General features: G+C 42.0%; 6 protein-coding genes across 8 annotated transcripts; 1 reads left to right on the top strand and 5 right to left on the bottom strand.

The window, feature by feature from the left end:
• Positions 1-6903: 6903 nt before the first annotated feature.
• cnnm2b (cyclin and CBS domain divalent metal cation transport mediator 2b) lies at positions 6904-55013 on the bottom strand (the record flags this gene model as incomplete). The annotated part of the gene is made up of 8 exons (XM_080464755.1): positions 6904-7185; positions 7605-7783; positions 9894-9956; positions 11520-11613; positions 14663-14832; positions 17417-17554; positions 20027-20170; positions 53513-55013. The coding sequence occupies 8 exons, from the start codon at positions 55011-55013 to the stop codon at positions 6904-6906; spliced, it is 2571 nt and encodes an 856-aa protein (XP_080320881.1).
• A 1482-nt stretch (positions 55014-56495) lies between these two features.
• On the bottom strand, positions 56496-62839 carry as3mt (arsenite methyltransferase). Its single transcript, XM_080462767.1, has 11 exons — positions 62562-62839; positions 62323-62371; positions 60239-60366; positions 60017-60167; positions 59409-59545; positions 59251-59320; positions 59090-59171; positions 58883-59014; positions 58250-58389; positions 57945-58067; positions 56496-57047 (listed from the first exon to the last, which is right to left on the bottom strand). Exons 1-11 carry the CDS (start codon positions 62576-62578, stop codon positions 56943-56945), a joined length of 1134 nt encoding a protein of 377 aa, XP_080318893.1. The 5' UTR covers positions 62579-62839; the 3' UTR covers positions 56496-56942.
• Positions 62840-72298: 9459 nt separating this feature from the next.
• wbp1lb (WW domain binding protein 1-like b) lies at positions 72299-88596 on the bottom strand. Its single transcript, XM_080462918.1, has 4 exons — positions 88191-88596; positions 79060-79162; positions 76319-76480; positions 72299-74016 (listed from the first exon to the last, which is right to left on the bottom strand). The coding sequence occupies exons 1-4, from the start codon at positions 88275-88277 to the stop codon at positions 73208-73210; spliced, it is 1161 nt and encodes a 386-aa protein (XP_080319044.1). The 5' UTR covers positions 88278-88596; the 3' UTR covers positions 72299-73207.
• A 3037-nt stretch (positions 88597-91633) lies between these two features.
• On the bottom strand, positions 91634-100716 carry poll (polymerase (DNA directed), lambda). Its single transcript, XM_080462916.1, has 9 exons — positions 100677-100716; positions 99651-99794; positions 99145-99442; positions 98827-98929; positions 98341-98694; positions 98047-98220; positions 97061-97189; positions 94833-95001; positions 91634-93397 (listed from the first exon to the last, which is right to left on the bottom strand). Exons 2-9 carry the CDS (start codon positions 99763-99765, stop codon positions 93036-93038), a joined length of 1704 nt encoding a protein of 567 aa, XP_080319042.1. The 5' UTR covers positions 99766-99794; positions 100677-100716; the 3' UTR covers positions 91634-93035.
• A 196-nt stretch (positions 100717-100912) lies between these two features.
• dpcd (deleted in primary ciliary dyskinesia homolog (mouse)) lies at positions 100913-105699 on the top strand. Of its 2 annotated transcripts, none has more exons than XM_080462915.1 (6): positions 100913-100997; positions 102452-102551; positions 102643-102767; positions 102849-102982; positions 104404-104506; positions 104755-105699. In XM_080462915.1, exons 1-6 carry the CDS (start codon positions 100995-100997, stop codon positions 104845-104847), a joined length of 558 nt encoding a protein of 185 aa, XP_080319041.1. In that variant the 5' UTR covers positions 100913-100994; the 3' UTR covers positions 104848-105699. The 2 variants fall into 2 exon arrangements, with proteins under 2 accessions (XP_080319041.1, XP_080319040.1); XM_080462914.1 differs by having other exon boundaries at positions 100916-100997; positions 102471-102551.
• Positions 105700-106770: 1071 nt separating this feature from the next.
• On the bottom strand, positions 106771-111050 carry fgf8b (fibroblast growth factor 8b). 2 transcript variants are annotated; one of them, XM_080464702.1, is made up of 5 exons: positions 110388-111050; positions 110250-110286; positions 109511-109691; positions 107914-108020; positions 106771-107638 (listed from the first exon to the last, which is right to left on the bottom strand). In XM_080464702.1, the coding sequence occupies exons 1-5, from the start codon at positions 110444-110446 to the stop codon at positions 107342-107344; spliced, it is 681 nt and encodes a 226-aa protein (XP_080320828.1). In that variant the 5' UTR covers positions 110447-111050; the 3' UTR covers positions 106771-107341. The 2 variants fall into 2 exon arrangements, with proteins under 2 accessions (XP_080320828.1, XP_080320829.1); XM_080464703.1 differs by having other exon boundaries at positions 109511-109643; positions 110388-111041.
• Positions 111051-120669: the final 9619 nt, after the last annotated feature.

The raw sequence follows: 120669 nt of genomic DNA, 5'->3' as shown, positions 1-120669 counted from the left end.
ACTTTTATTTTAATGCAGTTGAAATGTTTTTACACTTTGCAGAGACGTCCTTTGGCCCGGGTCAGACCCCCGCTGACCCTCAGGCTGCGCGTTGCTTTCAGGGTCTGGAACCGAGTTTTCTCCTCCTTTAATTTCTCATTTTTCTGGTTTGGCTTGACGTGGACCGGAGAGAGTTGAACATGTTTAACAGTCTTTATGTGGCGGTGAGCTGTTTGTCTTTTTTTAAATTTTTTTTTTTTTTTTTTACAAATGAAACATTTGTACTCTCGGTTGTTTTGAACATAAAAAAAAAACAACAACAACAAACTGGATATGCTACGCGAGGCAGCTGCATTGTTCATGGAGAACAGCCTTTGACCTGATTTGCATGTAAAGACTAAAAACTATCCGTTCTTCTGCCACGGCGGCAACGGTAGCATCGTCATACTTCAAGATTTTAGGAAAAGTTTTTTGTTAGTGTAGTTTACACAACGTGTAACAAAGAAATAACATCTTTTTAAAAAATAAAAAAAAAAAGTGACGGGAAAAGTGAATAGCATGTTAACTAATCTGTAACTTGTGCTCTACACCATGGGGTTATTATTTTTCTGAACTAGTGTTTTTAAACGGTCTCGGTTTACAGAAGTGAAAATAGACCTTTCCATTTCTTTTTCTTTTCAAAAACTTGTTTCGTTATTGATTTATTTTATTTTATTTCCTTTTCTTTTTTGTTTTTATATATCTACACATGCAGCCTGCCACTGAGACGTCCAGATGAATGAAATCTGGTCAGACTGTGACGGGACTTTTGATTTAGTTGTGACTCCTGCAAACAGCCTCCCCTTGTCTTTTTCTAAACTTTGGTTTTTATGCATATCGATTCCTGTTCTTCTCTCTGAAACAGTGTTCGTTTCCACAGCTGATCCCTCCCACTGTAAGTAAATGACATGAAAATGTAGAATAAAGATAGTTTGTAATAGTTTGGCGTCCTTTTTTTTTTATTGTGGTCAACTATTAAGATCCTCATGCATGTAGTGGTTATTTACCACATGTCTGCATGTTTCCCCTGAGAATGTTTTTACTACAAAATACTACTCACTTACTGTTGTTGTTTTTTTTTACATTTTGTTTGACCTTTAGGCCCTGTTTAATCCACACAAAAAAAGTGGGGGCGTTATTGAGACAACGGTGTAGTTAGTATGCCGGGCCACTGGAGGGCGCTGTTGCTTGATTTTGTTATGAAACTACACAGACGTGTGCAGAGAACAAAACACTATAAACGTGAAGAAAATGGAGAGAACCCGTCATCTGCGTGGACTGATGGTGACTCGGATGCTATCAGGGGTGAGTCTCAACTATTATCTTAACTACTGATCTGGACGATCTAAACGAGAATATAGACCGCGGGTCGTACCACTACGCGGCCGCCATGTTTGTTTAGAACTGAATGAGCAGGAGGGAGGGGGAGAGGTGCGCATGCGCAGTAACAGGCTCTGTAGCCTCCATCAATCTCTGCAGGAGGGATTTGCGCCGTGAAAGAATCTTTCCACCTTGGGAGCCGGATTAAAAACTTTGTGGATACAGTGCATCCGCAAACTGGTGCCGTGTAAACGGACCCCCCAAAAGTGAAGAAAGTTTTGCGGATGCACTCGAATTTGTTGTCGTGTAAACGGGGCCTAAGTATAAGGACATTTAAATTGAAGTGGTAAAGTAACAATAGAAAGTAATTCGTGTTATTTTTAAAATGAACTTTATTGTTATTAAGGTTTGGTATTATTTTCCGAGCACATGCACCTGCTGAGGGGGCACAGATTTCTGCAGTATGTAAAACTTTGCATAACACTGGCCTCATGAGATAAATCTAGCAGCAACTTTCACACATATTTATGTGTTATTACATTATTTGCTGCAGTTATTACATTTTCAAATAGTTTTTTTTGTGCTACTTCAATAATGTAATTATTACATTATTGGCAAAATATTACTTTATGGGCTTTGTTACATAAAGAAAAAAGCCAATGTTCTATTATCAGTTGTTAAAATCAGGGTTGCCAGGTCTCACGAGAGAAACGAGTAAACAGGGTTGTGAAAACAAGAACAAGCCAGTTTCTCCTCACAATTGAAGAAAAATAAATAAATAGAATTAAAGAAAGGACTCACTGATCTTAAAGTCTTAAAGTATTTGTTGAACAGCATTCAAATAGATGTGACTTGAACACCTCTCAGTCGTTTATCGAAGATTTATTGAGTCTTTAATGTGGTTCCAATACCACATTAAACACTTCGATAAACGACTTTTCCAATGTTGTCTTCATGTACTCGTCTTACTGTTTCTTTTACTTGCAGGACTCAAAACCAATTTTCTTCCAGCTTCAGTCTCTGGGCAAAAAGTAAAGTATGAGGAGAGTTAGTGGACAACATCCACACATCCGTATATGGAAAATAATTAGAAAACCTGTGAAGAGAACCAGCCCAGATAAGCAAACACGTTAGAAATAAGCGTCTGGAGCACAAACAACCTGTAGTGGGACAAAGCAGTGAGGACGTCCACCAGCGAATCTGGACCGTCCTGTGATCCTGCTTTATTGTCATTGAAGTGAGGGAGTTTGATGGTTTCTCATCCATTCTGACTCATCCTGTCACCTGCCCTCGATACTTTGTGCTAAAACATGAATTCCCACAGCAGCGTGCGATCACAGCACCCAGACACTGCTCCAGGTCCTTACTCTCGAGGCTCAGGGGCCTGTGATGGCCTGTGAGGCCACCCAGGGCCCTGTCTCTGCTCTGCCTGCTCGGTAATGTTCATGGTTTAGCGCTGAACAGAAAAGTGATGTTGATGTTTTCACTGTCCACAGCAGACATGGAGGCTCACAGACACACTCATCGGCTTCATGTGGCGATTGTAGATTGATCGACACTTTCATCTCGTATAATCTGCGGCACAACAATTAAAGTTTAAATTTAAAGATTATTATAACACGATGTTACCGGCCTGGCCCCCTCAAAGTGAAAATGTTTGGTATGTGTTTGACATACACCACCCCCCCCCCCCCCCGATCTAATGCATACATTTAGATTCAGTAAACTGAACTCTCATTGAAATAATCAGGTAAAAATTTGGTAACATGAAGACTGGCTGTGTGTGTGTGTGTGTGTGTGTGTGTGTGTGTGTGTGTGTGTGTGTGTGTGTGTGTGTGTGTGTGTGTGTGTGTGTGTGTGTGTGTGTGTGTTTGTCCGTTGATGGATTGGAGACATGTTAAGGATATAGACGCGCTCGGCTGAGATTCTAGTTTCTCTCGCCGTGATCAAAGTTTCCCATCTCTAAACCGTGGTCTGATCATACGAACATGGTTATCAGAAAAAAACATCTCACATTGAGCACACGGAGCCAGCACCTGTCTTGTCTGTTAATCATTCACTTTTTTATTAAACCACCAGCCGGAGGAGGCAGCGGGAGTGTTCAGGTAGAAGCATTACGGACAGTAGCAGCACTGCAGCTGAACACAGGCCTGCCAAGCATTCACATCACTGTAGTGTGTGTGTGTGTGTGCGTGTGTGTGTGTGTGTGTGTGTGTGTGTGTGTGTCTGTGTGTGTGTGTGTGTGTGTGTGTGTGTGTGTGTGTGTGTGTGTGTGTGTGTGTGTGTGTGTGTGTTGTATTGGAGTAACTCTTGTTTCCTGTTGTGCACCTTGAATTCTGAATGCTTCTCGTTTCCCATCAGGCACTGAGATTCTTCCTCTCTGGAGTGATTGTCCCTGCAGAGCAGAGTGGGCCTGCTGCATAGGAGCGCTTTCAAGTAAACAATACACAACTGCAGCGAGCACAGCTGCAAACAATGCAGATGTGCTCCACGTCTGGTTACACAACAGGGACGTCCCCCCCTTTCCCCCCCCCCTCCCCTCCCCTCCCCTCCCCTCCCCTACTTCCTCCCCCCCGCGGCTGAGCAGATTGAGGGGCTGTTTGTCCATGTGTGCAGCTCACGGTGGGCCGAGAACGACACGGGGAAACAGCGCCCACCAGTGGAAACAGCCTGAAACTGAGCGCTACACAACAAACTGCGAACAGTACACAACGTGTTAATGAGAAGGCATGAAACAGGCGTCACAACAAAACTCTACATCAGTCCAGTAAACAGAAATATTAAGACTCGTGCAGCACTCATACAGTATCTGTTCATGAGGTACAAAAAAAAAACTGGGAAATAAAGTTTAAAAAAAACCCCAAAAAAACAACAACAACATAAACAAAAAAAACTTATTGGAATAGTTTTTCTTGGGAAAATGAGATTATTCACCTTCCTGTTTGGTGTTAGATGACAAAAAATAATCTCAACATGAAGGTGAAACTTTAAGATTAGTTGAGAATTAAGGCTGGAAATTAAAGAAAACTGAAAGCCTGAAACAATAAACTTTTTTGTGGGTAAACCAATCGAGTTACATGCAAGTGACTGTAAATGTTTAGTATAGAAGGCCGAGTACGATCTGATCTGACGGAAACATTCAGCTCGGGCACAAAGCCAACAGGAGGAAACAGCATCTCTTAAACGAACAGGCCAAAGTCATTTTCTTTTCAAGCCGAACAAACGTAACCAAACATTGATACATAAAAAAACAAAAACAACAACATTAAACCTTTGTGAGGTTCAATGCGATATTTGGAAATGAAGAATTTCAACACTCGGGTGATATTAAAGAACATCACAACACAGTTTAAAAAAAAACAAAAAAAACACACAACTAAATGTTGTTTATATGTAATAACAATCAGAAGTACTAAATACTAAATAGAAATATACTTTGCAAGTTATTCATAAAAAAAATTGCTCAAATTCGTGTGTTTTTCATCTTTATTCTCATTTCGAAATAGAAAATAAAGAGAATAAAGGGATAAAAATGCTGAAAGTCTCGCTGGATGTCTCAAAAAAACAAGTTTTCAATCGAGCTGCCTGCAAATAAGTTTACAAGTGATGTTTTCTGTAATTGTTATTTACTTGTTATTTAGTCACACGCGTGGTCTCCCTGGCTCGACTGTTACATGACGCGACTTTTTAAGATCCAACGTTGTGGCTGAGTTCAGGAAGGAGTTGTTTTGTCCAAACAATGTTGCTGTCGAAAATGTGAAATAAACAGATCCAAATATCTCAGAGCGCCTCCCTTCACAAACCCCCACCACGTCACAGTTGGAGCCGAACTCTGCTTCACACCAACTTGTTAACGGCTGTCGTCTCTACAAACTGTCACTCCCTGTGGTCTGTGGTGCTCCTCACTCCCCGAGGGGGGGTGGTGGTGGTGGTGGTGGGGGGGGGGGGGGGGGGGGGGGGGGGGGGTCCTGGACCCCAAGGTAGGAACCTTCAGCTACAAAGGGAAACGGTTTACATTCCTCTCTATCGCAGCAGCCGTCATGTATTTCAGATTATAATCTGGATCAACTGAAAAATGATTGAACAAAAGTTCTAATCTCTCTGCTGTGGTTTCGCTCATGCAGGAAAGTAAAAACACTCCCAGCAACATTAACGAAAAAAAAAAAAAAAGAAGCTGTGTATCATTCATGGACACGTTTAATGTCGAGGTTGCTTTTTGTGATGCTGACGAAGCTCAACATGCTGGATGAGGTCATTAATACTGTGCAATTATCAAGTCTGATTATGTGAGAAAGAAACAAAAAAGGACAAAATAAAGACAGAAAGACGTGTAACCTCCACATGCATAGATGCAATAATGGCACTTTGATGAGCTCAGCTCGCTCCCGAATGAACTAAAGAGTGAAGTAAAGGCATCGCAGACAAAGAGGGACTGACTATCAGGACAGATTGGCATGGAGTTTAGCATTTCTCAAAAAAAAAAGAAGAAACAAATATACACATACATACAGTACATACATACAAATATATCTGTCAATTTATAATACAGTAATTCTTTTTAATTTATAATCATCTCTTAAATAAATTGTGTTTCATTGCACTTTGTTAAAATAATTAATTATATGATTTCTCTTAAAGGCAATAGTGTGATTTGTTGTTTTTTTTTTTAAGGTGAAAAAGATAGAGTACCACAGGGCTGATTTAGGATAATAGTAAAAATAAGATCTGTAATATACATACTGTATCTGTAAAAGACCCTCACCTCCTCATATACACGAACGGATGTTCATCCCGTATATATGTAGCACGTTCTGGTTGATACGACGACGCATGCTCGCGTGCCACTTTGTGTCGCATCACGTCTCCACGCGCACATATATACACACAATATTATAAAATAAATAAATACAGGAAAACATTCTTGGTTCGTGGTTTTTAACGGTTTTTCTCCAAGCGGTTTTTGGTGCAGTCTCTGACGTCACCGTCGCTCTCCGTGAGTTTGGGTTTGAGTCCTTTGCTGGTGGGGGTCAACAGTCAACTGAGCCTCCCTGAAAGATGCACCGGTGGGGGAGTTATTCTTGTGTGTGTGTGTGTGTGTGTGTGTGTGTGTGTGTGTGTGTGTGTGTGTGTGTGTGTGTGTGTGTGTGTGTGTGTGTGTGTGTGTGTGTGTGTGTGTGTGTGTGTGTGTGTGCACTCTGTCCAAGTCACCTCAGTGAAAAGTGTCCCAGAGCAGGAGCTCAGTCTCAGGTACGGACGGTCCGAGAGCGCCCCCCCCTGTGCGAGGGCTGATACAGCAGGGATTCTGACAGCGTTCAGGTGGGGGTCGTCAGGGCGACGCAGCACCCGCCTCCCCATTGCCCCTCCATGAAAGGGTCTCACTGACTGACTGACTGACTGACTGACTGACTGACTGACTGACTGACTGGGGGCTACTGGTTGGAGCAGAACCGTCACTCCACCCACCTCCGCTTCCCCACGTTCCCTCATCTCCATCTATGCCCGCCGCTCCGTGTGCGTCCACGAGACAGGGTGGAGGGTCCGGGTCTCCACCGGGCTCGGCGGGGGCTAGATGGGTCCCTCGTTGTGGGCGCTGTGGTTGCTCCGGCTCAGGCCCACACAGTTCTGCTGCTGGTTGAGCAGGTGGGCAGTCTCGTTGGCCACGGCCACGGCCACGGCGGGGGCGGTGCTGGCGGTGCCGGCCACGCCGGTGACGATGGCGGGGGGCTCCACGCCGTCGTGGAGCTCCGTCAGCGTGAGCTCGATCTTGGTGAACTCGCTGTCTGTGGACTGAGGGGTCTTGTCCATCCGCGACGCCATCACTGCGTTCTGGTACTGTTGGCGCGTTACCTGGGAAACGGCAAAGACGGAGCCGCGTTAGCGTCGGTTATGATGTAGATCTGTGAACGTCACGCTCACAAGTCCAGCAGTGCTAACGGTGAACTACAATCTAAAAATCTCAATTTAACGTGCAAACTTCTTGACAATAGTTTTCATCATATTGAAAAGACTTGAGAAAATACCTCTAATTAAAAATATACACAAATATTTCTATCTTTATTCTATAGATTGGATTTAATGAAACTTTTGTTAAGGCTGAAGTTTGCAGCGACGCTGAGATGCTCGACAGCATGTTCACTGTTGTCTCTATTTTTTGCCTCCAGACCAAAAATACATGTATTGATCCGCAGTTCCTCTTTTTCAAACCGCCAACTCAGCGCTAAAGACACACGTCCAGCTTTATGTCTGTGTCTCGTGCTCCCATTCACCTTGACGAACTGCAGGTCGGAGCACGCTCTCACGGAGTAGTCGGGCATGTAGATGTGCAGGAAGGAGTTGAGCTGGTTGTTGCTGCTGCCCAGGGTCGGGGTGATGGCGTCGATGCGGTCACCCCTGTTCAGAGAGTCCGAGTGGTTGAGTCCAAACGGCCGCGGGGGAGATTTATTCTCTGCGAGGAGGCGAAAGACAAGGAGTGAAACACACACAAGATTAGTGCTGTGTAGAATACATGGCGTCATTATTGGGTGTGTGTTGAAGAAGAGATGTGGCCTTTTCTCTGTGCAGTGTCTCACATAGAAATACTTCAATTCACCCTTGTGAGTTAAGAGAATATAAGAATTATTATTCACGATATTTATGATAAATATGAGTCTTGTCAGATCAGGGATATCAAAAAACATAAAGCCCGTGGGCCACCAAGCCAGGTGGTTATACAGGAACTATAGGAGAAGATTTTCAAGATAAAATAAGACAAGAATCTTCATGATATGTGTAATATACTGACATTACAGGTGCTGCTCTCGTGTGCATCAATGCAAATGAGAAAGTGTATAAAAGTACACATATTATAAACAGTACACATAAAATAAAAGTTCTCATGAGACAAATATAAAAAATAAAAGGTAAATAATTGAACACGCAGACACAAGAGAGCTTTAAACGATCCAATCCAGTTATTTAGGGAGAAAATCATTAGGAAATATAACTCATGTTATTGTGTATATAAGTATATTGAGGGAGAAATTATGTTTTCATAGCTGCAGTACGGAGTTGTTCAGGTTGGGATTGTTTTCTTGAAATCACTGCGGCGTCAGCGGCAATCATGATCCTCTGCAACGGCGACATTTCTCCCCGTCAGACGTTTGATGTCGGTGCGGATGCTTGCTGTGATGTGTGGAAATCTCATTTGTACGTAAAGCTTCCAATCGAGGGGAGTTTCATATGGCGGGCCATGAGTCGGTGGTCTCCACTGATGCTGCGTCCTTCCACCGGCTACGACGTTAGACGACCTGTTCAGTGGTTGTTTGGTTTTTTTTTTAAGCTAATTTTTAATTAAAGCGAGATTATGTTTTCCACTTCTTAAAGACGCCTGGTGAAAATCACACACAACAAAGTGGAAACGGCTCGGCCGACGCTAATGCTACTACACTGACTGGAATGTATGTAATCCCATGTTGGAATAAGTGTGTGTGTGTGTGTGTGTGTGTGTGTGTGTGTGTGTGTGTGTGTGTGTGTGTGTGTGTGTGTGTGTGTGTGTGTGTGTGTGTGTGTGTGTGTGTGTGTGTGTGTGTGTGTGTGTGTGTGTGTGTAGACGGAGCACAGTGGGCCAAAGACCTGGCATGTGAACCCTTGTGGATTAGTACTCCACTTTCTAGGGGCTGCAGGGGCCAGGTCAACACACTCACACACACACACACACACACACACACACACACACACACACACACACACACACACACACACACACACACACACACACACACACACACACATCGATCAGGAAACACTGTTGAACAAACAGTCCGGCTCTTCAGCTGTTTCCTTGCCCACTTTGGTGCCATAAGTGTGTGTGTGTGTGTGTGTGTGTGTGCGTGTGTGTGTGTGTGTGTGTGTGTGTGTGTGTGTGTGTGTGTGTGTGTGTGTGTGTGTGTGTGTGTGTGTGTGTGTGTGTGTGAGAGAGAGAGAGAACACATGAAAACGTGCGTGCCTTCGTATGTGCGTTCAGTGGTGTCCGGCAGGGGGCTGTAGCTGTAGGTCTTGTTTATGTAGTCGGGGGGGTTAAAGGTTAGGGGCGAGCGGGGCGGAGCCTGTTCTCGCTCTGGGGCCTCCAGTCTCCCGAAACCATTCAGCCACTTGACGAATGGCTCAGGAGTGAAGGCGTTAAGTCTCACTTTGAATCTCTCCCTCTCTCCTTTGTTTTATACACACGCACACACACACACACACACACACACACACACACACACACACACACACACACACACACACACACACACACACACACACACACACACACACACACACACACACATACAGTATATGTTGCATTAAGGGACACACACACACTGTAAAACATGCACCTACTAACAGTTTCTGACTCACACAACACAACAAAACACAACGCAACACAACACAACACAACACAACACACATACAGTAAGTACTAATGTAGACTATGCAGGTCATGGTAAAAAAAATAAAACAAAGAATATATGTTCCTAAATCTGAAAAAGCTTCATTTTCTAAATGTATATATTAAAGGAAAAAAGCCACTGTACCTGGAGATCCTGCTAATGATTCAGCCCTACTGACCGCAAACGTACGAGACAGCGACAGAGGCACTAAAGATACAAAGAAAAGGGCAAAAAAAAGAGAGAAAAAGTCACTCAAAGTTAAGAAACAAAGACTTTATCACACACATTCAAACTGGATGGACTCTGTTTAAAAAGTGTCAGTCCGAATCAAAGTGTTTTCAAGTCAAACGGCAACTAAAAACAAACACAAAGCTTCTGATTTATAACCTAACGTCACAAACTGCAGGGAGGTAATTCCCCCGTTTCACCAGTAGGTGTCTCTCAGGTCCCACCACCCACGTGCGTCTCAACCCTTGTGAGTAGTTTAGTAGTTTATGAATGAACAGATCACAATGTGACACTTCCACATGTTCGGGATGTCAGATTGCGAGGAGGACTGCGGAGCTGTGAGAGTCTTTCACAGTTAGAAACAATATTTCAGAGGCTAAACCAATTAAGAATGTTTAGAGGAATCTGGGAGGAGTAGGAACAGATTATAGCAGAAAAAGTCAGAGTTGAAACTCGGACGGAGGTTTGTGTGTTCTGACTTAATGTTGATACACATTTTAATATAATACAACAGAATCGATCCTTTTCTAGGAAATCACTCTGTTTACGAAGCACACAAACAAACTACAGTCAACAACGCACAATAAGCAACAATAATACAGAAGAAGTGCTTCTTTAAAATATATATGTTCAAATGATAATTTGACAGCTGCAAAAACAAAGTGAGCGCCTGAAAACTAACAAGAAACTGAAAATAATTTACTTCAATTTATTTAAAAAAGTTTAAAAAAAAGTTTTTAAAGATGCACAAGATGAAAACATTAAATCAGAGTTCAATTTTAGATTACCGACTGTAAGAAATATGGTTTTATAGCTTAATGGAAACACTGATTCATCCAGATCGACCTCCATAAGTTCAGTGCTTGATACTAAATAAAACGCCAGATAAATGTTTAAACACGCTGATTTTACGACAAATATCTGTTCTCCTACAAAGAAATCCAAAACACAAACTGCCTTTTGACATTTTACAAACTGTTTTCTTCTTTCATCATATTGAAGTCATAGTTACAGACACAAAAAAACTACAAAACGAAAAAAAAAGGTCTAAATACAACAAGAAACGTCTGATATTGACAAATGTTTAAATCCAAAACTACGAAAAAGTTGGAGAAAGTAGCTTTAAAAATAACAAGTGAAATCCTACAAACAGGTTTGATTCAAGCCTTTTTATTGAAGCTGGTTTTTGATCTGCACAGATCAACTTCTACTGCAGTTTTTAATATTCAGCTTGTACTTTAAACTCATTTTAGTTCATTAGATTAGTGCCATAATAACCTTTACATTTAAACTTTTAAGTTTTTCTTGAAAATGTCCATAACTTCACAAAAAAAAAAACCGGTCGGAAATGACTACAATCTCAACATAAAGCCAATTTCTAGATTAAACCTTCTGGTGCAAAATACAGTGAAATGTCCAGAAACCCTTTCCAGGTAAGAACTTTTCTTTTCTTTTCTGACACTGGACTGATAATATGAACAACTGCTGATAATCAGAGGAAGATTGAAGGAAGGGAAGTGAAGAAGCAGCAGCAGATCTCACCTGGCGACGCCGTCAGAGCCATCATCCCGTAGAACGAGAACGGACCCGCTTCAAACTTCATCCCCTCTTTCCCTGCTTCCACCTCCACTTTCCCCTGTTTCAGTCACAAACAGGAAGAAAAAAAAACACTTAAAAACTAAGAACTAAGTTCTAATAGTCACATTTATTTCTTAGTTCTTCGGTTATTTCCAGTACGGACTTATTTTGGATTTATTTGCTATGATTGCAGGTTATAAATCATCAAAATACAGTAAATACACATATTGAAATATTTTATATTGATGTTTTTCCTGTTTTGTTTTGTTTTTTTAACGAGAGGTCCTAATTACACGGTTGAAAATAAAAAATAACTAACAAAACAATTACGTTTTTTTTCAGAGGTACTGTATTTTAGTACAGTAGTCCCTCTTAATTTTGTATTTTATTTTTTTTTTTTTACATCTGCAGCCACACGTAAAGCGTTATATCCACAGCAGGCTCGTTTTCTTACATTCACAGTGGATCTGTGGTACCTCATTGTGTCGCTTACAGTCTTTCCATCCAGGATTTCCGCTGCAGCTTTGTACTTTGCAGTTCCGCGTTCACCCCATCCAAAATCTTTGGATTGTTTTCCTGCTCAGATATATTTATTGGTCCTGCCCGTGAGTTTGCCGACAAATCCAGCCCGCCCTCCCTCTTTCCCTCTCCTTTTTACTACTTGCAGAAAATCTCTGATTAATAGCTCCCAATCTGTTCCTAAGCCTGGACTCAAGGGCAGTGACCCTACGATTGTCCAGGCAGGACCTCATTTGATCCGGGGCGTGAAAACACACACGCTGACCGAGAGGACGGACGGAAGCAACGCTCGTCCGTAAAACATCCCGTCAGTGGATGAAGGTCGAATCAGGACAAAGCATCGTCGGCACTGGCTGAATATCCCAAACAGAGCGGCTCAGTTTTCTGCCTGCAGGTAATCAAAGTCGGCTTGATTTGATCAGATCATGTAGGTTTTCATCTAGAACCCAAAAAATGGTTTAAATGACATGGAAAATTATGTTTTTCCTTGAATTCTCTAACAGTGTCAGGCTTATTGCACATTAATGTTGCTTTGAGTTGAATTAATTCCAGTAAAAATGGTGTTTTCCAGAAATGAGACGTTGAGTTCACGCAGCATTGCATCTGATTCAAACGGATATATCGTTTGAAAAGACTGAGGTAGAAAGGAAAACACGACATCTACTGATTCACACTGGACCGTTTTCTTAGTCGCGCTGCTTTAGGTTTAGATCAGACGTCTCTGGAGGTGTACACATCGCAGACAGTCTTTCTTTCAAGAGGAGTTTGTAGCTTTAAGTGACAGATTTGGTGAGCTTGTGAACCTGCGCTTTGCTTTACTTTCACTCCATAAATGTCCCCAAACAATGAAAAGCAACGGTCACTCAGTGTGGACATAATTTTGCTTTCACCGCCAACAGAGCTGATTTAACTATGAGTTTAAAAAATTTTTTTTAAATCCTGTTAAACGCACGGAATAGCTGACACAGCTAAAACAAACATGTTTAACCCAGTAGTTCAGCGAAGCTGATTTTCAAAAAGCTAAAACTGATAAATAAGCCATGACTGTTACAAATCCTCCAACAGCTAAAGAAGCTAAAACTGTTAAAATAGACATAGCATCAGTCCAGTTCTTGTATTCCCATACAAGTTTTATTTATCTTTCTTCAGACCCTGTTTATAAGTCCTTTATAAGTTTGAAAGTTTACAGTTTTGAAAAGGCTGAAAACAATGTAGTTTTTATGTTGGTCCACTAGTGGGTGCTGATGGTGGTTTTTGTAATGAAACGACACACACACACACACACACACACACACACACACACACACACACACACACACACACACACACACACACACACACACACGCGCGCAGCAGAGAACAATAGGCTGTAAACAGTTTCCACCATCTACATAAAGACGGAGTCTGAGTGTTTACAAAGAAATTCCACTGTGAGAGCCATTTTCTATTGCCAGTGGCTCCGAGCACCGTTGTCGTGGAAACGGACAGCAAATCACACTGAAAAGTTTTGCATTTTCACTTGAAAATGTTGTCGCGTAAATACGTGCCTTGATTTCCACGTATTGCCATAAACTTTACATTCAGCCTCATTCATTTCTTCACGCCTGAATTCTTTTTGTCGTTTAATGATTGAAACATTTGCTTTTCATGCATCATGTGCACTAATTTTCATTTTAATTATTCTTTTTCTCACAGGCTGATGCGGGGCAGCTGAAAGGCCACAAACAGACCAAACAGGCGACATTAGATTTTTCTCTTTTTATTACCACTTGTCCAGGTGGATTTCATAACATTTTTGGGACTTATTACAACATGAACCTATAAATGGTTCGATAGACCTAATAAGAATTAAATTTAAGCTCCTATTAAAGCAGATATTACTGGCATTGACTTTAGTGTCAGACCTCATTCGTCTGCAGGCACGGCGAATTGCTTTTTGATGAAGTGATGCCTTTTAATGAGATTCCTCTGGATTAAATAAACTGTCAAAATATTCAGGTTTACAAAGTAAACTTTGTGAACTTTGTGTAACATTTAGAAACCATCTTTTAAGGCGAAAAATGTCAAATCAGATGCGTTTCTGCCCTTGAATCTTCTCAGAATCTTGTCCCATGTTTAACCTTTTTCCATTGATCCGGTATTTTCAGTATTGGTGACGTTGCTCACGTGATGTTCCTGCCTCGATAACGTCCTCTCCGACAAACCATTTTCTCATTGCCATAGTAATGCTGCAGTTATGTTTCAAAAATAACTGCTTCAGGTTTAATTTACTGTAAAGTGAAGCACTGCTTACATGTTTACGTCGAAGGAGCAGATTTGTGAAGTCGCTCCTGTAACTGCTGTGGTACGCTGCTGTGCTGCTTGGAACTTTCACATCTTTCAAGTCATTCTTATTAGCCGGGAGCTGTTTATCTATATCATTAGATATTGTTTTAATCCCAAAACTGCCCTGCGGTGCAGTCATACCACGCATACTTTATAAGGACGCGTGTCGTCTGTGGGAACAGACGCCTGCACTTCGTCTCCGTGGGATTAGTGAAGTACGTTTTCCAGCGCAGGAACCGAGGTGGGTCGCCTGTTTTCCGTACCTGCAGAATGAGGATGAAATAATCCACGGGCTTGTTCCGGTGGAAGAGGTAGTGCTCCGCTGCCCGCTTGTTCTTCTCGTCGTACTTCAGGTCCTGGATGACGTTCGGGTGCTTCAGCAGGCGCAGGAGGATCTTCTCTGACATCTGCACCAGACCGAAGGGCTCCACCTCTGAGGACCCGGAGAGAGAAGGAGAAACGTCACTGTTAATGATCTGAGTTTTTTTCTTAGTGCTCATCAACAAAATCTCATGCAGTGAAGACCACGACCCGTTGTGAATAGATTACATGTGAGTGTCGCCCACCGGTGGGTCCAAACTGTAGCCAGATTATCTTAGAAAGTGCGGCATTCGATCAAAAACGATGACTTGGTGTAAAATAACGTGCAGTGATTGAGAAGGGGAGGCTCATTAACACGTCTTCATTTGTTTGTCCCCCCCCCCCCCCCCCCCCCCCCAAAAAATGGACTAAAAACACATCACGAGGTGAACTGTTTGACGCAGTGAATCCCGCAGACGCCACCCTGCTGCTGTTCACGGCTGAAATCAGCCGCTGAGCAGACGCCGCGAGAAAAAGCAAACTCGTCTGTTCATCCTTCTTCTAAACTGGAGCAGATCCCAGCAGACTGAGCACAACTTTTACTTCTTCCCACCGCTGCTCCTACTGGATACTATAAATGAAACCATTCTGCATCAGTTGTATGAAAGTTCGCCTACTGCATGAGTTTGGGGGGTTTTTCTCCTTAATTTTCGAGTAAAAATGTAAAACTTTTGAAAAGCTGTCTCCGTGTAAAAGGAAGGAAATGCAGTTTTCTGGAAACACTCACGCTGCGTTGACAGCGGACGTGCTGCTACTGCACATGAGCACAACGGCCGTAGTAACTAGTTCTGCACATGCTCAGTAGATGGACAGTAACAACAAAGTTTCCTCCGTCGTGTCATGACTCCCAGTCCATGTTCTCCTGGGACTTGGTAGATTTATAGTCACTGTAAGAACAAATCCGAATCGGTCGTCTGTCCACAGGAATATCTGTGTTCTCCCATTGTTATTGTTGATCGCGTATTGTTCTCTGCTGCATGTCTGTGTGGTTTCATTACAAAAACAAACAACAGCACCCACTAGTGGCACAAGATGCCACTTCGTTTTTAGTGTTTGTTTCTTTATAATCGGAAAAACATTGCTGTGGACGTGTGAAACTTCAATGCCAAAATGATGCGTTTTCACAGGTCTCAATGAAGTCATGAATAAAACCTGTACGGAATACAAGAACTTGACTAAAACTGTATTTATTTTCACTGTTTTAACTTCTTTAACTGCATCACTTTTATCTTTTTTGATTTTTTTTTTTAAATCAGTTACAGATGACCTAGCAGGTTAAAAGTTTAAGTCATGTGTACAAGTTTGAGCTCTTTTAAGCCATTTTGTACTTTTAACATGATTAATTTAATTGTAGTTTTTTTTTTTTTTAACTCACAGAGCTGGTTTGACTGTGATACTAAGACTATAACTTGTAGTATTGTTCTCTGTGTGCATGTGTGTGTGGTTTCATTACAACACCAAACAACATCGCCCACGAGTGGCTCAACATGAAAACTACATCGTTTTCAGGAAAACGCAAAAACAATGTTTTCATTTGAAGCGGGGCCTCTGTTTGGGTTTTCTGAGGAGTTTGCATGTTCTTCCACAGGAACCACACAGGCTTCCTTTGTGCGGCGTCAACGTGAGTAAGATAAGTTTATATTTTGTCAAATACTACATACTGATCTTCTCCTGCAGCTGCTTGTCGCTTCATAAAGCGTCACTGCATGTCAGCACAAGCCGGGCCTCCGTATGGAGTTTGAACACGGGGTCCCCGGCTGTGAGTGGTCTGCATCAGCCGGCCACTGGACCAATCAGCTCCCTGGACTCAGCGGCGCTGATGTGTGTCAGCTGGCTGCTGGCTCCACCACCAGGAACTAAACTCCCTAATAGCCTTTAGAGGAACTTAATCAACGCTTAGCTGCTCGGTCAAAGTTCTAAAGCAAATCCAACTGCAATGAGGCGTAGTCGAGCGCTGCTGCGAGCGCCGCTGTAGTAGTGCCTGGATCTCCCGCTGCCTGCTCCGAAATCCATTTCCCGAGGGAAAGCGGGTGAAATATTTCACATTTTACACTGGTAAGTACACAAGTATGTCGACTTGTGTGAGAACTGCGATCATAGGCCAAAAATGCTGGACGTGATGTCATTGAGGAGCGAGTGTAAGCAAACAGGGTGGTGTTTTTAAAGCTGTGAGCGAAGATCTCGACATGTAACCTCCAGTGCATGACATGCAAGCAAATAAACGCCGGCGGGTTTTTTTTTTTTTTTTTTTGGCAGGGGGTGGGGGGGGGGGATCTGCCCACAGTCTGCAGACATCCCGCGCTGCACTCCCAAGAGGCCTTCCACCTCTACACACACACACACACACACACACACTCACACACACACACACACACAACAGATACTCATTCTACACACATACTCACTCACTCCTCCTCCTCCCTCTTTACCCACTTGCCCAAAACTCAAAGCCCGTGTGGGCACATGTGCGCACAAACAGCTCACACACACCCACACACACACACACACACACACACACACACACACACACACACACACACACACACACACACACACACATTCACTCACTCACACATACACACACACACACACACACACACACAGTGAGGGGCTGAGGGCACACTGGGGGAAGTCAAGCAGCAACGCAGCCCACTTGCCTGTTGCTAGGAAACGCAGGGTAGCCAGCAGAAGCTGAGGTGATATTTTAACCTTCATTTCATTGTCAGTGGGCTTGAAGGCCGAGAAGTCTTGCTTCCTCTCCCGATGGGTGATTTTCTTCTTCGTCTTGTTGTCAGCTGAGGAGGGGGAAATGAAAAGTGGAGTGTTAGGACACAGACCTCACCGACGCTCGGCCCACGACGCTCCGCAGACGGCGGGCCCGTCATCCTGGGTCACAGGGTGACTAAACTGGAGTTACCCAAAGCTTATTGCTTTTTCCTGAAACGTAGCTGTGGCGTCTTTCTCAGAACTAAAGGAGAACTATAGGGGGCTGCAGTGTTACCACATTCTCACCGCATTCTTAGCGTTACTGGAAGCCATATGTATTAGTGCAGCGGACTGCACGTAGCTCTGCACCGTTAATGCAGGTGCAGGCACCTCCACTCAGTGGGATGCACCAAACACGGAACTACGTCATTTTCTCATTAGAATTAATAGAAGATTAAACTTTGCCTCCTTATGGTGGAGAACGTGGAAAAAGTTGAGCCGCCTTCACTGAGATACAGCGTTAGTGGAAAATGCTATGGAAGAGTTTTGTATTTACACACACAGATATCGTTATGGTGGTCTATCTGAATGGCACAAAACAACAACATGAAACTGTTGACGTCGTTCTTGTGCGACTCCTCCTGAGGAAATAACTGAAAGGGATTACAAGTCTGGTGCATCTTCCGAATGCCTCCTCTCATCCGGTGGTGTTTCTGTCTGTCTCTTGTCTTGGGTCGTTTATATCGCTGAACTCATCCACGCTTCATCTTATCTCGTCCTCTCAGGTCCGATTATTCGTATTTCCTCTCAGCCTTCCAGGCTGCAGCAGCTAAACTTTACAGTATTTGCTTCGTACAGTGATTCCATTGTGAAAACTCATTAAGCTAAAGACTCCCCTGTTCAGGTGTTTAGCTCACCATCAGGTCTCATGCTTCTAGTCAGCAGGGATAATTATATATAGTCTCGTCTTTATACAGTTTTTGTCTTAGTTTTCTCTTTAGTTTGGAATATTGTGTCAAATTTGAGAGGACAAACGTATTCATATCAATATGAAGCAGAAGAGCAAGACACTGAACCCCAAATTGTTCTCAATGTACTGACAGCGCCTTGTATGGCAGTAGCCTCCATTAGTGTGTGAAAGTGGGTACACACACACACACACACACACACACACACACACACACACACACACACACACACATTCTAACCAATGTTATTGTAATTCTATGCTTGCCAGTGTGGATACACTAAACACCTCATCATTAACAATTATGAGTAATGTATTTTTTATTTTTCAATAAACCTGATAAGGTTTTCAATAAAGCACTTTTTAAACCCTCATGTTGGAAAGACGTTGCTAAATCATTATTGCTTCATCCCATTTCGTTGCTTCGTTTTCGATAAATGTTCCCATCAGCTGCTTTTGATTCTTTTAACGAAACTGAATCGTCCTCATAGATGTAAAATTGAGCCCGATTTAACGATATAAGGACTAAAAAGTATGAGTATTTGAGTTTCATTGTAGTCAGCGAAAGTAATCACAAAAAGAAACACTCGAGTACAGAAATCTTTCATCTCTAGAAAACTATTATATAGACAAATGCCCTTCTTAATTGTTAATAATGCGACATTACAGTGTTTTCTTTGTCCATTCTTCTTGAATATCTAAGTATTTGCACATATTTGACAATTTCTCCAGTAAAAAAAATCTTGTTTTGCTCTGAAATGTGATTTTAAAGAGAAATGCAACAGAAACATTGTAAAAGACAAACAAAAATCGTACTTATTTTCTTGTTTTAATTCAGAAATAAATACGTCCTCCCTCCCTAAAAGAATGCAATTAATCAATTGTTTTTATCTGAATCTGTGAAGTGAAAAGTTTGGCTCTAAATTATTAGAGAGGGGCAGATTATCAGAAAGATCTTTTGCTCGAACAGAGTCCAGTAAAATCCAAAGAGATGTGATGGGATTACCTTGTGAGCTGAGCGCATCGTGAGCGTCGCTCTCTGCGGGAGTTAAATTGAGAAAGATTCGCTGTAATCTGGATGTCAGCGCTAACTGGTGAAAAAGTAATTCATAATTTTTGGGATCTCCTCAGGGCACACCGTTTCTGCAGCTTTTCATAAATAAACCATCAAAGTACGGCTGTGATAATAAGACCACTTCACCAGCTAAAAGCTGGATAGTTTGATGCGTGTGCTACTCTTCCTGAAACAATGGAATCCCCAGGCAATAAGAAGGAACAGCATTTACTTTCATGGAATATTTTCTTTGTTCTTTTGCTGCAAGGCTCCAGAAACCTGCTCAGATTAATGTTGGTTTATTTTTTTCGTGGTCGTTTGAAGCGTTCTGCAGTCGACACGTTGAATAACATCAGCTTGATAACGACTCGGATACGAGATGAAAGAACTGGATTCACGAATTTAGGCTCTTCCTATTAAATAATAAACTTCAATGTGTAGAAACGAAGAGGGAGACGGCTGCATGTTGCTGCATCGGGGTCATAGTTCTCAGTCAGTCGGACTCCTTTTTCATGAAACGGGTCAAAAAGCTGAACTTACTGTACAAGTCGGTCTCATCCAGGATCTCTGACTTGATGATTTCTTCGATGACGTCCTCCAGGGTCACGATGCCCAGAACCTCGTAGAACGGGTCGCCCTCACCCTCGTTGTTCACCCTCTGAACTATGGCCAGGTGGGACTTTCCTAGCAAAACACACACACACACACACACACAGGTTACAAACTGATAAATAACAGGACGATGTGTGACAGTGTGTGTGGGTGGAGCAGAAGGAGGAATCTGGAGGTCAGGGGGACACGTTTGTTAATTTCTGAGAAAAAAAAAAACACAGTTTAATGGATTTGAATTAAAAGAAGAAAACAGGCTTTAGTTAAAAACCATTTATGAACAAAGTTTGAGCCCAAGAGTCTGAAAATTCCTGCTGTAAAACAGCAAAAACAGCGACTCACGTGGGCATTTCAGTCAGTATTGCTCAGATTTGGTACGAATGACACATATCAGATCTGAACAATACTGCAGCGTCTGGTTTTATTATGATACCTAATGTATCATGATAAAGGCAAAAGCTGCAGGAAGCATCACAGCACTGGAAGTCACGCAGGTGAGAGCAGGTAAGGAAAGCCTCCAGGGGTGCAGGACCAGGTAGTTTCATTGTTTGAGTGTGACCTTTGCCAGAACAAAAGCTCATCCAGCCACAGAGACAGACGGAGACGAGAGTCAAACAGTCTTAAATTTCCGCCTATGAGCCCCTTTGGCCCTCTCTGCTTCCACATCTGTGTTCCCAGGACCCTCCTGTGTGCTGTACCATCTGAAAAAAAAAAAGAAACGAATTGCCGTGTATGCAGAGAAGACTGTCAGGCAAAACACTAAACAAATTCTTTGCCTTTTCTCAGCTTGTGATCATTTAAAAGGAATTTTCCAGAGGCCCAGGCTAATATTAGCCCCTGCAAAATGAAGTTTCCATTCCGCCCCGGCGATATTCTCACCGAGCGAAGGAACAGACCGGGCGAACCTCCGCTGCGTGATCAGATTGTCTCGGAATGGGCCGTTTGCATGCAGATACACCTGGGCGTAAATAATGGAGGACGTCGGCGTGCGCGTGTGCACGCACGCGTGTCGTGGGAAGTACGGGAACGCGCAGGTACATCACCGGGGCTCACATGCTGTTTCAGCTAAAGTTGGCCTGCGCCGGCGCAGGCCGGCAACCGGCTGAAAGGGCTTCTGGGCTGAGCACCAAGAGCGTTTTATTGCACTGCAGCTCACTGCTTCCTCACAACACTATGACAGCACACAGCGAGCGCGCACACACACACACACACACACACACACACACACACACACACACACACACACACACACACACACACACACACACACACACACACACACACACACACACACACACACACACACACACACACACACACACACACACACACACAGACCCAACGCCTGGGCCAGATCCGACGCTTTCCTGAAACACGCTCGGGTTACACATTAAAGGCCAGCAGAGAGACGTATTAATAATGTAAACACACAAATCCACTTATCCAAAGGGTCCAGGCAGTTTACAAGGCTCGTATGAAAAGAGGAGTCTTTGTGTTTCTATTAAGCTGTCAACAGCATCTTCGGGCCGGGTTTATCCAGGACAAACACAAACGGAGCCTCGGTGGGATGAAGCAATCAGGCCTCAGAAGTCCTTGAGCATGCAATTACTGCGAGCTGCACGGGGAGGGAGCGGCAAATGGATTTGTCAGCAGCACAGTGCGGCACAGTGAAACAGATCAATGCCTGCTTCCATCGCTCTAATGGCATCCGCCGCAGTCAGACACAGAGGCTGGGAAATGTGAGTTTCTACAGCCAAAACGTAATCTGCTGTGTGTTGGATTATATCAAACTACAAGACATTTTCAAAAAGCTCGTATCTACCTTTGTTTCTATTGAAGCAATAAAAGAAAGGCCCCCCCAGTCTCATTATAGTGAGCTGAAGTAGATAGTGTATGTCTACACATATCAGCTGTGTTTCAGTTAATCCCAGATTAGAGACAGAAAATGGTAAAGTACATCACCTTTTTTTATGTCAACAAATTTTAAGAATCCCACGACATTACATGTTAGTCTTTCTTAACTTAAAAACGCTTCCTTGTAAACGGTGTTTGTTGTATTTGCCTTGTAAAAAATAGTTTTTAATATAACGTCTTCATTTCTAATCCCATTATTTCATATTTTAACTTTGTATTGCATTTATTCTGTGTTTTCGTATTGCATTATACATACTGTCCATATGTCTTATTTAAAATAATTTTTTTGGCTTACGGCGCGGTTGCTAATATCACCTCCGGGCTGTATCCACCAATCCGATCTTGAAGCCTCATATAAACATTCATGCCGACAGGTTAGTCAACATGCTGAGATCGAACTTTTCACCTTCGGTCACTGAAACACGATCAATCCTGCTTTTAAGGCAGGCATGTGCACACACACCGAATATACCAATAAAAATTCAAAGAAACGACACCGAGAGCGTGTTTGTGTATATTTGATGGTTTTGAGATCAACTCAGACGCAGACAAAAGGTCCTCGGTTGAAACCCCGCCCCTCAAGGCACTGGAAGTGTTCACACGTTTGGCATATTCGGTTTCCAGTGTCGTCTGAGTCCCGGTTCACATCAAACAACGGCATTCTTTCCGACGATACATTTCTTATTACTGTGAGCTCTAAGCTGGCAAAAATCCCACCGCGGTAATCCCAAGAGAGCGCTCAGTGTAGCACACGTCTTCATTATTGGAAGTATGAAAGCTCATGTCTCAGTGATACGTTAAAAAAAACACACAATATGTCATCTGTTTACATCGTCTACTAAAGTAGTAGAAATACCAGTGGGACCAGAATCTAAAAAACAATAACCAGCTTCCTTTAGAGGGCTTAATTAACTATCAGACAGCACCCGTCAATACCATACGGCCAATGATGATGAAACAAGAATGACAGCCACACAGGAAACCAACCAGTAGGAAGGTATTCAGTAGAAATGACAGAGAAAAGTATGTTTATGCAAAGTTTAATAGTGTTTATCTAGAGTCTGTCCCACGGGCTGCGATGTAAGGAGACCGAAATTTCCCAAATTCCATGGAACTGAGCGCAAAAGGAAAATCATACAGCCAATGTTTCCTTTATATTATGCAGCAGGTTTTATATGGGAATCGCAGGGCTTCATATTTTACCGGGAATGGGTTTTGAGAGGATCTTTTGACTCCTTAAACAATGACTCCAAAGAAGGACATGTGGGCTGGTTTGCTTGAATTGTGCAGTGAAACGTCTGAACAATTAATAATAAATAGATTAAATCGAAGGTTCGCACAGCGTGTCGATCTGTTGACTTCCTGGTTGAATGGGCGGAGCCAGTCCAGCTCACACAGACACAGCAGATTCTGAATGCAGCTCCTATGATCCAACATTCAAATTGTTGAAAATCAAGGAAAAGCTGGATTTGTGGCAATAAACTTTGAATTTTTGGACCAACGAGACCAAGTGAAAGTGTTGAAAAGCTGGATAATAGAACTCCTTTAAAGCCCACTACGTTTCTCACATGAATAGATTGCAATTGGTCCTGATGTTTGTTTTAGTAATGGAACTACACACACATGCAGCAGAGAACAATATAAACATTAACAATGCGAGTACACAGACATTCAAGTGGACGGACGACTAAGTTGGATCGTTATTACGGTGACTGTCAACTATAAAACTACCACGTTAAGGAGAATGTGGACTGGGAGTCATGACACTCTCTAGGAGACATTGTTCTTACTGTCAGTCTACTGAGCATGTGCAGAAGAAATATTCACGAGAGTCATGGTGCACAGTCGCAGTGAGTCTGCCATCTCTACAGCAATGGAGGCCGAGCGTTTACAGAAAGATGCATTTTCACCTGTTTACGAGGAGAAAGCGCCTTTTTTTTTGAAAAGTTCCACTTTGGGAGCAAAAGTTTTGCCTTTTCACTTGAAAACGTTGTCGTGTAAACAGGTCCTCAGCAGGACGAGCAAGTCGTCTCCCAATCCCAGCGTTGGTGGTTTTATCTCCCATTTCTGGATCTCCACCGTCAGGGGCAGAAACTTGATGTTACGTTTCTCCCAGCGGTGTGTGACGACGCTACGAGGCAGCCACTCCTATGGAAGTGTGACTGTGGGACAAACGGTAAATGTGAACGATCATGTAGAATGCCTTCTGCGCACTGGAGCGGTTAAAGTTACTCTACCAGAAAGAATCTTTAAAATACACTTCCAATAAAAGGTATCACTTCTGCACAGAGAATTAACCACTACATGAGAAGAAAAATGGCCACTCATCTCCTCAATCGATCACACCAAAGTCGATCTGTTTACAAAACAAACTCTAACTGACGTCATCATCGGAAACCTGCTGCATGGCTTTCTGGGATATGAAAGATGGCGTGGTGTTATCTGAGGTTTGTAGTGTTTTGCACTTCCAGGCCACCGTATCAAGCCACGAGAAAAGTCTTAAATGTTGTGAAACTGATGGTTAGATCGTTTTTTCCAGTGGCAAGTCGAGATCTCGCGAGATCGAGTGTACAAATGGGATCTTGTGACACAATTCCTCGGGAAGGTTCGTGAGTTTCCGTGACCGCAAGATGTCAACAAACCCCGGGGATGTTCAGCGAAATTCATATGCTGGAAATACGTGTTTGTAATGAGGAATTTCATTCGGAATGGTTTTGACAACGTATAATAGATGTACATCAACAACTAAAACTGGGAAAAACAGGGAAAAAAAGAAGAAGCAAAAAAAAAAAAAAAAAACTAAAACTGAGTCCTAAATATTTTTTTATAATTTTTCCCGTGTGGATTCTGGTAGAGGAACTTTAAATGCACTGAAAAAGTCCACTTACAACTTTTTAAGTAGCATCACACTGTTGTTGAAACGCTTTAACGTTCTGCAAAATTTAGTGACAAATGTACACGCACACAAAATGCCCTCTCCTGATTGGCTGGAGGACAAGAATCCTCTCTCCTGATTGGCCGTGAAATCTGTCAATCTCAGATAAACACCACCTTTTCCTCCACTGACTGAACACACAGGTAGTTTTTCACCAGATATCTCAGCGCAGAGCCGCAATGTGATTTGTCGTTGAGGGAAACAGAATCTGTGACTCGTGGGGAAGAACTTCCCGTCGATACAGGAGCACAAATATGTCTCTCACCAAATCTACTGCAACAATTCGAGGGAAAATATGAGCGTGTCAGTATTTTAATCTGTGACGTGAAAAAACAAGATTTGTGCACCTGTAATTAAGAATTTGCGAATGTCTAAGTGTGGCGCATTTGTGGAGGGAAAACAATTCTACAGGTACACAACTCACAGTACACAACTACACATTCATGGTACACAACTACAAATTCCACTTTTACAAGTGCTCAAACCTTTTTCACCGATAATACCTCCGTTCTTTATCAGCTCAGGAAAGACTTGAAGGGAGAGATCGATGGTTACTGATGTGAAAAGTTTTTCTCTCTGGAGCTCCTCAAAAAGAAAGTTTGAATGGGCAGTGTGGAGTTTGCATGTTCTCTCCATTTCTCTGTGGATTTTCTCTGGATTTTGTCGCAATGATATTAGTTGAGGGTGAATGAAAGGGGGCAGTTTGGAGACAGTGGATGAATGGACTGATGGACAAGTTTTGTTATTGTTTTTGTTTTTTACTTTATAATGAACTACAGGTTTTTTTTAAGAGTATGTGTAACTTAAAGTAACTATCATCCTTCCTTCATTTGTAGGGCCAATAATTCTTTTTTTTTTTTACTTCAAAGTGAGGGGACATGTCTTAATTTCAAACACACACACACACACACACACACACACACACACGCACACACACACACACACACACACACACACACACACACACACTCAAACGGTAGCCCCACTCCAGATCCGTTTGTCTCGCTGTCCCACAACTTGAGTGCATACTTTCCAGTTTCCCACAAAGACAAAATACCACACAACAACAGAGAGAGAGACAGAGTGAGAGAAAAACAAGTAGGCGCTTCTGTCGGCCATAAATATATGACCAGAGAATGGCAGCTTGTTTACCTGCCGCTCCTTCGCCGCCGTTGGGCAGGGAGCTGAGTGGCTGGAGCGAGAGGCTGGAGGTAGAGAGGGGAGACTGACCCTCCACACCCTCCGAAGCCTGAAACTTGGCAGCGAGCCTCGGGGAGAGCGTGTCCTTGCGAGGACCAGTCGTCTGGGGTCCTATAACCCACCACTGCTGCCTGACATCTGGGGCTGTCTGACTGGGCTGAGGCTGAATGCATGCTGGGTAGTCCTGCACACAGGCACGCTGCACGCAACAGGGTCAGAGGTCAATTCACTTTCACTTTTGTCCATTAAAGGCAGATCTTGGAGTTAAAATACCAACAAGACTGTTTGGAATTTAATTTGAAAATGGCAGCACACACACACACACACACACACACACACACACACACACACACACACACACACACACACACACACACACACACACACACACCTAAGTTACAACTAAAGTCAAAGAGAAAACAGTTGAGTTTCCGAGCTGCTGTGTAAATCGGCGGCTGCATGAGCTGCACAACAAAACAGCCGTAGTCAGATTATTAGAAAATGCTGAGATCAACATTTCCTCCGTTCAGCTACAAAGCCCGCTTCACGCAAGGAACGGTCACAGGGAAATTTTATTGAGGTACTTTCTTTCTTATATTTTTCAATGCGCCACTGTTAATTTAATGTATTTCTCATTTCTCTTAGTCAGTGTATGAATACAAAGCCTAAAAAAAAAAAAAAAAGACTGGAAAAAAGAGGCTGTGAAGCTGCACTAATGCACTACATACATACAGTACATACAGTACATACAGTACATACATACATACATACAGTACATACATACATACATACATACATACATACATACATACATACATACATACATACATACAGTACATACAGTACATACATACATACATACATACATACATACATACATACATACATACATACATACATACATACATACATACATACATACATACATAGTATTCCTAGTTTTTGTTGATACTCAGCTCTTCAGGAGTTGAAACATTTAGCTGACACAGAAGGAAAAGTCTCTGAAGACCCATTGAACGGAGGAGCTCTGCAACTTGTACTAACAAAAGCTTTTTTCTTTTTGTTTGATAATTTCTCTCCACATATAAGATGTATCGGTAAACCAGCTCTATTTCACTTTTCCAGATTGTACCATAGTTAGGTTTCTAATATCTGAACATTATTGACATATTAAGGTGTTACGCATTTCTAAATGAATAAAATATTGGAAATCGCTTCGATTTAAGTGCCACATTTGTGCCCTCCAGTCCCTTTGAAAGACTGTCAGCTGTGCAACACAGAGCAAATTCAATATAAGGTGAAGAAGTAGAACATTTCAGATGACTAGTTTCCCCATTATTTTGTGTTTTTCACCAAAATCCAATCTGCTTTGACTGGCAAATTTTCCATCGTCTTTTGTGATTTTTGCGGAAACGGTTTGCGGAATCATTAAAAAAAGTCATATCACACAATTCCTGAATTTCCCCCCTATTTTGTTATTCTTTTTGCTCTCATTTCCCCCAAAATCTCATCCACTTTGACTGGCAATTTTTTCAGTTTTTTGTGAATTTTGCAAAAATGGTTCGCTGAATCGTCAACAAACGTCATAGCACACTCTTCGCACATTTTCCACACATTTTGAGGTGCTTTTTGTATACATGCTCCCAACGGTGCCATTTGTTGAATATGTAAACACTGTATATATTGTTTTCAATTGTCTTACATTGTGCCTATTTCACATTTAATTTAATTTAATTTAATTTAATTTAATTTAATTTAATTTAATTTAATTTAATTTAATTTAATTTAATTTAATTTAATTTTATTTTATTTTATTTTATTTTATTTTATTTTATTTTATTCTATTCTATTCTATTCTATTCTATTCTATTCTATTTTATTTTATTTTATTTTATTCTATTCTTTATAATTAATGTTTTTGGCACTGACCGGGCCTCAGGAAAGTAATTTTGTATTGGGACATGTAAAAACGTGTAACGATTTCACTATAAAAAAATCGCTGCTTGTGTCTAAATAGTCCCTCCTATCTCCTTCCTTATCCACTTTTCCTTAACCCCGAAAGTGTTTAAGTGGCGGCCATGATAAAAAACATTTGAATTCTTATATAAGCTAAGGAAAGGAGGCTCAATGCTTCTTTTAGAACCTCCTTTAGCCTAGGAAACACTGATGCATCCTTTAGGAAAGGAGACGAGATCACGCTGCCCCACAGTTCCTTGTGGCGACAACATCCGAGCATTCAGGGAAACTCATGATGACGCAAAGCAGATCATGTTAAGTTACGTTAGCAATAATCTGCCTTGAACAACTTTAAATAATCTAAAATCCAGATCCCAACTATGAATGTTATGCGATGTCAAGTAAATTTTCTGTGCAACCTATTCTCAGTTTGATTAGTTATGTATTCACATGGCAGCAGTTTCACTTTTGTTCCTCGTAGCCTGGTGGCCTCTTTTCCCTTGATTTCATTTCAAACCTTGTGATAATTGACATTATATCAGTGGTTAGACACACGGGGCAAAGTGTTAGAAATGCGCTTTTTGGAATCCATTTTCGGACAATTTTAGGATTTTTTTCACCAGGGCGGACTCACTAACCTGTGCCGCCGTCATATTATTATTACATCACCTAGTGGAAGCACCGGCCGATTGTCGCAACAGCGTGATAGGTAAGGAGATAGGAGGGACTATTCGGAAGCACCTCCTGAATCCTTGAATTATGGAAGAACTGTGCAACATCATTGTTATATTTACCTTTCAGTCTCCACCCTCAATTATGGTCCTGATCATTGGGTCACGGCTAAAATGAGGTGTTTCTGCAGAGTGGAGGGTTTCATGCTTTCTGACTGATGAACCGGATACACGACAACGAATTAGAGTGTATCCGCAAAACTTTCTTCACTTTTGGGGGGTCCCTTTTCACGGCACCAGTTTGCGGATGCACTGTATCCACAAAGTTTTTAATCCGGCTCCCAAGATGGAAAGATTCTTTCACGTCGCAAATCCCTCCTGCGGAGACTGCCCGGAGGCTACAGAGCCTGCTACTGCGCATGCACATCTCTCCCCCTCCCTCCTGCTCATTCAGTTCTAAACAAACATCGTGGCCGCGAAGTGGTACGACCCGCGGTCTATATTCTAGTTTTATCGTCCAGATCAGTAGTTTAATAGTTGAGACTCACCCCTGATAGCATCCAATGTGTCATCAGTCCATGCAGATGTCGGCTGCTCTCCATTTTCTTCACGTTTATAGTGTTTTGTTTTCTGCACACGTCTGTGTAGTTTCATTACAAAATCAAGCAACAGCGCCCTCCAGTGGCCCGGCATACTAACTACATCATTGTCTCTGTGTCCGCTGCTGCAGAGACTCAGCTCCCTGCCCTCACTTTTTTTTTTGCAGATTAGGTGTTGTCAGGTGAAACGTTGTCGTGTAAACAGGGCCTGAGGTTAATGTGGTTGGAGCGTCTGACTGTGACAGGGTTTAGACGTCTACCAGTGTAATTTAGAAGAGGCGAAGTATTCTTAACTGCATGATGCTGCGTGCTTATGATCACATCAAGCTTATGTAAAAGAGGCTAAACTGTTGCACTTAAACTACCGAGAAATAAAACTACAATCAGGTTTTACACCCACTGAACAAAACTATTAAAAGTGTTGAATAAATAATTAAATTAGCATTTGGACAGTTCAGTGTGTTGAGTGTCTGATTTAGAAGATTTGACACTGTTGAAGAAAATTTCTGAGTCGAGGGTTATTAGAGTTTTGAAAAAGTCATGGAAACTGAACGTGAGCCAACATGCAAACTTCACACAGAACTTCCAGACTGCTGTCACCGCTACGCCAAACTATCTGACAACAAGTCCGCAGCTGATCTTCAAGCCCTGTAACTTGGGACCGTGTAACCCTTGCTTCCGATTTCCTGCCAGATACTGACCGCTGCAGACCGACAACACCGGACAAGAGCTGCGGTGTAGCTCAAGAAATAACGCAAATTCTAATTCTGTATGCCTGCCTCCTACAGAGGCAACACGCCAGGATTACTGTCCGAGGTGCCCGATTAAAAAAAAAAAAAAAGGAGAAGAACGTTTTTTTGGACGCATAACTAGTCCTGCACCGATAAGCACATCAGCACGTGTTGAAATTTTGATTCGGGAAAACCGTTTCTGCAAAACTCGCAAAACAAATTGGCTAAACGATAGCAGGTGGGACTTTAGTGAAAATAGGAGCATGTACAGTAAATATACACCAAAAGGTGGGGAAAATTCAGGAATACTGCGCTATGACTTTTGTTAACGATTTCCACAAAAATCGGGGGGAAAAAAACAAAACCTGTGAGGAATTGGCCAGTCAAAAGAGATGGGGCTTTGGCAAAAAACACAAAATGGAAGGGAAACTAGTCAGCAGCAAGTGGCAGGCACACAAAATCTCCTCTGACATTTTCTAGTTATTGTCTATTTTTTTCTACTTCTAAGAAATTAACTTTCAGGACAAAATGTTTAATCCCTGACAAATATGTCCCATTACAAACCCCCATTTTGATCAACAGTGTTAGCCAATTTACCTGGACACAGAATGAGTTTGTCTAAATTATAAAATGCTAGTCACAAAAGCAAAAATGACCATGGATATAGTATCTTGACAAATTCCTAATATGTTGCTGTTGCCAACAGATACTGCAGAGTAAGGGATCAAACTACCTAAAACAAATGGGAGCCGGCACAGTAAAACCTCTCAATGACATCAAGTCTGGGAGGCATTTTATCTTCATAATGTAGTTTTCAAATTGAAAGTTCTCTATCTTCAAGGCTGCATTTGTCCAAACCAATAATCTGTCCATCCATTCATCCATTCATCCACCCATCCATCCACCCATCCATCCATCCATCCATCCATCCATCCAAACGAAGCCAGCCCTGAGAACCTCCTCTCAGGCCTTCAGAGACTGAGCCGCGTGCTCTTTTCCACCATTCCCAGCTTATTTATGGAATGCAGCTTTGTCATATTTTTCCATAGCGCAATTTTCCCCTATAAATAGGCACGTAAGGCTCCGAGAGTTGGGGTGGGAGTATGAGGGGTCAGTATCTTTTGTGGACACTCATCACTGCCCCCCCTTCCTCCTTCTTCCTTTTTCACCCCCACCCCCTATTTTTCCAAATAGTTGAGCACTGACAAATATAGTGCAACGTTTGGGTGATGGGAACTCATTGGCTGGTCTTTCTTCTAAATCTACCTCCAGTTGGAGAAAAAAAAAAAAGAGAGAGAGACTTTCCAACTCCTCTGACCCATTTTTCCATTGACATGGAGAAAAACTTCACCCTGATGCCGGTGACATGTCGACTATTTGTGGCCTCCTAATTTCAACAAACAGTCCTGGCTGAATTCACATGTAATTAAACGATGCCATTCTTTGTCTCTGCTTGTATTATCTGGAGACATAAAAGGAATGCGTCTGCATATTTGTTTATGAGAACGCTTGTGCGTGTGCTTGGTCATTGTCATTTGGTCATAAGGACGGATGTTAAAGCTGCAAAGACACCGGTTACATTCGGAATGACTTGGTGGCCTGTGAGAGACTATCATCTCCCCAATTCTCACTCTCGGGTGTCCATTTCATCTTTTGTGGGTAAATAGGACAATGATAACGTTCAAAAATAGTCTTTGTTGAGGCGCAGAGGATACACAATGAAAATGTCTATATTGTTGCGAAGCCACACAAGCCAGAGAGTGAACTTTAATGAAATGGTGCAAAAATAATGTGAAACGTCAAAAAAAACCTTGTATAGCAGTTGCATTATGCATTTTTTTTTTTACAAACTGGACATCTCAGCTCGGGTCTCTGTGCTGTGTCTGCTACTCTTTAGAAATTAGTCTATGTTTTCTTTGAGTTTTTTTTTTTTACAATTTTCTTGGTGGTTTGGCTGTTTTGGAGCCTCTTACGGGCCGGTTTTAACACACAGGCCTTATGTTTGACACCCCCGTTATAGAACATATACCTCAGTTCATCATCTTTTCTCATTATGAAATAAAAAAAAAAACCAAATACATCCCCACAAGATGTTTTACTGCCTCTCCAGACATACTAATGGAATTGATGACGTGCAGACGTCAGTGCTTTGTTGCGCCCCTTAAGCTTTAATGGTTCGACACACTGAAAGAAGTGTTGGATCAGCATCAGACTTCACCGTGGATGCTGGGGTTTTCTCATTCATTTCCTTTCACAGTCCAAGAGCATTCATTTGAAAGTTATCGATGGCTTTTTGTGTGGATATGAGTGTGTGTGTGGTTGTCTGTCTCTCTGGGTTTGCGCTGGTTGTGTCCAGCAGGCAGCTGGGATCGCCTCCTGTGCTCTGTGACCCTGAGATGAATGGATTGATAAAGTGTCATTCTTTTCCTCTCAGCTTCATGGAACAACCTCAGTCAGCGGAGTCTCTGAAACTACACAAACTACATGTAAAACGTGTGATATACTGCATTTAAAGATAAACCAGATTGCTGTTTTTAGTTGATGATGATAGATTTAGTCGATACCCGTTGTATTACTGAGACAATGAGTTATGTGGATTTGCTCATTCGAGACAGCATCTCTTCTTATGCGCTGTACGTTTGGTGAAATTGGATGAAATGTTACCTGTTTGCAATGTGAAAGGTCAACAAAAGGGTTTTAGGGTTCAGAGCCTGTCTCAGCTGCTGTAGCATCAGTTTATCACAGGAGGAGGGATACGCAATCAACCACACACAACCGACGGCCAGTTTGGCTTTGTGACGGACCGAACGTGCTCATTTTTGGACTGTTGGAGGAAGTTGGAACATGTGGAGAACACATAAGCACTCCACACTGACTGGCTCCATTTGAGATTCAACACACACACACACACACACACACACACACACACACACACACACACACACACACACACACACACACACACACACAGACACACACACACACACACACACACACACACACACACACACACACACACACACACGCACCGTCATGGGAATTATCCTCAGGATGAAAGAAACAGTAGATCCCAGAATCCCTGCACTCAGTACAGTGCGGTTTACATCTCAGTACAGATGTAAAGAAATAAGTCGCTTTGCCAGAGATACACACTGGCAATTTTAGCCGAGCTAATAAATAGTGAATACATTAATGGATGAGCAGTAGAATAACGAGAGAAACACACAAAAACGTGGTGCTTGCCTTACCCAGAGAAAATCCACAGTTCCAGTACATCACAGTGCAAAGACAGAGACAGACAGCCTGACTTTCTGTGAGGAATTTGGAAGGTTTTGGTGTGATTCAGTTGGTTTAATGCAGGGGTGTCAAACATATTCTAGTTCAGGGGCCACAAGGCCCTACAGACAAATGTCATCTTGAGTAGACCAGTAAAATAGTGCCATAATGTCCTTTAAATTTAAACTTATGTAAACCTTATGTTTGACACTCCTGGTTTAAGGTCAACTGACTCTGGATTGTCTGTCCTGTGAACATGTTTGAGTTTGACCAACAGGTGACCCCCCCAGGCTTCAGGTCCCTGGATGAAGCAAGAAAAGTGGACGGATTTACTCACACATCCATATTTATCCATTTTTTATTCCGAATTCTAACGTCGATGGCACTGATGCATTCACTGGACTGTAAAAGAGAGAGCCTCTGCTCAGTGAACATTTTATAGGAAGTTATGGAAAATGTGGTGTCCCACATGCTGTGAGACGGGGTGGTCCAGTGGTCGCACATGTTGTCCTGATACAGAGTTATAAACTTTATACACTGGGTGACATGGTGAACCAACTCCACTGGGCCTGAATCGGGACAACAGCTGTCCTAACCGCAAATGCACCTTCAGTCCAATTTATTTCTAACCAGTCGTGTGCTCGCGCTCGGCCCCAGATGCCGTGGTCACTCCTGCCCCGGTTGGCCTTTGGGTCAAACAGTACATTTAGCAGGATACGGACTAATCAGGTTTACTCAGAGGAGTTAAGTCCGCTTCCAGCTCCTAACCGTCATTAAGGGGCCTTGGTCACAAGATCACTCTGCTGCTACTAGCCAGTGGTGTTTGACTCTACACACACACACACACACACACACACACACACACACACACACACACACACACACACATACAGTACAGCCGCACACTCACTCTGCTGGAATGACATTGTTGTTCATTCAGAGAAGCAGCTTGCTGTCGTAGCTGGCTGCGTTTGTTGTTGAAAGGTCCCCTGGGTGGAGATTCCTTTGGGCCTCAGTCATAAGGAGAGGCATCAATGGGAAACCAGTGGGGATAAATGAATGGGCCTGTGGTCAGGTGCTGCTCTGTTATGCGAGTGTTGCAACTGCTGAATGGCGAGCACGTCACACGACGATGACAAGAACTTTTAGTCACCGACAAAAACCGAAAACAGATCAAAGCAGGGACGGGTTTTAAAAACGCTCATGCGTCACCGTGAAACAACTTCATGAAATCATCTTTTTAACCAGAAAATTAACGATTCACACAAATGGCATTATTCCTGTACGATGTGATCCAGGTGAACTACTGATCCGTCATATCAGAAAAGGAAATCTCTGGTGGAAGATTTATGTACTGCATCATTTTCTTGGCAATGATCTAAACCAGGAGTGTCAGACATTAAGCCTGTGTGCTAAAACCGGCAAGAGGCTCCAATCCAGCCGAACCACCAAGCAAATGGTAAAACTTAAAATTGGCTTTATGTTGATATTGTAGTCATTTTTGGTATTAATTGTTTGTATAATACGTACCACAACAAAGGAAAACTTTGAAGTTTAAATCTAAAAGTTTAAAAGTAGCTCACTCAAGACGATGTCAGGCTGCATGTGGCCTCTGAAGTGAAATGTGTTTGACACCCCCGATCGACAAGGTGCCACATTTGTGGGATGAGCAGCAGAGCTGGGTATGTGAGCAACCGGAAGCCAATAGCAGCTGAATTACAGTAGCTAAAGAAGCAATCTTTTACAACCGTTAATTGAAGTGTGGGTACAAATGTATTAGTTTATTAACTTCCATACTCTGGAGAACTGAAATCCAACTTTAAAATTGTCGGAGGTGTTTCAGTTTGCACGTGATCATATTTAGCCTCGACATACTCTTCTTTTCATCCCACAAATGCATATCATTCATTTAATTTCATTTATTTTCCACAATTTCACAGATACAACTCTCAAGCTCTTCTGCAACACGTTTTAGATAAATGCATCCATAACAGCATGTAGATACAAATAAAAAAACACACTTTAAAGTTTGATGTGACACAAGAATGAACCCACTTGTCAGGATGAACGTAGCAGGAATCGTCTCTATTTACAAGAAATAGACTGAATTATTGTTTATATTCAAGTCGAACCGTCACACCGTCTCATTCAAGAAAACAGATATTGATAGTGTGTTAGTATTGTTAGAAACTGTTTCTTGAGCTTCTGTGTGCTGCATAATCTGGAAGCATCATATCTGATTGTATGTTTTAAATCTGAAAAGCCCAAAAAGAGACAGATGTCAGATTTCAAGGCCATTTTCCAAGAGCAGGGTACAAAACCTTTATCAGCAAAAAGTTTAAAGACCCTCTTTGATAGATTATGACCTCAAAGTGTCTTTAAAGTAAAGGTCAGAGATTTCAGTGAAATAAATGTGTCAGGAAATGACTACATAAATGAGAAATGAGAAAAGATTGAATTATGAAGTATAATTACAGTCAGTTTTTCTTTCTGATTTAAATTTTTCTGTCGTGCTTTTGTCACAGCTGCGTGCAAACGATCTGCTGTTTTCTTAAAATCATGTCACAATGATAATAAATCAGCACCAAACCTTCACTGCCTTTTTCCTACAAACACATAATCAACAAAACGTCACCCTGTATGCACGAGCAAACACAACTATTACCATGATAACTATTGTCATTGCATCACTATGTTTGGCAGCTTAATCATCGCCAAAGACACAGATTCAACTCGCATCGAAGAATCAAAGAGTCATAAAATCTATTTTCTTAATGAAAAAGTGAAAAAAGAGATGATGACCTGTCTCGGCATCCACTTATTATCACTGTAACTGAATCCGCCTTAAATTGACTTTCTGCAGCTTCAGTATTGATAAGTGTCGCTTCATGTGAAATAGTTTACGCTCAAACTATCCGTATGTCACGAGTGTGCTCGTCACAAACCGCGAAAATCACAGTGCCGAGCATCGTGGGACTGATCCACTCACTGACACCAGTTCTGTTATCGGTTCATTTAAAATCACACGTCAACACTGCTGTTCTGTGATGTTCGTCTAAATCAAGGTGCGTCAAACACATTTTAATAGAGCAGCCGAATACAGACCAATTTCATCTTGAGTGCGCTGGACCGGTAAAATAGTGCCATAATAACCTTTTTCTTTGTCGTGGCACAGAGTACACCTGATGAAAATGTCTATACTTTCTTTTTTTTAATTACTCCCAAAAATGATTACAATCTCAAAGTAAAGCCAATTTTAATGAAACCTTCTGGTTTAAAATACGATGAATACATAAAAAAAAAAAACGAGGCGAAAGCTAGTTTGCGATCTTTCCTGGCGCATCCTTGATATCCCAGCTCGGGTCTCTCTGTTGTGTTGTGTCGCTACTAAGAAATCTGCTTTTGTTTTTTTTTATCTACGTTTTCCTTTAAATCTTCACAATTTCTTTGGTGGTTTCTGTCGAATTGGAGCCGGTTTTGGCCCGCGGGCCTTATGTTTGACACCCCTGCTCTAAATCAACATTATGTAAACCTGTTTGATAAAGTCTTTGAATAAATTAGCCACTCATCCATATGTAAGACATTCCACAAAGTAGGATTTATTCTCAAACATAAACCTTCCTTTCAACACATTAAACCCCGTTTTCAAATTGTTGTTCCAAATGAGATGGCTTACTTTTCATATATTGTTTAACATTAAATGAATTAAAATGCTCGAGCTTCAGAAGTGAATAATGATCAACGGTGATTTACTACGATCAATACATCTGCCGTCTCTGCTGCGGCTGAGTCATTTGACGCACTCTCCACCGGTGACGCAGAACCAGCGAGCCAATTAAACGCCCGAAAACACGCATTTTGGCATGGAGCACTCGGAGATTTAAAACTTATAATTAATACCTCAATGAAAACAATTAGCCGGAGAGAAATCCTTAAAGCTAGAATGAGCTAAGTACTCGATAAAAAAAGCTCATGTGCTTTGTGCAATAGGCTTTGGGAACGTAGAGGAAACCGTGAAACCGGCAAGAGCGTCCTGCATCCTCCAGTTTCTTCTCATTACTGAGACACATGCGACCAGCAAATTATTGTTCCAATCAGTTTCCTTTCCAATATCAACACGGTCATCTCAAAAAAAAAAAAAAAAAAAGTCTTGGAAAAAAACAAACTATTTCACAACTTTTATTGACTGTTTATGTGTTTTTAAACGTTTGTGCTCTGCTCCATGAAAACCCTCAATCGCAAATCATTCCACATAAAAACCAGAGGACAATCAACCTGTACAACGTCTTCATATTGCACTACTTCATTGTTATGGTTTTCTTTACTTACTTTAGTTACTTTGATTGTTTTACTTAATTTCAAAAGTATCCTCACTTTAAGTGACAATAAAGTGTCCTCACATCACCTCATATGTTCTCCTAGAACATCAGTGTTGGAACCTTTTATCAGGAAAGTGAATATTTTTTGGAAATGTCAACATTAAGCTCATGTGAGATTTAAAGAATCAGCTTTGCTTTTGGTAAACGATCTCTTTCTTGTAGTCTCCTGATTAATGTGATTAAAGTGATATTACACTATTGGACAGTTACAGTTTTGTAAGATGTGCACCACTTTTCATGAAGTTTGAGAAATGTATCTCATCCAGACTTCTTGAAGCTCTGACTTTTAAAGTATTTTGTAAAATCTTTTCACATTTGTATATAATAATGGATGGCGAAAAACATTTCCCCCCCAGAATTGATATACTATTCTCTTACTTAGGACAAGTCTTGAAAAGTGAATATTTTAAACTTCCTGAGATAGCAGTGGTTCATAACCAGTCTGGATTTGGGACGGAAAATGTTGAACTACTCAAGTAAATACCATTAATATACTTTTCTAAAACTTAACTATGGTGACGGTGACGGCTGCTGTGAGCTACGTCAAAAAACTGAACCAATAGAAATGACGTATGAAATGACGTATGAAATGACGTACTGATCAGCGCCACACTAAAAAAGCCAAACAGATGCTTCGCGGCAACAAAATGTGTCAAACTAAATAATGTGGGACGTAAAGAAAGAAGTGGGCCTGGTAACGTGGTCGCAGGAGAAGCTTTGCTGTTTTGGTATTTCTCACCAGACACATCAACGCCCCGAGGGGCGAGGGCGACGTTCACGCTTCGCTGGATTCTTTTGAATGGATGGTGCGCGCTTACGACGTTTTAATTTTGCGCAATCACGTCGACTCACGTGCATCGCAGGCTGCGTTTCAGCTTGAGTTTTGATTGTGCAATCTGGATCAACACACAGCAAACTTCAAGTCGTGCTCAACGTTTATTGAAATTCATGTTGCTTAATTTTGGTTATAAGATTGTTTAAATTGGACGGTTTATAGTGGGCATTATGTTAATTCCATATCCATGGACAATTACAGCTTATTCTCAGGCTACACTGTATATTACACATTTCAGTTTTAAACTCTTTTTGCTCTCTTCTTCTTCCCTATATTCTCTATTTTCGTCTTTTAATTCTATTTTTGGTGATACACTTTGTCTATATTCTCTATTTATGTCCACACCGTGAAATTCGATTCCACAGTGTGTCTTGTATTTACAGCAGACTTGACAATCAAGCTCACTTTGACTTTGACTTCATATTTTAGTCAAAACCAAAATGCTTCAGTTTAGTAACTTCAGCAATTTTTTTTAACAGACTCAGTTGTGTTTTTATGCACAAACGTGAAAAGAAAAGACTCTACTGAGATGTAGATTGAAAATGCTTTCACGTGTTAACAAGTGGCTACAGGAAACACAATTAAGTTTTCTTTCTTTTTGTCCTCAATGTATTAAAACCCAGGTCTCATATTCTGCATCATATTCACCTTGATTAAATATCTTAATATACCCACACTTTGCCGGTCTTCTACTTCGGTGTGTCGCTCAGTTGTGAAACTGACATTATAAAGCGTTATCGCCACCTCTTGTTAGGGAGTGTAAATGTTTCAGCTCTTTCACATTTTCCTGGTTTAAGTCTGCATGAACTATAAATGGTCACGGTCTTAAAGAGCGATTGATGAATGGGACTCATAATATCACCCATGGCCTCAAATCTGCTGAAATCATTATCATCATTATCATTGAACAGTAAAGACAACAGCAAAGTGTAAAGTGAGAAAAAGACAAAAAAAAAAAACTGTGAGAATATCCACTGGAGGCAGGCCGTGAGCATGCGTGGAGCTGCGGGGAAAGGGTAAGCTGTGGATAGGGTTAAATCTTCCAGGCTGAATGTGGGCCTGCAGGGTCAGCTGGAGCAGTGGCTGGGGCCTGCAACCCATAGTGGGGCTCTACTAGCAGTTCCCTCCCTTGCTGTTAGCTGGGAGACGCCAGAGAGGGAAAAAGGTCCACTGCCGGCATACCAAGAGAACTGAATGACCTAAAAATGCATCTGTGCCTTTACAACAATCCCACGTAGGCAGATATAGGGCTTCTATGCACTTTTAGTTTTTTTCATATGGAACATAGAGGAGGGAAACTGTGTTTTTTTAAATCTTTTTTTTTAATAGTTAAAACTTATATAAAATCAGACCGTATGAGACTTTTGGAGTTCATTTTGATTTAACCTTGTGATTGTGAAAAAGATAATACCTAAATGTGACCACAGGATATGGATCAGCTCTGACATGTGTCCAGAAAAGTGGACTTAATGTCTGCAATATGAAACTTGGTGTTGCTATCAAGCCAGTGAAAATAGAGGTCACGTCTCGTCAATTGGGCCAATATCAAACATTCTTTCAAGCCAGAAGGATGAGCTCCAGTGAAGTGAGCATTTTCATTTAGATTGAATGAAACCCTCGATTACCCTGTTTAAAAATGAAGACGATCAGATCTTCAGCTCAAGCAGATTTCCTCTTTAACCTTTTAGCCTTTGTCTGTAAAGTGAGTGTGTTTGTTGGGGTCCACATTTCTTCAAAACTAACGATGGGTAATTAATGACTGAATGAATTCATGAATTATTAGATGTTTTTAACATTGATATAGGCGATAGGTGTCTAGGAGTTTTAGATTTTGGAGAATTTATGAAAATGCAGGTTCAGCAAAGCATATTTTACAACAAAGCATCAGATTAACACATTTCATGTTCAATTATGATGAAACTATATATTCACACTTATATACATTATACATAGGGCCTCCATAATACATGAATTCTGCTGTTTAGTTAACGATTACGATATGATTCCTAATAAATACACACAAGTAGATGATGTTCATGTCTTTGTTGTTTGAGATTTGTTCTTCTAGTTCTCATTTAATAGTCAATTTTGAGCCCTAAATTTTCAAATATGTGTTGAAATGGTTTCTCTCTGCAGCCCACTTTCATCCCACTATGGGTATAAGTGGTGCTTCAGTGTAAATAAGTGTGTGTGACCGCTGATCTGTAAAGTGTGTATCCTTCCTTCATCCATCATCACGTCCAGCACCGTGTGGACTTGTGTTGGATTATAAATGCAAAATCAGTATTTAAAAAAGACAAATAAATTACATAAAGGTTCTTTTTTTAAACTTTGGAAATTGTTTAAAATGTCACTGAGAGGCCACTGAAGGGTTAATGTGGTTAATATGAGGGAAAGCTCCCATGTGTGTTGGATCAAGGCCCGCTGGGTTGTAAATGCTAACAGGTAGCCTGGTGCCGATTCTCAGAAACTGAAACAGCAGTTTCCAAATGATTGTCGTGAATAATTAAACCATCAGACATCCTGTAAAAAGTGAGTATGAAGGCCCGACGCTGGTCTGTTGTTTGATTCATTATTGATGCGTTTCACATGGCCAGTTGAAATGAAACGGTTCTGGAGAAGTGGGCCCGGTCAGCTGATGGTCTTTGGTCCTGGGCTTCTCCTGCTGCCAGTAAGTGGAGAGACGGACAGTGTGCCCGGTGTTATCAATGAAGCCAGCCTCTTGGCTCTCTAAAAAGTGCAGCTTGGACGGCGGCCATCGCGGGGCATTAGGCCTGGAGGTTTGTGTCGTTTGTAATTTATAACACTGAGGGAACCGGGCAAGAGGACAATATGGAGAGAAGAGGGAGAGAGAGGGAATGTGGGAGGAGGGGGAGGAGGAGGGGGACTGCACCAGCCAGGGGCTCTGCTTCCCTCAGTGTGCTGCACAGAACCATAGAACCAGAACCACACAGCCACAGATTAATAGATCCACAGAACCAGAACCACAGAGACAGAGATACATCGATATAGAACCACACGACCAGAACCACAAAGATACAGAACCAAAGAGCAACACAGATAAATAACCACACAGACACAGAACCACAGAACCGGAACCAAAGAGATACACAGATACAGAACCAGAACCACAAAGATGCAGAACCGCGGAACGAGAACCACAGATGGATAGATGTTATGAGCTTGTCTGTCTCTGTTCACCCATTCATCTTTTACACAGCTTCACCCATCTGAGGCTCGCTGGGTTCTGGAGCCGAGCCCAGTCTTTTGAGTGAAAGTCTATATGTGATCCTGGAGTTCCTGATCTATTGAAAACACCCATTCAAACCTTTCAGTTCAAGAGAAAGTCTGTATTTGCACTGCTGCTACATGCAGGTGATCGTGGAAGAGACTTCGGCGTCAGTCGATTCATCTCCGGTTCTGCTTCATGCGGTTCAGGAGTCGTAAAGAGCTTCAGCCTGGACAGCTTCATCGCAGGGAGACAAACAGTCGCACACATGGAGAACATGCAAACTCCCCACAGAAAGACAGAAAGTCAAACCCGGACTTGAACCAGGGACCTTCTCAACGTGCGGCGAGAGTGCTGACCGCTTTAGAACATCTTCCTCTCAATCCATGCCACTTTAAAAACACACGAGCTCAAACAACCACATAATGGAGACGAACACACTGAAAGTCAAATCCTTCAGTAAAGACACTTAAAAAAGGGGTGAAGACATAAGAAAATATCTACAAAAGACTCAAAGTTCAGCGGTGTGTGCTTGTGTACTGGATTAAGGACTCTGCTTGATGTACTACGATCCAGCTTGAAGCTAAATCGTGTTTACGAGGGCCAAACAAGCATTCAACCGATGGTCCCCGTGTATTAAACCCCCGTTTACCTGAGAATGATCAGCCGGACGCTGCGCTGCTTCTGTCTACTTGAGTTCACCATAGAGTGATTGGCCGGAGCTCCGGGCCTCTAAAAGCAATACTGGATATGATCTGCAACCAAGTACAACCGAAATGATGAATAAGTCCACAAATAAAAACTTCAGTTAAAAGAGCCGACTCACAGCTACTTTTCCATCATTTTAAAAACAAACTGATTCATTCCAGAGACAAACTGTGTATGACTGGAGACGCCCTCAGGCCACGTTTTTAAATCTTATGTTTAGACCTGACAGATAATTCGGCGTGTTTTTAGAGTTACATACTTGTTTTTATTCCTTGATTTCACAGGATAATCTTAAATCTAGATTTAAAAATCTTATTTCAAGATTTCTTATCGAGTAAAATGTATTTGCAGAGTCTTTCACTAGTTTCAAGTGATTTTCTTCTGAAATTTAGCGTTTATCTTATATTTGGGCTACACTTTGCAGTTCATGACAACGTTTTAAGTGAAACGCATCGTTTTTGCATTTTCTTTTCTGAAAAGTTTCGCGTTCACACGGCAACATTTTGAAAACAACAGCAGCAACGCTGGAAATGATGTAATATTCATGTTGGGCCACTAGTGGGTGCTTTAGGTTGTTTTCGTAATGTAACCACACTCGCGCGGACAATACAAAAGTTTTCGAAAAGTTGCGCTGTCAGTGGCTCCGAGCGCCGTTGTCATGTAGACGCGCACTCGAAACACAACAAACGTTTTTCGTGCGGCGAGCTGCCGAGGGGGCGGGGTCAAAACGCGCCACGATGAGCTATGCGAAGCACATCGCACTGACAGGAAGAACAACCCGTAACTTCACGGAACATACGAAGAGCTTAAAAACAGAGAAGCTACTAATGCTACGCAACATAACCACAGACCTGCAGTGATTTATCTTTCCAAACAGCAGAAATGCTCATGAGGACCCTTTCTTGGACTGAAGCATTTTTCAGTGTATCAGATCACATTGAATTTCAAAGAATTCTAATAAAAAGTTCAACTTGATTTTGCTGTCAAATTTACACGACATTGAAAATGTAGAGTCGCCACAGTTTCAGAGCAGGATGCATATTCAAACAAAGTGTAACAGTCCTAATCGACATGATTTTGTTTAACTTACTTAAGGCACATTTTTTGGGAAAAGATAAGATATTATGAAGGAGCTTAATGGACAGTTGATTGTTGCTGGTGCCTTTCACATCTTTTCAACTGTAATTTAGCACAAAGGAGGAAATAAACATTTTCTGCAACGTTAATGCAAAAACACAGAAGATATTTTCTGTGTTTTGTTGATATTTTAGAAACTGTGGAACCAGTTTGTTTGGCGTAAAAGAGAAATACAATGAATGCGCGACAACTTATGATCTACGGTGCAAATGCAACTCCTGGAAAAATTGCAGGAACTACGTGTTTTCATTGAATATGTAATATCATTCTTCATTTGAAAGGACTGACAAAAGCTGGGAAAAGATCTTCTACAAACAGATTTAAATGCAGATTTAACCCGAGGGATAGAAAATAAATGACAATGAGGACGATCTGACTAAAGTCTGGTTTACTGCACCTTGGAGACTGAAAACATGTCGCCTGTTAATCCGCTCTGATTGCGTTCATGGAGAAAACGATCACCCCCTTCTTGTTTTATTGAGGCGCTGAACCTCTGGAGTCCAATAAAGCAAGCGGTGGGACACACCTGACATCTCCTGTGGTGAACTTCACAATTTTAGCCTCTGCTAATAAGACATAATGGATGCCAGCAATCATTCTTCTTCTCTTGCTAATCATCGTTCTGCAACACTAATAGCAGCAATTTCCCTTCATTTCATGAGAATGACATATTGCACAACACCCAAATGACCCCGATAATATCTTAAAGACATAACTAGAGTCCAAACAAACATTTCCTCTCAGACACACGGACTAAATGAAGGACTTCATGCAGCACACAGTATCGAGGATCTTCCGAAAATAGGAAATGCAGTGACGCCTCGCTCCTTTTAGAAAATATTCTGGAAACCTGCCATGAAGTAAAAACATGAGTATCTCTGACTTAATGACATTATCACAGACATGCTCACAAAACTTGCGCTCTCCAGCTTTGGAAAGTAGATTCTGACCTCAATCTTGACTGAACAGTTTTAAATATCCAATCAGTTGTTAATCGGATTTCCCTGCAGAGTCACAAGAATAATGATCGCTCTGGACTGTTCACGTCGGCAGACACTGTCTACAACATCCACAATGGAAGGGCTTGGATATTAGTAGAACTGGGAGTAAATTATTTAAATGACTTTAAATTAAAATCATACATTAGAGCACAAACGCTCATTATTTCCCATTTAAATTGAAGCTTTTGTTCCTCCGGTTATGGTAATAGACTGAATAATCAGTTACCGGAGAAAACACACGCACGCACGCACGCACACACACACACACACACACACACACAGGTCCAGTGTGATCTCTGTTTTGGGGACCAGCTTATTAAAAGCAACGTGGGGGTGTTTGCATTCTGGATTGCATAATAACAAATTTTCCTCAGCGGTGCATGGCTACAGATCCTAGGCAACATGTGCTGGAAGCAGCTCCTTAACTACACGCACAACACAACGGTACCAAAAGCCATTGTTCAGGAGCAGACACCGTCACGGCGACCAGAAGCGATACGAGTCCCTCATGAGCCTGCGGATAGGCAATCAGGAGAAAAGATGTGAACTTTCACGCCGTGCGGTGCTGAAAGAGCGAAGGCTCCTGGAAATGTGTGTGATGCAGACATAGTGACCACTCCAGACAAACTGCGACACTGTTGTGATTTCTGTCAAAGTGACTTGCGAGGCAAAGGAAACCTTGTTAATACAATAATACAGTAAGTGTTTGGAGCTTATCCCACTCACCTCGGCGGCACAATATGAGGCTTATTTAACTGACTCCAGTGATAAAAGCCATATGATGACATTCATAAAAGCCTATTGTCATGGTCTTATAAGCAGTCCATTGATTCATCTGGGTTACATAGAAATAAATCCAGCGGGTCGGATCACAGAGGCTCACATCAAACGTCTCCCCATGTCAGAGAACCCCACAGTTCAAAGCGAGGCGTCGTAAGAAGTCGTCCTCAAGGCGGCAGCGACCTCGCTGTGGCTGCGAGTTTCTCTTCAGAGAGTCGCACTATCAATTTTCCATTGCACCTTTTGTTGGTTTGCCAAGTGGGGCGAATTTGAAGGCTAAAGCATTTTCCAGCCAAATATAGCAGGCTGACACTGACGCAGTTGTTTGTTTGGTCGAGCGACAAAAGCAGGAGTTGTCGGGCAGCGCTGCAGCCACATCAGAGGGGAACAACAAACAACAAAAACGCACGTTTGGAGGTGAGAACAAACGGCGATGAGCGGCGGGAAGTTGACTTGTCGAACAGACCGAACCGTCCCGGCGAGTGCAGAGCGTGGTGGATGGCACAGCAAAAATAAACGTAAAGAAAAGTCATAATGCCAGATCAGACAGGCTTCGGGAATGCACTGTGTCTAGATTCACACTCCTAAACTGTGGTACTAATCAGGTCTTAAAAGCCTACTCCATGTTGCACCAGAATCTGAAGAATGTAGGCCAATTCAAAAGCCAGCCTTGTAACACAACAAACCCCCGAGTTCAACCCAGTCAATATCAAAATCACCAAAAGTCAACCAAGTATTCATTCAGGTACTTTTAACCTTAAATACTCTTTTGAATGAATACCGCGTCGCGTGCAGTGTCTCTAGAAAACTGTACAAGCGTTGGCCGCATTGGTACGCAACATTAATGTGAACAGATTCCAATGAAACCACAATAACTATTAAAAGGATCTCACCTTCATTTCTCTCAAGAAAATATGTCAATTGAACCGTTTGTGGTATTTTGATACAACATCCGTGAGGAATTCACTAAAATGTGTGTCAACTGAACATTTGAACCTTCATGTGTCGTTTCAGGATTATTCTATATTCCAAGACTTTAAGTGTGATAAGAATATCTACCATATCATGTCAGTTATACAGTCAAATGTAATTTAAAGTGAAGGATTTCATATTCCAGGAGCCAAGAGTCAACCGCACCTCTGTTTAGAAAGTTTAAACTTTTACCAATATCATCTAATATCACTCTACAAATATGCATATTTACGTATAAATTCAATAATAATAAATAAGAGCTTCCAGACACGTTTCACAACTTTTTCCTCTTGTTATCAGACATTCACTCCGACCCAAAGAGGAACCAGAAAACACTTTGATTTACCACTTTGTCGAACCTCCAAGTATCAGCTTGGCCCAAAACTGTAGAACAAAGTATTTAAATGTATTTCCTCTTCATCATTTAATTATCTCCTGTCCAAACAATCCTGCCTCAGAAATCACACGTATTTCATGATTACTATTAAAAGGAAAAGAATCTCTGGATTGGCTTTAGACCACTTAAACATTTATTGAGCACTACTATCTTAGAATACAATCTGTCATTTACAAATAAAGTACTCGGATGTGTCTCATCTGACTTATTGTACGTTTGAAAATAGACGCTGTGGTTTGTCGTGGTTTTCAATGTGGAGTGCAGAAGTTCAAACACAGTTTTCTCATATTTTTATGATAAATAGATCAATCGGCGGCACTGACTGGGAAAAGGAGAAAAACATTAATCCACAAGTTGTTGAAACTAAACGAGCAAAAGGCCTGAATCTTAAAAAAAAAGATATATTTCATTGAAAGACAGAAAATGTAATTAAAAACCAAAAAACGAGAGAAAATGCTTGAACAAACGAACAAAAAAGTGTCGAATTGCTCTTGAAAGTCCTGATTTTGTCAATTTCTTTAAAAAAAACTGTTATGCACTAGAAAGTACAGGTACTGAGCCAAATTCAGTTTTTTATCATTTTAAGAGAAAAAAGAAATTGAAACTGCAGTTCTCACAGACAGACATAAATAAGTTTAATTTTTTCCAAAGTCTTTTATCACATGTTGAACTGCATATATGTGTGTATTTAAATTAGTATATGTGTTTAAATAGATAGGTGTACACTTGGATATAGATTTCTTACTTAGTGTGTGTATTTTTTTTTATAAAATATAGATTTATGTATTATGAGTTTGTATATTTGTGTCTGTATACACATTGTTATAAATATATACATACGTGTGTGTATGGGTATGAGTGTGCACATTTGTATAAAGGTGTAGGTGTACATTCAAATTATTATAAATAGATTAGATTTTTTATACACTTGTATTTTGCATGTTTGTTGGCATGTCTGAAATGAATTAACTCCTTACGTTTATATTCAGACATAAATGGCCTGACAAATTAAGAAAAGTATGAATATCTTTCAACAACAGTGCTTTAGATTAGATTATATAATACATCCACTCTGAAGTAAAAAAATCTGCTTTTTATGTATCTATAACTCTATTACTATCCACTTTGATTTCTCATCAAATTGTGTTTATTAGGTCCAGATTAGAATATATTCATATAGATGAAATGAATATTTAACAGAAACATTTTAAACCCAAAAACCAGAAACCAAGCAAACAAAGCAAAACTAACTCGTTAAACTCAAACGTACAAATAAGACAAATCTGAGGTCAATCTGCATCACAATTCAACTATTCAACTATTTCAATACATTTCATAAAGCCGCTTTGGATTGTTTTTCTGCTGCTCCTGATTTTTTTATTGACTTTCGAAGGAATAAATAAAAACTTTTCATGCATTACAAATTGGATCAGAGTGAAACAAACTCAATGTCACCACAGTTTTAAAAACCCAGACAACCAGACAACAAACAGACAATGAAAGTTTGTTTGGTTGATCAATGAAAAGTCTGGAAAGTTTGTGGGAGCGTGAGAATCATAGAAACAAAGTACAGAAATGATCACTTGATGTCTTCCATTCTCTAATTTATAGTCATTCAGTTGAAATTACCTTTAAGGTTTACTATTTCTATGCAGTGTGGTAAACAATACCGTTCCTAATAAACTGTATTTTAGCTTTATGGCAAATTTTGTCCCAAAGTATTTGATGAATTCTTGTGAAAACTGCATTTTGATCAACTGTCTCAGCTCTAATCTTGAAATGTGATCATCTTACATCATCTTTATGATTTGAAAAGTACACAACATCCTGAATCAGTGTTATATGTAGAACCTTATTGTAAGAGTTTGTGAAATATCTGAGATATCTGACAGCTCAGCATGTGAGTGTCTTTTTAACCTCCGTATGTGATGATGTGCACAAACTCAGTTTCACTCCTATTAATTCTCGTAATTTCTTCCCTCACTGGGTAAGTTACATTTATATTCTAGTGAACTCGATGAGTAAACATTCAGAACAATTTAAAATGAATATAAGTCAACATCTTGAAACTTGTTTTCACGTTAAAACATGAATAACACAGAGTGTGGATGGAGAAATGCTGCGCCACACGTTTTACAAACAGACAGTCTGAAATCATAGAGACAACAAATCAAGAGAGAAGCTGTTAAAGCTAAAAATCTGGATAGTTGTGAAGAGACACGTCAATTCTTAACAGATTATGTGGGTTTTGTACCTGTAACATGCGGGTTTTTAAGAAAATATCCGTTTGTACAGGAGAAGATCTGCTGCTGCAGTGAAATACAGCCCAGCTCTGATTTAAAGTGAACGTCGAGCAGAAGAAGCTGTGTCCCTCATCAGGAAACATTGGGTGTTTTCACCAACATGAAGCTATTTAATCCAAACACTTGCTGCAGCGTTGGCAGCGGGGGTTACCAGGCAAACACTCCAACGCGCTTTCTAGGCATTTGCTATGATACGTACCACACAAAACACCCAGAAAGAATAAAAAGCAGTTAAAGAAAAACCACAGAACCGCCGTGGGGGTCTTAAACAGGGTCCAGATACCAAAAAAATGAGTTTCACTTTAAGACAAAGTACCGAGCGGGGAGACCGTGAAGGCTGCTGAATCTGAATTAAGCATAGATTGGCCTATATTGCAGCGATCGGGGGAACTAGTTCAAGACGTGCCAGGCCTCATGTAGGCTCACTTACACTGGGGAGCTCTCTCTCGCACACTGAACGACATAAACCCTGCGTTCTCCAGCAGGAAGTGAGATAACATGAAGGTGGAGGGGATTTTGGGTTTCTCACTGGGATATTTAACCGATCTTCTAAGGGATTCAGGTATTCACAGAGATGTCTGGCGGCAAAACAAGCAAACGAAAGTGTAAAATGTCCTATTGGGGAAAGTCTCCTGCCCTCCCCAGGGGCAGAAAAGTAACCTGCCCTTGTACAGTAAATCCCTTCCTCCGCTCGCCGGTCTGGTAAAACCGCATGTGAGCGAGTGAATAACTTTCACATTCAGGAATATCACACATAACTGGAAGTCAGAGGGGCAGCTACATTCTTGTTTTTTAACTCAGCCACTTGGTTTGGTCCCAAATGGCACACACACTGACTCACTCATTAACCGGAAAAACCTGCAGCTTGACGAGCAGCCCCTGGATGACTGTAATTGTTGCAGTGGGCAGACTGGGGGCAATTAATGAAGAGGTCAGGAGTTTCCACAGGGGCGTCCGGGTGCAAAAAAGCTCCTGCAGGAATCCGACTGTCACCTCTGGACGAGGGCCCCAGTTGAGCAGGGTCGAACACACATGGGTGCACAGCATTGATCCCGACTCGATGTCCCGCTTATCAAATCAGTGCATTTATGTGAAGGCTGAATGTCTTAATAAATGCTTCAATAAGCCCCCTGCAAAGACAAGCCGTCACGTCAACAAGCCGTAGATCCATTGCAAATCGACGCCTGCTGCTCCTACACAGTCTCGAATATGGCCGCCATGTTCGGGCTTTTTTTTTTTCATGTTCGGAACAGACTGCGGACGACTACGCAGCTCCGCAAGCGGCATCAAATTAATTAACAATGACTTACAATTCAAAGCACTTTGAACTGGCTGTGCGCTGTGCACAAAGCCGGAGTGACGGGGAACTTTGAGCCCTCCCCTGCAACGGTTCCCTCAAACACTCCCGACACCGCCGCCGCGGGCCACGGCCGAACCCGCGTGATAACACAACGCTGGCAATGAGATGAGAAACTTATTACAAATGCGTTCACGTTTTAGTGAGCGGACGCAAACCCGAGTCACAAAGCAACACTAACTGAGGGACTGTAATCTTATGATTTCACTGAACTGAAAGAAATTAGTTATGAGATTACTAAAACAGGTGGGGGGGTTTTTCAATATAAATGAGCATAAATAACATTGTTATTTGCCCCTTTTGCTTTAGCAGAGTATTTCGATGCACCTGATTGATGTATTTCTCTTAAAAATGTGAAATAATGTGCAAAACTGGGCTTGGAAATCAGTACCGAACACAGAAAGTCTCAACATGCACACAATAAGTCATGTTTATGGTACTTTCTTCGTAGTGTAAGACGATAGAATCTAATAATGTGCCGGCAAATAAGAGAATTTAATGTTCTGAAGAACATTTCTACTAGAATTGATGGTTTTACGGGAGATTCAATTGGAAAATTGGGCAGATAAATTTATACTGCCTTTAAAGTTAAAAGTTGTGCACACACTTTAAAGAATTCCTTCAAACACATGAATCATCACAGCCCCTAACACAAGTACTCAAGTAAATGTACTCAATCTCAATTATTCTACTACTTTCATTCCACATTTCTAAAACAAACACTGCAAGTTGTGACGTCGAGTGTTTGAATCCTGTTTGGAGAACGAAATAAGTTAATGGGGCAAGACGGCACCCGTGACGACTCAAGTAAAACCAGCCACACTAATGTCATTAAAAACTAATTAGTTCAAAGAATATGCTTGTCTACAAATGTGCAGATCCAAAGGTCAAACTGTCTAAAAAGTAAAATAAAGTGGATTGAATGGATCAATCAAGTACGAGTAAAATTTCATGTAAACATCCACGTAAGTACAAATCCCCCAAAATCCCCTGAGGAACAAACACCACAGCGACAATCCACACATGAAAACATTGATTCCTCCAGGTGAGAACTCTTAAAAACTAAAGTGTGCCAAGGTCGTTCTGCCTGACAAATTTAGACAAGATGTTCTGATTTCAAACCCAGATTAAATCAGTGTCAAATATGAACCCTGATGGGAACAATATGCTCCGGGACAATCATTATACTCCCATCACGTGCGAAAAAAAAAAAGTTTGAATAGTTATAATTGATGTAAATTTGAAATTAGACAAGAGACGTGTGTCTTAGAGCAAAATAGTCCTGAAAACGAAGTTAAATACGTTGTTGTGATCTTTCTGCTTAAGAATAACTCCCGGATTTCTGGGTGTAAAGTTGTCTTAACTCTCAATGAATGTTTGGTAGCTGAGCGTAATATACATCGGTTTATTAGTAGGGTTGGAACGACTAGTTATGCAATGTCCTTTTATACAATTCAAGGTCAAGCAATAACCCCCCCCCAAAAAAATGTTCTAATAACTATTCAGGTGAAATACAGTAAGTCCCTAAACACAGACAGGCACAGATTGGAGCAGGAAGCAACAGTCCATCTCTCCCCAGCAGCTTCACCTAAGAGCTGTGGATAACACGTCTTGTATGATGTCCAGCAGTGCCACACACATACAGTAGATTTCACTGTCTTAATATCTGGTTCTCTTATTACATGTGCAATTTTATCCCTTAAATAAAGTCAGTCTTCCAGCTCCACTGCATAAATTGGAATTTTGTTTACTCTCAGCATTAGACAACAACTAAACGTTTCATTTGCCGTCTAGTCTCAACTAAAGGTTTTCAAAGGTGCTCGACGTCGCCTCATGAATTCAGACAGAAACACAGGTAGAAACACACAACACATGACACTTCCTCTGTTAACCCAGAAAAGTGATGCATGTGTGTGTGTGTAACCACTCAGCTGTGATGAAAACAAACAACACCCCCCACCCCCCCACCCTCAGTATTATGTAATGCTAATTTGGCATGGAGAGCTACACCTAATTTCTGGTAATGGAGCTCAATGATTTCTCCTTGTTTTTCCTCACCGATTAATCCTCTTAAAGTGAAGTGAATATTCTAATGAGCACGCGATGCCTCCATCATGCCGTTTTCCCTCCACCTGCACTGTCAGGATGGATCCTCCGGCCGCTGACAGGTGCATCTGCGTATCATCCACACTGCAGCCGAGGAGTCCGGGGGTAAAGAGGGAAAAGACTTGTACCACAGCTACAAACACCGCCAGGAATAACTTACAACAGGGAGAGGGTGGGGGTGGGGGCTATGCAAAACATCAGATAAAGCATGGGTGAGGTAAATATCTTTCTCAAACAACATGCGCATATGAACACAGCGCAACACACACAGTGGGGCAGGAGGGTGTTAGAGGCTGTTATTCATTATCCACACGACTGCATTCCAGGGCCGGACAAAAGGAGTTATTGCCACCATCACTCAAAGGCGAGCACAAGAGAGGCAGAGAGGGATTTAAGCAGGTTCTCAAACAAGATGCCCCCACCTGATAACCTCTGCACGGCTGTTGCACCATTCCCACATGTCCTAATGCATTTACAAATCAGAGAGCGAGAGAGAGAGAGAGAGGGAGAGAGAGAGAGGGAGAGATGAAAAGAAGGGGAAAGAGTAGAAAGGGGAGGGCTGAGTGAGAGGAGGAAAGCAGGAGGAGATTGTGAACATTAACACTGAATGGAAGTGATGGAGGGCGATAAGAGCACCTGCATCTGCTCTTCTAGTGGCGAGTGCACCTTGCTGCTGGCGGCTGCAGCAGACTGTCACACTCCTCACTGACCACTTTTAAAAACAACTTTCCTGACTCATTCACACAACTTGACCTCAAGACGCAGCTCAGGCACTGAAAGGTCAACCTGTATCATTCACTATTACATAACTCATCTTATCCAGGGAGGAGGAGGAGGAGGGGGGGGGGGGGGGGGGGTGAAAGGTCAAGCCAGTAAAAAGGCTGAGTGTGAGGCCACAGTGGGTGAAGAGAGTGCACCGACACAGCCTCACCTTTCTTAAACTCCTCCAGCATCGCGTCCAGCTTGGTGTCATTGAACACGAAGTGCAGCGGGTGGCTGTAAAACTTGGTGATGGTTTTGAGCTGCGTGCAATCATCCGGGTCCACGAAGGCCAGGTCCTTGACGAAGAGCAGGTCCACGATGTTGGACCTCTCGCCCTCGAACACCGGGATGCGCGTGTAGCCGCTCTTTATGATCTCGGACATGGTGTTGAAGTCCAGGGTGGCGTCCCCGGGGATCATGAAGCAGTCCCGCAGCGGGGTCATCACGTCCTCCACGGTCTTAGTCCGGAGCTCCAGCGCGCCCTGGATGATGTTCAGCTCCTCCTTCACCAGGTCGTTGTACGGGTCCGTGACGCGCAGCATCTCCAGCAGCTTCTCCCGGTTGTACACGGTACCGATCTCCTGTCCGAGCAGGTAGTCCAGCAGCTTGCTCACCGGGTACGAGGCGGGGAAGGTGAGCAGCATGAAGAACTTGGTGAGGAAGATGGTGTTGGCGCCCACAGCCAGGCCGTGTCTGGAGCAGATGGCCTGTGGAACGATCTCCCCGAAGATGACGATCCCGATGGTGGACATGACCACGGCGATGAGCCCGGAACCGGCGATGTCATCCAGCAGGATGGTGAGGGTGGTGTTCACCAGCACGTTCCCCAGCAGGAGCGAGCACAGCAGGTAATTTCCCTGGCTGCGCACCGGCTCGATCTTCTTGGCGTAATTCTTCTCGCGCTCCGTGCCGCAGTTCTGGACGATCTGGAGCTCCATGGGGTCCAGGGCCATGAGCCCCAGGTTCAGTCCGCTGAACATCCCGGACAGGCACAGCAGCATGGAGATGAAGATCACCTGCAGCCAGAAGGGCAGCAGGAACTTCTTCTCCTCCACCACGATCACCTTGGTGTCGTCCCCGTCGTGGTAGATCCAGGTGTTCTCCGTCCACGGGTCGTGTGTCCCGGCCGCGGTCGGGGTCGAGGTGGCGATGCAGAGGTAATAGGATTTACTCCTCTCCGTCTTCCGCAGCGGTTTGACCTCGATCTCAACTATTCCGGACGTCTTTCGGTTCAGGATAATGTTGGGCAATATGATGATGTCCGAAGTCCTGATGCCGCAGGGATGCGAGCCGGACGCGTCCTCCCGACTCTGGTTCTCCCCAGCGGAGCTGTCGACGCTCCCCGCCGCCGCCGCCGCCGCCGCCCGGCTCCGCTCGTGCTCCGTGAAGGCGATCTTGGACCAGGTCTCGTTGTTGATGTTCTGGCCGTACACCCGCAGCTTGACCCGGGACCGTTCGCTCACCCGCAGGTAGCCCCGGTCCATGAAGGAAATGTCGTCCGTGTCCTCCAGCCGCAGCCCGATGATGACGGTCTCCTCGGACCCGTCCTTGCCACTTGTCGGGGTGACACAACAGCCGTTGACAGTGAGGAAAATCAACGCCAGAGCTCGGACCCGGTTCAGTGACGCCATGTTTGCAGCCGCGGGCGCTCGGGATAACGGATCTGCCATATTGATAACCATTGGCACGCGAGCTCCTGAATGAGAAGCGCTTCTAAAAATCAGAGGCAGCCGGAGTCCGCCTTCATCTCCGCCCAGCGCTGCGGGGACTGGAGCATCGGGACCCGCTCCTTCTCACGACGTGTCCCACACTGATGCCTCGCGAGCGCAGGCTTACGGGCCAGCTCTTGCCTCCCCTGGTGTCCCCGAGACAGGCGACGGCGCCGGCCAATCGGAGGCGGCCGCTGCCCGGGGGGCGGGGCCTGCGCTGCCTCCTGGGCGAATCAAATTCCAAAACAAGTGCACCTCATGTTAGGAGACGGACGGAACTCTACTCGTGACTTCTTCAAACGTTCAGGCTGCTGCACAAGACGTCAGCCCGAAACCACTTGATGATAGAAACACTGGCGGTGAGAAATCGTGATTTTATTGCTTTTTTTATTTTGCATCGGCAAATAAAGTTTGCATAAAAGCGTGCTGACATCCTTCACTACCTCGACAAGTGTTGCAAAACGATGTAACTCAAGAGGAAAACAATTTCTCATCAGGTATCAAAAGACTTAGATGCAGATTGCTTAAGCACAGCAAATAAACATTTATTTATTCTGCACAGTCATAACTTTCAATCCAATCAGCACCAACATTTCCTTAAATTACTGTAACCGTTAATATATTGTTTCTGTATTATTGGTTTTTTATATTTATATTTATCATTTGTTGTCTTTATTTGTGTCGACTGCTGCTGCAACAATGAAAATATTTCCATTGACTTTAAACATCCTAAACAAAAAGGATAATCTAATCTCAAAGAAAAAAAAACATTTTGTTTATCATGCATCACTACTGTTTGTAGATTTCCACGTGTATATTGCACATTTTCACTCAAAGAATAGAATAGCACAGTGATAACAGCAGTGAAATGTGGTTACATCCTCCTCTGTAGCAGCAATAAATACAATAAAATACAACAATGAAGGAAATATAAAATGTTATTAAATACACTCGTTCACACAACCATACAATGTGTTCCATCTCCACTGAGAGAAATTCAGAGTTGAGTATTTTTCTCAAGGATGACGGGTGAGAGGGACTGCAACGTCCTCAACCAACAGAGCCACATCCACGCTCTACTACTGCGTGATACTATACCAAACTGCACAACATCTGTGACATGTTGCAGTACTGTGGATCAGTGTGTATGACTGCACATCATGGCATAATATTGTCCACTTTTGTAAAACATACATAACAATAGAAGGTCTGTAAAATGTGAGAAAGCCATGGAAATCTGGCTTTTTTGTAACATCTTTGTATATTTACCTCAATTACTTCACCTCTACTTACTCCCAGGACAGAACATACTATATCAACAGTGTTTTACTGAATACAAACATATTGTTGCACAACAGGACTAAACACGTTTATACTGATTTCTGCACTCAGACAGAGGTCTTGTCTATAAGGTTTGCAAAACAATAATGACAATACAACGTTCAAATGATTAATGGTATTTATTTGTAAGCCAACAGCAGTCAGAAGCAGCATACATGTAAAGCCATCATATATATTAATTAGAGGTGTAGATTAGCACTCTTGTCTCACAGTAGTATTATCAGTTAGAAGTCAGACTATGAGGGCCTTTCTGCATAAAATTTGCATGTTTTTCACCAGGTGCTCTGGTTTCCCCCATAGTCCAAAACCAGATGAGTAGATTTCAGTTACTTAGAAATGTAGAGATATTGCAGGAAAATGCGTTTGCCAGGTTGCCACATCATTAGCACACCGTTTTATGCAGTGGTAAGAATCATTTTACAAATCAAAAATCTCTTTCGGATTGTAAAAGACATCAGCGGTCAATGACTAGAGTGCGAAACTCCAGCTGATCTTCGCTTGTCATGTGATTGGAGTAGGTTCCTGGGACTGGATTCCTCAACGCTCTTCTTATGAGCAGCAGGCTGACTTTGTGCTGCAGCACCCCCCAGTGGTGACAGCTGAGTCTTGCTGGCCGGATCGACGAGCCAGCTCAAAAGGATCCACAATGCATGTCTGTATTAACAGATCAACAAAAAAATCTTTAGATTATGACTTCAATGATTGCCTAAAAATGGTCTTTCATCCAGGGTTAATTTAAAGAATCATTAAAGAAGTTTTTTTTTGTTTGTTTTTTTTAAAGTCTGCACTAATAATATGAGGCATTCTTTTAAAAAGTTTCTCAATGTGTTTATGTCTGCTGTGTAGCTTGAAGTCACTTCTGTAATACACTGGTTGTTCACTGAAACCAGCATTTCACCGTAGCTGTGCTTTCATGAGCAGAACAACAAAGTAGGTTTATCACTATTATCACCAAAGTGCCGTGTTGATTAGAGAAAAGCATTTTGTACCCGATTTGTCTTCAGGTGGCAGTCCAAAGGGTAAACCCTGCGACTGAAGCTGATAAGCCATTATAGCTAATAACTATAACTAATATGCTTCTTTTTCGCCCCTCGGTAAAACCACAGCTTCCGGTTACCGTCATGAGTGATTACAGAGTTTGTTTTATTGATTTTAAAAAAGGTGCTACAGTTTAATTTGATGTGTTTGTGCACAGATGAGCAGAAGAGCTGATAAGATGGCATTCCATGTGCAGAGAAGAGAACATTCCTCCCTGTTCAAGGTTCCCCAGCATGACTCCACAGTCTGGTTATGACTCCAAGACAGCTGCTTGACCTTGTGTGTGTGCATGTGTGCATATGTATGTTTGAGTGGGTATGTGAGTGCGAGAACATGCAGCCCGGTGCACACGAGTGTGTGTGCGCGAGTGTGTGAGAGAGCTTGCACAGTTTGACAGCAGGGCCCGATGGGTGTGTCACACATTTGGCGTAGTCACCAGAAACACACTGACCTCTAGTGCTACAAGAAAAATCAAACATTCTCTTATCCAGGACTGTGTGCAGTGACACTGACCTCAGGTTTGTCTCCGCAGGGCTCACAGCCGCCCCCTGGTGGCTGGCAAGTGAAGCTGTCCGCAAATCTGGAGTTGGTCAGGATGCTGGCCATCCTTCCATCCACCTTCACCACTTCATTGGCCTACAACACACACACACACACACACACACACACACACACACACACACACACACACACACACACACACACACACACACACACACACACACACACACACACACACACACACACACACACACCTGCCATCGTTAGCACAGAGTCCATGAACCAACCAGAAAGTTTTCCAGGCAGGATATACACACCTTGAAGGTGAACTGACAGTCAAAGCGGAAGTTGTCCTCCACCCCTCTGATGTCCCCGTTATATATGACCTGACAGGGTTTGGTGTCGCCTTTAGGGACCTTGAACAGCCGGTATGTGGCAGAAACAAACTTGAAGTCACCTGCACTCCCACAAAAGGGAAAAGAAAAGCCACAAATACACAAATGGTTGATTCCATATTTCCCCCAAAACATCTATTTGTGAATTATTCATAGAATTGTTTAGTAAAAGTTGGACATCTCTTAGTATGTCTACAGAGGAGGATGCACCCTGCCTCTTACCCACTTCAATATTAATCGAATAAAGTAGTATAGATGATGAGTTGATCAGGTGCACGGTATCATAGTCGCATGCCTTAAAACACTGAGGACGCCCAGTTTCTTTTATTCTTCGGTGTCCTCATATACAGAGTATGAGGACACACATTACCATGAGAAAACCATGATAAAGTCATATTATGGGACCTTTAAACAGAGCCATAAAGTCCAAAATGCATGAACTATATTATTTAGCAAAGCATTTTGATTGGAGAATGTGCAGTTCTGCAACCCACCATCAGTATCAAGCAGAAGAGAACACACATACAATAACAACTTAGAAATAAATAAACAAACCCAGACTCTCCTCCAGTTCTTTGTTGTCGACGGTGATGATCTGAGCTGTGACCAGCCTCGGGGCGCTGAAGCCCACTTCATCAGCCAGCTGCAGCAGATCCTTCCACCAGAGCGCTCCCCCGATACACTCGCCTGCGAGAAACACAGAACACATTGGGATGTAGCACACATTCAGGCCGGAGCCTGAGGCAGGCCAGTGTGACGTACCCCACAGCACTTTGTGGTTTTTAACCTCCTCTGTGAGTCGCGCGCTGCTGTAGACGTCGCTGAAATACAGCTCTCCGCCATCCTGTTGACAGCGAGGCACGTGGTGAATATCACAGTCCCACACCACAGATTGCTGACGCCGAAATCAGGAAGCCGCGTACCTTCAGAACGCCGTAGGCTTCGCTCAATACCCGCTTCTTGTCCGGGGACAGATTCACCACACAGTTGGAACTGCACAACAAGGTTGGATTGAAAACAACCGAGGAGTCGTTCCACCGCATCGAGCCGAGAACACGCGGAGAAACATTCGACAACGTACATGATGATATCAAAGGAGTTCTTCTCCAGTCCCGCTTCAGTCAGGCCCTCGATGTAGCCTTGGACAAAATCAATGTTGGGCTTCTTGAAGCCGAACTCCTTCATGTGATGGTCCACATACATCTTGGCCACTTTCAGCTTAGAGGAGGACACACAAGACACATTCATTGTTTAGCAGTCAGTGAACCCGAAATCAGCTACAACATTGTGAATGAGTGCCTTTCTATCAGGTCACACTTCCACAGGCGATAACAGGGAGTAAGGAAACATTTTCTCCTCACAAGCCGAGACGATGGAAAGAGGAAATATTCGAGGCAAATATAAGGTTTTGAGTCAGTTTGACAAGCGAGAAGTTGTGAGTCAGAGCATCTCCAAAACTGCAGCTCTGGCCTGCAATATGTCAGTAACGATGAAAAGTGGTCCAGGAGGGAAAATCCCAGGAGACTGAAGCTCATTAAAATATCACTGATTGGAATTTTGAGTTTGGAAGTAAAAAATATAATAATATATATAATAATAGTTAAATAGATGGTTTTTAGCTTCTACACTTTTAAAATACTGTCATTTCAGAGCGAGGTGTTCACCATGTGATGAGTTGACCCACAGTACCTGTTCCTCAGTCATGTCGATACCCGTCACATGGCCTTTCTCGCCCACCAGCTGACTCAGCATATAGCAGTCCCTCCCACTGCCACTGCCCAGGTCCAGAATCCTGCAGTCCTCCAGGCATTCTGGCACCACCAGGCCACAACCATAGTACCTGTGTGACAGACAAGCACCTCAGCAGAGCTGACACAGGAAGTGGACGCACGAAAAGAGAGGTCCGCTCACTTGGCGCTGACTTCAGGGTGAACCTGCTTCAGCGCCTGGCGAACGAAGGCGGGGGCGGGTTGGGCCGGCGCCGTGCACACGTTGCTCTTCAGGTCCGAGGTGTTCTTCAGCACCTTGCCATAATATTCCTGCTCCCCCAGAGGAAACAAGGCAGTTGTGGTTTAATAGAAAATCCAAAGTCTGTGTTTGCTGTGTGATGGAAGGGTGAACCTTTCCAGGGTGTAGCCTGCTCCCACCTGCACTCATCTGGGATCAACTGCAGCCAAGCACAACCCGGAGGTGGACAAACACGGTACAGAATGGAATCAGGATGGAAATTTAGACTCCTTAAAATTATTCATACAGTCGAGACCAGACGTTTACACAAACTGTATAAAAAGACACATAAACTCTCTTTTTTTTTTTCCTCACCGTCTGAAGGTAAATCAAACCAAACTTCTCTTGTTTTAGGTCAGTTCTCCAGAATAGAATTATTTCTATTTGCTGGATGCCACAATAATGAGAGTAAGAATTTCTTAGAGATTTTATTTTATTATTATTATTGTGGCATTTAACAAATACAAATAATGAGAAAGAATTTATGTGTCTTTTCATACAGTATTTCTAAACATCCGGTTTAACTGTATATGGAAAAAAATAAAATAAAGATTTTTATTGTTTATTTTTCAGTGCCTGCCTATTTATTCCAAGTCTCTTTGCAATCATACATTTCAATAAAAAATGTTTGAAAAGATAAATGTGCCCGACACACTGGCAAACGTGTCTAACAGCTGTATACCTTCACTGAACACTACTGTGAATAAAATGGGTGCTTGTTTTGTTTATCACTTTTTAACTATTTTTTTCTGGCTGCTGTTTAGATTTTAAATCAACAGGTTCAATCGCTCATTCGTTGTTAGAAAACTGCAACTCATCGTAATTTACCATTTTGATTCGAAGGCAGTATCAATGATAGCAGAGGGTTGTTTTGTTGCAACGTCATCCTGACTTGGTTTTACAGGAACACTTCAACTTCGAATAAACATCAGGGTTTATTGAAGTTTAAATTCTGGGTGGCCCTGGTGTTGGATGCTAAAGGCTTATAAATTGAATTAAGACGGATTAAAATTCAACACAAAACTTTACAACCTTGCTTAAAAAGACAAATATTATGTCCAGAGGCTCACTGTGTGTTTAGAAGCTTCTGGATGTTACCCCTCAGTCTGCATATGTCATCCATTTCTTATTAGGACGGCATTTAGAAATTGAAAATTAGACATAATATATATCACAAGTGTATCATTGAAGAACCAAAATATGGGTTAAAACAAAGCCATGAACATCATCTACCTAAAGTGTTTGTATTTATCGAAAGTCATATATAAGCAATACATGATCACATATCACCTGTTCGGATTGTATTGCTGTGTCCTGGTTCAGAGTGTGAGAGGTAAAAGCTCTGCTTGACTTAGACTTTAAAAGGCGTAGTTCATGTGCTTTAGTTGCGGGTAGACGCACATACGCTCCTCCGTCCCTCACTGCTAATGCGCTCTGTTCGTACTCTTTTACGGGATAAACTGGAGTTTAATGAGCAGCTTTTATGTTTCAATTTTCGATCTAAAAATAACCCCCAGCATTTATGTTTTTATAATGCTTTACAGTGTAAACACCAAAAGACAAACAGAGCGAGAGAGAGAGAGAGAGAGAGAGAGAGAGAGAGAGAGAGAGAGAGCGAGAGAGAGAGACTTGAAAAACATCCGTCACAAATGTTTGCCATGTATAAATGTCTAAGAGATCGATGTTTAAGGACGCCACATTTCCATCCATCCTTTGGGGGCTGGAGTAGGACTATAATCAAACACACACTCACATCCAATTTAGATCACCAGCTGACTTCAGGCTCATGTTTTTGGACTACTGGTGGAAATCAGAAGAAAACCAACACACACACACACACAGGGAGAACATGCATCCACCACCACCATCATCATCATCCAAGGCTTTGCAATACCTATTACCACGTAATGGATTAATAACAGGCTACTATTGATGGTGGTTGATTGAGATGCTGGATGAAGCAGCTCAGACTGCAGTTCTTACCTTACCTTCACATCCACGTGGGTGCTGCCATCACAGAAACCTTTGGCACATTTGCTTTAAAACAGAAACACAATAGATGAATCATTAACTTTGTGGTCAGTTAATAAAACGACCTGCAGAGTGAGAGTCACCCACCATGGAAGTTACAACGCGGCAAATTGTTTTTGTTTTGAATCATTTGTTTTCAGGTGTCCGACCTATTTACATGTCACGTGAACGTGACAGTTCATATGGTTGATCTTACCTGTTTCCATCAGCCATCCTCCAACTTGTCTGTAAAGTTCACACGGGGAGAGAGAGAGAGAGAGAAAAGTGGCTCCGCGGCGGCGGGGAACTTCCTGTTCTACAGCCGGGTGTCGGGGCTCCCGTGGCGGGCAGTCGGAGGAGGAGAGTCCCGGTCGGTCGCGGTCTGACTCTCAAGTCGTGTTTGGATATTTACTGATTCCTTTCTAAGGCAGAAGCCTGTTAGAAAACTCCTCCTTGCATCCTGGCAGCGTCTTCTTCTTGGCTTTTTTTAATAGTGAGTTATAATAAAGTCAAGACGCATTACTGCCACCACGTGGCGCCTGAATCTCCTGAATCATAGATCTACATGATCAGTAACACTGATATCAATACACTGAAAAAAACAATTCTCAGTCATTTCCACAAACACAAAAATAATTTGTTGAGTTAATGTAATTTAATCATGTCACACATTTCGATCTATTCATATTAAAGGAGACATATCATGCTTTTAAATCCTTCCTTTTTACATATAAATCATACAGTTGTGGTCTATACAACGCGAAACTGCAATGCTTGGGTCTGAATTCCTCATTATTATAGCTCCACAGGCCCCTTTTCAAACCCTTTTCTGATGCGCTTCTGAGAGCAACTCGTTTTGGGGCGGTCTCTTCAAATGCAAATGAGACACTTCATACCCCGCCTCCTCTCCAGGTTGCAGAGGTCACACTCGGTTCAACGTCACCCTGTTCAGCCATCTTTGTAGTTTGATAGAACAGATACAATTATCTAGCGGCGCAGAAACTTTATATTCACACATTATTTACAAAATGTCAACAACGGAAGATTTGTCCATCCAGCCATACATGTTGGAGCCAGAGTCGGACCCGGCGGAGCGAGATGAAAATGACGATGATGCACCTTCAGAACAACGTCTTCATATGGATGTAACGCAATGGTGTGTTACTATATTTACACTAACTTCTCCATCCATGCCCACTACTACAATACTGCCTGTATTACAACGACTATTTAACACAGAAGTTACATTATAATCTAAAACGAGCACACAGCGCTAACATATGAAGACGGTGCAACTGCTAATGCTAACAAAACAATGACAGGGACGTCTTATCATCACACTTTTTAGCGTTATATACAGCTTACCGAAGTGCTCTGTTCGTCGTCTCCATAGATAGAAGGAACTGACCGCTCAATCAGACCAAGTCTTTCGGCAAATCCTTCTTTATACTGGCGGAGGTTGCTGAAGCAGTCATTCTTGAAGTGATTCGCGCACACAAAAATGACCTTACCCACAGATGTGGGTACATTTCTGTGAAAAATAAAACTCAACCAGGCACTTCGAAAAGGTTCTGATGCTGGGAGACGGTGTAACGAAGCTTGTGGGTTACTACATCCAACAACCGAACATTTCGACTTATCCTCTCGTAACTTCGGTTGGACTACAAAATCGCAGCGAGAAACAAAAATAGCGGATTGCTCGAAATGTCGATGTCCTAATTTGGCAGTTCCGCTGCGAATACTGTGACGTCATTGTTCAAAAAACGTAATAGAGAATAGAAAAATTGAGATAGAATGAACCATTTAACAACAAGAAACTCAATATGCTCATGTTAATCAAACATATTTCTGATATGGAAACTGAAAAACTGCATAGTTGATTTTTTTGAGTGTACACACAAGTGGGAAATTGTGGTGCAGTGGCTGACTGTCTCCTCAAGGAAAACCCCTGGTTGGATTCCTCACTAACCGGGTGGCAAAGGATCTCTGTGGAAACTGTGAAATTCTTCTGAAGGTGGAGATGCTGATATCTGGATGTATGAGGCAGGAAGCAGGCTGATGGAGGGAAGTTCAGATGGAAACTGGAGGTAGGTTTATATATATATATATATATATATATAGAGGGAGAGCGATAGAGAGAGGATCCACTGTGGCGACTCCTGTAGAAGGCACCTTAAAGACTTCTCTCATGCGACTGTCCAGAAACCACATTTCTCATAGTTGTGAATGTTTGTCCTCTGAGGAACTGGTGACCTGTCCAGTGTTCTTACTCTAAGTTACATAAAGCTGGTATAGATGATGGATAGAGGAGGCTGAAGCTCAATTCCTCTGTGTTTTGTCTTATTCAATTGTTTATGTTCAACGCATCTGAAACACACATAAATAAGTTCAGTAAAGAAATACTGAAATGTCCACAACTTGTTTGTTTATTATGCAGAGCATCGACACAAACACACACTTCACCACTTCCTCTGGCTCCCAAGTTGGGTTACCAACTCTCTGAAAACAAAAATAAGGGACACCTCACTGGCAGGGCCGGCCGACCCGATTGTGTTCACCGTTCCTGGCGTGGTGAATTCTTTTTTTAGCTTTTTTCTGTGTGTGAAACTTTTTTTTTTTACTATTTGACTTGAACCTGAATTTTAGTCGATGCATATCATTTTTTAGATGAACAAAATGAAAACAAATTATTTTGCAATTTATTTTTATTGCAAAATACCAAATTAACAGAATAATATCAGTATTTTTCTTAAATACAAACCTGTCTTGCTTCCTACATCTTTCTTTACCAGAACTCTGTCGGGCTTAAATTACAACTGAATAAATAAAAATGTACTCAAAATTTTATAAATTAATAGAAAACAATAGAAAGCAGAAGATTTAGTGCAGTAAGAAAAGTGCAAACAGAAAGTCTGTGGAAAAGTTCTAAACATAAAATAGTTGTTCCTCCAAGTGAATGACAGTAGGTGACAGTTGAAGTAAAAGACTGAACTCATGAACTCAAAAGCTCAATGCTCCATCATGTAAAGACAGAATATGTTTCCTTTTGTATTTCTGTTGAGCTGCAGTGAGGAGTTGTTTGTCTTTCAGTGTGACAGAGTAAAACTCAGAGTAAGACATTTCATCAATTCAAGGCTGACAATGAGCTCACTTCTAATTCAGCAGAACATTTGTTCCTCACATCAGTCCACTTATTCTTCATGGAAGACGAACTCTTCTCCACAAACAGTATCAGCTGGATGCTGAGGGCAGAGGACACAACAGCCTGGATGTTGGGGAGGAACTGGAACCCCCTTGGAATGTTTCCTTCTCCTGAGGTACTGTAGTGAGGTACTGTGGCGAGGTTCTGCAGGAGGCTGTTTGTAGTCACACACTCCTCATGAAGCTCATCCATAGAGATGTTTATTCTGCCAATAGAGATTAGAAGTTGACCTGAGTCATAAGTGGCACAGAGGTTATTTACAGTGGTGAATAAAATAAAAAAAATCATATTGGTTATATTTATAATTTTGTATAGTATTTTGACTACCTGTATAGTTTACTTTATTATTTATTTATCATCCATATATGAAGTATATGAACTGTTTGAATTTGTAAAATGTTGACTAAAAGGATTAATATTTTGTGTAAACTGTAAAGTAAGTTTATTATTATGTATTTATTTGCATATATGATCCATCAATTGTATTTCTTTGTTTCTAACCATCAATAATATTAAACATGGTTTATCACTATACTGGCAGTTGTTCTTACCTGCCAACCAGGCAAAGCTGCTCAATGATCTTCTCCATGACATTGAAGGAGATCTTCCCACATGCAGAGAGCGGGGCGGAGCAAATAGTGAGCTGGAACAGAGTGCAGTGCGATTTATAAGCGTTATCACGCACTTTTTCCTCCCAGATGTTGACTTCTTCTGATTCCTTTCTGTATTTCTGCAGCATTTTTATGTTTTTTTTGGAGGAGCGTTGCTGGTCGAAGGTGTACTATTCGAGTCGGTCACCACGCCGCTTTGTGTGCTCGTCTGTCGTCTTCCGGTATCTTATTATACACTCACGTGTGATTATGACGTCAGCTAATTGATCACAGAGCAGGAGAGGCGGCGAATAGATTTACCGTAAGTTTGGATATAAAGCGCCCTGTTTGTCATAAATTCCATTGACATTTCACATACTATTTTTAATTCTCACGGTAACACGGGACAAAGTGCGTCCCTTTTCAGCTCGGGACGACAGTTGGCGACCAAACTCCCAACAAAAACCTTCAGGTTTTGCACAAAATGGCAGCAGCTCTTTTTAAAAACGGGCAGAAAGTGGGCGGGCGCCACCCCGTAAAAATCCCCTGGAAACAAAACGTTACTCACGGTTGGTTATGGTTTTATGTGGACATGAGGGGACGTTGTCGCTGGCGGAGGACGGAGCGCGGCGGCGCCGGCGAGGCGTCTGGAGAGGCCGAGGCCTCCTGGCGGTTATTTGTTTGCTGGCCTGTTCCTCTTCCTGCAGAGTGCAACAGAAAGACTCGACTTTATCTCGGCGCTCGGTCAGGATGTCGGTCTTGGTGTCCAGGATCTGCTCCAGCTCAGACTCGACCTCCTCCGTCATGTCCAGCAACAACTTCTCATACTCCAGCCAGCGGATCGTCCATCTCCACCAGCTGGGACTCGGGGATTGAGCCGCCGAGGTGTGACCAGACTTCCTGCAGCTGTTTCCCCATCTCGATCAGCTCCCATGAGATCGTCCTCGGTGCATTTGACCTCCCGCTCCTTAAGCCCCACCACGTGCACCTGCTGCTTCCTGTCCTCCAAGCACGCGCAGCTTCGCCTTGCGGTTCAGGAGGTCGAACACTTTCCCGCTGTAGATTCCAAAGAACGCCGCGAAAACTTGCAGATCCAACTTCTCGTAGTTTGGCTTGTTCAGCATGAGGGACATGTCTCGAGTGGACAGAGCATAGATCCCTTTTGGAACAGTCCTGGTTCTTTACAGAAAAGTCCCCCCCCCGTCCTCTGTGTTTTCCAGCTTCCAGTTTGCCCTTACCCTAAGCACGTCGCCATCACGCGCTCAGAGGCTGAGCCATGAACATGGAGACCACCTCGAGCGGTCCACAACTTGTAAAAAAAAAAAAAAGTCTGTATATTTTCCAGTGAAAAACGGTCAAACCATGACAGCAAAAGTCTGTAAACTTTAAAACAGTTTCATACTGTTGATTTAACAATTAACCACTGCAAATGAGTAACTCAGGCAAAACAATTCTCCCAAGAACATTTCAATACTCTTGCACGTTTTCTTTCACAGAAAAATGCCGTCAATACTGATCTTTGCCTTTATTTCTCGAAAAGAATAAAACATTTTACACTTAAATGTACTTACTGTTGTACTGATAACAATGAGATGCCGTAAAATTTATATCAAGTAATGTGATTTTTGCATTTATGTGATGTATAAGAATAATCTGTTCCTGTCAAATTTTTGTGTTAAGAACAGGCATATGCTCAATTATTCATAACTATAACCACAATTTGCATATACACCATTGCTAAAATGATATATTGTATACTAAATGTTAAATACATAATGGAAAAAATTTGAAATATTTATAATGGGTCACGTTGCTGTCTTTGTATTAATCTCTGATCAAGAATGCAGTTATTGTAGTACTATTGTATTATCATTGTGCTGATAACAGAACTATGCCACATGGCTGCATGGTGGAGCAGTGGTTCGCTCCTCAAAGTTAAAGGGTTCCGGGTTCAAATACGGGTTCCTCTTCTAATAAACTCAGCAAAAAATAGTTTGTCAACTTCTGATTTGGGATTATTGTTCTACTGGGGCAACGCTAATGGTCATTGTTTATCATTGGTTGGACTGCCTGATTATTTTCCTTTACAGTGAATTATATTAACCATTTCCATCCTAAGAAAAAAGTTCAAATTTACATCTTGAAAATAACTCATGTGAACTTTTAGAATTAGAAATTTTATTGTTGGTGGAGCTAAATATAATATGGTGATTGGGGCCCTGTCCACACGAGCCCAAACATACATTTCTTCCTGTCGCTCTTAAAAAGGTGAACATCCTCATGGCATCGGTTCAGGAAATATCTGCATCCACATGACGGCATCAAAACGATCTAAAATAATGAAGTACATATGCCAGGCCTGCAGGTGGTACTCTGCCACAGAAATACATCAAAAAGAGAGAAGATGACCTGCAGAGCATGCACATTACTCTTCCCAGCTGTAAACAAACACAACAGAAGATGAGGACTCATTGTTAAGTGAATTGCAAAGGGTTGTGGGGTTATAGGGTCTAGAGGTGGGGTGATGACATCATCGTTTTACTCATTCTCAAAACAAGGCTGTTTTCAAGCTCCTAAAGCGACACACGGATGATCGGCAAAAAAACGATGCAGTGACATGAAACAGTGTTGTCATGTGGACAGGGCCTAAGACTGGACCAAGGGGCCCCCTTGTATTTTTTTGCCCAGAGTCCCAACACACTCTAGAATTGGCACTATGTTGGACATCAGTCGGATAAATAACCAGGCTTTCCCACCATATCGAATGCAATGCCAATCAGCATTATAACAACAAAGGAATAACTGATCAAGGTCAAGTTACAAAACAGTTTTACTAAGTTCATAACGGTGAGTTACCCCCTGAGGGATTTTTCCACATCGCTTTCCACATTATGGAATAAAACTGTAAATAACCATTACATCTTATTTTATTGAACTGTATTAATCCCCAGGGAGCAATTCATACCGATTGACCCATCGGTAGCGGCTGCACAGAGCAGCACTCCTGGGGAGCTCGGGGGGGGGGACCTGCTCCGGGGCCCCCAGTAAGGGTTTTTGGGAATGTGGGAGGAAACCAGAGTACCCGGAGGAAACACACACACACACACACACACACACACACACACACACACACACACACACACACACACACACACACACACACACGGAGAATATGCAAACTCCACACAGAAAGGCCCCGTGCTGGTCTTGAACCCACAACCTTCTTGCTGGGAGGTGAGAGCGCCACCGTGTGGCCATTTATTTCTATATTACCGATAGTAGAAGTTGATTTGCTGTACTTTTTATGGGAAATTTTTGTCTATACCTTGATATTTGCAGTAATTTCTGGGCGGCTCAACAGTAATTTCTAGAAATTTTCACTGAATAAATTAGCAGTTTATACAATTTATACTTTTAATGGTCAAATATAAAAAAAAAACGTGATGTCATGGCACAAACTTTATGATTTCCGGTAATTTCATATAAATTTTTAAGTAAATTTTTCAGCTGAAAGTGCGACGCTTGATAACTAACTTTTAAGTGCAGCTGTCAGCGAAGAATTGTTGTTCTCATAAGTGAACTCTTAGCAGGGTCCTCGGGAGTAATTCCAAGAAGCTTGATGAATACGGCCCAGATCTCCAGCTGTGTTAATGTGCTATTTATAGGAGGCGGTTCTGCAGGCAGGCTGGACTCCTTCTCACTGTAACCTGAACTGCACTCCGCACAGAAACACTCAGATCCAGTCTGAAGCTGAGATCTACAGTAAATAATCATGTGGGGAATTTATTTTTTTTGTTCGGTCTGAAAACAGGAAGTGTTATTTGTGAAATATGTGTCAAAGCATTGAGGAAGGATCGTCTCTTAAAGAGATATTTTTAAACTCTTAACCTTTTAGCACATTTCAGCTAATGGGATACCAGGTTTTATTTAGTTCAGCCTTCAGTCTTCTATACCGGAGCTGTCAAACATGTGGCCTGCGCTCCAACACCGGCCCGCAACAGAGTCCAGCCCGGCAAACCGTACAAAAATTAATCTCTTAATCAGGAGAAATGTTGAGTGCTTTGTTGTGATAAAGACATGTGCTATTTTTGCTTCTTCATGGAAAACCTCCAGCTGGAAAAGCAACATGGAGCTTCACAAATAAACCACAAGACTGAACAAAGTGTCTGAATTTCGTATGTTTATTGAACATACATCCATCTTGGTTGTAATAAATGGCTTATGATCAGAACATTCAAAGACAAGGTGCAAATCTGCACACACTCACAAAGAAAGGAAGGTTTCTTTGGCAAAATGCCCCTGATCTTAACAGATTATTAACTGTACTGTTAGTCAAATGTACCCTTCACACCACTTCAGTTTCTAAAGAGTTTTTTTTTTTTCTTTCCTTCTTTCTTCTTAACAAAAGAGCAATACTCACAATGGAAAAAAAATATATAATAATAATAATAATCGGCACGGATAAAGCTAATGATTTCATCAAAATTATGAAAAACAAGTATTTGGTTCATAAACATGTTACAGAATATTGTACACATTTTGAAAACAAAGTGGTTTCTTGAGAAATTATAATCCCATTAACTTTAAAAGAAATTAGCCAACATGAAAAAAAAAAAAAGCTGATCTTTGTACTACATGTACCACGATAACATGTTTTATAAAGCGTCAACATTAAAAGCTCTTTAGAGTGTGTTCCGGCTTCGACGGGTAAAATTCAGTCAGCTTAATACAGAAAGTTCACATTCTACTTTTTGCTTGTGCTGGAAACTTTTAGGGTCAGAGTCTCTTGTGCTTAATCTAATTTGTAGGAGTTCATGATATCTTTAGTGGCACATTCATCATCATCATCGTCATCATAATGTGCATTTAAAAAGGGAAAAAAAAAAAACGGGTGTTTTCTCGTCTCATCTTAGTTTCCGGGTCCACAGTGCAGCAGTAATACTTCTTATTGAACTAAATCAAGTCACATAAGCTGGTCTGATAATAAAACCATAATAGATACAGATGACAGCTACACTCTTAACCCACCGTTTCAATGTTTTGGTTTCAGTTTCTTTGACATCCTGCAGACATTTTTCAGTCATCAGGCTGCGAAAGCAGGAATATTCCCCCGTAGCTGAATCGCAAGGTACAAAATTATTTGTATTGAAACCAACATTGTTGACGGCCATTCAGTGAGTTATCGGTTCTACAAAAATGCATCTAGTGAAAACATCAATGGCGATACAAAAAGTCTCACAAAGGTTCTCTCTAAAGCAAGGGGGGTGTCAAACATGCGGCCTGTGGGCCAAAATGCAGCCCGTCCCAGGGCTCAATCCGGCTGGAAGGGATTAGTTTACCAAGTTTAAAGAACAATGACTTTGGACTGGAAGTGCCACGAGGACAACCCGGAGCCGAGCGGAAACTAGCTGCCTTATTGCTAGCTAAGTAGCATTAGCATGAAACCCAGACCGGGCGGGCGGGCGGGCGGGCGAGCTCGTGGAAACCCGAGAGGAGACAGACATGTCAACATTCGTCTGAGGCAGACGCTCCAGGGGTTCAAATCTTTCTGCAGCCCAATAAAGCACAAAGTCATTTACTGTATTTTCTAAATGAAACAATATTCAAACAGAATTTAGATCTTTTGGGACATTTGACAGTTTGTTTTTTTTCCCCACCTAGGAGGAGATATTCTCTTTAAAAAAATCTAGAAAGATCCATCTGACTGGTCACGGTTTGAGTGTAGTTGCTGTATCGTGTGCTTGGTTGCTCGTTTCCAGCTTACCGTTCCTGCTGCGGTGGCCTCTGCGTCTCTGACGGGTTTGGAAAACACAAGCTTCCCTAAACACACACGGTGTTTTACACAAACAAAAAAAAAGAAGAGCTGTGAATATTCGATTTGTCCTTTACCTCCAACACACTGGACCTTTAAAGGACAGAAAGCCAAAGACAAACAAACAAATATGAAAACCCATTCAATCAAAGACTGCAAACATTCGTGGTTTTGTAGTGTAAAGCTGGTGAAGGTGGAAAACCACGAGTGACTGACACACAAGTTTGAGGTCTGGCGGCTGTAATCTCTAACAAGCTCAACATTCTTCTCTTGTTTTTGGTACCTGCCTTTATTCAGGATGTCTCGAAGCTTTTCCTAATTCAGGAAAAGCTTCTTTTTTCTTCTTCTTTGAGTAGGCACATACGACAAACGCCTAAAAAGGCCTGTAGGAAGTTCGTGTTGCGTTGCCCACCAACAACCCACTGAGATCCATCATTCCAAATATTAGAACAAACCCTGATCACGTACTGCAATTTAAGACTAAATCATTATAAAACTACGTTTTATCTGTTGTGATCTAATTTTTTTTTTTTTTTTTTGCGAAAAGCTAAAGGTAATTAGCATATTGTGCAAAATAGGAACTGCCCACATTAGAGTTTGTTAATGCACTTTCACTTCTGCGTCACTAGCAGGGCCGACAACACGAACAGACACATGGCAGAGCGAGTCTTGATTCGCTGAAAAAGCACTTTAGCGCGAGAATAACGGGACGTCCCACTACGTCTTGTTCTAATGTCCTGGTACAGTATCGGCTTGCATGAACACACACGAGCGAGCGAGCGCACACACCCTGTGGCGATGCCGCGTTGCACAATGCAAAATGTTTTCTGCTGCGTGTTGTTTTACAGCGAAGCTCGCCGCCTGGAGAGAGCGGCTTTACGCCGCTGCTGCGTTCACGTCACGGCTTCGGCGAGTCGGGAACTCGTGGTTTATGAGCAGAACGTGTGTGTGTGTGTGTGTCTGTGTGTGTGTGTGTCTCAACTGCCACAGGCTGTTAAAGGGCGTGCAGAGCCCAAACAGAACCGCCGATCCACAGGTTAAGGCCACTGTTCCAGTGTGGGCGAGAAGCACGTCGTCCCAGTCTTTGGATCTCAGTTGTTTCCACTGGGATCTCGCTCGCTGCTCCCACACTACTTCTTCTTCTGTTTTATTTTGATTTTGTTTTTTTTTAAACGGACGCACACATTAAAATACTCAAGTTAGCATTTACACAGGAAACACCTGCTCCGATACAAGTGTAGTTCTGTCCTCCGCTGGTTTCAGCCCTGCGGCTCGGTGCTGGCGCCGTGCGCCGGCCCCTCCTGCTCGGTGATGGTGTGGAGGAGGAGGCAGACGGGGGACTGCGGACTCCCCGCCGGCCCGCGTCCGGCCCGCCTCTCCGGCCCCCTCGGCGCCTGCTCCTCCTCCATCCCGATGGAAGCCCGATGGCCACAGCTGTCGCAGAAGTCGCCTGCCTCCTCTTCGTCCTGCTCCTCATCCCCGTCCACCTCGCGACCCAGCAGGCTCTCCAGCTCCCTCAGCTCGTTGCCTTCCTGGCCTGTCCCTCCGGCTCCAATGCAGCCACTGCTCCCCTGCGTGCTGCACACGCACACCTCGATCCCGGAGTCCCCCGTGAAGCGCCTCCTCCGTCCGCCGGGGAGCCGCTCTTTATCCTCGGCCCCGCCCTCGGACAGGCTGAGTTCCTTCAGCAGGGGGTCCTTGCAGGAGTCGTCCCCACCGCCGCTTCTCTTCTCCTGGCCGGTGAGTCCGTCTCTGCTGAGGCACTCTGACACCAGGATCACGCCCGAGTCTTGGGCCGTTTGCGTGGTCTTGTTGTCAGGCTTTGGCCTAAAGTCTATGGTGGGGGGCTGCGACTCCTCTATACTGGGTCTGCAGCACAGACCGTCGGAGAGCGGGGCCGCCGGGGCCGACTGGCTGGCTGGACAGTGTCCTTCCTGCTGCTCGGGAGCCAGCGGACTCGTAACCACCGAGGATGGGCCTGTGTGTAAGGCACTGTAGGGAGGGGGAGGAGTCGGGGGCCGGTTGACCACCTCTTCGTAATCTGGCAGGAGGTAGTTCGGCAGAAACCCTGAGAGGAAAGAGACAAAAACAAACGTACATCAGCAAATACAATAGTGAGGTTGGTCTCACCCATAAAAATGTCACTGTGGCCTGGGTGAACTTCCCGCACCATTTTTCAAACATTCCAAAAGCAGCAGGAGGAAAAATGTGATAAAAACGAGCCGACTTCTGGGTCAAAAGTGTGCCGAGGGCCATGGCAGTGCTGAGCGGGACGGTGTTGCAACACTGGCACGATACCAAGAAAGCAATGCTGGCTGTTTCCTGAAAACTGGGGCATGCAAACATGGAGGGTTCCGACGCTGCGTGAGACTGAGGATGGATCTGAGAGCAAACATTACATCTGAGCCAGGCACCGGAGCCACTGGTCTGTTAGTCAGCGGTGTTACGCAGTTCAGGCGCGAGCCAAAACTTCTGAGTTTTCTTATTGGCTTCATGCTGTGCCAGCGACTTTCAACCTGGAGGACATGCGAGATCAACACTGAAGGTACTCGAACCGCTCACACTGATTTCTATTGTAATGTTTTATACTTGGTCTTTATCAACATGTGTTACATATAAATCGCAAAAGACTGACGAAACTGTGAGGAATTATGTTTCCCTGCATTATGCATTCATGCAAATTCAAACTGAGTTTATACTTCATGTTTGCTGACCTTGTTTGGCCTGTGAAAACGCTTCCAGTGTTTGAGATTTGTCTAAGTCAGGGGTCTGCAACCTCCTGTAGTGGCTCCTTGAAGCATTCAGAAGATTATACATTAATAAACATTTGATCATGTTTTGAGCTTATAACCAGTCAGTTTCTTATCTCTCGGCTAAAAAGTGCTTTTAAAAGATAACTAAAATGGAAAAAATGAACTAAAACCACCATAAATGGGGAAAAATGCAAAACCAGTTTAAAAAACAAAAACAAAAAAAAAATAGAATTACAAAAAGAACAGAAAAAGCTTAAAAATGAGGCAAAAACATGCACAACTTCTTTAAAGAGATCACAATGGTAAATTCTTTTGCACATATATCAAAACTATACATTAAACTTTTCAAGCGGTGGCAGCCTCATTTTAAAAGGTGAACGTGCTTCGCGGCTCCACTTAAATTTGATTTGGTGGAAAGTGACAAAAATGTCTCTTTTGGTCACAAAGGTTGCAGACCGCTGGTCTTTTTCTCTGGCTGGCGAAATGAAGTCTGATTTAGGCGCGATCGCGAGGCCGTCAGCACGGTGGCGTAGTGGTGAGAGCTCTCGCTTCACAGCGGAGAAAACCCGGACTCCGAGTACAGTCATGTTCAGTCAGAAACATGCAATTGGTGACCTTGTAGATGTGGGTGTGGCACGTCGTCACACAAAAATAACCATTTGGTGATGCTCCCCTTTATTAAAAGACACTCGATGACAGTGTGCAAGTGTCAAAGTGCAAGGTGAAAAATGTTTTGCTCTCTCCATCAACTATGTGCCACCTCACTCATGTATTACCTCCACTCATGCATTACCTGCCACACACACCTGCACCAACACCCAGTGAGACGCCCCAGACAGGCAGTGGGACCACAGGTACAATTAAGACTGTGACACTGTGTCCACTCAGGAAAACAAGTGCAAACTCTGCGACACAGCTACGAAGGCAGCGAGATGGGCTGAGGATCAGCGGATCAGAACTCAACCTTCGTGTGGAGGTCAGGGTGTGGAGCACCACCCAGCTTGTACTGAAACCCGACAGTACGGAGGAACATTACTGCGTGTGACCGTAAACCTTGAAACATGTGGGCTTGTCACAGAGTGGGTTTTTGTTTGATTTTATTAAATGTGGAGGTCATGTGATCAAGAGGACCGTATACATAGACACATGTTGATGCAGCAGACCGTTTGTCGTGTTTTAACACTAATTTAACTTTAATGCAGAAATAAATGTACAGGTTTCAGAGGAACATACTGCCTGAGAGATGAAGGGTTTTTCTTGTGCAGAAGCAAGAATCGAAATTAGATTTTAGCTTTGCTGATGTATTCACTTAGACTTGGTAGCTTTGTGTTTAGCTTTAAAGTAATATGTTAACTGATGTTAACCAGAGAACCGTCTTTCAGAACACAAACTTATTTGAAACTAAACTCCAAAGCAAATCTAATTTCTGCACATATTACACAGTGTGGCTTCAAACAAAAGAGACCAGACCTGTGATCCACAACCAACGAGACGAGACCAGAAATGTGTTTGTTTCAATATTTGATTTGAACAAAAAAAAATTGTGGCCAACATCTCCTCTGGAATCGGAGCTGCGCTTCAAGGATTAGCTACGTGCGAGTGCGTGTTCGGTCTTACTGAAGTAGAAGGGCACAGACGGGTAGTTGTGTGCTTCGTGGTACGCGATGAGGTTGATCTCGTGCTGCCGTTGTTGCTGCTGCAGCCGGTGTTTGGTGCGCCGATGGTGACACACGCAGCAGCAGCTCAGGATGACGATGATCGCCCACACCAACCAAAACCCTGAATCCGGGATGAAGGTGGACAAAAAACACAGCAGTCGTTCAACGTCGGCCGAATCACTTCAATTCACATGTAAAATAAACACGTGTGGGAATAATCAGATTAAACTGGGGAAAACATGTTTTCCAGTATCCATGTGCTGATGTAACATAAGGCGCCTGCTGCTAACATAACATAACACTGCAGATCAAATGCTGCCGACATCTGGTTCCAACAAAGTGGAGCATCAACATGCTTGCACTCTGTGTGGATCCGTATTCTGCACTTTATGGCAAGGAATCGAATTAACCGACACGGAGAGGGCCAAGTCTGCTCTTATCTCAACAACAGATCCACAGCACTTCACTCTGAGAGATCTGTCGATTTGTGCGGCAGAAACACATTTTAATTCAAAGCAGTTGGAAATATTTTGGTCCTATTTTGCAACAACATAAATACCAAAGAGAGATAGAAAATATTAACAGATGAAGCGACTCAAACAAAAATTGTAAGAGGCGCACTCTCTGAATTGCTATATCTGAACTTTTCTGATCTATTTTAGTGTTTATAGCGTATTGTTCTCTGCGCGTGTGTGTGGTTTCATTACAAAAACAAATAACAGCACCCACTAGTGGCCCAACATAAAAAAAATACATAATTTTCAGCATTTCAGGGTAAACGCACATCGTTTTTCAAACGTTGCCGTGTAAACGTGAAACTTTCCTGAAACAAAAACGATGCGTATTCACTTGAATCTTTGTGTCAACGGGGCCTTAGTCACTGGTTACTCCTGCTGTGAGGGTCCTGGGATGCGTGGATGAAATAAAGCTCCGGGCCATAGTGTGTGTGTCTCCACCTTATATTGTTGTTGGTCCTGCAATTTCACAGCCGCGTAAGCAACAGACACTTTTCTATCAGACGCGGCTTCAACATCTGCAGCATTTTGCACGTCTGCTGGATCATCTCTACTAAACACGTGCATCATGGAGCTTTAGTGTATTTGAACTTTTGCGGAAAAAAAAGTCAAATCACGTGCTTGATTTTTGCATTCAGTAGATTATAAAAAATACAGATTTTAAAGGGCCTGCCTTTTTTCTGATTTGTAAGACTTCAATATAGATAAAAGTCCTGTCTTTTTTTTTTTCTTTTTTTTCCTTTTGTCTTTTCACAGTTGCTACACTCTGTGCTGATTTGGTAGTTTTGCGATCACAAAACCTCATAATCGATTCCTTTGTTGGGAGACTTTTGACAGAAAACGCCTCAAAACGAAGCTCCAGTTTTGGAGATGCTCTGGCTGAGGTGTCTTCGAAGCACAATTTAGTCCTTGTTAAAATCCTTACACCATTATCACTGCTAAACACACCAAGTACAAAATGTTCACTTGCTGCCAAATACAACAGGTATCATAATGTTTTGGCTGATTGGTGTGTAACGCAGCATGGAGACCTGATTTTGTACATGGAGCCGTTTGTAGAACTGGTCTATCTAGACTTCAGGTTAAACACAAACGGGGACATCAGATGTAAACGGACCGCCGGTACGTCATGACAGAAAAATGTGGGGAACTTCACTTGGAGGTCGACTGTGTGAGACAGTCTGGAAATGATTGAAAAAAAAAAAAAACTCTGCTGCGCTAAATGACCGTAATCAAAATGCAACAAGTTTGGGAGTGAGACAGTGAATCATGTCATCCATGTAGCAGTGACATACGTTTTAATCTACCGCTCCTGACGAAGTCAACAATTTAAATCAACCTTTTTCAAGCACCGCACACAAAACAACTTCGAAATAACCAGCTGAAGAAAGGACTGCAGTAGAACTCTCTGCAGCATGACAGGAAAGGTTATTCAGATATGAATCTTAACTCTGAGCTTAGTGGAACTTATTCCACAGCCTCTTCATTTGGTACACTTGCAATAAACCGAGCTACAGCAGAGAACCATCGTTCTGAATGTCTGTGTGTGCTGATCAAACTGTTGTTTTCCCTGCAGAGCGGCTCTGTCTGTCATTACACCTGACAAAGAGACAAACTGTCCTGAACTGTCACATACGTGAGACAAGGAATGCAAATAATGCAAGTGCACAAAAAAAAAAGGTTAAAAAACATATTTGTGTAATTCATGGCAGAAATTATCCACATTACGACACAAAGTCATGTTAAACTTTATGTCTGGCAGATGCTCTGCATGCCACCAGTCCTTAGAGGTAACCAGATTGCCCTGAACACTTCATCATCATCAAAATGATGATGATCATCATCATCATCATCATCCACCCAAACTGCTCCATCTGGTTGAAGGTGTCCTCCGAATTGTTGCCTGTGGCGTTGTTTTCGACTGTACTCCACCAGCGAGAGAACGGAGTGTGAAGACACACCAACAGTCTTTCAGGTCAGGCGACTTCATCTGCTTTTCCAGGACTACAAACGCCTCAACTGTGCCTGAAGTTTCTCAACAACAAGAGCGCCCATGAGATCCACCACCTCATCGCTTCAGATCATCTTACACGGATCAGAGAGGGATTAGTGAGGAGATAATCGCAGCGGCTTAATTAACTGCAGCAGAGCGGGAGCGTCACGCCAGGTCAAGAACGGGACTTACACCAGAGTTCATAGTAGTAACTGCAGCACTGGGACTCTCCGCAGCAGTGTCCCGACTCACAGACGTAGCTCTGGTTGTTAACGCCTTCACAGTGCAGCAGGCTCTGCAAGACAAGGTGAAAACAAAGAGAAAACATTGACTTATCTGCTTACAGGAGGGCAGTAAGAGTCCCTGAACCACGTTTCTGGTGTATTTATAGCCCAACGTGCCCGGTAGACATGGCAGGGATTGTTTTTCACCTAGACTGGCACAAAAATGTACCAAAATGAGCAGATAAAGTGAAAAGACAGAACATTGTCCTCAGCAATAGCAAAGCCTCAAATGATCATGGACAAGCTGATAATTTGAGAAGCTCCACAGTTAAAAGGTGCAGTGCGTTATAGACGCACAGCGGGCAGAAGATGAAAATCTCTAGCAGGATGGACGCTGCTGCACACAAATCAGGTCAAATGAAAGGAAGATTGTTTTCTAGAAACCATCTAAAATGTTGACGGCCACTGCGTGAGTTCAACCGCTGGATGCAGTGAGAAAGATATAAAGTCATATAATATAATTGGTTTAAAACAGGTTGGGGGGGGGGGGTTTCTCCACCCGTTTGTTTCATATATTCTCATTCATTCTGCACAAATTACAAATGATACAATACCTACAATGGGACTGCTGTAATCCAACTTTTTCACTTTCGATATCAGTACCGATAAGTCAGGCTTGTGTATCTGGTGAAACCGAGCTGAAACTATCATATCACAGAATAATGCTCCACAAGTAGGTTATGAGAAAAACTGACCCATTCATTATTAACCAATGGTTTACTTTTAACAGCAGCGTTGAATATTTTTGTCACACATTTCAATAGTCTGTGCCGAAGTTGGTTTCCTTAAGGGAGACAGCGGTTTGTCGTTTCTTTACTTCCTGACCCTTGAGAAATTCCCGATGTAGCGTTTTTAGACGTTTTTTGACAATGTTAAACCAAACGGCATTGGTGCCCCCTCGTGAAACCTGTACATTTGCATTCGTCTGGTCCGTCCGCGTTCGAGTACTGTATCGAGTGCTCGGATTGTACTTTTTTCGCTGCAGTGTGATCCAACACCTCTAACCTAAGTACGAGCGTATTCAAGGAACAACTAAAAACTAAAAGTCTGTGCACCTTTTTCAAAGTTGACACCTTGACGTTAATGTTGCTGGAGTTACGTAAAGTCACTTTAATTGACAGAATTCAGTCTGTTTTCATACATTCTCATCTGCTTGTTCTCTAAAAACAATTTGATAGTGGATCAGGTGTTACATCTAATGGCTGGGCTTATTCCCAAACCTGTTTTAGGTAGTGTGGTATGTAGCATGTGCTCACTGGAAGTCAACAAGCAAACCTGTCTGTACACCGATTCCCCACAAGGCACAAAAGAAATGGGGACACCAACTACCAGCTGCAGAAAGCGCCACTCAGGAAAGCTGTCGTTTCCTTTTGGGAATGTCTCAAAATAAAGGATTTACATAATTTCTGTTAATGAGTAGGAAAGTTGCCCTGGAGTGACATTGTAAAGAATTAGGATCGTAAGACTAAACCGGCTTTGCATCCAAAACAAACAAGTTGGTTCAACCTGAGCCTCAACAAATCATCCATCACAAAACACTTCATGTTTTCATTGAGGGCTTCAACTTTCAACCGCTACACTTGCATGGAAAACATTAATGAACATTAAACAATAGTTGAGCAATTACCACTAAAAACAGTAGCAGCATGTTTCCACTCCAGCAGTCTGTGATACGTTTCCTCTGAAACACACACGACTCTATTACACTGATCAAACTCTCACAGAGAGGCTTCCCAGATAACTCAACATGGTGACGTTATCTCAAATGTTTCATTCTACATTTGATTTTAAAAAAACGACATTCGATATAAAACAAATCTCTCCAGATTACCAGCACAGGCTCCAGATCGGAAAGCATGATGTACAGTCCAGGTGAGCGTGTGTCATTATCCCATTGAAAGAAAGTCAAAGAGCTCTCCAACACACACACACCAGCTCTCCCTCCAACACACACCCACCAGCTCACCAGCTCTCCCTCCAACACACACCCACCAGCTCACCAGCTCTCCCTCCAACACACACCCACCAGCTCACCAGCCCTCCCTCCAACACACACTCACCAGCCCTCCCTCCAACACACACCCACCAGCTCACCAGCTCTCCCTACAACACACACCCACCAGCTCACCAGCCCTCCCTCCAACACACACTCACCAGCCCTCCCTCCAACACACACTCACCAGCTCTCCCTCCAACACACACCCACCAGCTCACCAGCTCTCCCTACAACACACACCCACCAGCTCACCAGCTCTCCCTCCAACACACACCCACCAGCTCAACAGCTCTCCCTCCAACACACACCCACCAGCTCAACAGCTCTCCCTCCAACACACACCCACCAGCTCAACAGCTCTCCCTCCAACACACACCCACCAGCTCAACAGCTCTCCCTCCAACACACACCCACCAGCTCAACAGCTCTCCCTCCAACACACACCCACCAGCTCACCAGCTCTCCCTACAACACACACCCACCAGCTCACCAGCTCTCCCTCCAACACACACCCACCAGCTCAACAGCTCTCCCTCCAACACACACCCACCAGCTCAACAGCTCTCCCTCCAACACACACCCACCAGCTCTCCCTCCAACACACACTCACCAGCTCGCTCTCCCTCCAACACACACTCACCAGCTCGCTCTCCCTCCAACACACACACACACACACACACACACACACACACACACACACACACACACACACACACACACACACACACACACACACACACACACACACACACACACACACACACACACACACACACACACACACACACACACACACACACACACACACACACACACACACACACACACACAGCAGTGGAGAGCGAGCTGCTGAACGATAAGGTGCGCAGACTGGGAGGAGGTGTGTGTAAAGTGTGTGGTACAAGAAACACATGAAGAAAGCCAGATGGACGCAGAGCGGTAACGCAGGAATGATTCGTCACATGTGGCACGACAAGTCAGCACAAAGCAGGCTGCCGACATTAAAACCTCTTTGGATCAGCAGCTGCTTCTGCCTCATTTAGTGAAAAATCTCTTTTTCAGCAGACGGACCGAATCTTTCTGAGGAAGAAAAACGTGACGTTCTCTCCCTCAGCTTTGCTTGTAATCAGGTGAAGTTACTCTGCTCTGTACACTTTGTTCTCGGCATGTTCGCATTTTTTTTTGCTGTGAAATACACCACACAAAAAAAAGTGCAAAATCTGATGTGTTTGCTCTTTTCTGAACAGGCTGAAGAACAAGCACACACATATATATATATATATATATATATATATATATATATATATATATTAGTGCTGTCAAAAATAATGTGTTAATTTAATTCATTCATTTGAAACGTTTAACTTGTAAATAAAAATTCAACGCAGTTTTGTTTATTTCGGTTTTTTTTTGTTTTTTTTACTCCCTTACTGCCGCAGCATGTGCAGCGTCTCTGGGTGCAGCACCGTGACTACAGAGCAGCACAATGCCGAGTGGAATAATATTAAGGCAGAAAGTTTCACTTGGGCTGATTGAGAAAGTGAAAGTCATTATCACACTTTGTAAGGCCGAATTTAACAACCGCTGACGTAATTCTGCAGCAAAACAGCAGGTTGCCATGTTGGTTGACTAGTAGCCACCAAACCGCTCAAGCTGGAGGGAATACTTGCAGGAACTTGCAATCATGCAAAGCTAAAAGGACGTTATAAAAATAGTCTCTGCATTTAAATACAGTCTCTGCGTGTTGAGTCAACATTAATTCTGTGGTTTTCCCGGAATAAATATCCATTACAAGCTTCAGTCTTCAGTAGAAAAACAATGTGATTAATCGCAATTACAGAAAATTGTGCTATTAATTTGTTAATTGTTTTTAATTGATTGACAGCACTAATATATACATATATTGTATATATATATACACACACACAAACACACATATAATTATATATGGCCAAATGGTTAACAAAAGTCGTAGCAAACTATTCTAGTTCGATCTGCACATTTTGATGTGCTTTTTGTGTCAGTGTTTCCAATGGATGCTGATCTCCTCTGAACTCCTCCGTGAGGTGCCTCTCCCATCCAATTGGTATGGGACATTTTTTCGCAGTTTTTTGGGGATTTATTCGGAAACGATTACCCGATTTGTTAACAAAATTCGGAGCAACATATTCCTAACGTGATTGATGTCCTTATTGTGTCCGTGCTCCCAACAGTGTGGGACTAGTTACTAGCAGAATTTTCTTTTTTAAATAAATACAAATAAATATCAATAGTAATAATAATAAAACTAAATGGCTACCTATGATAGTAATCTTTGCACCTTGCCATGAAGGCAAGCACAAGAACTAACATGTGTTGCTTGCTGAAAAAGTAAAGTGATGCCACATATTTGAAGTAAAAAAAAAAAAAAAACATGTCTAAGATCATGGAGTATTTATTTACTAATCCTCAGATGCAGACAGCGACCGAGCAAAGAATCTGGACAGACTCAATTCCCCCGTCTCAATGTCTCAATCCACCCTCTCTCATGCCGCAGCACCAGATTAAAGCCAGATTGAGTTACCAGCCTCTGAAATGATTGGTATGTCAGAAAATAATCAACCTCAATAATGAGAAGCTGGTGAAAAGAGAAGACGGGGAGAGCAGTTCAAACCTCCTCAGTCATACTAACCCACTTAGCACAGCCTGTAAGGCTTCTCCTCCTCTACATACAAGGACTTTTCTGGCCACTTATTCACTTTTTCTTTGTGCTCTTCCATCAAGATTATGCCAAGCAAGGACTGCTGATACATGTGAAAAATAATTAATGACGACAGCTCCACTAACAACGATTCCATCTCCAAATAAAAACTAATATTATGTTTGCGGCTCAATCTTTCTAATGCAACATCACTTCTCCAACATAGTGCTTAATTGCAATCCTCTACCACATCATCGCCTGGATTTCTCACACACTACAAATACTGAGCGGGCCAATAGAATCAATAGAGACGGCTCAAATGTGCCTCATTGTTCTAGCATGCAAACAGAGATTAGAATTGTTTGTGGCGATCCTCATACATTCAGGGCCTTAAGATGTGCTCAAGCTTGTCACATTTAGTCCGTTTAAACAAACCTTGATACTTCATTAGTGCTCCAGAGGTCCCTTGTAAATAATGTATGCGACTAAACAAAAACAGTAAGAAACCTAAAAAAGGAAAACACTCAGAAGAGTGGAAATATGGCAAAATTGAGAGCTGGGTATTTTAAAACTATGTCCCGGGAAACATTGTGGGTATTCAGAGCCACGATCAACGACAATCTGAGATTTTAAATGCTGCTGAAGCATTTTTGTACTGTGCAGTATGTTCTCTCGGGGTCGGTTTAATCAGATTCTAAATATTCCGTTAAGTTCCTGAACTCTTGACCTTCAGAAAAGTTTAGTGGAAGCAGAACTTTGACGGCCACCGAGCCACCATTGAGGAAGGGGCAGGAGACCTCCAAGACCTTTTGTCAAAGAGAAAGACAATCATAAACGGTTTGGTCAATCTTAAACCTAAAGAGTGGATGTTTGTGTTGTCAGAAGTGGGATCAGCCGTGCTTGGAGAACCTGGAAGTTCACAATCAAACCAAAGCTTTTGTGGCGATGCAGTACTACCCCCCACTATACTACTTTCAGACAACATCAACATAGAAATGACCAGAAATACTGTCTGATTGGTATTACGTCACATATATTTGTGGTGAGTCAGCTTTTCAGGTCTCCAAACAGAAAATGAAAGTGTCAACTCTGAGTTTTTTTTCCTCTTGTGGATGTTCTAAACGTGTCAGTATGTGTGAAAAATCTTTTTTAAAAATCACAAAAAACACACCGCAGTGATGACAAAAGTTCAACTTAGTGAGAAATTAACTTTTTTTTTTTTTACTAGATAAGATTAATCATGAAATGACGCCTGAACACTGGTTTGACAATTCAGAACCTCGGCTTTTACTCTAACTACTGTTATTTTTTATACTTTATTTCAGCCTTGACGTCTGCCACTTCATGAACTTTATGAAGTTTGACTTGTTGATGTGAGACATAGGTCAGGAATAAAGTATATCATCACTATGTTTACATGGGAGTTAAAAAAAACCCGAACTTTTAGTTTGATGAAGACGAGCACAGCAGACGACCTTACTGAAAATCAATCTGCATGTATACGGAGCGGTCAGACTGGATCGTGAGCTTAGCGCCAAATGCTGAGCTGGAAGTCAAAAAGTAAACATGAGCTCAAACAGAAGAAACCTGCTGACTGTAAATAAGAGGGAAAACCACTCGGGTTCAGCTTTGGACGGATACGTCGGTAACTGAGGTCTTGACGCGTTAGTGATGTCTGGAACTGGACATGGACAGACACCGAGGGACTGAATGAATGCATACCTCCACCTATCACTTATGGTTTGGACATTATTCCAACACTCAAAATTGCCAGTGTGAAAGTGCGCAAGTCCCTGTTTGCCCTATGATGGACCTTTAGCACAACTTTACAACTCCATGGTTCATGCACGTATCCATGTGCTGATAACAAATACAGATAAAGCATGGGACACCACATGTGAAAAATCGCGTACAGGAGAGAAACTCCCACCTATAGCCCAGTGATCTGTGTCCTCGTATCACCGTCTCCTGATTCTGCAGAGCAGAAGGACTTCAGCCGACCTTGTCTGAGCAAACGAAACGGCTAAAATCTGCAGTGACGTCAACAATACAATAAAAATAACCACTTTGTGGCGCGAGTGTTGGTATTTCTGTTCCACATCCAATTGTGATGCATTCTTAAACCAAACAAACCCATCTGGGAAATTGCATAATGTAGTTTCAGCATTGTTTCAGGCACGCTGCAGTAAAAAAAAAAAACTGCTGGATGAGCGATAATTCCTCATGAAACGACTGTGGTTTCACACTTATCGAGGCCCTCAATGGTTTTTATTAATGCGGCTTTAAAAATGATGGGTTCTGCCTGCTCATGCTTCATCAGTTCGTGTATCTCATCGCCTAAAGCGTGACCTCAACTTTTTATGTCAACTGTCATAATGAACCTGAATAGTTGCTGTTTTATAAATGTCCTCTATCTCAAGAGATGAGACTAAAAGAAAACTGCTAAACAGCATTCTTGCATTTAATTTACTTTTAAACTCTTATTTTCATTGTGATTTTATAGTTTAATTTATTTTATATATATATATAGAGAGAGAGAGAGAGAGAGTTCATTGCTGCAGTAAAGTGTCATTCAAATAAAGTTACTTTGCCTTTTTACTACTACCTTAATAAGTTCCACTGTGTGTATAAAAGGACTTCACAATGAGCTGCATCAGCAATACAACACACAAACGGATTATTGGACAATATTTCCATCATGGCAATTACACGTTATAAAAAGCTGACATACAGGTTTAGCGTCTCCATGAACTGGGCTCTTAAGGTGAATGTTAGTACATTTAGTCTGTGTGTTAATTCATTATTTAGTATTACAACACCTGAGCAGGAAACTTATTATGATGAATATATGAATATACTATTCATATATTCATTGCTTGTATAAAAGTTTGCTCTTCGTAAACAATGAATCAGAGCTTATACCATGCCCATACACAACTAGTAACTATTGTTATGTTGCTAGTACATCTAAATTTTCAATTCAAAAGGTGTTAGATAGTTGTAATGTCAAAAAACACTGACATCCGTGTCAATTCATGAACTCCAGTGTACATTCTAAGTTTGTATTTGCCTGTTATAAATCGATAATTAAAAGAGTTACAGCGCTTTACAATGATATCACAAATAACTTATCAGGATGAATGGGGGATAATGTCAATAATATGCTTATTTTAGGTATTCTTACATCAAATACTAAACTCGCTTTCAGGCAAATCCAAGTATCTAAAACCATCAGATGGTCTATACCAGGGCTGTCAAACACATTTTAGTTCAGGAGCCACATACAGCCCAATTTCATCTCGAGTGAGTAAAATAGTGTCGTAATAACCTTTAAACCTTGTCTCTTTGTTGTGGCACAGAGTATACCCGATGAAAATCTCTACTTTTTCACAAAATTCAAACAATTACAACTGGACATGACTCAGAATCTCAAAATAAAGTCAATTTCAATGAAACCTCCTGGTCCAAAATACAGTGAAATGTCCCCAAAAAATATTTAACTGCACTTAAAAAAATAAATCTATGTTTTCTTTGAAAGTCTGACCATTTCCTTGGTGGTTAGGCCGGATTGGAGCCTCTTGACACCCCTGATCTAAACACTGGAGCTTCTCGGAGGGTATCTTCCCCTTGTCAACATACAGTAACTGATAGTTTCTACATCGCCAAAGTTTTTAAATCCGTGCAAACACATTTGCACAAATCCAGCCAATAAATACAAAAATCTGGATTTATTTGTTGATGTACTGGACCAAGTAAAGATGGAAGATGAGGGAAATGTAGTATTGTCTCTGTTTTCGGGCATTCGTACCCGATGTCAGATTAAAGAATGAGATGACCTGGAGAGACGCTCTACTGAGATTATATGGTCCTCTTGTCAACACACTGACAACAACACGGATTACGAAACGGAGTTGAGAGAAAGTTACCAGGCTACTTTCTTTGTCTCCACTTGTTTTGAGTTCAGGAGCGGCCGCACTCTCACCGGAACAACCGGCGTCCTCTGGTTTGTTGTTTATACAGCTCCTTTCTGGGCTAAAGTGTCAAGAGTTTTACCATAAACAGGTCGGAGGAGTGACGGCGGAGCGGAGTCGAGCAGGAGGCCCCGGTCGAGACTCTCCTCCTCGGCTCCGCCGCTACGTTAGCTCCGGCGGCTAGCCCAGCTGAGCAAGCACGGTTAAATCCCCCGTGACAACAAACAGCGAGCTCCAAACAGTGAAACATTTACCGACGGCGGTGAAACTACACCGGGTCGTTGGCGGAGGGTTTAGTCAATTCAGCAGGAGGGTGCGTGTTTGCGCGAGTTGGCTAACTTTAGCCGCGGGACCAGCTAGCTCGCCGCTCCCGTGTTGTTGACGGTTCTTACCCGGTCCGCGGCGGACTCGGTGGGGGTGACGGAGCCGATGGCGTGCAGAAACAATCCCATTTTAACACCCCGACACGCGCCACGCATTCCTCCGAGACGCGGGCTAGATCATGTGAAAGCGCCGTGGTTGACACAACTTTGCGCCCGAAGCTGCTCAGTTGCTGGTCGGCCGCGGTATGCGCCGCCTCCTCTGAGTCCAGGACATTTCACCCGGGGGGACGCCGCCGCCGCTGCCGCCGCTGGTTGCCGGCGGAGCCACGGGCGCATACAGCTGTTATACAAGCCGCTCCTCCGGCTCAGGCACGCCGCCTCGGTCAGCTGGGTGTGGCGTGGTCACCTCGACCCGATCCATGTGCGCAACGTGATGGGCGTTCAGCCCAGCCGATCGTCCGTGGGTTTGCGGACTGGGCGCTGATTGGACGAGTCCGCGAGACACGGACCAATCAGCGGCCGGTGCGTCTGCGCTGCATGGCGGTGTTATCGTCGCGAGCGGAGTCCCCTTCTCAATTACACAGGAATACATGCTGGAAGAAACAAGAGAGCCAGGAAGAATGTACTCAAGTAAAAATACTGTGGGAGCGCTCGACTTGTTTTCAGCTGCACATCAAAAACATGTCCTTTAAGGAAAACTCAAGTAAACAAAGAAAAATGATGTTTCTCAAGCTTTATTAACTAATTTCAAAACATTTTAACCGGGGGACTCAAACTCCGTTTAGTTCAGGGGCCCCATACAGCCAAATTGCATCTTCAATGAGCCGAACTGGTAAAATAGCTCCACAATAACCTTTAAATCTCAACGTTTTTCTTTGTCATGGGTGTAAGTTTTGAAAAAGTGTAAGTTTTTGCAAAATATTTCACAATTAGTTGTGAAAATGACTACAATCTCAACATGAAGCCAGATGTATTTATACATACTTGTGTAAATACAGTGAAGTGTCAAGAAACAACTTTGGCTACTCTAAAGAAATTTGTTTTTGTTGAAATTTTGACAATTTGCTTGGTGGTTTGGCCGGATTGGAACCACTTGCCATCGCTGATTCGAACACTGGATCTTGTAGGGCAGGGGTCGGCAACCTTCAACAGTCAAAGAGCCATTTGGACCCGTTTCCCAAAGAACAGAACACACTGGGAGCCGAAATTAGACCTTGAAAAAAAGTAAATAGGTTAAAAAAATGCAAAAAGACAACAACAAAAATAAAACCAGTGCGTGCAGTGTGTAATGTAAATGTGGCTGTGCAAATGTGCCTCATAATCAATTAAAGTTAAAAAAAAATCTAAATCAGAGTGTCTTTGTGTGTCCGTGTGTGTGTGCTGACCATGTGTTGTCATCTCTCCACGGTGGAAGTCATTACCAATACAGGAGCAGCAGAAATACTTTCAGTAGGCGCGGGCAGAAGCACAGCTCCAGACAGCGAAACACCCAGACTGGTCGAGCGTCAATAACTATGTATGAACTCTCTCCTCACCTGGAACTCATAAATGTTCACATGACGTCACAAATTTTTTTTATTTTTTATTTTTTTTTAATCAACTCAGTTATTAACGTATTTTCTGTTTTAGGTGAAAAAAAGCCCATGGATAACAGCTTCCACCAGGACTGAGCCGCACACCGGCTCACGTCACTTGGGGGAAAGGCTGCAGTGGATGGGCCAAAGCCAACGACTCTGGTAAGATCTTCTCTTGAGCTGCAGCTTCAATACATGGGAAAGACAATAGGGCGGAAACACGGATATTCTCCCCAAGAAGGGCCTGGAATAGACACAGAAACAGCCTGTTCTCAGTAGAGCTCACAAGAGGGACTTTTAGACTGGCTGAAGTTCAGGACCAAGGCTGGATTTGTGGAAATACATGTTAAACACAATGATGTTTAGCCTCTGACTCTTAGGTGAAATTGTTTCAGAACTGTACAATATTTGACCTTTAAAAAGTACATTTCTCACTGTGTGGAGGTGGGTTCCAGTTTCCCTCTTAGATCTTTCAGTTGCCTGCCGGCTAACGTGACATGGCTGAATGGCTGCAGGGCAAAAGCAGAGTGAGAAGTCCAAAGATGTCCAATTCCCATTTGATTAACCCATGAGACCCCCTGAAAGCCTCACAAACTTTCAAAATGGATGTGTGGGCAGGACGACATGTTTACTGCTGTTGTTGAGTTTCGATTAAAGAATTATGCTTGTCAATACATTGAGGACAAAAAAAGTCACAATTCTCATAATCTCTTATTATGATCAGTGGAGATATGAGTTGAAGGGTACGTTTTTCTTCTCTCTGGTTTAATGTGTGATATGAGTGCCTGATAAAGTCTGGGGGTATTTCTGATTTGCACATGAAGTCATGAAAATCCTCTGAAGAACCAACGATCCCAAAGAAGGAATCAAAAACTATATGTTGTGTGACATTGCTGTCATTTACTCAGAGGCATTCGAAATGTAACAGTAATGACTCCAAAACTAGGAAAATTTACAAAATGAGACTAAAGGATTACAAATAAGTAAATGCAGATGGTTATAAGATGAAACAAAAAAAAAAAAGGACATTGTAGAGTAAATCCTTCTGCAGGTGAGTAGTGGACATGTGACGTGAAATATAAGTTACCAACAAAGGTTGGACCTTAAAGAAGCCACAGAGAGATTAATAATTGTATAAAGTGACAGTTCTGAAGAGATCCAAAATGACCTGGAAGAGAGACCACAAAGAGATGCAATCAACCCAAATGCATCCTCAGGCTCAATGTTTTGTGTCCTTTAAGAAAGGGACCTGTCATTAGTCTGTTTTTTTGGAGCAAATTAATCTCTTTATTGATTCACTTGACTGTGCAGGTATTATTCACCCTAAAAAGTGTCTTTTCCCAGCAAAGATGCCAATTATTCATGACTGTTATCAATTTAATGATCTGGTACTTGGTCTATATAACCCAGTTTCAGCAAATTGACTGGTCATTTATATTCTGAATGGTTTATTAACCGCCCCCCCCCCCCCCCCCCCCCCATTTTTTAAATTTTTTTTTTTATTATAATAATAACAATAAAAATGTATTAATTAATTTAAAAAATAACATCTAAATCTAAATCTAAAATATAGCTTTCAGCAGCGCTGGCATCTGAACCAAACGGACGTAGTAATCAGACATATCTTACAGTCTTTCTATGTCAGCTGACTCAAATGTGAGTGTTTGTCTTTGACCAGACTGGAAAGTGACTTTTGAAAACATTTGAACTACATACAGTGGGTTCTAACTCCTGAGTGCTTCAGACATTAAAACAATGTCACAGCTGATTATTTTAACAACTAAAGCATTTAGAAATGTGACAACATTCAGTCAACATTGACTTTAGGATATCTGAAACTGCAGTTATTACTATTTGATTAATATTTAGACAATCTTATCAGCAATATAAAATACTGTTAATGCAAGAAAAATATTAAATGAAGCAAAAATCAGATTTGAGGATCAATGTGTGTTTATTCCATATACGAATGTGTGCAGTGATTTGTTAATTTAGGCAAAAGATTGAATACCTGCAGCATTTAAAAAAACAATGTTATAGTCTTGTGTTTGAACGTTGCAGTGGGGAGACGGTTTATTCGGTAAACAACACAACCACAAAGGCCACAACATTTTTATGTCCTTACTTGATATGACTGAATCAAAGTAACTCAAAATAAAAAATTAACATATTTAAAGGCCACAACACGACAGCAAAAACCACGTCGGAAGTTTCCAGGGGACAATATTTTCAGACGGACAATTTTGCTGAGTTTTATAAAACGGAAGTAAAAGGATGCTGTGCGATTATTGTGAAAATGTCGTTACGTGTTTTCAGAAATCAGAGATGTTAATCACCCTGTTGAAATTATCAGAAGGTTATATTTCATAACGTTATGTAGTTGCTCTGCCGTCCATCGTTTGGTTCCGTCACACAATATTGTCCCCCAGAAACAAAATCACATAGTCGGCTGGCTGGAAGGACGAATCAAATATCCTCATTGCTCTTTTGTCTGGTTGATACTGAATAACCTCTCTGACTACCTGCAGGAAAGGCCGAGCAGACTCCAGATAGAAAGGTCTGTATTCAAACTTGAACAATGAATAAAAAACATAACGCAATCATCGATTACATTTTATTATCACTATCCATCTTTTATAAAATATACTTTAAAGTCTTGAGCATCATCACATATAACACGTGTAAATATAGTTTGTGGGATTTCATAGCATTTGACAGATAAATGAATTGGCCTGATATTGAGACATTCAGTAGATTTGATTGATTTTTACACATTTCATCAGATCTTATTACATATAAATTACATTGGTGTATTTCAGAGTGATATTAAAGATTAAAAAGCCATTTCATTCATACAGTAGGATGCATCCTTGCATGTTATTTTGAATCCATTAGTGAGGTCTTGTGATATCTACCACTGTACTTTCTCCCTCCGGCCTCGCAGCACACAAATGAAGTAGGGCATCTGCAATTTAGTGTAGTTTTTACAGATTTCCAGAAGTTTCCTATCGATGTGGAGGTAGCAGGAGGTTACAAAGGTAGATATCTCAAGGAGGAGCAAAGTAAACAAAGTTGTTTTTATCAAGCAGCAAAACACTAAATGACGGGACAGAAGTCTGAATAAAAACAGTGAAAGCTTTGATCACCTTTTTCCTTTAAAACTGTTTTACTTTGCAGGATTATTTTTTTCGCACCGGGGAGAATTCTTCACACTTTAGTGCTCTTAAAACTTAAAACTTCCCTTTAACCAGCAAACACTTAAAATCCACATTCGGCGCATGATCCGTGGAGCAGCGAGTGATCTTTAAAAGTAATAGATTATGTTAAGGCCTTGTGGTGTTCACCAGTCCCTTTCATTGGGCAGTCTGTACGGGACACCCAGCAGGTTGAAGACGTCCTTCTCCGTCAGTGTCGGAAGTGCAGTCCCGCCGTGCATCTTCACGCTGCCTTGACGGACCACGTCCTTGTTCAGCGAGTGCTCGGACAGGCTCATTCGTTTGGTCTTTGCCAGGGCTCTCATGGAGCGGTTGAAGTGCGCCGACCCGGTGAAGTACATGAGCGCGCAGGCAAACTCGCTGTAGGGCACGACGATGATGTCCAGCCTTCGGTGGCGACGGCCCGGTCCCGGCAGGCGGCACACACCCATGTACTTCTTCTGTTCGCCGTTGTCCTCGTGGCTCACCAGGTCGTCCGTCAGAAACCCTATGAAGTAAAATAATCCATGTATTTGTTACTGTCAGAGGAGACGGTTGTAATTCCTTATTATCGGGGTGTCTGAATAACTCCTGAAGAAGTCTTCCATTGGGTCACGTCAATCCAATACTACCTTCTCTTCACTGGCTTCCTGTTAAATATAGAATCAAATTTAAAATCCTCCTTTTAAACTATAGCGCTGCTTACTGGCGGTTCATTTCTGTTCTGAAAATAGAATGGGAAGCTGAACTTTCAGCTATAAGGCTCCTCTCATGTGGAACCAGCTCCCAGTTTCAGTTAGGAAGGCTGATACAGTCTCTCTTTATTTCTATCGAATAAAGCTTACAGTTCAGGCTGGTTCAGGAAACCCTGGAGCTTCTAGTGAAGCTGCTTTAGGTTTTGACTGCTGCAGGTTACGACTGCTGGGAGACCTGCAATGAGCTTCTTTTCCATCTCACCACTCAGTTTCACCACTACATGTCACTAACATTTCGTCTCTCTTTGTAGTATGTGTTTGTAGAAAGTCTCCTCCCCTGAGTCTGGTCTGCAGGTTTCTTGCTGAGATTGTTGTTAATTGCCTTGAAATGATTTAAAACTGGATTGAATATAACAAATATTTTTTCGAGTCCTGGAAGAAATTGGCCTCTACCTGAAACTATGGGTGCGTCCGAATAGTCCCTCCTTTCTCCTTTCCCTTCACCCCGTGGATGACATCACAGGGTTAAAGAAAGGTGTTAGGAGGCTTCCTAAAGGAGTTAGGAAAAGGCGATCACGTTGTTGTGGCCGTCGGACCGCACTTTCACTAGGTGATGTAATAATAATGCGACGGCGGAACAAGTTTGTGACGTCAGCCATGGTGAAAAAATACAAATTTGAAAATGGACTACAAAAAGTGCATTTATAGCACTTTCCCCTGTGCCTCTAACCACTGATATAATGTCAGTTTATCTTAGTGATGGTTTGCCTGTTTATAGAATTCTGCATTAAAAGTAACACGGTTTATCATGATCTGTTCAACTGCTGGGCTTAAATTAAATTACGAGGGACTTTTGTCACTGAGTGTTTGAGGGGTACGAGTTAATACGTTTTCTTTACTTCTTCCGGCTCCTTTTCATCATACCAATGTGGATCAAGTGGGATGTGTTGTTTCATAGTTTTTTGTTTGTTTGACCAATTTAAATTTAGTTTCTCTTTTCCTTCCTTTCTTTTTTCTTTATATTTGTATGTTCGAAATAAAGTTTCTTTCATTCATTCATTCATTCATTCATTCATTCATTCATTCATTCATTCATAAAGGAAGCATTGAGCCTCCTTTCCTTGGCTTATAGAGAATTCGAACATTCCTTATCATGGCCGCCTCTTAAACACATCTGGGGTTAAGGAAGAATAGCCAGGAAAGGAGGTAGCAGGGACTATTGGGACTATTCCCCATGAGCTTACGTACCGCTGTCATGGAGGCTCTGTAAGATTTTGCTGAAGATGCCCTTGTGGGACTTGCCGTCAGGGTGTGATATGAGCACGTCGACGTCTCCGCACGTGGCTTTTTCCCGACGGTAGGAGCCACAGGCAATCGCAACCAGGCCCGGGTCGAGGGCTAGTGTGGCTTCCCTCACCTGCCGACATTCAAGAGGGAAAGAAAGAAGAGACACAAATAGAGGTTACAATCCATCTCAAGAGCAACAAAACCAGAAAGAACAAGTAACAGTTTTTTCATTCAGATAATACATCCACTACTTCTACTGATAAATACAGTTGAATCCTGAATCCTGAACCCTATCTGGAGTTTCATGGAAGTTTAGGTTTTCTTACTTTTTATCATTGGGTTCGTTTGGTCGCGTTTCAGTTGTGTCTGTATGAATATCTGCTTTAATCTTTATCATCTATGTCCAAACTCAGATTCAGATAAAGTGTATGAAATGCATCTTACACTAAATCCTCCACAGTTTCACGTTAATTGATGGTGTGTCAGCTTTTGTTACAATAACTCAGTGGTTCCTAAAGTGTGGGAGCAGCAGGAGGAATCTAGAAGTCGAGGGACGCCTTTTAACAGCAGGATATTTATTTTCGGTTAATTGTCAAAAACAAATTGTGAGAAAAATAAATGCGTGTATGGTTAAACTTTACAACAGTCATGAAAAAGTGTATTAAAAGTGTAAAAAAAAAAAAAAAAAAACGGTTGCAGACTCCATGTGAAGATCTGCTATGAAGAAGCCATGAATAGGTTTATTACTATAAATAGAAAATGGGTAATTTTGGGGTTTACGTTAGTGCTATTTTGATTGTTTTATAATTTATTAGTGGGTTTTTTTGTTTTGTTTTTTTACATTAAAGAGTTCATTTGGATGTGAGTGGAAATTGTACCCTTATGAGGTGAAAAAGATGAGGAGATCTGGCATAAATACTACATAAATTACTATTTAGTGAGACAAAACTGTGCAGCCTGATGTGGTGTGATGAAGCTCTATGAGGCGGTCCGTTAGGTGGAAACTCTCCGTCTTCCCTGTCTTTGCCATGTTATGGATCTTCCAACTGGCCCACGGTGTCTCATGAAAGTAAACAAATAACCAACATTGCATTCAGCCATTTTAGGAACGTTCGTTGTGTGAGAGTTGGCAGGTCTGATCAGTAGCACGTTAATGTTTAAAGTCATGTCATTCAAGTTAACTATAAACGAATACATTACATTTACAAGCACTGGTTGTCACTGTACATGATGAAATCTAAAAAAGGCGTTTAAAAACTCTTTCCAACATTTATTGTAATGCACATGACGTTTTTGTATTTCAATTTATCCGGTGTCGCTGTGAATAAACTACACCAAATGACAAACATGTACTTATGGCTGCTTGTTATTTATGTGATTTCTCAGCCCAGGTCATAAAATAATATTGCAACACTAATATTATCTATAACTCTTATGTAAAATTCTCCTCACTACAAAACTTGATGTATTTAATGTTGACATGTTTTGGCAATTTTTAATTTTTTTTAAGTATTTGGCTTTTAAGTAACAGAAGAGAACAATTCTTATTTTGTCCCCCGCCCCCCCGCCGGCGAACGACTGAGTTTGTAGCGGCTCCCTGCCAAATACTGGGAGGTAGTCGTGCTGAGGCATCACATATTATTTTGACAAGCCTGAGGGAGCGCACACATGCTTTAGTCATCTATCTCGTGAGCTCTCTCTATCTGGCAGCTTTGGAGGAAAAAGAAAATCTGAGTAATACAATATGAAAACAACTAGTGTTGTACTAAACGCTCTGGATTGAACAGGTATCTGGCTAACTTGAGATGCAGCGACTCTCAGGATTTACTTTTCCCCTCTGGGATGCCCCACTTTGTGAGTATAGAGTCTGGTTTCTCCATCATCAGGCAGGAAGGGAAAGCTGACACAAACCTTTTCCAACTTCAGTCATTCTGTTTCCACATTTCTGAGAGGCCGAGGAGGGATCTTATATCTCACCTCTGTGTAAACTTCACTGAATACTGAAGCGATGATTAAAGGAAAAGATACTCAAGTCATCATCAATGGCATATAATTCAAATATTTACTTACATAGCATGATTTTACCAGCCCAACACATTTGACGTTAAGCAAGGAGAACACAGAGGCAGCAAACCCACAACCTCCAGGATTAGAGCCACAGCCGCAGGAGATGAATGAGGAAACGTTACCACTTTTTCAATGGCCCCTGCCTCTTCTCTTGGCATTCGATCAAGAAAGTCATCGTAGTGCTTGAGTCCGATTTTCTGAGTGTTGCTCAGGTGGGCTTTTGTGCGGATGTCCTCCAAAGTGCGAAATCCCTATTAAAAAAAAACCCAGACACATTTAATAGATATTTAATAAATTGTGTGTCGTTTCAAAAGTTTTCAATTTGATTGATTCCAAAGTTAGTTATCAACTCAACCGTGAGGAAGGTAAATGCTACGAGTGGGTGTCACACATTCTAAATTAAACAGGTGCGACATGGTTCTCATCCATCATGTAACACCAGCATGAAGGTCGCTCCAAATGAACTCTACAGCAGAGGAAAGTAAAAACTTTTAGCGTGAAGAAAATGAAGGTGTTCTGGAGGTGACGTGAGCTGGGACCTTACTATAATCAAACCTATCTGAGTTTGCATGAAGAGACAGAGCGAGCCCACAAAAACTACATCAACAGAACGCCTGTGTTTTGTTCTACAACAAAATCTGTGCAAGTTCCTTCAAAACTCTGTACAAGTGTGCATAGAAGAGCGGATGCAACAGAGACAGAGGTCCCTTCTGCTTCGGCACATCGCAATTTGCAATAGGAGATAAAAAAATTAAGTCATAAAAATCATTTGAAATTGTATATCAGCGAATAATACTCTTTAGCGTCAGTCAATCGGTGAGCATTAGAATCTCCAACTGACCTAAAACACACATTTTGGGACTTTGGGAGGAAACCAGAGGACTTGGAGAAAACCCAAATGTGTCCGGGAAGAACATGAATACTCACACAGAAACGTCTGGAATCAAACTGAGACCAAGAGTGCTCACCACTACACCACAGTTCTTCACTCTGTGTCATTTTTGTCGAGATTTACATTCCGTGCAGCCACGAGACGCGACCAGTTGTTAAACCCACCGAGTCACTGTTGTTATTTCCAAGCTAAAGGTCCAGGGGGGTCATTTCTTACCTGTTGATACCACAGCTGTGCAGTCTTGTTTCCTGCACCCCAGATGTTGGTGAACAGCTCCAGAACTGGTACCGCCTCTCCAATGTGATCGATCTTCCGCAGGTGGCCACTCTCCATGATCTCATCAATTTTGTCGGCCATACGTTTTCCTATTCCGCGGATTTGACAGGCTTCCTGAAACCGTTGTGAATAAAATGATGACAATGTGCATTCTTCAGATTCCAAATCACATTGAAGCCATGCGTCGTGTCAGCGCCATCCACTTCACACTTTAAAGCATCTGCACCGGGTTACCTGATATGATGTAACGGGCTTGTGGTAACTCTTCAGCGCGTTGACAGCCTTGGAGTAGCCCAGTGCCCTCCACTTGTCTCCCTGGTGTGTGTACGCCTTGGCCAGCACTTCTAGTTTGTCTGTGATGAGCTTGTTAAAGTTATTAGTTTTGGATTGAGAGGACTGGGCACAGACCCACTTCCCCGAGATGGGAACCTGAGCGGCAGCAGCGTTTGGACCAGACTCGTGGCTCGGCCCAGGTGCCTCCTCCTCCTCCTCCTCTTTGGGGTGCTGGCCAGTGATGAGAGCTTCCAAATCGTTCTGAGAGACGCCATCTTCCTCTATTTGCACTTCTCCATTGCTGTCCGGGATCGTCTGAGAATGGCATGTAAAGTTTTATTGAACGATCACTAACAGAATGTTTTTATATTTTCTAATCCAAAATGGACTAAATGATTAATGAGTGAGAGTTTCAGAATATTTTCTACACATTCATTGAAGAGTTACCGTGCTTATGGTCTTCCCATCTGCTGGCTCTACAAGCACTTCGGGAGCAGGCTGCATATTTAGAAGCTCTCCTTTAATACCTTCATGCTTGGTTTCAGAGTCCCTAACAGAAAAAAAATATTAAAGGTGTCATTAATCTGAAAACATGATGAGCACTGAGAAGGAATAAATTTGGAGCTATAAGCTGTAAATTACATTTCCTCTATTGCTTGTTCCACAATTATATTAAACCGTGCCGAGAATGGTGCGAGATAAAAAACAGAGAGCAATAGTTATTATGTATCAACATGCTTAAAAAAAAATAAAAAAATTACAAACCTCTTGGGTAAAAGGAGGCTGTAGCTGGTCACATCCAGTAGTTGTTTCTCACTGACGCAGGAGCTCAACCAGCTGCACTTTACCAGTTCGACTGCAGAGGGCATACAATCCACTTTGAGCAAGCGCAGAGCCCTCTCGTGGTCCATGTTGTCATCCACAACAACATGAGTGACACTGGGACACAGTGAATACTCTATCTGTCCTCCATTCTGCCGTATTTGTTTATCGAAGATTTGGCAGCGAGCATTTCCTATGCCGGCTGGCACGAGGTACACAGTGGCTCCATTAAAAGTGTCTCCTGGGGGTAAAAAATTAAGTGGCCACTGTTAAATAAGGACATGAACTCACCATTCAATGAATTCAAAAAAAAAAAAAAAAAGCACATTGTAGGTCATCTTGATAGAATAAACGTATATGGAAGCATTTTCCAGTACGAATCTACCATATCATTAAGTTTCCTTATTCTGTCTTTATGTATTCTTATATATAAACATACAATAACTCACCTGTGAGGTCACACTCTTGAGATTTCTTCTTTAATGGGGGCGCATCCTTTCCCGGCAGCACTTTGGCCCGTTTAACTTTAGGGAAGGCTTTCATGATCCCGTGACGAGGCTCCATGTTGAATGTCGGGAAGGGGAGCTGGTGGCCTGTGGGAGAAAACAGAATCAACAAACTTAAGCTCAATCATGGAACCCATAACTCGGTAATAGCAATAATACACCATTCATTGTGCTTGATTCATTTTCTGTACATTGTTCAGAAGTTGTGTAAATGTTTACACAACAAGTTACCCTGAAATTACCAGAATATAAACTGTGGAAATTGCCCTTGTGCAGTTTGGTTTTCATGATGGATGTTACCATTTATTTTGTCTGTGGTGGAACAAGTGAAAACAAAATACTATTAAGACATTTTTATTTTTAATCAAACAACTTAACAAGATTATGCTGTACAAGGACTACAGCACTACATAAATACTTACATAAATAAAACGTGGTTATGTGACTGTGCATGTTGAACTATCCTAATGTGTAAAAATTCAAGAGATTTAAACACTTTGATGAACCATATTTAGTAGAATACTGTCATTGTGTGGAGTCTATAACCATGGTACCCAATAAGACATACCTATTGATCATTTAAGTCTTTGCAACGTGATTGAAGCCATTTAAACTTGTTCAGGTTGTGTTCACAACAGACAGAGTAAAGTAACGACGTTGGAAAATTCTGCATTATTAACAGATCATGACATAAGATTGTCTACAAGTTTAATACAGCGAGTTAGACTTGTGCAGACATCCTGTTCAGAGGATAAAGTTTAAATCAAACCTATAATTCCACAATGCAGGGAAACAGTGTTAGCTTCTTGTTAATGGAAGTTATAGTACAGCATGTAGACCGTCTTTAACGAGTAGAGACATTTATGCAAGCAGCACATATACTAAGCCTAAGTAATAATCGGTAAGTCGTATAAATAATGGGTAATATAAGGCAAAACCATTTAAATTAAGATATAGTTTGAATCTTACCCCTTCTTAAGAGGAACCATTCGTTCCGGAACAAATAAAGGTAGACAACCAGTTCTACTTCCGGGACAACAAGGCAATTTTTGTAAAAGTATTGTCTTCAAATTATATTTTAATTTTATACGTTTGGTTGAAATTCAGATACTAAATATATCGATAATAATTCATCAAATAAATAAATACATCGTTATTTACGTTGTGTAGGCATACGGTTGCCGTGGTTACCGGTCGAGTCCGGAAGTGGATCAGTGTTTGGAAACATGGCTGATCGAAACTGGACGGATGTCCTAAAATCAGCCAGGAGAACGGCTCTATCACACGATGGTGAGTGAAACTAAGACAAACTGCTTCAGAAACTTAATGCATCATCTCATTGGGAATCAGTTTGGGTAAAATAAAGAGCTCAATTAACTCAGTTTAGTAGTTAGCTTTGGAGCTAAAGTTGTTGCTAAGCAACGTGCAGGTGGGCGACACATAGAATCTTAAAACACACAGAAATACGATATAAAAGTACAGTTTGAGTTGTGACAACACGTGTTGTATTGTTTCGATTTTTTCGTCCGTATTTTAAATGTTCGGTATGATCATATCTCGCTCTCTCGTTGTGTTTAAATATTGCTGTCGTGAATGAAAGAATTTAGGCCTGTTTCAGGTCTCATGAGGAGCTGCAAGCTACATGATGTCCGTCAGTAATTTACTCAAGTGTAGTAGGCCTTGACTATGAATCCAGAAATGAATGAAGCTCTGACTTGTGTACTCAATTGATGCAACCAAAGGTGGTACATTAACAGGCAGAACAGTCTCAATTGTCTTCCAAGACTTTCAAAAACCACTGTGTTAAATTCCCACATACATGGCGAAACATAAGGTTTCCATATGACAAAAGATTTTGGAATATCCACTACAGATTGCCTTGTTTAAGTGGTTAGAAAAGAACAACTTGAATTAAATACAACAGAAAGAAAGCAAAGCAGTTTTCCACCATATGACATGGTGTCTGATGTTTTTCTCCACGCCCTGTAAGGCTGGGTGGAGTCACTAAAGCAGACCGAAAGTCACAAACAAAACCAAAAACAATAGCTGGCAGTAATTTTATTATGCATCAAACCCATCACCCACTCTAAAACACACATGGAAAAGTGTGTTTTACACAAAAAGTCCTTTGCAGGGGTCGTCACAGCAAGTTGATGCTGCATAGGGTGTTTTTTTCTTTCTTTCCAGATGATGTTTTTGCCACAGAATGGATTCAAACGCGCTTCCACAACACTCAAGTCATGACATAACTTAATATGCCACCAGGAGAGACTAAAAAACAAGTCCAAGCCAGAACAACTCTAAACAATTTCATCAATAAATCTATATTATTGACACCTTTCCCACCTTACAGTACATTTCTTGTGTCGATCCACAGATATTCTAATTACTACCACCATTAAATCCCATGTAAATCCAACCATTCCTAAATTGGCAAACCTGAAATCTATCACCAGAAATCAATTTCACAGAATGTGACTGTGCTCATATGTAAGTTTGAAGGTTGTGTCTTGTCTTTTCTCTCTTTAAGAGTACTAGTAGACTTTCCCCACACTGAGCTCTCTTCCAATAAATGATCAGACAGAGGAGCCAAGTAGACTCCAGACCTTACACAAGATCTGATAAACACATTTAACGTTCTACTGTCAGAACAAATCTCACATTTAAAATTCAGAATAATACCATTTTAATGCCTGTGATGAATCAAAAAGACAGTCTTATGTTCTTTATGTTGTTACTGGAAGCTCCACTTTCCACCTCCAGGTAAGAGGAAGATCCACTACCTCTTCAAAGATGGAAAAGAAATGGCCGAGGACTACGACTTAAAGACAGATGAGCTCATAGGTAAGCATCGGATCAGCTCATCTATGATCATTGATGTGAAAATCATCATAGTTTGTGTCCTTTAGAACGTAAAAACTTTGGTACATTCCAGTACGAAAGTGGCGCCAAAAAAGCCCACTTGGAGTTCAGGGCCAGTGGCAGGTGGAGGTTGGGGAGCCACTGACAAGTTCGGCCTCATCTTCGGACTCTGATGTGATCAAAGAGAGCTGCTCCAATGTGGGTACTCTTGTTTTTTACTTGTTTATAATTACTCACTGAACCATCAAGTGATTTATATTCTTTCTTTTCTGTTCACAGCCTGTTTTTATGCGCAAAGATACAAAAAGCAGTTTTCAGTGGAGAATTCGCAACCTTTTCTACCCCAAAGATGTTTTCAGTGTTTCTGTTGAGCCGTCTGAGAGATGCATCATCATAAAGACCTCAAACAAAAAGTAAGTATGCATCAGAATACTAGTTTTTCTCCTAACTATTATTCAGTTAAGTCTATTTCCGGGGCCATGCAAAACACAGCACAATATTTTAATCTCAAGTAGGCCGAACGGGTAAAATAAAAGCATGATGACCTATAGGCAAGGCAAATCTATTCCAAATTTATGCCATTAAGAACAGCATAAAGAAAAGTAAAAGTAAAATAATAAAATGAAATAAAAACTTTATCTGGATAAAGGTAGTAAAATAAGTGAAATCTATTGTTTAATGTAAAGCCCGAGCAAATAATGGTGTTTTCCGTCCTGATTTAAAGAAGTGTGTGTGGCAGCAGGGACTTTGTTCCACAGGTGAGGAGTGTAGGAACTAAAACCTGCTGCACCTCGTTTCTTCTGACTCTGAAACAATTAACAAACCTCTTCCTGGGGACCTCGGGGGTCTGGATGTTTCCTATTCTACTAGAAAACCTGTACTGTATTTAGGCTCAAGACCGTTCAAAGCTTTATAGAGCAGAAGTCAGATTTTGAAGTGGGTTCTTTGTCACACAGGCAGCCAGTGCAGAAAGAAGCTCAGGTGTAATGTGCTCCACCCTCTTTGTTGGTGTTGGTGACGACTCTGGGTGAGCTGTAGATATCTTTACTGAGACCTATCAACTCTCACAACAATCCAACCTCCTGAAAATAAATACCTAAACAAGTTTCTCTGAATCTCGTTTGGTCAGAAATCCTTTCATTCTTGCAATGCTCTTCAGATGGTAGTGAGCTGATTTTAGTTGTTGAATTTCAGGTGTGAGTCCAGAACTCCACCCAGGTTCCAGTTTTATGTGATGTCCTGAGTGACATGGAGTCAAGATGAGCACTGACCTTTCACTTTTCCTCTTTGGGGCCAAAAGCAATGACCTTTTTTTTTTTCTGGGTTAAGTGGTAAAACAGTTTTAACTCATCCACTCATTAATTTATTTTATGCCCTCACTCTTGTAAATGACTACAACTGTACAGCTTTTCCATTTTGTTCTTGCAAGCACTACATTGTGGACAAGTTTACAGTTAATTATATGTTTTGTGCAATTTCCACTTAATGTCATATTTACAATAGCTTCTAGTGCAAAACACAGCAACTTATTAAAAATATTCGTTCTTGTCCAATTGTCACTTATGGTATCTTTGGAGTTTGTTTCATGCAAACTTGCAACATATTACTTTGTGCTTTATTTAACGTTTTAAACCTGCCAACCTATCAGAAATCCTGCATCTTTGCCCTCATAGAGTCTGAGGGTCGTAGGTCTGTGTAAATTGTTCCTCTGTTTTTCCAATTTCTTGCATGCAGTACTTGCACGCTCCCTATAGATGGCAGTGTTTACAATGCATTTCCCTGCACAGTGCAGCTCGGTGATGGATCGGTGTCCCTGCTCTCTCTGTATCTGCAGGTATTATAAGAAGTTCAGTGTTCCTGATCTGGATCGAAGTGAGCTGCCTTTGGACAGCTCGGCTCTCAGCTTCACTCATGCCAACAACACGTTGATAGTCAGCGTGAGTATCTCATTCAAATCATCTCATTCAAATCATCGGCTTCAATACAGTCACGTTAGAAATAATGAATGTGGAATCTTAACCACTTGACAGTAGGATTGAATCAAGACAGCTACCGTCAAGAAGAGAAGATCGTCACTATTTGTCATGGATGTTTTAATTATTGTCCACAGTAACAGCTCTCTGGTGTCTTTTGAGTTGTTTTTAATTATTTACTCACAGAGTTTGTATATTTTTCCTCTTTTCAGTACAAAAAACCCGAAGAGATCCTAAGCGCTGAGCAGGAGCTGCTGAGGGAGCTGAAGAAACTGACGTTGACTTTAATACCCAGTGAATTCTGACTGAGTGAGGGAATAATTCCAGGTTGCATTTAAGGGCAAAGGGCAAAAATCTCCTGTCACAATCGAGCCCTCATGTCTTTGTCATGCTGCCGTCGTCAGATTAGTTTCTCAGTGCCTTTCTCAGACGTTTCTGTGTTGTACAAATGTGAGTCCACATTAAGCTATTATCTTTGATACAAGCAGGTAAATCATCCCTTAGTTTCCACAACAAGACATTTTCTCTCCCTCTTTTTGACGGAAAATTTTTATTTGTTTTTTATTTAGCACCAGACTTTCCCTCTGTTAACAAACCCACTGTGGAGTCATTTTGACGGGGGTCACATAACCCACCACCTTTACTTTCACTGATGTTCTTGTAAAACACTCAAAACACACAATGCTCCAACCCTGTTGGTTCCGAGGTCACAGTTCCGAGGACATCCCATTTGTGTTAAATGAATACCCTCATGCTCCGTGCACGTTGTGGGCCACCCTGAAAGCCATTAGTGAAACTAGTGTTACCGTTTCCCATTACAACAGAGGGTCACTCTGACTTTTGTGTTCTTTGGCTAAAGCACCTCGGACACAAATAGATCCAGAGTTTGTTTGTTTGTTCTTTTTTCTTTTCTTTTTTTTAATCTAAATTTGCTCTGATATTGTCATCTAACAGGGAGCCTTATAACGTCATACACTCATGGAAATGTCTGTGTACACACTGAAATTTACAAGAGCAAAAATAATTAAAGTGGGATTTTCTTTTTCCCCCCAAATTAAGTGAAATAAAAACTAGAAACATGGACCAGTCAGAAGTCCTGAGACAGAAAAATGACGAGTGCTGTTGAAATGAGACATTTAAATATAGATTTTTTTCGACGTTGTGATTCCTTGCATTTTTTTCCCCCCCACTTGTCCAAACCCAGCAAGCAAGTGCAAAAACCAGAGACGAAACCGCAGTTCTCTCTCACTATTGTGCTTTGTCTCCTTCCAGATGGAAAGAACAGGGATCGGGGGAAAACACTGGAAATCCAGTCTGTCCTGTTGTTTTGTTACTTCTTGTGAAGGATGTTTAATAATAATTATAAAAAAGATATGACAAGAACACTTTCTAACTTGATCAAGCGGTGTTTGGGAACTTGAGATTTTGCATGTAATTCATAAAGCCTTGATTCTGAAGTGTTAATTTTGGTAGTTTTATTTAATACTCTGCAGGCTTGAGAGCCGGAGCTGCTGTCAAAACAAATTCCTGTGGCAGCAAACACCAACTAACAAATTGGACATCCAGCTCAAGCATTGTGAGAGCGGCCGAGTCCCTCTGTGCAGGATCTTCTTCCTCCCCTGTCATTTGGCCTCTGATGGTCATGCTCAACTGCTTCTGGGAAGAGGGTTTCTTTTCTGCCTCCCTTTCATTGCAGAATGCCTCTTCCCAGCCATTCCCCCTCTTTCAGCCGATGCCACCGTTTGCCACACAGGCCCTGATGCTTTTTCTGCAAACCCCTCAGCTCCCTCTCCGCGAGCCCCCTCCAAGCCCCTTACCCCTCCCTGTGTGACTGGCTTCTTTTTGATAACTGACCCCTCCTCGTGTTATTATTCGAACCCACTATTGTATAACATGCCCTTTTATATGAGGTTCCACAAAGGGCCCATTTGATCAGAGGGTTACGGTGTGCGATCGTGAGAAATGCAACTACATGGTGGTAACCTTTGTTTGGGCCAAAATGGTGGGCTGACCTCATCGCTTTTAATGCATAGCTCGGGCCATTCAGGCCCAAGTCTCACTTGCTGAGCACATTGAATTCAGTAGCCTGTCACAGATATTGCCCCTCAGTTATCTGGGTCTCCTGCTCGGCGAAGAAGGAGGAAAAAAAAAAAAAAAAAAAAGTTTTTGGGGGGCAACCAACATTGTACGCGAGTTTCCATCCCGAAACAACCACAACAGAGAAAATCTGAGTCTTTAGTGGTTTTAATATACACTCTACAATAAATATTCCCATCATTTCATGTAATTTACATTTTTACAGTAAAAATATATTCATATATGTAGAAAAAAAAAAAAAACTGGTTACATATTCTCCAAAATGGCCTCCTAAAGGCAAGATAGCGTGTCGACTGAGACTCAAACGCTGTAACCACAGATAGCTGCCGTTTCTAGCTTCACTGTACTCATTTCAAACATTCTTTGTTGCTGACCTGGCTAACGTCTAATCCAAGGGTTTCATTCAGGACATTATTGTTGAGCTGTTCAGTACTTCAAATGCCCCTGATTTAATAAGAAAGGATCTTTCCTATAGTCTGACTGAATTGAAAACAACTAGCAGATTAGATAATCAACGTTTACATACAATCCAGTACAAAGAATTACATAATAAGTCCACAAGTGAGGCAAATAAAAAAAAAAAAGAAAGTGTGTACGGGCACTTGACTGCAAAAGTTAATTTGACTCTGAGCACTTTTTTTTTTTTGTTTAAATTGTTCTCGCAGTGGTTCATCCGCAGTTCTCCCTCAGTGGTTTCAGTCGTCAGCGTCCCCCCGAGCGCTGCTGATGGGAATGTTTAGTCCGCTTGCTGAAAGGGTGCACGGGGACAGCGAGAGGAAGGACATCAAACGGCCTCCTCTCGGTTAGCAAGTGCCCCCTGGGCAGACGCTTCATGAAGTGGGCCTCTCGCTGGTGCTGCTTGGTCTTGGAGGCCTTCCGCGGACGTCCCTTGCGTGTGAAAGCCATGTACCAGCCCTCGTACTTGGCGTTCTGGAGAGCTGTGTAGTTGTTTTCCAGAACGATCTCGGTGAAGATGCAGTCTTTGCCTCGTCCTTTCCGCTGGGACACAAGAAGTGGGAGTGAAAAGAGATATTTTGGGTGATTTCCAGGAAGCAGACACATCATCTTTATTTTTCCAGACAATCCACTAGCGTTTGAAACCTTAGGAGGGCTGCACGGACACGTCTCAAATCTTAATCTGCACTGACTTCAAAATTGCCTCGACAATGATTCGCCGTAAGATGCAAAACTGCAGTAACATTTCCGAGGAATATACAAACTTCAAGATGTCGCAAGAGTCTCAGGCGGCCGCAAAATGATCAGTTCCAGATTACCTTGCCAATCAGCTTTCCCCTCTTGTTCATGCATATGTAGTATCCTGTCTTAACTCCTCTAATGCGCACACGGCTTCCAAAAGAGTCCGTCTCCACTTCCAGTTTAGCTGCATAGACAAAACAAATCACAATTAATGAGATGACACAGCTTTGACACGGTGCAGGCATGCAGATGGTGATGTTACATTGTATGAGATAAATGAGCTCTGCACTCCTTTTCCACTGAATGTACTTTTTATGCAGAGAAGAGGCTGCAGTAAACTGAACCCTGCTGTGTTTTAATGACATTAAACAGGCCTGAAACAATCAGCGACCAGTCATGAAGGTGACATCGAATTCCAGCTTTTTTTTTTTTCTTGCTTTTTTTTTTTTTTTAAATGATTCAGCAGACACCTTTTAAGAAAACACACGAGCCATCCAAAACAGCATCAGAGGATGGTGGTTTTCACACGGCACGATTGCTTGTGGGTGTCTGTCAATGCTGTGCTGTGATGCAGCTCAGACTGGGGATAAAGGAGAGTGAGAATACTGCGGTCAGGGACGCGGCCACGAGCACGGAGCAACGGTCAGATTTGGGCCAGTTACAAGAGTGACACCCACTCAGGGTGTGTAGCCAGTGTGTGCATGACTGGGTCTGCGGAAAGACGAAATTTGAAAGACAAAAGTGCACTCAGGAGAGGGAAAAAAAGAGGGAAAGGTATAAAGTGAAGATGCTGACTTCACCGCTCCTTATAAATTGAGTCATACATTGAGTTGTAAAGCAATGAAAATTCCTCATAAAATCAGCCTCCAAGAAGCAGGCAGCAGGCAGAGAGGTGGATGGATGGTGGTGGCTGTGGTGGAAAGATGGCACACACACACACACACACACACACACACACACACACAAAATCCTTTGGTGACAGGAATTATGGTGGCTTTAAGTTTAAGGAGGGTCCCCCCCCCCCCCTGCAAGAATAAAGAAAAGAAAGTCCATCATAACAGGTGTCAAGGCCTTTCTAGACCACCAGCACACCAGAGAAATAAATTATCTGCATAAGGCCATAAAAGATGGCAACAGTGATGCCACTAACGATGTTTACAATTGCTACTACTGTTTCTTCTGGCTCAGGAGTTTTCCTACAGCCTGCCAAGAACGACATAATTTATTCTGCTTTTCATCGCTGCAACGCGCACCACTGAATTTAAACAATTCCCGCGTATATACAGTGAGCATGTTGTGCTTTTTTCAACACGGTCTTCCCGAGGTTTCGACGCACTGAACTGTGAGAAACGATGGTCTTTAACTGTCAGGGGGGATTTGATTGATCTGACCATAACGCACGGGCATCGAGAAATAAAGTCGCTTCATCATTTCAGAGACAATAAAAAGTGAATGGATTAACATATGTGGACCTTTTGGTCAGCTGCCTGTATGTTAATCACACGTGAAATGTAGCTTTGGATTTATTATTGCATGGGATAATTTATGAGGAAGGTCAAACCGGGAACTCCCGCAAAAGTTACACCCTCATTTGGCAATTATCAAATTCAATTAACTCGGAGTGCGTAAATTGCGCTTGCAGTGCGTCCCCGCGCGTCTGTCGCTCGTCCTCACCGTGCACGGCTCCGTCGTCCCCGTTGGCGTTGACCCTCTTGTTGGCCAGGACCTGGACGTGTTTCCCGCTGGTGCGGCTGTACAGCTGGTAGGTGCGGGTCAGCCTGCGGCTCGTCCGGTCCGACAGGCGGCTCTGCTCGGTGACATGGTGCTTGAAGTTAGGGGTGGACTGCACAGAGTTCTGCCAGACAATGAGAAACACGTGTCACGGGATATGACATTGAAAACGACTATTTTAAATTTTGTCTGCATGAAAATAATCAAGTGGAGCAGACTTGAAGCCCCGAAAGGCCGCGGCCGAGAGCTCCTGGTGTCATTCATCATATTTAAAACAACACAGTCTTGTTCTGAGTGCATGCGTTTATTTGTGCTGCGGTTTTGGAGATGGCTTTCCGGGTGACATTTGTCTCTGATGGACTGTTTTTACCACCGATGATCTTTCACCTCTTCTTGACTTCTTCTTCCCCCCCCCCCTCCTCATTTCAGCCGGTCTCCGTCCACATATGTTTTAACAATTACCTTTTAGGCCAGAGCTTACCTCTTTTCAAGATGTTTGAATTGTTGCCAATTGCCATAGCACTCATAATAAAATGTTTTCATTGTTATTGCAGCCTTTTGGAGAAGTTGAAACGCCGTTATGCAGGGCGCCTGTGCCTGCTTTAAAGTTTCACTTCAATTAATCAGTTCGTGTGTGTGTGTGTGTGTGTGTGCGTTTCAATGAAGTAGAAAAGCGAATTACCTGTGCGTAAAAGCAAAGCGCCGTGAACTGAAGTAACCTGCAGCAGAAACAAAACAAAACAAAAATGTATACAGCTGTAACTTATTGCTGTATTTTAATAGACTGAACAACGACACAATATTGCCATGTTTTACTTACAGATAACCTAACCTCGATGTTCTCAGCCTCATCTTGTAATAGTTCAAATATTGCTTCATGAATACTCCACTGATCCGGTGCTGGAAGCTTTAGGAAATAAAGTTGCTCCTGATGGGGATTTCAGATCAGTTGTTTTTTGTTTTTTTTTCCCCCTCTTCTCTCACATAGAAAGTGATACCCGTTGCAAATAAGCGATCCAAAAACTGTCAGGGTCCCATCCAGGTACTGGATGCTCTCTCCACTCTGCCGATAGGACACACAAAAGTTCTGGAAGATCTAAAGGCGTTGCGGCGCTAATCCCATTTGAAGTCCGGAGAAAATGTTGCTGTCACCAAAAGCTCCTCCATCAGACCGTCTTCGTGTCAGTTATTCACCACTGAAGCTTCACAGTGGAAGCGAGTCCTCCTTTACTTGCTTTGACACAGCAATAGTGAAGAGCTGTAGTTTTACGCACGGATCTTTACGCATCAGCGGTAAGACGCGCACTTTGGATTTCGTCAAAAACGATTTAACAATAAGTTGTAACTGTCTTTAAAAAATAATGTTAAGTCACTGTCGGAGCCGCTGTGTCTCTCTAAGATGCACTAAAACATTGTAAAGCCAACGTCAACCTTCCTCCCACACGTGTATTTCTAGTGGTCGCCTCCAGTCCGCATCCAGCATCTGTCTCCCTCCACATTTAAATACTTTAACTTGCGGGAAAGTCAATATCCTCAGCGAGAGCAGGCGGAGCGTTCAGGCTGAAGCCAAGTTGAAACTGAATACTTGTTAAGACACTTGGCCTGCAACTATTTGCTTGCAAATCCATAAACATAACAATCGTCGATATGTTGAATGTAGCATTAAACACCCTATAAGCAGAACTATAAACTGCACTCTGTCATGAAGGAAGGAGCTAATTTTTGGTCAATAAGCAGGTTGTGCCCACCGAAAAATCCAATACCTGCACGTCCTTCAAAATCTTTTAAACTTAGCTTTTATTCACAGTCATACATATTAATCTCACCCATGCACATATCATAATATTACTCTATCGTCATGTAAAATCACTGTGCACTTTGTTTTCCATCAGTAGAAACGTCCCTTTGGAAAATCTCCCTGGCATGTACTTAAGAAAATCTACAGTTACATTAACTTATTCCCTGACTGCAGGTTAGAGGTTGTTTGGTGGTCCCCCAGGACAGACCTCAATGTACTTTTTCATCCGACATATGTAAGTAATATGTATTCCATGTGAACACATGACACAGAATGGTTTTCACATAACATCTAAAGCCTTTGCCATGGATACAAATGCTCTCTCGCTCACAATCACTCTTCCATAACTTTTCACAATCCTGGTTTGATTTTGAAAAGTATGTCCTGTGCCTGGTGTGCTACTTTCACAGCATGGTTTCATATCATACATCATGCAATTATATTGTAATTATTCTTTGTGACAACAAAGCGGCGGGGTTTCTTCGAAGGGGAGATGACAGTTGCATGTTTGTTTGATGCAGAAGAAAGGAGATGATTGTAACAGGGGAGGCATGAATGTCAAGAATAAACTAAATTTCATCAGCTGACACAAATCGCTGTGAATTAAGACCAGTCTGGATTTTTGGGGGTAATAAAACATGTTTTAAGCTGTGATATTATTTTGGTTATAGGAGATTTTACTTGTTAAATTCAGTTAATTTTGAAAGAATGAAGAAGATCAATGAAAACTTAATTTCATGTGACCGTTTTGTATACAATGATGACTTTTTCCCCCTCGTTTTAACCCCCACTAGAATCAGTTGAAATATAAATTTAAGAAACAAACATGACGAAATGAATGTGAAAACTGGTTTAAATCACATTTAAAAGGCGAAAACGTCTTTGACTCACTAACTGAAATGCATTTGTCTTGCAGTGTGAGTGTATTTTGATCACTTTTCATATTACATTCTTTGTTTGATCGATTCCCAGGGGGATTATCCCTAAAGAGACTATAAAGTAAACTTAAACTAATGTAACATTTATCACTGGTCCTGCATGCTTATGTGAAACATTACTCACATTATGAAAAAGGGAAAAAAAAAAAAAAAAAAAGTCTGAGTAAACACACAGAAAGCCACGAAAGCATCTGGCACTGCCTCCTAAGCATATCTAAACCCTCATGACGCCTCAAGTGAAACTAATTTTAGGCACCACCAACGCCTTGATAACCACACTTTAAATCAGAATAGCCCTGCTGGCCGTGCAGGTTCGCACACTCCAAGCCTCAAATCTGATTATTGTCCTAACGAGTCCAAACAGACCTCTGGACTTTTACCTGGGAGACCTTATAAACGCAGGCGCGAGTTCTGGGATGGGAAAGTTTTGCACCTTTCACACAGAACAGCTGTACAAGAGTAAAATACAATACATATATAATCATGTGAGTTTGCTCCATGTCTTAGCTGTAAATCAGTCATTTTAGCCAATGCAGGGGATTTAGAGGGTGAAAATGGACTGCCTTATTAGTTCCAGTGGGACTCGGCAACAAGTGATTTTGACACCTGGAAGAATTCAACACTTTTTTTCCTCTTTAATATTTTCACCCCGAGGAAGCAACGACTGCACATCCTGATATGAATTCCACGTGCATGATAATTATAGCGTTTGAGTTGTTTGAAGACCACACATCAAATGTTTGACTGCCTGAAACCACAGATTAGCTAATTTAAAGGTAATCTGATTAAGAAGCAAAAAAACAACAAAAAAACCAACTTATGTTCCCAGATGATGCATTTATGAAAACTTAATTCCCCAATTAAGCTGTTTCAACATTGTACAGAACTACTGATACTGATGATATAAATCATATATGTCTTTCTTTTGGTGATTTTTTTTTCTCACTTTATCCTTAATCTCAGCAGGTTCTTTTTTATTTTGAAATGCTGGCATTTATCCACATTAGAAGCATCCAAAGGAGCAGAGGCACTATTTATGTGCAAATTGTCTTGATACTTCCAAACTCGGATCCCGGTTAATCATTACTCCTTTACTGAGGGTAACTTTATTCACTAATTCTTCCACAATTGTGATTGTAAAAGGATGACACGGTTATGCCAAACATGGGAACAGATACTACTGTTATGTTCTGCCCTTTGCTTTGGTAAAATGTCTCTTCGTGAGAGCACCCGATTTATGCTTTTCCTTCGATATTATGGGGGAAATGATCATTATGAAATCTGAACGACGCACTGTGCACATAAAACCTAATTCATGCTACTGTACGACTATTTTTAAACATATAGGCCCCTGCATAACACAACAGTTGTGCTCCAGGTTACAGAGCCTGGGAGGGAAAGTTTGAGGGAAAAGTCATACAACAAAAATGTTGAGAATATCATTGTAATAGTGGCTCCTCATATGAAGAATTTCATTAAAATGACACCTCTTTTAGATCGTTCGATCAGAATACGTGCGAGTGCTTGGAAGGATTTGACTTTTGTTGTTATTTTTGAAATGATAACAAAGTGAGACTTTAGTTATTTCAATGTGGTTTGTGTGATCTTCAGTTTTGGTGCTGGGAAAAGTTTCAACAGTGTGTATTTATTATGTTGGAAATAGTTCATAAGTGCCCAGGATAACCAAACTCTATACAAGTTTTGTTTTTAAACCTTTTACCAAACCATTGTTCAGGTTTCTCTTCACAAAGTATTTACGGTACTTAAAGTGAAAAGCGTCGGCTCTATCATGCAATTCGATTCAATATAAAGTTGCAGGTTAGAAATGTGGCATGTGGGTTGATTTCATGCTGAATAGAATTTGGTATTTTTTAATAAATGTGCTTGGTGTTGCAGTTGTGTGTGCTCATATGTTCTTCTATCTGAAGTTCTCTTGTTTAATTTCATGCTGTTCGTGGCAGAGCTTCATGTCCCTTTACACTATTAGATTTGCATGTTAATGTTCTTGATCGGAGTCATTTCAGAAGCTTGTGATCATGCCAAGAAATGGTTTTCTACACCTTTAACAAAGCTATTATTGATTTATTTTCTTCCCAAGTGGAATGTTTCTGTGCTGCCCGTTGCAGCTTGATTGTTATGCGTCTTCTATTTCAGTACAAAAATCCATGTTTTCTAAAAATGTGGAACTGCTCCTTTAACTGCGTTTTGCTCATTCCTTTCACATGCATCGCCGGCCCCCCTCTCCCAGGCACACAGTTCTTTAAAACCTGAGAACATTCGGTCCAGAGCTGCACAGTTAATACGTCTTTAACATTTCACAGCAGTCCGCGGCAGCCACTTACAATTTAGAAACAATTCTGTCTCCGTGAGCACGAAATGAGGTTTGGTTAAGGTGAGCTGTCAGACAGGTTCGGCTAAAGTTCTCCAGACTGAGCATGAAAGAGTCCTTCTGAAACCCGATCAAAAGCTTTCATTTTTTATTCTGCTTGCTCACATACCAAGCTGTCTGCTGCCTCGCTGCTGAGATTCTCTGGTGAGCGGCCTTCTTGGGCCTTCTAATGATTTTGAGAAGACTTGACACGGGTCCAAGTTTTGCCCCAGATCCCGGCTCAATTCGCCTTTTCTGTTCGCGTCCCCAATGCTGCTTTTCTCATTTGGATCACGGCTTGCTAATGCGAGAGCTCGGTATCAGCGAGCGAGGTATAAAGGCAGCAATCACTGGACGCTGTGAGAAAAAAAAAAAAAATATCAGGGAGAGGGACCGTTTGGCAACGATGCACACTGGTTATTCTTAGAAGAGGAGTGACTGAATGTCTGAAAAGGCCTCGGAGCAGACTGCCATTCACTGAGTGGTATTATTCGCTCCAGCTAATGCGAGACATAAAAATACACACTCTTGCATAAGGCAGAGCCAGTGGAAAGGTAGACACCATAGACGAAGAGAGAGAGCGAGAGAGCGAGAGAGAGAGCGAGAGAGGCAGAGGAGTATGTGTGAGAGTATTCGAGTGGAAAGAAAATGTGAGATGTTGTGATCCGCTCGGTGTCATCTGCTCGCTGTGGCTTTGCAGAAGAAGGAGAGGAAAACTCTCCAACCACCTGTTGTAATTACCCACCGCTGCTTTGTCGGAACGACGTGGCCCACTTAATGTGCCTGTAACCGCTTCACCGCAGCACAAACTCACCCCGAGCTGGCTCCAGAGTTCACCGCTCACATCTGCAACATCGCTAAGAGTCGCAGCGTGCTTCAGGCTCCGGAGGACATGGACGGTCCTCCCTTCACCAATGGAGATAGAAACACCCATTTTCAAAGAGTGAGGAGAAGGAAAAGAGCTTGTAGAAACAAGTTATATTTGTCTTTGATGTAACTGTAAGTGCACAGAGGTCCAAACAAATAGAAAAGTCAGAGGATACCAATGGTTTGCCAAATGCGGGGGAGGAAGGAACGAGTTTGCCAAAAGGTTGAAAATAATATGACAAAAACGCAGCTTCGCTTTTCTGATTTAAATCAAAAATCAAAAAAAACTTCACATGAATACAAAGTGTCCCCCAAGCTTATCTCATCCATAATCCTTTAGTTTTACCACTTTTGTGCAACAGCAAAGATAAAACATCTTCCACCTTGGATGGCGTTTATTTATTCAGGGAATCTCATCTGTAGTGTCAACGTGGTGGACTAAGGACAAAACTTCGTTTTTGTGTTTCTGTTTCAGAAAAGTTTCACGATTACACAGCAACGTTTAAAAAAAAAAAAAGTCTGTTTCCACGGGAATGGCAGACACTGAAAACGATGTAGTTTTCCTGTAGGACCACTAGTGGGCGCTGTTGTTTGTTTTTGTGATGAAACGACACACACACACACACACGTGCATACAGAGAACAATACCCTAAAAACATTAACAGTGGGAGAAACTGCACATTCTAGTGGACAGACGGCCAAGTCGCATTGTTATTACGGCAACTGTCAAAATAAAACTACCAAGTCCCGGGAGAATATGGACTGTAAGTCATGACACCCTGGAGGAAACATTGTTCTTATCGTCCATCTACTGAGCATGAGCAGAAGAACCTGCAGAATTTCCCCCGTTACCACGGAGACGGAGTCAGAGCATTGACGAAAAGCTCCACTTTGGGAGATGTTTTCGAAAGGCTGTGTTTTCAGTTTCTTCTAGCACCGTCGTGCAAACGGACATCCAAAATGCAACAAAAGTTTGCGTTTACACTTGAACTCATTGTATAAACGAGGCGTGACTGAGTCCTACAGGAGGGTGAACATTCACTCTGTCACAGCTGCTGATAGTCCGTGGCCTCACTAAATATATAACTGAGAAGAAGAGTTGGTCAGTGATTTCTTCTCCTCCTTTACCTCCTAGTATGTGCCTCTTTTCAGTTTAAGTCTCCAGAAGTCCTCTATTAAATGTATTTCCAACACAGACAGGATGCCATTAGGATTAATTACAAACAGTGGATCTTTAGTTCATCACTGTATTTATTTGTTTGCCACTACACTTCAACCAACTGAGCCACCCGGAGAACGTGCAAACGCCACACTCCCCGTCCCCCCAAAACACCCTGCTGCTTGATTGTAAATGACTTGAGTCAATGAATTATTTGCACTGATTCCCTCTATTGAGAAAAGATCCTTTCAGTGATAATCATTCTTTTCACAACTCATCATTTTTGTTGAGTTGATGATGTACTCGTTTTCTCATCATGTGTCTGTGGAAGTGTTTGATATGACAAAGTTTGAATGTTTAAAACTCTTCTCTACTTCCTTTTCTGAGCATGGGGGTGAGGCTGCTGTCCTCAGAAGTGGTTAAAATAAGTTTGTAACAGCTGAGGACAAGGTTATTATGTGTTAAATAATGCTTTTTTAAAACACTTAACAAGAGTTCATCACAATTTATGATGATATCTTTCCAGTTACACTTTAAAACCGCTCACAAGCTCATGATTTATTATTGTTTTAGGACTTAAATTGATCACTTGTTGTTTTAATATAACATGAAATAAAACTACTTGCCAGTGAGTCACCTAACAGAAAACAACATTATGAAATGATTGAAGTTTAATAAAGTCTTTGACAATTTACTGGATTTGATTAGAGATAAACCCTCATTCTCAGGTTTGTAGATCCCTGCATGCTTTATTATTATTATTATTATTATTATTATTATTATTATTATTATTATTATTATTATTATTATTATTATTATTATTATTATTATTATTATTATCACAGTGTATCTCCTGGATGAGGTTTAAAGTCTCACCAGCAAGTTCAAAGTAAATGTTGTTTAGGATCAAAGTAAAGCTGAACTAAAAAAAGCTGATCACACACAATACGAGTAAATGTTTGATTCATCACTAAGGGATAGATTTACTTCATTTACAGATTTGGGAGCTGAAACCCACCTGAAACATTTGTTATGGTCTTATATTTTCTCTTGTTCACGAAGTTGTCAAGTTGTGTTTTAATAAAACGTTTATTGTTATTACACTTCATTCATTGCTTTTTAATTCCCCCACACAAACCACCATGGTCACTCCCACTCCCAATGTCAATGAAGCATCACTACCCTGCTTTTACCACAAATTGCACCAATATCTACTGCATGTATTTGATATTTTGACCAAGTGAACTGACTTTCTTTACCACTTAAACTCAATTGTACCTGGTGAGTTTCAAATTTGTTTTTGTCAAGTGCAAGTGGTGCTATGTTGGATTTTAAAATACAAGTCCAATATTTAACATCCCTTTGATGCATTCAGCAGATTATTATAATATAATGAGGCTCATGAGTGTTTGCAGGATCTCAGAGAGAATCCATTGCACTTTTTTTTTTTAAAGCTAGGAATACAAAAAGACGTGATTTTAGGCCGTCTTTATACTTTTCAACAGATCTTTGTGTAAAAGGTGTTAATATAAGTCTTAAAAGTGAGAATCTCAGTCGACTCCAGAACAAATACACTTAACTTACATATAAAACTCTAAATAACATTGGATCGAGAAGTTAAGAAAACTTTTATTTGTTTGTGAAACTAAAGTAAATTTAGTATTTAATCAACTTAAAAATCCCTAATCTACATGATTTTATAAGATTTTGTTCTGATCACCTCAATTCATAACTCTGCGTGTAAAAAGCTTTTGTTTTAAAACTTCAGTAACTCAATATTAGAAAGCAGCCAGCTCCCAAATTAACCAAGTTATTTATATCCTGTTGAGCGTAAACTTGAAATATTTGTTAATCTCCCTGGTCCCAGAGTCAAGATAATGTCACGTAAAGATGCTCTTGATTGAAATAAATTTTGCTGCACTGACACGCGAACCAAACCTCAAAGATGTTGCTCCTCTTTTAAAACTCTGAATACAACGGAGCAACTAAGTGAAGTGGTTCTTTCACAGTGTGGTTCATGCAGAATTGACCCTGTTATTATTTTGTTGTTGTTGTCATTTGTGAAAATTGAGGTTGTGTTAAACTGTGCCAGTTTAAAGAGGTGATCAGGGTGGGGTTTGGTGTGGTGGTGGTGGTGGTGGTGGTGGTGGAGGGGGGGATCAGTCTACCTTTCAGTCAGTCGCACGGTGATGATTTGACCGTGTGAGTGCGGTGGATTCACGATGCCAGAGCCTGAGAAAATTTGGAAAATCAAACCATCCGATGACGTTTGGAGTACTTACTCATGTTTGAGTGCAGCGGAGAGTTCGAATGACTTTTTAACTGGATGAAACGACTGTCTGGGAATGACCCCGCTTGTGTAGAAGTGATTAAGGAGACCCGTTTTTTTTTTTTTCTTTTTTCGCCTCAACCCAAATGTGTTTGCGTAACGACTCAGAGTGGTGTTCCTCGTATTATTAAATGAGGTTTTCTGCTTAAGCTTTTAACAACTGCAGCGGTTTCTGCTCCGTCGTTTCTTTCTGTGAGCTCAACAGAAGTGTCTCCACAACAACCTTATCACCCGGTGACTCGTAAATGACTCATTTCACTCTTGTCAGTGAAAATAGAAGAAAAATATTCCCACAGAGGTTTCCATATCAAGAAGGAAAGAAAGGAGAGAAATGTGTGGTATTTACTGCTTTGGCCTCATAGTGAGAAGGTCGTCGGTTCAAATCCAGCCCCCAGGCCTTTGAATGTGGAGTTTGCATGTTCTCTCTCTGTGCATGCATGGGCTTTCAATAAGTACTCTGCTTTTTCTCTCACATAATAAAAAACATGCATGAAAAGTGAATTAATTACCAGGATTAATTAACCCGCAGGCGCGAATCTGTGTTTGCCCTGTGGTGAATTCTACAATCACTCTGAGGACGAACATGGATGAAAACGTTTTAAAGTCATGGTTCGGGTTAGAGTAAGGGCTGGGTTTGGAGTGAGTTGGAAGGAAACAAAGGTGAGTCCAAATGCTGTCGTTATATGATCTGGAAACATAGTGTGTGCATGTGTGTGTATTTTACCTAAACCTGAACACACAGTAACTCATGAGGACTCATGTCACAGTGGGGAGGTCCCTGTGAGGAAAACCAACATCTTTTTAATTCGAGACATGTTCAAGTTCTGATTAAGGGAAGAATAATTTCAAAAAGTAAGAATATGGCTGATTTCAGAGTAAATCTGCAGGGAATGAATGTGTCAAATGGGTCAATGAAATTATATGTATTTTGGTATTTCAGTGGCATGATTTTGTTGGTAGCATGTATAATGGTTCACATATCCTTGTAGCTGAAGTTATATAATTTAATTTGATGTGCAGCATCACTACATCTGCAGGACATTAATCTGAGTTATTAGTATTGTCCGCATAAGGCCTAGAAACGTGTGTGTGTGTGTGTGTGTGTGTGTGTGTGTGTGTGTGTGTGTGTGTGTGTGTGTGTGTGTTCAGTGTGAGGCGCTGGCGGTCAGGCAGGGGTCTGCAGAGTTGTCAGTGGCTCGGTCGGAGCGGCCTTCCTTCCCAGCATCTTGGATGTTTGAGCCGTATTTCACCTCCTAACCCCCCACCCCGAATGGAGCGTGATTTACTGTCTTGTAAACACATAGGAAGTAGCATTGAAAACGGTTTAACAAAGTCAATAAAAGCAGACATCATTCCTATGGGGGGGGGGCTGAGGTGGCTGAGGGCAGCCAGGTATCCTCCTCTCCCTTCATGATGCCCCCCCCCCCCCCCCCACTCCCCTCTCACTCATCCGTCGCTCCATCTCCATCTTTACTTCGTGTCTGTCATCTGCGTCCTTTTTAACTTTTTCTCAGAATACCCTCCTGTTTTCATATCATCCTGTTTTTCCTCCCCACGTTCCTCTAAACTCCCTCTTCATCCTCCCTCTCTGCCTTTTTTTTTTTTTTTTTTTTACTTTTTTTTCTTTATTTCGTGCGCTGGGC

Source organism: Lipophrys pholis, assembly GCF_963383615.2.
Source record: "Lipophrys pholis genome assembly, chromosome: 5".
NCBI lineage: Eukaryota > Metazoa > Chordata > Actinopteri > Blenniiformes > Blenniidae > Lipophrys > Lipophrys pholis.
Note: the sequence above shows the minus strand (reverse complement) of the source record. Positions and strands in the feature narration are given on the sequence as shown.

What these genes read in the sequence shown, in the direction of transcription:
- as3mt (XM_080462767.1), bottom strand. An exon ending in ACTGTCAGTTCACCTTCAAG is followed by an intron (nt 58,068 to 58,249) that starts GTGTGTATATCC and finishes TGTGTGTTGTAG; the next exon opens with GCCAATGAAGTGGTGAAGGT. An exon ending in CCTGCGGAGACAAACCTGAG is followed by an intron (nt 57,048 to 57,944) that starts GTCAGTGTCACT and finishes CTGTTAATACAG; the next exon opens with ACATGCATTGTGGATCCTTT.
- wbp1lb (XM_080462918.1), bottom strand. Translation starts at nt 88,277, where the DNA reads ATGCGTGGCGCGTGTCGGGGTGTTAAAATGGGATTGTTTCTGCACGCC. An exon ending in CCGAGTCCGCCGCGGACCGG is followed by an intron (nt 79,163 to 88,190) that starts GTAAGAACCGTC and finishes CTTGTCTTGCAG; the next exon opens with AGCCTGCTGCACTGTGAAGG. An exon ending in GTCTGTGCCCTTCTACTTCA is followed by an intron (nt 74,017 to 76,318) that starts GTAAGACCGAAC and finishes CTTTCCTCTCAG; the next exon opens with GGTTTCTGCCGAACTACCTC.
- poll (XM_080462916.1), bottom strand. Translation starts at nt 99,765, where the DNA reads ATGGAGCCTCGTCACGGGATCATGAAAGCCTTCCCTAAAGTTAAACGG. An exon ending in TCAAGAGTGTGACCTCACAG is followed by an intron (nt 99,443 to 99,650) that starts GTGAGTTATTGT and finishes TTTTACCCCCAG; the next exon opens with GAGACACTTTTAATGGAGCC. An exon ending in ATGGGAAGACCATAAGCACG is followed by an intron (nt 98,695 to 98,826) that starts GTAACTCTTCAA and finishes TGCCATTCTCAG; the next exon opens with ACGATCCCGGACAGCAATGG.
- dpcd (XM_080462914.1), top strand. Translation starts at nt 100,934, where the DNA reads ATGGCTGATCGAAACTGGACGGATGTCCTAAAATCAGCCAGGAGAACG. An exon ending in ATAAAGACCTCAAACAAAAA is followed by an intron (nt 102,983 to 104,403) that starts GTAAGTATGCAT and finishes CTGTATCTGCAG; the next exon opens with GTATTATAAGAAGTTCAGTG. An exon ending in ACAACACGTTGATAGTCAGC is followed by an intron (nt 104,507 to 104,754) that starts GTGAGTATCTCA and finishes TCCTCTTTTCAG; the next exon opens with TACAAAAAACCCGAAGAGAT.
- fgf8b (XM_080464702.1), bottom strand. Translation starts at nt 110,446, where the DNA reads ATGAAGCAATATTTGAACTATTACAAGATGAGGCTGAGAACATCGAGG. An exon ending in ACATCGAGGTTAGGTTATCT is followed by an intron (nt 110,287 to 110,387) that starts GTAAGTAAAACA and finishes TTTCTGCTGCAG; the next exon opens with GTTACTTCAGTTCACGGCGC. An exon ending in GGACGACGGAGCCGTGCACG is followed by an intron (nt 108,021 to 109,510) that starts GTGAGGACGAGC and finishes TTGTCTATGCAG; the next exon opens with CTAAACTGGAAGTGGAGACG.